This window comes from Peromyscus maniculatus, chromosome 12 (genome assembly GCF_049852395.1).
Source record: "Peromyscus maniculatus bairdii isolate BWxNUB_F1_BW_parent chromosome 12, HU_Pman_BW_mat_3.1, whole genome shotgun sequence".
NCBI lineage: Eukaryota > Metazoa > Chordata > Mammalia > Rodentia > Cricetidae > Peromyscus > Peromyscus maniculatus.
In genome coordinates, this window is record NC_134863.1 from 76,529,780 (window position 1) to 76,644,679 (window position 114,900).

Here is a 114,900-nt window from a genome sequence, read left to right on the forward strand (position 1 = left end):
AAGGTGAAAAACCCTGCTGAAACACGCAGACTATAAAAATTTTCAAGTCATAGGGAGGTAAACTCTACTCTTGTTCAAAGCCTTCCTATCCCTGAGAGTCGCCTTAGTTCTACAGCTAGTTCAGAATCCATAAAGCTTTCTAGTCCATAGTCACTCATACCTCCAGTGAGACACTGTTACAAACACCTCTCTGTACACAATATGTTCTAGAAACATGTAAGCAATGTACTTGCCCTCAAGAAGGCAAGCTAGCAACCAGAGACAGAAGAACATAACAACTAAGATAACAGATTTCAGAGCCAGAGGACTCTGGGATAAATCCAGGATCCCATCACTGGACGATTTTAAAAATTTTAACCCTCAGTTTCTCCATATGTAAACTGAGACTACCAGTAGTCTACCTTGTAGAACCGTAGGAATCAAATGAGACAAACAACTGCACTCAGGACAGTAGGGCACAGATGACCAGCATATGACCAGCCTTGCCTATATGTGTATTAGTAACGTTTCACATGACAGAACCCTGACAGAATCAGCTTACGGAGGAAGGGTTTGTTTAGGCTCATGATCTGAGCATGGTCTGTCGCGGCTGGAGAGGTACAGAGGATCAAGAGCTTGAGCAGGAGCTTCCGGAGGCTTGTGCTGTTGCATCCACAGTCAGGAAGCAGAGAAAGATGAATTCTAGTGCTTAAAGGGCTTCCTCCTTTTCTCCCCCCTCTTATTCAGCCCAGGACCCCACCCCATAGTATGCTATAGCCCACATTCAGGGTGTGTCTTCTCTCTTCATTTAATCCTTAATGAACGCCCCCCCCCCCCCAACATACCCAGAGGTGTGTTCCCTGGGAGAGTCTAGTTCCAGTCAGGTTGACTGTAAAGGTTGTCACAGTAAGTGCGACACTGAGACAGAGGGTTCCTAAATTCCTGCTCTCTGTCAGACACCACTCTGGTCCTAGACCCCAGTCATGAACTGGGCAAGAAACAACACCCTCAGGTTTGCACAAATATCACATGTCCAATCAATTTTCTATCCGATTTTTTTCTAAACATGAAGTTTTAGGCTTCATGGAGCCTCCCCTTCTCTTCTCCACCAGAAACTAAACATCATTTGCATGTCTATGGCACCTTGTGCAAAACAGAACCTAGGAATTTGTGAGGAAACTATGAAAAGTAGGAGAAGAAAGGCATGCTTGGAAAATCTTGTACTCCTGGGCAAAGAAAACAACAATTATGTGAAAAAGCCTATTGTATGCTGCTAAGACGGTCTTTTGGAACCTAGTCATTTAACATTTCTTAAAAGTCAGCTCTTGAGTGGTTTAAAATAGAACAGATTCCACAGAGTTTCCACCCGAGTGCACCACACTTTTCGTGTGTGATGCAGGAATGTAAGGCAAGCAGCTCATGCCTGGAGTGTGATGCTCAGCCAGGTGAGTCCAGACCACCTTGAGTTATGGGCCTTTGGGTCCAGATTGTCTGACTGCCAGTTGGAAGCTTTGGCTCTACTCCTCGGCCTTAGATGCCCAGAGGGTAACCACTGGCCAGAGTGCCTGCAGGAGGCCAGGGAGCCCTAGGCCTCCTAGCTGAGTCTCGCTCCTCTAAGACTTGAGTTACAGCTGGAACACCAGTTCCACCAGCACACCCAGCAATTCAGGATGTGTCCACTTTCCAATAAACGACTTTTTTAAAAAGTTCCCCATTAGCTTTCAATCTAACTGTAAAGATGTATTTAATTCACAGGAAACAAGTGGAAACTATAACTTCACAGAGTTGGGTAACTTCCTTAGTGACAAGATTTGAGAAGTGTGGAGAAATTTAGAGGGAGCTTGCAGGAGGCTTGGTTTCAACTTTGATTAAGTAGCTTATTGAACTTCAACAAAGGAACTAATTTCTTTGGGCCCCAATTTACGTATCTATAAAGTGGGTATATAAATTGTGTGTGTTTAAATAAAGGTGCCCTCTATTAGTTTTACTTTTTATTTAAAAAAAAATCATCCATGGCCGGGCGGTGGTGGCGCACGCCTTTAATCCCAGCACTCGGGAGGCAGAGCCAGGCGGATCTCTGTGAGTTCGAGGCCAGCCTGGGCTACCAAGTGAGCTCCAGGAAAGGCACAAAGCTACGCAGAGAAACCCTGTCTCGAAAAAACCAAAAAAAAAAAAAAAAAAAAAAAAAATCATCCATCATATGCCTACCTCTTTCATAGACTGTTTCACGGAACAGCCTAGTGAGATGCTGTGTTAGTCCATCTGGTGCCATGACAAGTGCTTGAAGCTGAGTAATTTATGAAGAAAAGACTTTTCTCATGGGTTTGAGCTGAAGAGTCTAAGGTCAAGGTGTTTGTATGTGGTGCCTAGTAATGGTCTTCTTCCCTGTCCTCATGTCAGAAGTCAGAAGGTTCAGAGGAAAAATGGCTTCCCTCAACCCCATCTACAATAGTACCATTCATTCATGAGGGCAGAACCCTGGTGTCCTAAACACCTCCCAGAGTGCCCCCCTCCCAAAACTTTTGCAGTGGGGTTAAGTTCCCAACACCTGAGCTGGACACAGGACATGTTCAGATCACTGCAGGTATTAACACAGGATAGTGAGGAAATAAAGGTGAAGGGAGCCCATTTGTTTCCCCCAATGGCTAAGCTACAGAGCAAGGTGTGATCTAGGAGGGTCTCCTGACGCTGTCACATCTTCTTCCTACCAAACCCCACTGCCTTTAATTTGCTAGAATGAGAGCACCTCTGTGTCTGAGAAAGATAAGTCTTACAGTAAAAGTACATTGCCTACTTGAACCCTGGACTAAAATACTTTGTCATTTATGTATACAATAACTCCTCTATTTTTACAGTTCTCAGAGCAGTGGTTCAAAAGCATTGAGTTTTACATGGAGAAGGTATCTGAATTTCATTTTACAGACCAGATTTGTTCATAAGAATAGTCTTCTCTACCCATTCCCCATTAATGGTGGAGAAATGCAACCAGAACATAGGGTTATGTAGATCTGACCTAACACATTAAATTCCCTAAGACTGTTAGACAAATCAGTCATTACAGCAGTCACATCTAAGACACACACAGAAGGAAGGAAGCCCCCTTCATAACTACTTCTGATTGATTTATGGGTAAAGACCTATCCCATGGCTAGCTCACCCATAGACTTGTTATTGGGACATAGTAAAATCAACAAATCTCTACTCATTAAGACAGAATGGCTATTTTTAAAATCTGCAAATGCAAAAAATAAGACAGCTGGTAGCCAGTGAAAAACAGAGAAGACACTGGCTGCACCAAGCTTTCAATGTAGGATACATTCTAAAACTCTAAAAGATCCAAGACGAGTCTCAGATTCAAAATCACTTCCATGTCCTGTTTCACTTTTTATATATTGTTCAACTAAGAATCCTGGATTTCTTCCAAAGCGATATGACTATGTTGATGTGTTATCTGATATAATTATTGCAATAAATGCCTCTTCTATACAACCAAATGAGCAGAACGAAGTCCTGAACAAGTGTTAGTCTCTATACTGTGATTCCTGTCTGTCAAATGATGCTTAAAAGAGTGGGGACTGGATATTTGACCTGCTGATTCCAAGGCCCGATCAACAGGTGCTGCATGCCACTGCCCATTGTTCTTTCGGCTGGGCCAATGGGTATAAGTGTAGCCATTAGGATTCAGTGAGGCTTACCGAGAAAAGAATCTAGTACCCTGGCTCCATGTGATAAATACCATGACTGGAAGCAACTTTGGATGGAAGGAAAGGGTTATTTCAGCTTTCAACTCTCAGGTCATACTCCATCATTGAGGGAAGTCAAGGGAGGAACTCAAGGAGGGAACTGAAGTAGAAGCCATGGAAGAATGCTGCTTATGGGTTTGCTGTTCCTGGCTTGCTCAATTTGTTTTCTTACACACCCCAAGACCACCTGTCCACGGACTGTACCACTCGCAATAGGTTGGGCCATCCTCATCAGTCATTAATCAAGAAAATACCCCCACTAGCTTACCTACAGACTGACCTTATGGATTCATTTTTCTCAGTTAAGGTTCCCTCCTCTCAGATGATTCTAGCTAGTGTCAAAAACTACCCAGCACATATCACAACTTACCTCACAGAAAAGGTCATGATCCACATATTCTAGCACTGAGTCTTAAGTATTTGACTTTAATAAATTCATAATTCTTATAACAGTATTAAGTTCATTTTTTTTTTCGAGACAGGGTTTCTTTGTGTAGCTTTGCACCTTTCCTGCAACTCACTTGGTAGCCCAGGCTGGCCTCGAACTCACAGAGATCCGCCTGGCTCTGCCTCCCGAGTGCTGGGATTAAAGGTGTGCTGCGCCGCCACCGCCGCCGCCGCCGCCGCCGCCACCACCACCACCCAGCTTAAGTTCAATTTTTTAATGTAATACAATGACAGAAATACATGGTGTCAGTTATGAGTACAGGCAATGAATGTTCTCAGGGTGCAGCCAGCCAGCCTCTCTTTGGAGAGACTTCTCTGCCTACCCAGTGAAGGCTGCCTAGGAAAAGTTGAGCCAAGGGTTTCTAACCTCTGCCTTACTCAAGGTGCTTGATTGGGATTATTTTGTTTCCATGGATGGTAATGAGTTCTGTGTGCCTTGGAAAAGAAGAAATCACTTGCTATTTCCTAGACTGGCTCTCAGTAATCTCACACCGGTTAGGTTGTCAGTGGCTTTCAGAAATCCTTGTTCACATATTTAAATGTAATGTTAGCATTTCCTTCATTGGCTCATTAACTGCCCTTGGTACAGGTTAACCAATGCCCCCAAAGAGGTCTCCAGTTGCTATATAAGAGTGATGAGCAATTCACACCCTGCACCTCAGCCAACAAAAACGTTGTGCCTTTTTACAAGCAGCTGAAGTCCCAGAAGGCCACGCAGTTCATGGCATGATATATGTAGAAGAACAATTAAAAAAAAAAAAAAAAAAAAAAAAAAAAAAAAAACTTTTATAGCCCTGAGGAAGCTAACAAGTCCCAGAAGTGCCTGAGGCAGGTAAGCTGGTGTGTCCTCACATAGCCTCATGCCTTAGCAGCTTCAGGAGACCAGATGTACAGTGCCTGGCCTGCAGACTTCAAAACAGTCCTAGATTTGAGACAAGCACATTCAGGTTTTCTGAGAAATCAGGGCAGTTGTTTTGAAGCACAAAGGCTAAGTGAGTTTAATGGACAGCAAGTTTCTTTAGCCTTGAAAAGCCAAAAAAAAAAAAAAGTACATTCTGCTGCCCATTTGTTAAGAAATAGATGGGCTGGAAAGATGGCTCAAAGGTTAAGAACACTGGCTGCTCTTCTAAAGGTCCTGAGTTCAATTCCCAGCAACCACATGGTGGCTTACAACCATCCATAATGAGGTCTGGTGCCCTCTGGCCTACAGGCATACATGCAGGCAGAACACTGTATACATAATAAATTAATTAATTTTTAAAAGGCATGTTGACAGAAGTCTAATCAGGATGTTAGTGTCTGACAGCTGACTTCCATCCAGTGACATCACCCTTTGAAAAGGCACCTGTGCTTCCCTGTATGTGTACCACAATGATACATGTGCACAGGGTGTTGTCAGGAAGTGGGAATCTTTTCAGAGATTGCCCTTTCATTACAGACCAGCCCAGGAGGTCAACACTGACACCAAATAGATGTTGCGTGTGCAGCACCCACAATATGGAAAAGATTGCAATGGAGGAGGAAGAGGGGGAGAATTGTTGCCACTAAAAGGATCATTTGTAGCATATGCTCACTGAAGGTATGAAGTTTGTACAATTCCCCCCCTCTTCCCTCTCCCCCCTCCCCCCTCTCCCCCCCTCCCCCCCCCCCGCTCCTCCCCCTCTTTCTTATTGCTATGACAAAATCCCACAGAAACAACTTCAGGGAGGAAGGGTTCATCTGGCCTCACTGTTTCAGACAGTTGCAGGTCCACTGTGGCTGAGAAGGCAAGGTAGAGTGTTCAGTTCACTGAGCTACAGTGGCAATGAGCTACAGCAACCGTTGAGATCATTGTGGTCCAGGAAGCAGAGAGGGAGGACCAAACCAGGGCCTGCCTTTAACCTTCATAGGCCTGCTCCCCAATGCCCTACTTCTGCCATCCAGGCTCACCTCCTACAGGATTCATAGCAACCCCCTCAAAACAGAACCAGCAGCCAGAGTACCAGCACCCAAAATTCAAGTCTGTAGGACAGTTCAGACTCAAACCATTCAAACAGATATGGATATATATTTTGTTTGAGCATATATGTGTGTGTGTGATATAAATTTATTCTTTTCCCACACCAAATGTTAAGATAATCCCCATCCAAAATGTAATTCCTTCAAATCCTCTTTATAGTCCTAAAAATTTCTTGATCATATAAACAGATACTACTTTATGTCTAACAATGGACACTGGCCTGAAATAATAACTGGATTGCAAAAGACATGTATTTCCTCAGCACGGAAAGACGTGATACCCAGAAGCCTTTGTGAGAAGACAAAGGCATCTAAACTGATTCAAAACTACCCTGGCAGCCTGTGAATAAAAGGGCAGGTGCCCAAGCCAGCCTACCGGTCGTACTCCGGAACCATACAGAGAAGGACTGTCTGGGCAGCTCTGATTTAATCACCTCTCTGACAGCACACGCTGTTCCCATCCAGATACACTTGTGTTAATGAATCCAGAAGTCCCTGGCTTTCACTAATGACCCTCAGTTGGGATATTTTATCCAGCAATCTTCCTCTGTTTTTTAATTCTATGCCTTGCCTGTGAGAATTCCTATGCCAGAGGAAAAAATATGGTTTTGATTTTGCAAAGAAACATTACCTAAATTAATGTTTTCTTAGTAACAATGTCTTCATTTTACAGACCACCTTTCCATCCTGGGGGGAAAAGAGAGCAACAAAACACGTGCAGAGATCACCTTCCTCTACCACAGAAAGCCTTGCCTTCCTCTCATCCAAAACTGCCACCTCTCCACTGCCAAAAGCATTTCTCACAATCCCTTAGGCTTTCCCTCTGGGTCTTTAATTCTCAAATTCTGGCTTAACAGCCACAGTTTAACTTGAGATTTGTAGAGATCAGACTCTAAGAGGATATGAAGGTTTTAAAATGGAGACACTCATTTTAAAATCCTTACAATGTTCTTAAATACATCCATTAATTTCACTGATAAGGCCACTAGTCAATCATTAGTTGATGATAACTGATATGGAATTAATATATATATATGTATATATATATATATATTATATCATACACAGAATCATGTATTCAAAGTAAGCCTGTCCAGTAGGAACACAGCATGCATATTTATATTTTCTCATAACTACATTAAAAAGTAAAAAGAAATGGAAAATAATATCTTATTTAACTCAAGCTAGTATTATTTCAACATGTTCTCAATATTTTAGTATTACTAATGAAATATTTTGTATTCTTCACAAAAATCTCATCCTTGTAGCATATCCCATGACCTTCCATCAGCTTGTCTTGCACTCAGAAGAGCCAGGCAGAGAAAACCAAGTACACCTTGGGGGTGCTGTGTCAAAGTAGAAACTATTTTAAATAAAATCAACAATAGTGGCTGGAGAGATGACTCCTTTTTCAGAGGACCCAAGTTCAGTTTCCAGCATCCATATGATTGATGCAGCTTACAACCACCTTTACCTCCAGTGCCAGGTGATCTGATGCCCTCTCCTGGCCTCCTTAGGTACCTGCACACATGTGGCATTCACACAGAGAGACACATACACATAAATTAAAAAAAAAAAAATCTTATGCTGGGTGTGGTGATGCATGCCTTTAATACCAGCTCTCTGGAGGCAGAGACAGGCAGATCTCTGTGAATTCAAGGCCAGTCTGGTCAATAAAGCGAGTTCCAGAACAGCCAGAGCTGTTACATAGAGAAACCCTGTCTCGGCAAAAGAACAACAACAACAAAAAATTTTTAAAAACAACAAACAACTCAACAAATACTTGCTATTATGAGAAAAGCAGTGCTCAGCTTAGATTATTCATACCTTAAACTGTAAATCCACTTTATATAATATATATATGTATAGACAGACAGATAGATAGATAGATAGATAGATAGATAGATAGATAGATAGATAGATAGATAGATAGATAGATATAGATATAGATATATTTTACTGAAACATGATAGTTATGCTTATAGACTATTCTATGGTGATTCAATACATGTATACAAGGAGTGTCGTTCAATGTAATAACTATTTCGATCTCTTCAACTGTTAGTCATTTTCATGTGCTGGGAGTTTTGTGCCATGTTAGTCATTCTTAAATATGTGTGTTCTGCCGATAGTTCTGCTGCGCTGAAGAAGCAGCCGGAGTGGAGAGACTGCTCAGTGGTTAGAGTACTTGCTGTACAGTCATGAGGGCTGGAGTTTGGATCCCAGCACCCACACAACAATGTAGGCATCTAACACATGCACACCTGTAACCCCTGGCTCCACGGAGGTCAGAGACAGGAGGACCACCGGGGCTGACAGGCTTCTAGCCCCGCTGAGAAAACATGAGCCCTAGCTTCAGGGGAAGATCCTGCCTCAAGGTGGGGATGAGTGTGCAAACATTCTTACAATGAAAAAGATTTAGAGAGAACAGTAACCAGAAGTCCTCGCTCTGGGTTTTGACGCCCTTACCCACCCATATCCTTGCCCTTCTTGGGTCTTCATGAGCACTACTCCATTTTCTTCAGCAGCTCCTGACTGCGCGTGTGACGGGCTGCTTCGTGTTGCTGCTAGCCTTGAATTTCCTGCTCTGATGTGCTGCAGCCGGGAACTGCGTGCCAATGTAAACGCTTCCTCCTCTGAGACGCTTTCTCAGAGTATTGCCACCGCAACTGGAAGGAGATTAGAGTGCGAGTGAGTGAGAACACGTGGTGTTTTTCTGTACCTGGCGTATTTCATTTATATAATTACCTCCAGACCCGTCCACCCTGCTAAAAATGACAATTCCATTATCTATATGACCTAGTAGTATTCTGTTGTATGGATATCTTTTTCTTTATTTACTCATTCACTGGATCTTGGGTGAGTCCATATTATATCCGGTACAAATATTGCTGCAATGAATGTGAGTCTGCAAGTGTCTTGACAGGATAATAATTTCATCTACTGTGCACATAAACCCAGTGTAAAATTGCTAGACCATGTGGTAGTTCTTTTTTGTTTTTAAAGCTAACTCCATATTAAAACAACAGCTATTTCTAATATTTCTCTTCATTATCACATCAAGATGAACAACTATTAGTTTGGCTTCCAAAGTAAGTGGCTCCATTGGATTATTGCTTTTTAATTAACTGTCTGATATGCTGAGGGTCTGTGTATTCAGAAAGAGATGACTGAAGCAATAATTCTAATTCTAAAGCATGCTTTGCTGACTTACCTGGACTGTCATCTGAAACCCCACTGCCCCTGTCATGAGGTTCGAGTTCCTGTTTCTGATATTTGGGAGGGTATATTTGAAAGTGCGTGCTTCCCAGATGCAGAGATCCACAGCCAAGCACTGGGCCAAGCTCTTGGCTTTGCCCTCTGATTTCCAGGCAAGCTTCATTTGTTAGATCATAAACAAAAATATCACCACATTTCCCCCTTTTTTGCCTAAAATTTAAAAAAATGTTATAACTAATATAAGAAAAACTATATATAATAAGTACAATAACTATATACAAATACATACATCATATGCATAAATATGGCAATAAATACATCAACAATGTCTAGTCCATTTGCATTTGACAAATTCAGAGAAAATACCCCATTATCTATCCTATCTTGGTGAGTCAAAATTCTTATAGCTTTCTATCCTAACTTGCATTACCACCCAAAACTATCTTTTGATGTCTCTCAACTTTATACACTTTACACTTCTTTAGTCTGGTAAACAAGGAGAACTATAACTATATAACTATCTAAGTCTTCAACTCCTTCAGAGACCTGAGAAGGAAATAATATTAACTGAGTAAGCAGGAGTGCAAGCAAGCAACCTCCAAAAAAAAAATGTGAGAAATGACAGAAACAGCTAGCTGCCTGGACAGTCACCAAAGGTTCCTCTGCAATGTTGGGGCATCCCTCTTTGGCGGTCACTCTCTTTTGTGTCCTACTTGCCCAATTTGGGCAGCATATTGTCAGCAGTCAAGGCAAAGGTAATTTCCTGCCCAGTGGCTAACTTTTGCCACAAAGAAGGTAAACTCCATATGGAGTTTTCAATGCCCCTCATCTTCTCTGAAGTAGATTGGTGCTGCCAGGAGCAGACATCTCATTGTCCAACAAACAAACAAACAAAACAAAAACAAACAAATAAAAACACCTTATGTTATTAAAACATCTTAAATGCCATATTCTGTAGATCTCTGAAGTGCTTGAAGAGAACTTGTCTATCTAAAATATATCTCTGTTTGACCTTGAAAACATACCTAATATGACTACAAGTTCAATTGTAATAGGTGACTAACTACTAACCTGCATTTCTTTATTATCCTAAATAGTTTGTAATAATAACTTTCAAGGACTAGCAATTTGCATTACATTGTTAAATGAGATGTATAGGTACAATTCCTTGAACAAGATTAGAAATGTATGTACAGTATGTTCCAACAAAAATAATCTCAAATTTGTATCAATATACAAAATTTGTATACAATATACAAAAGTCCAATCCAATGTAAAATATTTACTAGTAGTTGCTTTTTAAACGTAGATTCAATATTTTATCTTTTTATCTTATCATATCTATATCCCCTTTTTTTCTTTTCAGAATAGATTCAATAATCTACCCTTTTATCCTATCATTTCTTTTTTTTTTTTTTTTTTTTTTTTTGGTTTTTCGAGACAGGGTTTCTCTGTGTAGCTTTGCGCCTTTCCTGGAACTCACTTGGTAGCCCAGGCTGGCCTCGAACTCACAGAGATCCACCTGGCTCTGCCTCCCGAGTGCTGGGATTAAAGGCGTGCGCCACCACCGCCCGGCTTTATCCTATCATTTCTATATCCCCCTTTTTTCTTTTCAAAACAAGAACCCTGAATCTAAACCTTTTTGTTCAGCTTTTTTCCTGATCATTACCAATAACAACTTGTAACCAACCACCGTAAACAATGACAAATATCCATAACCCACTGAACAACCAAAAACCACCCACCCCACCTCTTGGGAATATGGGCCTTGTGTTCTTAAATTTACTTCCTGATGTCTAGGGGCAAAGGCCTCTTTAAGGGATCCTGAAAAGAAAAATTTGGGTTAATTGTCAAGTCCTGGGAGAGGCAGCTGTATCATTTGTTGTCCAGTCTCTGTATAATGGGAAAATGCAGGGCTTATCTCAAGTCCTGGCTAGAGTAGTCTGTGAGGCTGGATCTCAGCTAGCCATCTCAAAATTGTCCTGTGCAGTTTGTAGTCCAAAGCCGATCTTTGGGTGGCATTTGTCAGCTTAGTCATAGTCCATGTGGAAGCATCGTTGTGGGGCCCCTTCATCCTTTTGGAGACTTTAAAGGTCGCTGTGAGGCATGGTCATGGTTCATTGCGGAAAACTTAAACATTTTAAATGTCATATGCAGCAGATCTCAAAGAGGTTAAAGGATCAATATTTGTTATGTACATCCAGAGTACAAAAACTTAATTCCTAGTTATCTGATAGAGACTCAAACCTGAAATTATGTATAGGAAGCTGGGTGAAGCCTTGTTCTAGAAATAGTTAGTACTCCATATGACCACTAATATCATGACAAAAAGTTTAAAATATGTATATATATAAATCTTATAAATTTTGAGGTAATAGTTATACCTTATGTAAAAGTTTCAAAGAGTCAAAATAAAACCAAAGAATTATGAGATTAGTGGCAATAAAATAGTCCCTAATTTTTTGTTTTTCTTCTGTCTCATATCAGGTGGCTCTTCTGATCTGAGACAGAGATTTTGGTTTTTACTTTAACAAGCATGCTTGAGTGTATAGAAGGAGAGTGCTGTGGGATGGTCTTTGAAGTCTGTATGCTATGAATATGTGTGGCTACCGTTGGTTAATAAAGAAGCTGCTTTGGTCTATGGCAAGACAGGTTATAGCCAGGTGGAAAATCCAAACAAAGATACAGGGAGAAGGAAGGCAGAGTCATGGTAAATGCTGGGATCCACTGGAGGAGCAAGATGTAATAGAACATGAGTAAAGCCATGAGACATGTGGTGATACATAGATTAATAGACATGGGCTAATTTAAGATGTTAGAGCTAGCTAGCAATAAGCCTAAGCCATAGACCAAACAGTTTGTAATTAATATTAAGCCTCTGAATAATTATTTTATAAGCTGCTGTGGGGCCAAGCAGGACAGAGAAAAGCTTCTGGCTACAGCTTATTCCTCTGGTTCTCTGAATGTGGTCTCCATGTGCAACATCCAAAGGGCATTTGATACCCAACACATAGTGATAACCCACAGCTCCAAAGACAGGAGGATTCAAAATGTAGCTGTGAAGCTGAACAATTATAACCTTAAGACAATGTCTAGAGAGATTATGTGTGGCCTGTTCAATTGTTTTCAGATAGGACCTTCCTACAGTAAGCTGGCATAGAACTAATTTTGTAGCCCAGGCTCAACACAAAACTTTCGGTGACCTTTCTCCTCAGCCTCCTGAATTCTGGGATTATGGACATGAGCCACTGTGCCTGGCTGTCAGATTGTGTTTTCTTGAATGATATCTGTAAGGATAAACGAAATGACTAAGTAATAAGATAACTTTCTTACCTAGTTTTACTTTTGAAGACATTTCTCGTTTTCTTAAAAACAAAATAGTTTTACAAGCAGGTAAAGATTCATTTAATGATTTATGAACTAAAATATCCCTGTGCTAAAAAGAAGATGATAGGTACCCATGGAAATCATTTTCATGAAAAGTCAATTTCAGAAAAATCATGAATTCCACACATCATTTTTCTAAAGAGAAGGTGAGGTCATTAACCGTGGTGATTAAAGGTCAGTCACAGGGCCTGCTGATGCTTTGTTCCGACAAAAACAATGTAATTATGAAAATTACTGTGAATTTTAGTGATTTAACATTACAGCACAAGCACCATTAAAGCGTATTAACCTTCCAATAATTTCAAGAAATTGAAATGAAATCTGCTTGGCAATGACTGGACATTTTGACACCAATGAAAATATTTTATGTAGTTACCTAAGTGATAAAAAGAAATGTTTTATTTTTAAAAAATCTCCAAAAGGAGCTCTAACTAGGAAAAACAATCATAATTAGCAAGATTTCATGCAGGGTGCAGGAGCCAAAGACAACATTTTAGGCCAGCCAAAAGTGACATCATCTGGTCCTAAGTTCCTAAGGTCTGACCACCTGCAGAGATCTTTAGAATCCGTTTAAAGAATTAATTTTCCATGTATGAACCACTGAGAGTCTCTCGCTTTTATGTGACTTTCTATGGTGCCAACGGGAGCTGAATGCATGCTTCAGCTTTGTAGACAGCTGCTCCTTCAGAGCAGAAGCCAATGTGTCCCTGCAGGTACCATCTGCCGGTCCATTATTTCTGAATATATTAAGAAGCCCAGATTTGAGTTCTAAAATGGAATATGTACAAAGCAATATATTCAAGATGGAGCTCTAAAATGATGCAGTGGATGTGAATCCATCTTGACAATCCCAGGGGATGATACAAAAAAAAAAAATGGTACATCCTTCTTGATGTATGAGGGGATAGAAGTTCAGTGCATATTACAGCAGTATTTTAATGATGTTGCTGGCTCCTTGCTCTGGGAATTGTGAATAGAGGTACTACATCATCTGTGCACATGTGAGTGTAGGCATTTTTTTAATGCCTTTAAGTAAATAGTAAGGAACATTATTACTAGGTCACAGTAAAATTCAGTTTTGTAAGAAATTGCAGAGCCGCCGGGCGGTGGTGGCGCACGCCTTTAATCCCAGCACTTGGGAGGCAGAGCCAGGCGGATCTCTGTAAGTTCGAGGTCAGACTGGGCTACCAAATGAGTTCCAGGAAAAGGCACAAAGCTACACAGAGAAACCCTGTCTCGAAAAAACCAAAAAAAAAAAAAAAAAAAAAAAAGAAAAAGAAAAAAGAAAAAAAAAGAAAAAAGAAAAAAAGAAATTGCAGAGCCATGTTCCAAATGGAACACGTATCCTCACCGTCGCCATTGTTCTCATTTTGTTCATCATTAAATGTGTAATGGTATCTATGATGGTTAATCTTATTTGCCAACTTGACTAGATCTGGAAGAAACTAAGAGATAACTGCTAAGCCCACCTGTGTGGGATTATCTTGGTCAGGTTATCCGAAGTGGGAAGAGTCACCCAAAATGTGGGTGGAACTTTCTGGTAGCAGCCCAGATAGTAGGAGGAGTGATAAAAAGCTTTATGTTTGCTCCATTGCCCCTGTGTGTCACTAGCAAGTCCTACCCTGTTGCCTCTGCTGCTCCTACATTCCCTCATTGATATCAGAACCCAGCTCTCCAGATTAGACTGCTGAGGAATCCAGTCTCTCGAGCCAAGCAGCTACTGGGTTCTCAGTCTTTCAGGTATGAAGAAAGATATTAGACTAACCTGACTGTACTGTGTCAGCCAATCTAATAAGGATTTTAATATACATTCATTCTATTAGTTCTTTGCTCTAAAAAACCCTGACTGATAATGTCTTGTGGTTGGCTTAATTTGCAATTTTAATGACATATGAAAATGTCTTTCATATGCTTGCCATCTGTACATTTTTCTTAATATGCTATCTCTTTAGGTCATTTGTACATTTTCCTTTTGGAGGGTATTGTAGCAGTTTTTAATATTTTTTCAATATTTGAGATTTGAAGGAAGAAGTTTCTGTCCCACCAGTAACTCTCAAATACCCAGCAACCGCTTCCCAAATAATTGATTTGGAAGCTTAATATTACTTATAAATACTCAGGCTCATTAGCTCAGGCTTATTACTGACTGGCTCTTACACTTAAATTAACCCACAATTCTTATCTATGTTTAGCCACATGGCTTGGTACAACTTTCTCATCTTGCTTCCTCTGCATCCTGACTCCACCCTTCTCCTTCCCAGCATTCTCAGTTTGGCTTTCCTGCCTAACTTCCTGCTCAGCGACCAGCTAGCCTATCAGCTTTTTATTAACCAATGAGAGTAATCCATATTCATGTGTAGAAAAGGATTATTCCACAACAGAGATTATAATATTCCTCCCTCCAAACCCTCTCATGTACCCCTCCCCACTGTCTTTCATTCGTGGCCTCTTTTTTTCATTGTTATTGCATATACATATGTATATACATATATATCCCTAACTATAACTGTTTAGTCAGTATAATGCTGCCTGTATGTATTTTTTCAGGGCTGACCATTTAGCACTGAGCAACCTGATGTCCCTGGAAAGGCCATCTCTCCTACTCCTAGCTTCCCTTAGTTAACTTTAGGTCTTTGTTTAGCGTGGAGGCTTCATGGGCTTTCTAGGTCTATTTTCACATGTCCATTGGTGTCATCCTTGTTCAGCTCACATTTGGGCAGTCGTGTTGGTAAGACTTTATGGGTGTAGCTTCTGATGTTACTAGGAGACACAATCACACACAAACACCCTGATCCTCAAGCTGTTATGATCTTTCTAGCCCCTCTTCTGAAATGGTCCCTGAACATTAGGTGCAAGAGTGTTTTGTAGCTGTATCTTTTGGGACTGGGTTCCACAACTCTGCATTCTGATTGGTTGTGTTTTTCTGTAGTGGTCTCCATCTGTTGCAAACAGAAATTTCCTTGATGAGGGGTAAAGGCTACACTTATCTGTGGGTATAAGGGCAAATGTTTATAGATTGTTGTTAGAGATTATATGGATTAGTAAACTAGAAGTTGTAGATTCTTCTCCAATATCCACGGCATCATTAGCACTGAGTGGTTTGATAGGTAGTAGCAGGCATTATTTCCCTCTTATTGAACAGGTCTTAAGTCTAACTAGAGAGCTGCTAGTTACCATCAAGGTATGGGTGCCACTACTTCATCCTTAGGGTTAACAAATATGCACATTTTTCAATCATGTTGGTCTTTAGTGTTGACTTTGAGTTCTTTTGTACATTTTGGCTAGCAGTCCTCTATCAGACATGTCTTTGAAAGTCTTTTCTTCCAGTCTGTATCACAGTGTTTTGAGCATTATGATCAACCTTAAGGAGGTGTTGAGATATGACTTTACAGAGACAAAAAACACTCTGAAAGAATCTTATGATTGTAAATGTTTGGAACCAAACTTCAAGGAGCACAGAAAAATATCCTGATTTTAATTCTTATATTATTTCAGTTCTAAACTTAAGCAGATTTAACTAGAGTGCCTACAGACCCTTTCTATTAAGAGATGGAATTTTGTTAGGGTTGGTGCAACTCCTTGATATCATGAATAGAGCTGAATGCAACTTGTGATTTCTACTAAAATATAAGCCAAGCTAAGGTGGAAGAAGAACTATTTTTACCAGAAAGGGGGGAAGAGGTATTATGTCATGCTAAAATAGTCTTGCACCAAAGCCCTCCTCAGATTAGAAATAAACCTTATTATACCTTGCTATTGGACTCTGATGCCTCTGAGAAAACTTAAATCTGACTATGAAGAGTACAACCCTTAACCGTAGTTAATGGATGACTGGTACATGATCTTAAGACCGTAGCACTCAAAACCATGACCAGTGATGGAACCAAATACCCTTACAATAATCAATTTTAAACTTCTTGGAAATATGGCATGACTGCAACAAACCAGAAAATGCAGAAGTCAACAGCACCGGGGGCAGTTTTCCTGCACTCATGGAGTCCCATTTCTAGTTGGTGTAAGCTAACAGGAATTCATTACGAGATAGCCAGGGGGTAAGACAGCCAGCTTTGAGAGGTCCAAAGACCAGCTTTGGGCCGAGCTTCCAAGAGTACCTCCTAGAGCCACATTGCACAACTGAGCTTCTGGCCCTGTCATGGTCCAAAAACTGGGGCATCAAGAACCCACCGCTACCGCTGATGGCTCCAGACCCAGGCCATCCAAGCCACCACTTTTACAGCCACAAAAGGCAGGAGCTGTGCCCGGTCCACACACTGGAGGAGCTGAACATTGCACACAGTCCTTGCAGGAAAACCAACTCTACTTGCCAGTAAAAATAGCAGAGTCAACAGAAGTCAGCCTGTATCTCAGTGTTCCACTCATGTGGCTGTAAAGGACTGGTGAGACCTAAGTCACCTCTAATTTTATATTTCCCCAGAGCCTTGGGGAAATATAAAATAATGGTTTTAACATCTCCAGCCTCAGTAATTTCATAAGGCAGGATAAAGAGAAGATTAAAAAAAAAATACCAAGTGAAGTGAGAATATCACACCCACATGAGGAAGAGAGAAGTGAGGATGGGCTGTCAGAGGAGAACTTGGACATGATTTCAGAACTCCAAATGTGGACCCCGTGGACATAGGAGTTGGAGAGGGTCCCAAAGAAACCAGAGCAGTCACCTGTGGTTGTATTGTGTTCCCTGAAATATTGTGCACTCTAATAAACTTATCTGGGGTCAGACAACAGGACAGCCACAATATTAAACATAGAGGATAGGCAGTGGTAGCACACGCCTTTAATCCTAGCATTCCAGAGGCAGAAATCCCTCTGGATCTCTGTGAGTTCAAGGCCACATTGGGAACAGCCAGGCATGGTGACTCACGCCTTTAATCTCAAGAGGTGACAGCAGATAGCAGAAAGGTATATAAGGCATGAAGACCAGGAACTAGAAGCATTTGGCTGGTTAAGCATTCAGGCTTTCGAGCAGCACAGTTCAGCTGAGATCCATTTGGATGAGGACTCAGAGGCTTTCAGTTGGAGGTAACAGGATTAGCTGAGGAATTGGCTAGGTGAGGTAGCTGTGGCTTGTTCTGGTTCTCTGATCTTCCAGCATTCACCGCAATAACTGGCCTCAGGTTTAATTTTATTAATAAAAACTTCTAAGACTCATGCTACAGTCACCAGAGTGACTGATCCCATCAGCACCAAATTTGTCAGAAGCTTGACTCCCAAATCCCCAGACTAGAAAACTGAGAACAAGCACCATGCTCAGATAGGTACTATATACTCTGAAAAGCTTGCAGGGCAGGACAAGACTCCATCTTCTAAAATCATAAGAGCTGTGCAGGGATGTAGCTCAGTGCTACAGTACTTACCTAGCATTCACAAGGCCCTGAGTTTAATCCCCAGCACTGAAAAAAAAAACAAAAAAAAACAGGTCATGGTGGGATATACCTGCAATCCTGGTGTCCAGCAGGTGAAGTCAGGAAAATGAGAAGTTCAAGGTCATCCTCAGCTACATAGCAAGCTTGAGGCCATCCTGGGCTACATGAGACCTTGTCTCAAAAAGAAATAAAAATAATAAAAAAATTAGGGGCTAGAAATATAGTTTGTAGGGAGGTTCAATGCCCAACACTAAGAACATTAAAAAAAACAAGAAAGCCAGTCATGGTAATGCACGCCTTTCATCCCAGCATTTGGGAAGGAGGGAGAGGCAGGGGGATTTCTATGAGTTAGAGGCCAGCTTGGTCTACATAGTAAGTTCCAGGCCAGCCAAGGCTATAGAGTGATACCCTGTCTCAATACTGCCCCCCCACCAAAAAGGGCAAGTAAGCACAAAAGTACAGACATGTCACAAAGGAATTCCCATGATGGACACATGAACTTATGCTTAACCTCAATCAGTGATCAGATCAATTCAATCTAAAACAAATTTCTAACAATATCAAATCAAATAATAAATCTGCCACCAAGAGAGGACAGGAGTATAAATAAATATGATTAGTTTGTAGAGAAATAGGGCAATGCCCAGAAAAACTAAAAAATGTATGTAAACTAATTGATCTCACACCAGGAATTGTGCATACCATAGCAGAAGAAACTTAAGGAAGTTATTCGTGAGAATCCTAACAGACAAACCTGGGAGAAAGTCAATGTTTGTCAACAAGCATTTATCCATTCCAGATAGAAGTACCGCATATAGTAAAGTGCTGTATAGTGGCTAAAATCACTGAGTCGGCGTTACACGTAGATTAATACGTCAGCCTTGAGGCTGCAGATATGCTCAGCGTAAGAGTACTTCTTGCTTTTCCAGAAAAGCCACATTCGGCTCCCAGCACCCACATGAGGCAGATCACAACCTCCTGAAATTCCAGTTCAGGGGATTTTCTGGCCTCCTTGTGCATCCATACACTCATGGAATACATCCACACAAACACATACGTATGTACATAAACAAATGAACAAACAAAACAATTAAAACCCCCAAGTTTTATAAATTTTGAGTGAAAAAGGAATTGAAAAACAATATATGCAGGGCTGGAGATACAAGATCCAACACCGTTACACAGACATACATGCAGGCAAAACACCAATGCACATTTAAAATTATACATATATATATGCAACCTCTTACAGGTTATACAACTTTTAAAATACACTTTATCTAAACTTTTTACTTATAAATATATGAATGCAAAAGTACAAAAGAATGGGTTAAATGATTACACACTATATATCCCTAAGAATTTTCCAAGAAATTCAGGTCAGGGATGGGAAAGATGGCTCAGCAGTTAAAAGCACTTGCTGTTCCTGCAAAGTAACCAAGTTCAGCTCCCACTACTCAATGGGGCTGACAGCTGCCTGTAATTTCAGTTCCAGAGGATCCAACACCTTTTTCTACCCTCCTTGGGCACTGCATACACAAATGCACAGACATACATACAGGCAAAACACCCATTCACATAAAATACATGTGTGTGCGCGCGCGCGCGCGCGTGTGTGTGTGTGTGTGTGTGTGTGTGTGTGTGTGTGTTTAATTCAGGGTGTTGGAGAGATGTCTCGGTGGTTAAGCACACTGATTGCTCTTGCAAAGGATCCAGTTTTGATTTCCAGCACACACATGGTGGTTCACAATCATCCACAACTTCAGTTCCATGGGATTCCAGTGACTTACTCCAGCACTCACATGGTTCACATATATACACACAGGCAAAACAATAATGCACATAAAAATATAATAAATAAGTTAAACAAAACCTGAAACCTTAAAAAAAATTCAGTCCAGAAAGATGGCTCAGCAATTAAGAGCACCTGTTGCTCTTCCAGAGGACCCAGGTTTGATTCTAAGCACCCATACAACAGCTCACCATTGTCTGTAACTCTAGTTCCTAAGAACTGGATGCCTTCTGGCCTCTTCAGGAACTGCACACATACAGACACACATGCAGGTAAATCCCTCCTATACATAAAAATAAATAAACCTTTAAGAAAAGTCCAGGTCACAAAATATAGTAAGTTGAGTACAGAAAAGAACAGCCATCTCTTTTTATTTCTTGTATTTAAAAGGTATTTAAAGGATGTATGTGAAAATACTAATAGTCAATCCCAATGGCACATGGCACTTTTAAAAATATTTCTGTATTTTTTAGGTCTGTTTGTGCATGTGTGTGCCACCATCCCCGCAGAGGTCAGAGGACAACTTGTAGGACTAGGTTCTCTGCTTCCCCTATGTGGGTTCCAGGGACCCAACGCAGATGCTCGGCTTGGCAGTGCCCATCTTTTACCTGCTGGGCCATCTTGCCATCCTCGTTTCTGTATTTTTATTTTTAAAGTTTAAACTTTAAAAAACTAGAGTATGATGTTTAATTAACAAATTGTAGAAATTGGCTTCAAAAAAGTGCAAAAACACTTCAAGAATGTAACCTATAGAAAATGTCCCAAATGCCAGCAATACATCCATTAGGAAAGGCACTAAGGGAAGCCAGTTTGGGGTGGAGTCCCAGCAAACGTTTCAGAGAACGTCCAATCTGTGCCTACTGGGACTGCATAATCTCGAAGAATGCAGAGCTGGGTTACTGGCATTTCAGCCCTGACCGTTTCAAAGGAAAATTACACCACCTTGCTGGGGGAAAAAAAAAAAAAAAAAAAAAAAAAAAAAAAAAAAAAAAAAAAAAAAAAAAACCTTATGAGTAATGTCTTAGTTATGGTGTCTCTTGCTGTGAAGAGCCACCATAACCAAAAAGCAAGTTGGGGAGGAATGGGTTTATTTGGTTTATACTTCCATATTGTTGTTCATTACTGAAGGAAGCCAGGACAGGAACTCAAACAGGGCAGGATCCAGGAGGCAGGCACCAATGCGGAGGCCGTGGAGGGGAGCTGCTTACTGGCTTGCTTCCCATGGCTTGCTGAGCCTGTTTTCTTATAGAACCCAGGACCATCATCCCAGGGGTGGTACCACCCACCACGGGCTGGCCCTCCCCCATTGATCGCTAATTGAGAAAATGCTTACAGCTGAGATTCATGGAGGCCTTTCCTCAAGTGAGGCTACTTCCTTTCTGATGACTCTAGCTATTGTCAAGTTGACACAAAACCAGCCAGTGCACGGGACAAGTGACTCAAAATTAGAATGGCAATTTTTGTACATTGAAATATTAATAAACACAATTTTTAAATATTTAATTTTTATTCATGTGTACTCATGTGTATCTATGTGTTTATGCACATGTATGCGGGTGCTGGCAGAGGACAGATGTTGGATCTCCTGAGCCACCTGATGTGGGTACTGGGAACCAAACTCTGGTCCTCTGGAATAGCACCTAACACTCTGAATTGCAGAACCGCCTCTCCGGGCCCCATTTTTTTGAAGATTTATTATTATTTCATGCATGAGTGTTTGCCTGCATGAATGTGTATACACAACAGTTCCGTGCCATTGAGGTGGGAAGCACACCCATCCCCTGGAGCTGGAGTTACAGGCGGCTGTGAACCACCAGACAAGGATGCAGGAAACCAAACTTGGGCCGTCCACAAGTGCAGTACAAGGTCTCAACCACTCATCACTTCTCCAGCTCTCCAGACTAAGACAGGCTTTCAAAATATCTTAATGAACGAAAATGACCAAAACCAACTTTATACATATATGAAATAATCAAATAAGAAATCAATTTTCAAAAATCATAATCTAAGCTGGGCATGGTGGCACAAGCTTTTAGTCCCAGCACTCAGGAGACAGAGGCAGGCGGATCACTGTGAGTTCCAGGTCAGCCTGGTCTACATAATGAGTTCCAAGACAGCCGGGGCTCCATAATGAGGACTGAATAACCAAATAAAGCATATAAAAGTAGCTATAATCTTACAGATTAAAATTTACAGTTCATCTGTTTAAAAACAAACAATATAACTTAGTGATCACTCTTTTTGCAAGTCCTTACAAGTTAAAAAATGGAAGAAAATTTCCAAATGCCATTAGAATAAAGCAGCAGTCACCTTAGTAAAATAATAATAATAATAATAATAATAATAATAATAATAAAATAACAGGATGCTCAGTTATTAGAATAGTTTAAAAAGTAAACACAAAATGTTCAGGAGACGAAAACTGATATTAGTGGTCGCAGAACATATAACTATTTAAAAGTTCCTAGACAGTCCAGCAGGGTGTCGGACTTCACATAAAACCCAAAGATTTCGCCCCAAACTCCACCCCAGTGTCAGGCCAAAGCGCATGCGCGGCCCGACGCGCGTGCGCACTCCGAAGGCAAGGCCCGTAAGACGCGGGAGAGCAAGATGGCGGCGCCGAGCCTCCCCACGCCGCTGTACGGGCACGTGGGGCGCGGAGCCTTCAGCGACGTGTACGAGCCCTCGGAGGACACGTTCCTGCTCCTGGACGCGCTCGAGGCGGCGGCGGCCGAGCTAGCCGGGTGCGAGGAGGGTGCGCGCCACAGCGGGAGCGAGCGGGGTGTCCTTAGGGGCGGCAGCCGGAAGTCTTGCCTCCTCCGGGAGTGGTGGGTCGGCCCACTTCCTGGTGATTGACAGCAGGGCGGGGTGAAAGCGCCGCTTCCCCGGGTGCTGGGATTTGTGCTCTTCTGCCCTGGTGTTCCTCGGGGGTCAATGGTCCGTCTCCCTGCCCTGCCGTTCCGCTGTTCATCTGAAGAACGCAAGGGCCCCTGAGAGCAGCCGTAGTGTAACGACCAGAAACACGATGTTCCGGAAATGTTGCTGCTTTCCAATATTACGGTTTTTTTAGTTGACTGCCTAAAACTCGCGTAGGGTTATTTGACCTACTTAATGCATAAATCGCATCCTCTGGCAACGGAAGGAGACAAATGATGTAGTGGCATGTTAAACCCATTCACCCTTCTCAAGGAACAATCATTAGCCACCCATTCTGTTACTACTGAGCACTTGGAATATTACTGCAACTGAGAAGCCGAATTTACAATTGAACTGTTAGAAACGTAGTTGGAACCATGATGAAAGACTTAAATTGATAGTACATGCATCCGCTTGTAGGAACTTCACTAGCCTGATTTGTTGAAGAATTGGCCATAACTTTAATGACAAAAGTAATAAATGCCTACACGTTAACTTTTCAGTAAAAAGAATTTGAGTTGAGAGCGGATACGGCTGTTCAGCTGGTAAATGCGCTTGCTGCCAAGCCCCTGGACCCCTGTTCAATCCTCAGGACCCACAAGGCATAAGGAGAGAAATGACTCCTACAGGTTGTTCTTGTGCATTCAGTTGCAGTGCTGAACGCCATACATGCTCCCCGCCCCCTACCCCACCCCCCACACACAAAAAATAAATGTAATAAAACATTTTGCTGCAAGAAGTCGGGTCATTAACTTTAATGGTCAAGATTTGAACTGGGTTTCTCCAGAAAGAAATAGCCAACATGTTTACCCCTCTTAAGCTTTGTCATATTTTTTTCCGTCTATAAAACGCTCTTTTTAAAAGTCTTTCATCATAGACGGTGGAGCATTTCAGTTTACCGGAATATCTTACGGAACACTGGACCATAACTTATGTATGCTCAGAATAGCCCAGAAAGATGTACAACTACAGATTGCATTGCAGACTTATGCTGTAAACGAAGCTGACCTTGTTACAAAGGTTTGGAATGCTAATTATTTATGGAACTGTAATGGTTCTTTCTAAGAAGAAGCCACCTGGTAAGATTCACAAACTTTAGAATGACCGACCCACTAATGGCTTCTCAGCTATGTGGCTAGTTCTAAAGCTAAGAACTGTGTAACTGCTTCTTGAGTATTGTTTGAAAAGTTAAGTGCCAGGAATTCCCATAAATGTCATCAGTCATGGAAATTAAGTAGTGCTTTTGATGCATGTACAGTGATCGGGGAAACACATTTTTTGGAAAATAATGTAAAGATTTTTTTTAAGTTTAGAAAGCTAAGATTATTGGCATTTTAAGACCAAACACTGAGGCACTTCACAATTTAGTAGAGTGTCTGTTCTACATCTGTCTAGATGGGTGGAGGACTTTTGCTCCTAGGACATGCTGCTGGGTGTATTTAAGTACTTCAAGGTGACTGACAATCTATTACACACCTAAACTATTAGGTTTAGCTATACAACAATAAGCACCAAATGGTTGCCAGAAATTGTTAATTTCCCTTATATCCCCATGTATTTGCAAGTGAATGGTGATGCTGGAGAAATATATAGCATGAGAGCTATCGCCCATGAAGAATCTCTTCATAAGAATGAACTAAATATTTTGGTTTTTGTTATTAGAGTGGAAATATGCCTCGAAGTAGGAGCAGGGTCTGGTGTGGTGTCTGCATTCCTGGCTTCCATGATAGGTCCTCAGGCCTTGTACATGTGAGTATGTGATGTCCATCCACATCTCCTGGTTTACCATGACTGTGGCAGCTTGGTGAATATTTTAAGGAGACACTGTGTCTCTTATAGTGTTTCAGTAAGGACTCGAGTCACTATGCTCACCCCCAGTCATGATTTCATGTTCATGCCTTCATGCCATGTGATTTTTAGAAGCAACATAATTTTAAGTTATCTCTACTTCGAATTGTTTTCAGGTAAATAGTTTGACTGTTAGAAAATAGCTGGAAAGTTAAACTTCTTTGCTGAGAACTTGAGAATACAAAAGCCAAGAAATGGCCATCAGAAAATTTTGCCATACACAGAACAAATGTTTTTCTTTCCGTTTGTAACTTCCTATGTATTTTGTGTAGCAGTTCCCTATTCTATTTCTCTTGGCTTCCGTTTTGCTGGGTGCTGAAGCCATACTTTAATAAATTCCTTCAGGTGAGTGTGAGCAGATTTTTTAGCAGTGTTTGTTATCAGTATAACAAGACTTTGTTCTCTTTTGCTTTGCCATTATGAAAACATCCTGATTTTTTTTTTGATACCACGTAGAATTAACAGAACATTCCTAAAATATCTAACCGATTTGCTTCTGTACATTACCCTGTTTATAGGTGCACTGATATCAACCCCCAGGCAGCCGCCTGCACCCTGGAGACAGCACGCTGTAACAGAGTTCACGTTCAGCCAATAATTACAGATTTGGTGAGCTGTAATTCTTGTTCAGTAGTAATCAGTTTCCTCTCAATTAATTGAAAATCAGTGTTTTAGTGCAAATAAACTTTAGTAATTAACTTTTTTTGTTTTTATGAGACAAAGTCTCATATAGCCCAGGGTAGCCTCAAATTTACTATATAGCCCAAGATGACCTTGTACTCTTTTTTGCTTTTTTTTTTTTTTTTAATTTTTTTTAAAAGATTTATTTATGTATACAGTGTTCTATCTGCATGCATGCACACACGCCAGAAGAGGGCACCAGATCTCATTATAGATGGTTGTGAGCCACCATGTGGTTGCTGGGAATTGAACTCAGGACCTCTGGAAGAACAGGCAGTGCTCTTAACCTCTGAGCCATCTCTCCAGCCCAGCTTGTTTTTATTTTTAATTAAAATTTTTATTTTATTTTTGAGATTATAATTACATCGTTTCCCCTTCCCTTTCCTTCCTCCAAACCATCCCATATATCCCTCTTTGCTCTTTTTCAAATTCATGACCTTTTTTTTTCATTAATTGTTGTTACTTGCATACACACACACACACACACACACACACAGGTGCATACATATATACGTGTGTGTGTGTGTGTGCGCGCGCGCGCGCGCGCGCATATATTCCTAAATCCTGATCAGTCTGTGTGATGTTAACTTGTGTTTATGACTTTAAACCTAACCATTCGGTATTGGGTAAGTGCTGGAGTTGTAGATATGCATCTAGCAAGTAATTAACTTCTGACCGTAAACATGACTAAATGTGACACTCTATCCATTTCATGCTGGCTTAAATTTTAAAAGCTTTAGACACAGCTAACACAGGAATTCAGATGATAGAGCACATTTTTTTTTCTTAGCTCTGTGTTTCTCTCTGTTGTCTCTTAGGCAATCTCACACCCTCATGGTAACCAGATGTTTGCATTTCTGTGTCTTATTTATTAACAGCTCCCCATGAAAAGAAGTATCTCAATAGTATACTTGGAATGAGAGTTGTTTGGGTCAGCTCAGGTCCTGTGTCTAAGGACTGGCATTTGAAGAGTGGCTTTGACCTGGGTCATAGTCCCCCAACTCCACTCCACATAGATCCTGCCCAGGCTTGAGTTGAGAATGAGAGGAGATAGAATATCCCTGTCTTAGTTATTTTTACTTCAGTATTGTTGTGAAGAAGTGGGGTTGGGGGCAGAGAAGAGAGGAGGGAAGAGGAGAGAAACAGAGAGACAGACAGAGAGAGAGAGAGAGGCTGGGACTGGCTTGGCCTTTAGAAACCTCTAAGATTCAAAGACCACCTCTAGTGACACACACACCTCCTGCAAAGAGGCCCTGTGAGCCTGTGATGCCAGCCTTACACAAACCACCACAGTCCCATCAAAAGCAAAGGGGACGTAGGCAGAAATAAGGGAACGTGGTCCTGCGGACAAGCAAAAATCAAGACAGCTTCCATACCTGTCCTCACCTTTGTCTCAGTCTGTCTTTGAACTTTGTGTGTAGTTGTAGACAACCTTTAATTCTAGTTTCTCCTGATTCTGCCTCCCCAGTAGACCACGATACCCCCTTTCTCAAAATCAAAAAGGTAGAATTATTGTTCGTTTTTAGTTTTAGAATATGGTCTTTAAAAATACATAATATGTATTTCTTCCCACCGTTACCACATCCCAAACACGCTGGGCCTCTTACGAACCCCTCCGCGGCAGTCATTCCGAGCTGTACGGTACCAAGGCCTGCTCACTTGTCTGCCCTGTGAAGTGGCTCACAGTCCTCCTCTGCCTTCGCTGGCATCAGACTGTCCTGTTTCACTCTCTTCTGTTGGCAGAACATCCGTTCTCCTTTTCCACGTGCTCTATGCAAGAAAACCAGACAGTTTTGACTCGTATTTAACCTAAGGGTCCTCCGTAAGTGTCACCATAGGATATAACGCCTGTGTGTTTTGCTGTGTGCATTTAACCCTTGCCAGGGCCTCTTTCACTTATTTTTCAACTCTTGGAGATATTAAGGCTCGCAACCGACTAGGCCTGGCTAGAGATGCCTGTACCAGACCTTCAGTTTTATTTAAATATATTTTGATTTCAAGAATTTCTGTGCCTGGATCAAATGCTGTTTCAGCCAATAATTTTGGCTCCACAGTTAGTGACCTGTTTGTCCGGTAGCTGCCCAGCAGGAGCCTCCTGCCCCGTCACCAAATGTCATTTTAACTAAAACTGTTGTTCTATTTATCAATAAGACTCAGGAGTCAGAGGCTGGGTGAAAACCTGCTAGCTTTGAGAGGTTGGTGAACAACTAGCTGACCTTCCTTCTTCACAGGTGTCTCCGAAAGGGAGCATCATTCTACTCTGCCAAACCAAAAAAAACAAACAAACAAACAAACAAACAAACAAACAAAAAAAAACCCAACTACTTCCTGTGCACCTCTCTGTTTTCCAGATGTCCTCTGACTCTGTGATTACTTTCTGTCAACTAGTTGCTAGCTCTGCCTCCTGACCCAAGGTTGATTTTTATTTAATTAACACAAATGCAAACTCGGGGTTCACAGTGTGATCATATATCCCACAACAGTTTCTGTTTTAAGATTTTGTCCCTTTCCTTTATGTAATATCCAGCCTGCAGTTGTTAATGGATAGCTGGATAGTTCTTCAGGAACCACTGTGAGTTACAAAGCAAAATCTTCTCTAGTTTCTTTATCCAGCATTTCTGGAAAATTATATTTTAGAGTTATTTTAAGAAACTTAATTTCATTATGGAATTGAAAACAAAGCATTGTGCACACAGAGTTATTCCCTCGTTCTTGCACTGATGGAGGAGCAGATGAATCATCTTTCAGTTTGCAAGCAAAGTTGTATCCAAATTATTTCAAGGAATAGATTGTTTCCCCCATTAAAGAAGCTGAAAAAGAATTAGTTCTGCAAGCATATCCTCAAAAATAGGTCATAGGAGTTCTCTTTGAATTACCAAGTTACCAGGCTTATTGGTATAATTAAAATGGGATTATAGAATCTGGATCCGGAAATTCTCAGATATTACTTCATAATGTATGTTCAGACTTCATAACCCAGTCCAGTATATGTCCAGTGCTTAGATGGTATGACTGGAAATGGGGTAACTTTGAATCACACACACACACACACACACACACACACACACACACACACACACACACACAGATGATAGTGTAAGCTAGAGATAGCTGTCAGGCTCGTCACAGATCCACAGGGAGTGTTTCATAGAATCAGAGCTTGCCTCATCCTCATGTCCTCATGTCTTGTAAAAGTGAACCCAGAGTGTGAACGTATCTGCTGTTGAAGAATATGCTGTTGAGATGCATATTCAATATCTGTTCACTCTCACTACCTTACTCGTTTTTAGTTCATATAAACTGCATCTGCATGAAAAAAAATTATCTGTTTATAAGTACTCCCTCCCCTCTGGAAAACGTCAGAGAATATTTTTAAAACTGATTTATTTAAGTCAGAATCCAGCTTAATCTGTATTGTTGCCGCCTTCAGGTCCAAGGCTTGCTGCCCCGATTGAAGGGAAAAGTTGACCTGCTGGTGTTTAACCCCCCCTATGTAGTGACTCCGCCTGAAGAGGTAAGGCCCACAGCAGCATGCAGTCACAGGTTCTGCTGTTGTGTGTGTGTGAGACAAGATGGACTTGGTGTGACTTCAGTCACTGCTGCCACTGACCCTCCTCTGACTGCAGAGAGGTGGTCAGTACCAGGTACTGTGAGTGACCCAGAAGGAAATGAATACAGACGGAAGTACAAGGCATGACCCATCTAGTCAGAATTCTCACCCAGATCGGCCACGCTGTTTAAACTGACCCTTTACCATAAGTAAATTTATATAGCACATTTTTAAAATACTTCTGATCATCTATAAATTCACCAATAGTGTCCTTCTCAAAGTCTCGGGCTTCATCCCTTCACATTATCAGAAATTAAAAGTGTGGGACCAGTCCTGATCTTTCCTGGGGAAAGGAAAGACATACAGGCATCATGTATTTAAGAATCTCCATGGCGAGGAGTTGAGCCGTATCCGCGTTCTCCCAGAAGGTGAAGGCACATAGTTCAACAATAGACGAGCACCAGCTTCTCTTTCATTGCGCCTGTTGTATTCTTCGGTGATTATTCTCTGGCACAGCTGGTAAACATGCTCGCTTCCACTCCAGCTGCTCTGGCTGTGCTCACATGAACTGAGGAGCAGGAAGTAAGTCAGTCACAGAGGGAAGAGCACTATGCTGTCTCATAGTCTGTCTCCTGCCCTGGAATGAAGTACCATTGCGTGATTGATAAATGTATTTCTCACAGTCTGGAGGCTGAGGAGACCTGTCCCAGGGTGTGTGGAGGCCGAGGAGACCTGTCCCAGGGTGTGTGGAGGCTGAGGAGACCTGTCCCAGGGTGTGTGGAGCCTGAGGAGACCTGTCCCAGGGTGTGTGGAGGCCGAGGAGACCAGTCCCAGGGTGTGTGGAGGCCGAGGAGACCAGTCCCAGGGTGTGTGGAGCCTGAGGAGACCAGTCCCAGGGTGTGTGGAGGCCAAGGAGACCAGTCCCAGGGTGTGTGGAGCCTGAGGAGACCTGTCCCAGGGTGTGTGGAGGCCGAGGAGACCAGTCCCAGGGTGTGTGGAGGCCGAGGAGACCAGTCCCAGGGTGTGTGGAGGCCGAGGAGACCAGTCCCAGGGTGTGTGGAGGCCGAGGAGACCTGTCCCAGGGTGTGTGGAGGCCGAGGAGACCAGTCCCAGGGTGTGTGGAGGCCGAGGAGACCAGTCCCAGGGTGTGTGGAGGCCGAGGAGACCAGTCCCAGGGTGTGTGGAGGCCGAGGAGACCTGTCCCAGGGTGTGTGGAGGCCGAGGAGACCAGTCCCAGGGTGTGTGGAGGCCGAGGAGACCTGTCCCAGGGTGTGTGGAGGCCGAGGAGACCAGTCCCAGGGTGTGTGGAGGCCGAGGAGACCAGTCCCAGGGTGTGTGGAGGCCGAGGAGACCAGTCCCAGGGTGTGTGGAGCCTGAGGAGACCTGTCCCAGGGTGTGTGGAGGCCGAGGAGACCTGTCCCAGGGTGTGTGGAGGCCGAGGAGACCAGTCCCAGGGTGTGTGGAGGCCGAGGAGACCAGTCCCAGGGTGTGTGGAGCCTGAGGAGACCTGTCCCAGGGTGTGTGGAGGCCGAGGAGACCTGTCCCAGGGTGTCTGGAGGCTGAGGAGACCTGTCCCAGGGTGTGTGGAGGCTGAGGAGACCTGTCCCAGGGTGTGTGGAGGCTGAGGAGACCTGTCCCAGGGTGTGTGGAGGCTGAGGAGACCTGTCCCAGGGTGTGTGGAGGCCGAGGAGACCAGTCCCAGGGTGTGTGGAGGCTGAGGAGACCTGTCCCAGGGTGTGTGGAGGCCGAGGAGACCAGTCTCAGGGTGTGTGGCACTGGCAAAGGCCTTCTTGCTGCCTTATGACAGAGACATCACATACTGAGAATGAGGGGACATTCCTAAACACGTGGCTCCCTTCTCCTTTTTAATATGGCTCCTAATCCCTCGTGACCCTCATAATCTCCTACCCCTACTCGGCCCAGCTCCAAATGCCATCGGCATATCAATAGAGGATTCAGTTTCTGACATGAGCTTAAAGCTCAAGAAAGATCTATGGAAATGAACTTTGTGGTAAAAATAGTTCAATCAGAGGCAGCTCAGTGGGTAAAGATGCTTGCCGCTGCAACTCACGAATCTCCAGGACCCAAATGGTAAAGAAACTTCCAAAAGATGGTCCTCTGCCCACATGTACACACAATAAATCAGTAAATGAATTTTTTTAATGTTTCAGCCCTTAAGATCTAATTTTAAAAACCACTCAGTAGGTGCATATGGCGGTGCATGCCTGAGAAGGCAACGGCAGGTCCATCTACACAGTGAGACCCCGTCTCCAAACAAACACAGATCATTCAATAATAGGATGAAAACGAAAAGGGACAAAAGTTTATTACACTCTATTTATGACGACGTGAGCCTGTGTGCGCAGCAAAGGTGGTTAATTCATGGTCATGGTCTCAGTGGACACTGAGAAGCCCCAGTCAGTGAAGAAACGGTTCAGAGTACATGGTGGCCCACCTGGGGTTCCGGTGTACTTCCAGGTACAGCAGTAAGCTGAGTATGTCTCCTGGCCCTTCCATCTGCCGAGATGCCACGGAGGACCATGTCCCGGCAGTGCCCTGGGCTCTTCTGCCACCCCAGCACATCTGGTGCCTTCATTCCCAGAGCTGAACGATTAGATAGGGTCAAGACAGCACAGGCCCGGCGAGGTGCCTCAGCGGGTAAAGGGTGCTTGCCACCAAGACAATGACCAGAACTCCCATGGTGGGAGAAAACCGACTCCCAGACGTTCTCTTATTTCCATGAGCGCACACAAACACACGCTGATTTTTTCTTTTTTTTTAACCCAGCAAAATAAAAAAGCAGTGGTCTGGAAACTAAATGAAACAGTGATTTCAGCCCATAAAGTATAAAAACAAAGTACATGAAATCACAAAGGTTAAAAATAAATGATTTAGAGGTGATATCTGGAAGACATACAAGTAAGAGTTGGTGCTTGAAAAATCTGTGGCTGTACTCACTATCACATTCAGAAACGTGAAATAAAGTGTCGTGGGCTACACCCGTGGTCTCTAAGGAACCAAGAGTGGACCTGCTGGATGGCCGAGGAGCGAGCAAACAGAAGGTAACACGCGCCCGCTGCCTGCTGAAGTGGAATCCTCTCCTTTTTGGCCTCAGGGTTGGGCTGGTGCCAGAAATTCCTCAAGAGTCATCTCGGCTCTCAGCAGATAAATGGGGCTTACTAACCTGGAATCTTAAAACAGGAAGCCCTACTACATTCTGGAGCCGTGACTAAAGGAAGGGGCCAGGTGGGGACTGGCCCCAACCGGCAGACCTATTGAACAGCCAGACAAGTTCCTCCAAAACAGTGGAGTAAACAGACGAGAGTCCTGAACAGGAGGAGGTTGCCCAGAAGGAAAGCAGAGGCAGCAGCAAAGGGAGGTCTCCAAAAGGAAAAATCAGATGCTAAAGTGGAACTAATGGATCTGGGAAGAATCGGAATTAGAGTCAAAGGAAATTGATAGACACAGCAGATGTCAAAGACCACCTAAGTAAGATATATTCAGTAAGGTGCTGTGCCACCATAGAAGAAGGAATTAGAACTACGCCAGAGGAAATGAGAGATCCTCGAGATGCTGTGCCGGGGCTGTGGAGATGGGTTAGTGGACGAGATGCTTGTGAAAGAGCGAGGCTCCAATTCGGTGTGCTCTGAACGCACGTATGCACTACATGGGAGTGCGCATCCCTAACCCCAGCAGACCGGGGGCACGATGGGAAGCAGAGAGAGGAGTCCCTAGCAGCCCACAAGGCGCTGGCCTGGTCTGTGCAGTGGTGAGCAGGAGAGAACCCTGTCTCTGACAAGGTGGAAGGCAAGGCTTGTCTGACCTTCACGTGCCCACTCACGCACACGCACACGCACACACGCTACACATGACATCATCACATGCACTGAAATAAAGACGCAGGAAAGAATGTGGAACAATCCTGCATTCTGAAACATAGTTAAACACAAAATTGTTGAAGATGGGAGTGGGGGGAGGGGCAGACAAACAAACTTGGAAAACCTGCCCTTAGCAACAGTTCATGTACTTTCTTGCTTTGTAAAATTTATGTGTGTGATTACAAAGGAAGGAGTTATTTTAAATTGGGAAACATATGCCATATTAGGTGACTAAGAACAGAAAACATGATTGTATATAAAAACTAAAATCAAATATAGGTAAAGGCCGTAGCAAGAAATAAGAAAACAGTTGTCAACATTGGACTTAATTTTCATTGATTTCTTCGAAATGTTCCTATGGTCCTGACTGAACCCAGGGCCCCATGGACAAAATCCCGTCCCTTGGGGTTTTGAGGCAGGGTCTCACCATGTAGCTCGGGTTGGCATTGAAATTCAGTCTTCTCACTCCAGTGGTAAGCATGGCACACCTAGTGTGCTGTTGTGTTTGATGGGTGATTACATGCTCTCTTGTAGCATAAGGACTTCAGGAGTTTGTGACATTCAGAAGGCAAGGTGCATTCGTTGGAAATATGTACTTGTTTGGTGATGTTTCAAAGGATCGTAATCTCAGTGAAACTTGAATAAGTCTCTCTGATTGGTGACAGGTAGGAAGTCACGGAATAGAAGCAGCTTGGGCTGGTGGCAGAAACGGCCGAGAAGTCATGGACAGATTCTTCCCAATGGCTTCAGAACTCCTCTCCCCAAGAGGGCTGTTCTACTTAGTTACCATAAAAGAAAACAATCCAGGTAATTCAAAACAAAACAAAACAAAAAAAACAGCTTCTTGTTAACTGTTTACTTTGCTGACAACAAAAGTGTTGAAAACTGTAACTTAAAAGTAGCCTGGGCTGTTGAGCACTTTAATCCCTGACAACAGCTAATACAGCCAGAAGTTCATGTTGGAAGAGGAGACTTAAGAGGCAAAATGTTCATGTTTTAAAAACTGTTGTCTTAGGACAGGCAGTTTTCCCTTACTCATAAACTAATATTCAGATATAAACTCTGGCTGCTAACACTTCACCGTCAGTGTGGGTTCTTTCTCACGGGGCGGGTCTTACATCCCAGCAGTAATAATAAAAAGAGATGATGGTGACCCCCGTACCGTGTGCACCAGTAGGGTACCTTGCAGACAGGCCACTGGTGTGGTCCACAGGCTTCACAGCTAGATGAGGCTGATGATTACTTCATCCCCCGTAGTGTGTAGACTTTCCAGCATCATGAACACGAGCCGGTAGAGATGAAGTTTCCAGGTAAGTACCAGTTAGGTTTCCTGAGTGTGGGGTCTTCACCAGTATGGTCCAAACCTTCAAGACTGTGTAGGGTAAACAGTTGCTTTGGCAATGGCCTGTAATGTTTGTGCGGGGAGTTGGTCTGTGGATCCTTTTGGCTAACTGATAAAGACATAACCCATTCATTGTGTGTGAAGGAATTACTTGATACTGTTTTCTTAGTTCAGTTTTGTTTTGTTTTTTTTTATTATTATTTATTTATTATGTATATAGAAGAGGGTTCGAGATCTCATTACAGATGTTTGCGATCCACCATGTGGGTGCTAGGAATTGAACTCAGGACCTCTGGATGAGCAGTCAGTGCTCTTAACCTCTGAGCCATCTCTCCAGCTTATTTTTGTTTAAGATGAAGATTTGTTTTTTGTTTGTTTGGTTTTTTTTTTGTGTGTGTGAGTGTGTGTGTGTACATAAGTATATATATGCACCATATGTGTGCACAAGCCTAAGAAGGCCAGAAGAAAGCATTAGATCCCCTGGAACTATAGTTATAGATGGTTGTGGGCTCTCATGTGAGTGCTGGGACTTGAACCCACGTCCTCTGCCAGAGCCATAAGTGCTCTTAACTACTGAGCCATCTTTTGAGCTCTAGGATTTATTTCCAAAAGAAGTAAACTTATTTACACTCTCTGGGCACTGTCAAGGATTCACTTTGTCCATATTCTCATTGACGTTTCCCAGAAAGGATATATGGCAGAGATTGGCACCAACTGGCTAAAAGTGTGATTGCTTGCTCTAATAACAAGGTTAACTAATGATCCTGTGTCATCTCAAATGGGCTACCACTTCAAACTGGGCCTAAGTCTGGTCAGACTCCTCAGAACATCTTAACAATATATGTCCACTTCTCTCCAGTTCAAGCTTGAGTTAACAAACGTTTATTTGGTGTACATTGTTTAATCAGAGGAATTTAATGTGTTTTATCATCTTACTAAATTGATCAATGATCATGCATATCACCAAATGATTTAGATGAATTTTACCTTTTGGTTTTTGTTGTTTTTTCATTTTAGAAGAAATTGTTAAAACACTGAAGACAAAAGGTCTGCAAGGGACCACAGCACTTTGCAGGCAAGCAGGCCGAGAAATCCTGTCCATCCTCAGGTTCAGCAAGTCCTAGTGTCCTGAGAAAGCCACCAAAGTACGCAAGACCTGCCTGAAGCTGAATGCACTCAGTAGGTTTGAGACTGACGCCATTCCCTGGCCAAGAAATTTTATCAGAAATTTGTTATAAAGAAAAAGGTGGAGTCAGGGCGGTGGTGGTGCACACACCTTTAATCCCAGCACTGGGGGGGAGGCGGGGAGACAGGCTGATGGACCTGAGTTCAAGCCCAGCCTAGTCTACAGAGCGAGTTCCAGGACAGCCAGGACTGCTACACAGAGAAACCCTGTCTCAAGGGAAAAAAAGAAGAAAAGGTGAGGGCTGGATAAATGGCTAAAAGGTTAAGAGCACTGGCTGCTAACACAGAGGTTTAGGGTCCAGTTTTGAGCACCCACATGGTAGCTCACAGCCACCCATAACCCCAGTTCCAAGGGATCCTACCCTTTTCTGACCTCTGGATACCAGGCACACATGTGGTATACATACATAAAGCAAGACACCCATACACAGAAAACAACATAAACCTAAAAAAGAAAAAGATGTTAAGCTGGGGCATTTTGTTTTCAGGGACTCAAGTATATGGGTATTTCTGTACATGTGCAAGTAAATGTGTATATTTATAATTTACATTTTATGTTATATTTATATATGAAATTATGTTTGATATAGCATTAGCTATATATAATAGCAAAGTAATATATGATCACCCTAAATGTCCATCAGAAAGGACACTGGTTAAAATAAATGCCAGTTATCCATTCCACTGAACATACAGCCATGAAACGAGTCGCTGTGTAGACCCTGAACCAGAGGCTCCATGGCAGCTCGTCACAACTAATGCAAAGAAGCTGCAGATGAATTTTACCCCATACATGCAATTTTAAAAATCCAGCTGAGGCAGTGTGTTGATGTGTGTACATGACAAAGGCGTGGGAGGTAAACTGCAGGAATAAAAGAACTTCACTCTTTTGTGGTGGCATGCGCTTTACACAATGGTAATATTAAACAATTACAGTGGATTATCATAAACAACATGATAAAAACTCAAATGGAGGCATTGTTTCATTCTTTGAAGAAAAAACATCACTCAATGACTGCATTCATCAGGAAGGTACTTTGTTCTCTATAGTTATTCATAAAGGCCCACCAGAGGCCAGTGATGGCATCCAAAAAGTCCAGCCATATACCTCCTATGGAGGGAGCGGTAACCTTAGATAATAATTTGCAGGGCCACATTCCCTCTCTATTTTTTTAGGGATGGCTACTGGTACATTGCCTACCTATGCTCAGTGAACAACCCTGTACCCATATGGATATAGGAGCACTGCCTGGACTCAGTGAGTTAAAAAAATATACACAGGTAAGCTTTTGTTTTGTTTTCTGAGACAGGGTTTTCTCTGTTACAGCTCTGGCTGTCCTGGAAGTCAATTTGTAGACTACCCTCAAACTCAGAGATCTGCCTGCCTTTGCCTCCCAAGTGCTGAGATAAAAGGCATGCACCACCACCACCTGGCCAGATATAATCTTTTAAAAGTGTATGTATGTGTAAATATATGCTGCATGTGAGCCAGAAGACAGTGCCAGATGACCTAGAACCAGAATTACACGTGGTTTTAAACCACCCAGCACAGGCTTTGGAACCAACCTCGGGTCCCCTCAAAGAGAGCAGTAAGTGCTATTAGTCAGTAGGCCACCTCTCCAGCCCTGTATGTGTAACTTAAAAGTAGGGCATGAAGTTGAGGAGGTATGAGGAGGGTGAGGGGAGGTTATGATCAATACACATTATATACATGTATGAAATTTTCAAATGAAAATAATAATTCCCAGTTCATGATAGCATAACTAGGGTCAGGATAACTTGGTGATCAATATTCTCTATTCATATCTGCCAAGATACACACAGTATCAGGCCAGGGGCTGTCACTCAAAGCAAAAGCAGCTGTGTTACTAGCAGGGTTTTACTCCAGAATCCAGAAGGCCTGCAACTGCGGAGCCCCTGGATGGAATCCCTGCCTGCCATTACATCCTCAGACACCATGGGTTTGCTGGACCACATGGCCAGAGTGCCAGAGCAGCTCACACACAGCCTGGACTTCAGAGAGTGGGAAGGAGCAGGCTGTAGGTGAGACCTCAGGTACTCAGGAACACTTGTTCCCAACCTGTGGTCTTGCTGCCAGTGTGCCACATTTGGGGAGTGGACAGGTAGGTGAAAACCTGTTGGCTTTAGCAAGCTGCACTAATGGAAACTCCAGAGGGAAAGTCCACCACACCGAACTGTCAGGAACGTACAGGATGGCTGATTGTAGCCTGCCTGCAGCCTACGTCAGCTCGTTTCATCGCTGGCAGGCACAAGAGCAGCACACATTATTACAGCACAGCAGTTAGTATGAACATGGGTGTGTCTTCATCAGTTACACCACATGTACGCTGTGTTCCAGGAGAACTGAGGAGGCCCTGGCACGCCTGCCTTTAGTGTACATGAGGTTTACCAGACTGCAATGGAGAGAAACAGTACCCATGCCTCCAGCTGATGCTGAGAAGAGATGAAATGGAATAGTGTGGTAACACATGAAAATGCCATAGTTAAGCCCGTTACTTCATAGGCCAATTCAGTGAAACTAAGTTGTTTCTTACCCCCAAGTGCCCTATAGAATCAGGGTATCAAAACCACAAATTACAGGATGCCTTGGTGTTACTGAGAGGAGTCCTTATTCTTAAAGTTCACAGTAAGTCAAAGCTACCAGAGACAGGTGAACACCCTGAATAAGACCTTTTAATAAGGAATATCTGCAAAATGGAAAGACAAATCTATACAGACACTGGAGGATTCCATCACAGATACATAACATTTCTACTACCTCTAATTTGGAGCAGAAAAAAAGAGTCAGGTTATAAGACCTGTAAAGTAAAATTTGGTGAGGACAGGAGAGCTTTAGAATGTTGTGATGCCTACTGTCAACCTGGCTGTATCTGGAGTTAACTAAAACCCAAGTGATGAGCACATCTGTGAGGGATTTTAGTTAAATCATTTGGGGTAGGAAGACCCACCTTTAATCTGGGCCACACCTCCTGCTGGCAGCCTGTATAAAGGACATGGAAGAAGGAAGTTTTTGCTCTGCCTGCTTGTTCTTGCTGGCAAGTCCATTCCTTCACTAGCATTTAGAGCCTACTTTTGGCTTCTGGGATGTACTGAAGACCAGCTGAGACATCCAGCCTCATGGACTGAACAACTACTGGACCTTCCGCTGGTAGACAGCCATTGTTGGACCACAATCTGTATGCCATTCTAATATATACATTCATTCTATAAGTTCCGTTCCTCTAGAGAACCCTGACTAATAAAACCGTTAAGACATAAAAAATAAAATATGGCTGAATCAAAATGGAAAAGAATGATCAATTTAATTAAATGGAAAAACTGTGAAATTAAAGTCACATACTGTGGTATGTTTTCTTTGTGCACCCCAATAAAGCTTACCTGAGGATCAGAGGAAAAAGTCAGTATATTAAACATAGAAGTCAGGCAACGGTAGCACATGCCTTTAACCTTATCACTCGGGAGGCAGAGATCCATGCAGATCTCTTTGAATTTAAGGCCACGCTGGGAACAAAGCCAGGCATGGTAGCACATGCCTTTAACCCCAGCACTAACCAAAGAGGTCTGGAGGTTTGTATAGACAGATAGGAAGTGCTGTGTGGAGAGAGGAAGTGAGAAAGGCATATAGGCATGGGTGTACAGGAAGTAGGTCTCTTTGGAGACAGGTGTTGGTGAGGTGAGGTTGGCTGTGGCTTGTCCTATTCCTCTGATCTCTCAGTTTTAACTCCAATATCCGGCTCCAGGTTCTTTATAGCAATTCGTCTTACAACATACTGTGGTTTTGTTTTGTTTTTTTTAATTTTAGAACATTGCTGTCTTCAATTTCATACATATAATGTATGGTAATTACACAACACACCATGTTGAGGACAAGCTACATGCTTAACTAGATAGTAAAGCATTATGTGACTATAATTTAAAAATACAAGTAACCTAGTAGAAAAATAAGCATAAATTGTGGACATGTTTGTAAAATAGTGACCATCAAGAATGAATGAAACTGGGTCTCTCCATAGTTAGGAAAACATGAATCATCACAAAGATAACAGGAGATATAGACCAGGTGTACAATGCTTTCCTAGCTCACAGCTCTCCAACCAGAAACTGGAAAGTGTCATTAAGACTAAACATGAGTGGCAAGTACGAGCCGGAACCCTCTTACTGTACTGGGAGATGTGCCAATGTGCAGCCAAGTTAGAGAGCAATCTGACATCATGTAAACCAACAGTTTACACATCCTGTTACCTGGAATTCCACTGTAACTCATGCCTCCAGAGCACCTACCACATTTGCTGGGGAAAGGTGCAGAGCAACATAATTGCTCAAAATAGCAAAAACTGCCCAAATAGCTGTTAGGAAGCCTGGCAGGGAGGATGCTAAACAGCAGGTAAGTGAAGAAGCAGGCGGCCAAGGATGCCAAGGAGGAAAGCACCTTCAACTTCAAAACAAAAGCCTGCCACACACTCTCCATGGACACAAACAAGAGAGCAGCAAGTATAAACCCTTGGGAAGGAAAGGAAGCGCACACACCTCCCAACAGTAAACTGGCTCTGGAGAAGGAGGATGGGTCAGAGAATACCAAAGAGGAACATTTTATTTCTAAAAAATCAGAATCAAATAGGCAAAATAGTATGGGAAGAGTACAAGGATTTATTATTATTTTCTGTATATTTGAAATATTTTGTAATTTGAAAGAATTTAATGGCATAATCAAATAATTATTCACACCACAATTTATCATGTTAACATTTAAACTATAGAAATGCATATAAATATATTAAATCATGAGAGAAATAAGTAAAAATAAATTTTAAAAATTGCTATTTAGTTTGGGTTTCAAGTAAATTTGTAATGGGGCTTTGATTCTCTGGCAATTTTAAGATCTTTCATGCTAAAATTTTCAAGTCTGGTATCCTGTATGTGAGTGTCATTAAAACGAAATAAATTAAATCTGAATGTGGAATTCTGGATTCCAGTCTTCCTTCTAGAAAGCTTTCTTTAGCACAGCAAAGAAGCGAGCTGACAGTTGTCTATGCACACCAGTCTTCCAGAATGCATTCAGAGTCCCGAGTACGACGCTCCTCCCTCCTAACCTGCCGCCCTCTCCGGCTGCAGGAAGCCTGAGCTCTGCTGCTCTCTCTTCTACCTGGACTTTGGGTCAGGAGTCAAGAAGAACCAATACTGGAAGGGTTATAAACAAAATTTTATTGTAAAACCACTTTGAAAGAAAGTTTTTCACGGGGGTATTACACAATCCTTGAGATTACTGTGTCAGAGGCAGACATAGAAAGGTAAGAGAATGTCTTAAGGGGTTAAGAAGAGGTAGTAGAATTTTGATATCTACACTTCACTCTGTCCCTGAACCTCAAGACTGTAAGATAATAAATACTACACACAAACAAATCAGAAGACAGGCAAACCAATGCTGCATCTGTAACCCACATAGTTCTCACTCTGGACTGTAATCCTGACCAAATTCATACTATTTCAATAACAGTCATGTTGAGCAGTTCATGGTAAGCAGTAATTTTATTTGACATGAATTGCACCCTTCTAATTAAACATTTTCAGAGATGAACTGACCTAGGTGTCCTAACTACTAGATAGGAAATGGAAGACTGTGATAAAATTGGCCTAAGATCCAAACTTCTATACCTCATACTTTGGATACAGTTTTTAAAGGCAATGGTACTGTAGCCAAGGCAGGTTTTTTTTTACTTGTTTAAACACTTCAGTCTATTCAGACTTCACCAGGCTTGGTGGCACGCACCTTTCATCCATCCCAGCATTTGGGAGGCAGAGGCAGGCAGATCTCTTGAGTTCCAGGCTAGTCTGATCTACATAATGAATTCCAGACCTGCCCAGAACTACACAGTGAAATCCTGTCTCAAAACAAAAACAAAATACTAAAGACTTAATTTTACTTAGTACTAAAGCCTTCATTTCTGAAGGTTTTAAGTAATTAGTTCCCCCAATTCCTGATCTGTAACCATGGCCAGTACAGATAGCAAACTGCTTACAACATTTAAAGTCTCCTACAGTATTTTTAAATACTGGTTTTCCCACACATTATCATGCTTTAGTAAGCAAATTTATCTGTTCCTTTCTTGATAGACAACTACCATTTTACTCTACAGATAATCAAATAACTGCTTACCTCAAATTTCTACTCTTTGGAGACTCACTAAACTGAGTAACAAATTCACTCACAAATTTACAATTCAAAACTCATTAACATATGGAAATAATTCTTTCACAAGCAAAAGATTAACGTCATGAATATAATTTATAAATTTCATAATTCTCAACAGAGCCTCTTTGAGTTCAGTTCATTCTTCCATGTGAGATTTCAGAGTGCACTTCAAACACCTCTGGATATGGATGTAAATAGCTTAGTGTCACTTTATCATGAGAACAATCTATGAAAATCAGAGATATTTTTAATTTTTCCATCATCACTAACAAACAAATCTTAAGTTTTATCTATAGATGTAAATCAGCTCTCAATTCATCTTGCTTTTACACCTGGACTGTTCTACAACACAAACCAACAAACTTGATGATTTATAAGTTATAATATAGCTAATGCTTTCACAAATTTCAGTTCTATAATTTAGGGTATTTTTGAGAAGAGATATATTTATTTTTAAATATACAAAGAGATTAAACCATTAATATAAATATTTTCTCTCAAATATGTAATATTCTCTTGTAAAAGAAAAGAATTTCCAAAGATTTACAAAGCGATCTAAAGAGAAGTGAGCCTGATGTCAGGGTCACATCAACAGAGATGCCATTTCTGTCGTGCTCACTGGCTTCCTCACGTCAGCACTTCAAGATGGAGCCAAATCCATTACCTCTGGCTTGACCTACTGCAGGGACAACGTACAATAAAAAACAAAACCCTCAGAAAAAGGTCTCACGACAGAGTGGACAAGTGGATTTGTTGCTAGAAGTAAACCATTTGTACTGAAAAAGAAAAGGATTTAATGTTAGAATAAAGTTTTAAAGTTTATTAGATTATCATATATACCACAGATTACAATTCAAAACTCATTAACACATGGAAATAATTCTTTCACAAGCAGAAGATTAACGTCATGAATATAATTTATAAATTACCACATATATATGGTAATCTAAATGATAAAATGAAAACGGGAACATATTAAAAATGTTGCCTTCCCATCTCCAAAATTAACATAACTAAATGTTCTTTCTAGAGGCTGTACTATGATCCCTTGGCCCTGTATACTTAGGCTCATGCAGAAAACTAAGGTAGAAGACCTACCAAGAAATGATTCAGTGTCCTTTTCAATATGATGTTTACAAAGAGCAAAAGGCTCTGAGGACGGATGGCCCGAGTTAAGTCTTAGAGCCTCCTGTCCTGGTCTAGATCTCCAAGACCATCAATTCACTGAGTGCCAAGAAGTCTTTGAGTACCCACTCATTAAAGTGCTTTCATGTTCCACCTCAGTAAGTCACTGCTCTTTAATACAGATTTTGAAACTTCCCTTCTTAATGTCTTCTATAAACACATAGTGTCTTTCTTTAAACTGTGGGTGTCTGCAGGACAGGAATGTGCAGTGCCGAGGGCATGAGGTCAGAGAACAACTCTTGTCAGGTTGGTTCCCTCCTTGACATGGATGCCAGTCTTGGCAGCAAGTGCCTTTCCTTTACCTGCTGAGCCATCTTACCAGCCCTACACACCATCTTCCAAATAAATATCGCATCTCTACAGAGCACAAAGCATGGAAGAAATGTCTCTTTGCCTTACCAAGCAGGCTGAGTGGAACTTTTTCTTGCATGTTCTACAGGCTTTTTTGGGAAGAGAATAGTTGAAACCATGAATAACTGAGAAGCAGATCATACAATCTTCAACACCCTCAAAACGTTTGTCTACATTATTCTTCCATAATGCTAAGCCTTCCATAATACTTCCATTCTGTAAGTCAAGAGGAAAGAAAGTCACTACACACTGAAGGCCTCCAAATGTTACTTTTATTCAATCCCACAAATTTCAAGGCTGAAATTTAATTCTGAAAGGAGAATCTGGTTGGTTATATTATCTCCTAACTTTCCTAAATGTTTGAAATCATCTTGAATTTTTAGGAAAAAATGTAATTTTTCCCAGTTTTTACCGGAAATACTGGGGTTAAAGGTTTAAGTGAGATTCAGGCAGGGGCACAGAAGGGCACGTTTGGAAGTGAGGGAGGTAAGGGAGTATGGGAAACCCTTACAGAAACCGTACCTTGTAACATCACTGAAGTATGTATTTATGTAAATCTACATATTTATTTATTTAGGCTTTTTATTAATCTCTGAGAATTTCATACAATGTATTTTGAACATATCTACCATATCTACCAGCTCCTCCCCATCTCCACTCAGATCTGCCTCCACCTACCTCTACCCCACCCAGACACTGTATTCTCTTTATCTACCTCTACCCCCACCCAGACACTGTATTCTTAAAAAAAAAAAATTTTTTTTTTTAAATCTTAACGTAATGCCACCTTTGCATGAATGCTTCCTTAGCAAGGTACCAGAGGCCCCCAAACAACAAAGGCTCTTACCATTACCCCGGCTGCCCACCAGAACTAGATAATAAGACCTAACACACTCTGGTGGTCGAACATAGAGAAATCAAACTAGCACTTCCCCGTGCCAGAAGGTGCTGTGTAGACCACTAAGGGAGAAAGGACATCAACTGTCTTACCCTGACTGAACTCCGCTACAGTGCAGACTTTCCAGACAAGACGTGCTGTCTGCTGGTGCACCAGGGACGAGACTGTTGGGATAACAACGGCTTTCCCCTGGCGCTGGGGCCTGCTGCCCAGGAGGGAATCCCTCATCAAAAGCCCACAGCCCTATTACTTTTGTTCTGCTAAATGACAAGCATGTTTTTAAACTTTCTTCTAAACACTGAAGTTTCAAACCCACAGATAAGTGATGCTCTCTCTCAAATGGGCAGCAATATAGAGACTCCTGACTGGTCAAATGCTGAGAGGAGAGATGACATTTGACCACTGAACCCCAAATGAGGCATCGGAATCAAGCACTCAGAGCGTGGGAACCATCTTGGAAGAGGGAGCGGAAAGAGTGTAAGCCCCAGAGGCTGTGAGGGTGCTGTCTTCGGGACAGGCATGGCTTGCGCACTCAGGAACTCTGTACTGCAGCTGTGGCCACCTGCACGAGGCCAGGCCAACAAGACCAGTCCACAGGAAGTACGGCAGGCAGCGTTAACTGGACTCTGCGGGGATGGGACCACTATGACAGGAAAGAGGGAAGATGAAGGGAGATGAACTGAGGGTGGCAGGGGCAGGGAGTCGGGGAGGAAAACGGAGAGTACGTATGCCCAACGTACAGTGTATATATGTAGGAAACTGGAAAAGATAAAAGATATTCTTTAAAAAAAAAAAAAACAACAGAAAAAGACTTTAAAGCCTTCTGAACCAATCCTCTAAGTGATATGCTCTCAGCTTCTCTAGTGAAATTAAGTCACTCAGAACAGCTTTTCTAATTTTCAACTGACAGTCAGACATCTTCTGACCTCAACTGACTTACAATAATGGAATGTAAATTTGCTTTAAAATAATTTCCTCTATTGTAAAGTACTTAAAATACACACTTTACAACATACACACAAAACTGGAGATTTGATTGTTTAAGCTCAAGTTGAAATGCAGGGGAAGGCTACTGAGAAAGCAGCACTCATCAACCTAGTCCCTCTCAGGAGTCCCCCAAGTTCTCCACCTTCTGCAGTCAGTGTCTGGAATAAAGCCCGTCCCTGCCGAACAACAGAACATTCACCAGAGCTTTGAGACTTCAAGCAGGGATGGAGGGGCCTCAGGTCATTTAGGAATGTGTTTGTCTCGTAAGCAGAGGTCATACTGTGTGCTCCGCTGCTCTTTGCAACAGATCACCACTCGGGTCTGGAAGGCGAGCGTGAGTGTCCTCAGAGACAAACCTGGTGGGTGAGGTAAGTGCTTAGCTGCAGCATCCAGTTGCGCCACTGCTGCACAGCCACCCCGATTCTTTTCCCGCTCTCCACCGTTATGGAACCCAGCGGGTAATTGGAAGGCAACTGGATTATAAGTTCAATGACTATGTCTTCGATGGTGTAAGTGGCCATCACTTCTCGGGTGGTAGCTCGCGCTTTAACCTACAATACAAGAAAGGTATTTTTTCTTTACCAAATAGCTTCCTGTTATTCAAAAATCCAAACATTTATTAGATCAACTAATAGCTGAAGACTACCTAGGAGGGTAAAGGAGATCAACACATCATTTATCTGATACCAGGCATTTGAAAAGTAGGTTTTAGAGCCTGGCATGTGGCAGAGTGTGATGGTTCATGCTGTTAATCCCATCACTCTGAAGGCAGAGGGAGATGGATGTCTGTGATCTAGACATATGTAGTGTGTTTCTGGTGAACCGAGGCTACAAGTGAGACCCTCTCTCAAAAATAAAACACTTTAGCATGCTTTACAGTCCCTTTATGATATGTATAGTTTGTCTTACAACTGACTACTCATAGAAAGTACCTAACTTTTGTAGGTTTTAACACAACAAAGCACTGTTGAACAGTCAAAAGGCACCCAGAGTATTACGTATCAGCTGGATGCCTACTATATCTTTCTTGGCACAGAGGAATCAGAAAATAAGGTAGACAGTTTTCTATAAATTCTGAATCAAATGGTTACAATTTGTGATGACATAAGCAATCAGAGGTATTTGTTCTCTGGAAAAAGTTAAGACAATACTAACCGTCATGCCACTGAACAGCTGTGTACTTGTTTGCACAGAAGATATTTCTTGAAAAGAAAGAACATTGCTGACATACTTGCTTGTAAATCTATCTACAATATTGAAAACGCGCTTCTCACTGCTATTCCACCACAGCCGAACCATGGCAGGCAAGTCTTTTAAAGTCATATGATAGACTGAACATGCTAAGTGTGGAATATGGTATGGAAGAGTTGCTGTTTCTGAGGAAAAAGCAAAGTTCAAGTCAGTGATATGTGCTTCTCACCTAGAAGAGCAGACTAACAATAGAGTCCTTAGAAAGCCACCATCCTTACTCAACAACAGTGTAGTAGCTCATAAAACAGAGAACGACCCCAACTCACAGTATCAGCATCCTTCTACACACTCAAATGGAACCACAACAACAACACATAGGAGTGAAAATCCCACTGACACAGAAAAGTCTAGAAATAATATCCTATGTTTCACACAAAAGACCATAAATGAAATGGGACAAGTATTTTTCAAAAAAAAAGGAACATTTAAGGTTGTTGTTGTTTGTTTGTTTTTATTACAAAAGTTGCAGCTGGGCAGTGGTGGTGTATATCTTTACTCCCAGCACTCAGGAGGCAGAGACAGGCAGATCTCTGAGTTCAAGGCCAGCCTGGTCTACAAAGCAAGTTACAGAACAGCCAGGGCTACACAGAGAAACCCTGTCTTCAAAAACAAAAGCAAAACAAACAAACAAACAAAAAGATCCCAGGATCTGAACAGATGGCTTAATGGTTAAGAACATTTGTTGCGCTTGCAGAGGAACTAGATTCCCAGCATGCACGTGGCAGTGCACAACTGTCTGTAATTCTAATTCTAGGGAACAGACACCCTCTTCTGGCCTCTGTGGGCAGAAATGTAGTGCAGCTACAAAACACTCATATATATAAAATAAAAATAAGCCTAAAAAAGTTCAAAAAAAAAAAAAAAGGAGCACCCCAAACTTCACACCACATGATGCATGCTCAGAAAAGTTTATAATACAACAACACAGCCAGGTGCACTCCATATCTGTCTCCTCAACTAAAACGTGAGTTTCCAGGTGAACACAAACTTCAAACTTTGTTTTGTTTTGTTTTTTTTTTTTTGAGACAGGGTTTCTCTTTGTAGCTTTGCACCTTTCCTGGAATTCACTCTGTAGCCCAGGCTGGCCTCGAACTCACAGAGATCTGCCTGGCTCTGCCTCCCGAGTGCTGGGATTAAAGGTGTGTGCCACCACTGCCCAGCTTCAAACTTATTTTTAATCCCAGAAGAGGTAGACAGATCTCTATGAGTTCGATGCCATCCTGGCCTACAGAATTCCAGGCTAGCAAGGGTCACAGTGAGACCCTATCTCAAAAAACAAAATAACAAACAAAAACAAAACAAAAAACTCATATTGAATACTAAGATTCAAAAACAAATAAATTCTTTATTAACTTAGTCATAAGATCCAGCAATTTGTCCTATCAGATAAATTTTAGAAAATACTGCATTTCAGCACCCCCATAGGTAAGACTTCCATTTGGGGTTCATCCTCCATACCTCTAGGAAGTTTAGTACAATGTGGTCTCAGTCAAGTAGCTAAGAAGCATGCATCCATGTAGACCACTGACCTCTAATACTCAGCTGAAGCTCCTCGGTGAAGAATGTTTTGGGGTCCTTATTGGATACCTCAATAGCTGTCTCTCCATAAGTAGGGTTTTCTGGCATAAGTCTGAACAGATGATAGAGTAATTTATTCAAGCTCTTAGTTTTCCGAAGATACATTGAATACAGAGCACGAAGCTGGAGGAAAGCAAAGAATGTATTAGTAAACTCAACTGAGCTAAGACAAAAGAGAAATCAAACTATAATAGACTATGCAATGATACCATACAACCTATTTCAACACTTGGAATTAGAAGGAAGAGCTAGTGATACAGTTCAGTGGCAGAGCACTAACATGCACTGAGACTCATTTCCAACACTGACAAGGCAGAGAGAGTGTCAGAGGGAGTGACTGATAGCTCCGTTACAGAAAGACTCCTATACATGATATGTACATCTTTATTTCCCAAATGCCTACAAGACATGGCACTCTATGGTGTTATTTTATTTGTACTGAAATGTGATTTTAATTTTATGTTAATAAATAAAGTTGCCCTGGGGTCAGAGCTATTAGAGCCATAACAAGAGCGTGGTGGTTAGAAGAGCTAGGTAGATTTCTGTGTGTTCAGGGATACAGCCAGTATTGGAGACATACGCCTTTAAGACCTGGAGGGCGGTACTTACAGGCAGTGACAAGGCAGTCATGTGGTTGGGTTTACAACCAATGAGAAGGCAGAACAGAAAGACTATTTAAAGACAGACAAACAGGAAGAAGCTCTCTCTCGGGGAAGCTAGGAGCACTGCAGGAGGTAAGATTTTATCTCTGATCTCTGACCTCTCGGCTTCCTCTTTTACATTGGCTCTGTGTTTCTTATTTTAATAAGACGACTGGTTACATCTACAGCACTCACTGCACTTTTACTCATCAACTAGCAGTGGCCCTCCTTATAATAGATATGTTTCTAATATTTTTCTCAAGTCATCTCCCCATCAATAATACAGCCAAATTGGTTTGCAGGCTCTATTTGAGCCAAGAATATGTACTTGCTATTCCCCACAGATGACCAACTACACCCTCCCACACATTCCTTCCACACCACAGTCTTTAATCTTGCAAATTCCAGAGTAAAACTAATCTCATTCTCAAGGTTAACTTTATACCAAATAATATAGCATTCTTTTAGAACAGAACACACGAATGAGTAATCCAAAATGTCTTCACAATTGTTTCACCACCAAACAGGAAATTCTATTTAAAAAAAAAAATATGGATTTCTAGTCCCTCTTAAAATTAGGAAAATCTGGCACCCTGGAGTACCCCTAGAACTCTGTGTGATACTCATGTTTCGTAACTATTTGTCTCTCAATAACCCAGCCTGTGCTTTCCACATCATTACTGCTTTGGCTTCTGTAACAGTTCCATCATGGTGCCTTTCTTTGTGCCACACACTTCACAGCATCAGGCCCACTGAGGAAACAAACTACTCTTGAGGGTAGGTCCCATGACAGCAGTAGATGACCAACAGAAACGAATTCAATGGCATCTTTGGAGCTTTTGTTTTTCTGTTTTTGTTTTTTGTCTCATAATGTTAAGTCAGGGCACTATGTTGTTGTCTGTTTTCTACCTTACAGGTCCTTTGTGTATATATTACGGGTTCTAGATTTCAGTTTTTATGTGTGAACGTGTGTGTGTGTGTGTGTGTGTGTGTGTGTGTGTGTGTGTGTGTCTTGTGCTTTTTCTTTCTTGGTTGTTTTGTCCAATTCTTATTTTGATCTGTCTCATTTTATTTATTATTCCTTAGATGCCAGTTTGTTTTCTAAGGAAAAACAGAAAGGGTGTGGATTGGATGGGAGGGGATGTGGGAAGAATTGGAAGTAGTAGGGGAGGGGAAACCATAATCAGAATATATTGTATGAAAAAAAAATTATTTTCAAAAAAAGAAAAAAAAATGCTGCTGTTGCTGGGCCCATGGTGCATGCCTTTAATCCCAGCATTTTCAAGACAGGCAGGCAGATCTTTTTTTTTTTTTTTTAAGATTTATTTATTTATTTATTTATTTATTTATTATATACACAAAAGAGAGTGCCAGATCTCATTACAGATGGTTGCTGGGAATTGAACTCAGGACCTCTGAAGTAACAGTTGGTGCTCTTAACCTCTGAGCCATCTCTCCACCACCACCCCCTTTTTTTTGGTTTTTTGAGACAGGGTTTCTCTGTGTAGCTTTGTGCCTTTCCTGGATCTCGCTCCGTAGACCAGGCTGGCCTGGAACTCACAGAGATCCGCCTGGCTCTGCCTCTGGAGTGCTGGGATTAAAGGCGTGCACCACCACCGCCAGGCTAGGCAGGCAGATCTTGTAAGTTCTAGGCCACAGCAGCATAGAAGACCTTGTCTTAACAAGAAAAGCTTCTGTACAATCTCAAATTCCTGCTTCTATCTTAAGAATCAAAACCATGGCTCATGTCCTCCTTCCTGATATAAGGAACACAGTGACTTTAAGATGACAAATTTCCCCAGATAGTGGTTGGCGCAACCTTCAATCCCAGCACTCGGCAGACAGAGGCAGGCGGATCTCTGTGAGTTAGAGGCCAGCCTGAGCTAGAGAGTGAGGACAGCCTCCAGGGATACACAAAGAAACCCTGTCTGGGGGATGGCAGGGAGAGACAAATTTCATATACACCAAACTCCAAATTTGCTGTCATTTTTTTGGACATCAATTAATACTTTAGGAACAAATCTAAAAGTTCCACAAGAGACTCTTAAAATACAGCATCAGCAAAAGTACTAAACCTAAAAACAGGCCTGATGAGAAATAAAATAGTCTGTTTAGCAATTAGATCAATGTTGGCCCTGGTGTGATCGCCCCTAAAATATACAAACATAAGAATGTACAAACTTGGCCGGGCTGCAGTGGTGTACACTTTTAATCCCAGCACCCTGGAGGTGGAGACAGGCAAATCTCTGAGTCTGAGGCCAGCCTGGTCTCCAAAACGAGCACCAGAACAGCCAGAGCTACACAGAGAAACCCTGTCTCAGAAGACAAAACAAAACACCAAAAAAAAAGTGTACACACTAATATATTTGTACCAAGACATGGGTATAAGCAACAACAAAGTATAATTTAAGAATTCATAAAAGAATGTCAGAAACAGTTACATCCACTTTAGACAATAAGTCTCTACTATTCTGACTGTGGCAGAAGATACTCCCCAAGGTGATTACAGAGTCTGACACTGGATGAGTGACACCTGTAATCCCAGTACTCCGGAGGATGAGACAGAATAAAGGCCATGTCTCAAAACTGACAAGAAGGGGGGGGGGTGGTGTTGTTTGCTTATCTTTAAATAAAGTGTGAGTATTTCTGAAGAAATAAAAGATAAAATCGTGGGCTGGAGAGATGGCTCAGTGGTTAAGAGCACTGGCTGCTCTTCCAGGGGACCTGGGTTCAATTCCCAACACCCACATGGCAGTTCACAACTGTCTGTAACTCCAGTTCCAGGGGATCTGACACCTTTACACAGACTTATATGCAGGCAAAACACGGGTGCACAGAAAATAAAAATAAATAAATAATTTTTAAAAAATCGTATAGGATAGCACACACCTATAATGCTAGAATTGGGGAGGCTGAGGTAGCAGATTTGAGTTCAAGTCAAGTCTGTATTACACAACAAGATTCCATCTGAAAAATGAAAGGAAAGAGGATGACACAGGCAGAGGGCAGGAGAGGGGTGTGAAAGACTGTGCTCTTTCTTCTGAAATGTGAAGTAACAGAGACATCTAGTGGCCATGGCAGTAATTGGCTATTGTTAAGCTATTTCACGGGGTTAAAGTTTGGACACGGATTTGGACAGGGAGGCAATGCAGCTCAGGACACTGGGTAGTCTTCTGAAGCCCATCCTCAGAGCACTGGTTCTCAGTGATGTAGCAACTGAGTCTCTCTAGCAAGGGTGGCTTCCAAGCCGGGTGGTGGTGGCACACTGTTGCTGGAGAATTTCTCTCCAGCTCCCACCAGTCCCGGAGCCCACTTATAAAATAAACACACAAACTTTTACATTATTTAAACTGCTTGGCCATTAGCTCAGGCCTATTAATGTCTAGCTCTCACTCTTATATTCAGCCCATTTCTATTAATCTATACCTTGCCAGGTGGCTCGTGGCTCGTGGCTTACTTTACATCTTCCTTGTCCTGGCGGCAGCTCCAGGCAGTCTCTCTTTCCTTCCTCCTTCCTCAATTCTCCTCTCCTTGTCCCGCCTATACTTCCTGCCTGGTCACTGGCCAATCAGTGCTTTATTTATATAGAGCAATATCCACAGCAGCACACCTTTAATCCCAGCACTCAGGAGGCAGAGGCAGACAGAGCTCTGTGAGTTCGAGGCCAGTCTGGTCTCCAAAGTAGTGAGTTCCAGGACAGCCAGGGCTACACAGAGAAACCCTGTCTCGAAAAACAAAACAAAACAGATGGGGGCTTCCAAAAACAGCAAGACCTAATTCCAATTCTCTAAAATCACTGCTAGCACGAAGTTAAATCATGGTAAGATCTTTCCCTAAAGTACAGAAATTAGTTGATTACATTCTGTTAGGGGAAAAAGCGGCCCAGACCCATTTCCAAGATTCACTCTGGGGGAAAAGGCACGCATTGGGAAGAGTAAGAAAGGAGCAACAGGGGGCTCAGCAGTTCCGAGCACCAGCTGCTTGGCTGCTCTTCCAGAGGACCCGGGTTCAATTCCCAGCACCCACATGGCCGCTCACAACTGCCTGTAACTCCAGCTCCAGGGAATACATACCTTTACACCCTTACAGACATACATACAGGCAAAACACGTACACACATAAAATAAAAATAAATATTAAAAAAAAAATAGCGACAATCTTGACAGCTGGTGTATGAACCTTAACTAGAGTGGTAAGATTAAAATGTAGGGCATCCCCACTTTGAGTCAAAAAGACAGGAAGGAAGGTCCTTTGAGAAACAAATTTGTCCAAAGTTGTCACTTGGTTTATTCCATAGCGCCCCCACTACCCCAAGATGACCTGTGTCATTTACCTGAGATGAAGCAGCTTTGAAGAAAGTAAGTATTAATTTCCAAGTGAGGAGGTATCCCAGAACATAGCAGAAATCCTCGCTCAGTGGCTTAATGGAAACTATCTGCCCCACAGGAACACAGCCCAGGACGCTCTCTAGCAGTTCCTCTTGAGTGCTAAGAAGAGACATCAGTGCTGCCGGTGGTGACCTGGGAGACAACGATCACACAATACCATTTACTTGTCTCTCAACAAATTAAAACTACTTAAAAACTTCAAGCATTAAAAAAAGAAAATTTCCCCTATTTTCCAAAAAGATGTCAACACCTGAACACAGTTGTAGAAAACTCCTACCCAACTTTCTGTTGTATAAGAAAACAAGTCACATAGCCAGAGAAGCACATGGTTCAGGTAGAAATGGACCAGGGAATCTAGGCTTCGTGTCTTACCAAGGGAAGGAGGAGGCACCGAGCTTCGCCTTACTGCCCACTGCGGATCTTACTGTCTGCTCACTTTGCAATCAGACCATGTCTAAAAGACCATCACAATTTATCCAACCCTTTTCATTTTAATCAGAGCATCTCTCTTCTGAGAAGCTTCACATTCACATTAATTCACAGTGTAGTTCATTTTCTTTACTGGATCACCTAACTCAGTACTCGGGAGTCTTAAAAAGTGAACTCCTCCCTGGCTTTCAGACTCTCCTCTATCCCAGCACTCCAACCTGGTTCTTTCATCTTTGTGCTGGTTTCCCCTGCTGGCTTCCTTCCTGCGGCTCACTCCTGAACGAGGCTTCCTCCGAGCTTCTGCCGAATCACAGACCAAGTCTTGCTCTCCTTGTCACTGCTGTCTTGCAAACATCAGGTCTGAAATCACTTTCCATACTGCTACCCAGTACTGTTATCTAACTTCCGGAACGGTCCACCTCAGCTTGCTTCTTTCTGCAATTTATGCTTTACCTCATGTCAGATCAGCTGGTGCCATGCCATGTCCTAGCAAATGATGTCCTAAATCCTTAATGATTTCATCTGCACAGGCTGGGTGTGGCGTATACATGTATGTGTTTGCCCAGGTCATATGCATGCGGATGCCAGAAGAGGACATCAGGTTTCTTCCTTTATCACTTTTCAGCTTATCCCTTCAGACAAGGTCTTCTCCCTGAACCCAACACTCAACACTCACTGTTTAGGCTACTCTGGCTGGCAGCAAGCCCTGGGCACCTGCCTGTCTCTGACCCCCTGCCCCAATCCTGGGGTAACAGGCACATCTGGCCATGCCTGCCTCTTACATAGGTACTGGGGATTCCAACTGGGGTGCTCATGCTTCACAGAAAGGGCTCTTTCTAACTGACCCAGTTCCCTAGCCGGATAACGCCGTTTCTAAGGCCATCTCTGGTCCTGCTCCTCAACTACCATTCTAGTCTCTTCCACTATATCCCCCTGCTCTGTACACAGTGTTCAACTCTCTCTGAACAAATGAGATCTAACTGTGAGTTTGCTATAATCCGGGAAGCATTCTGAGTGATGCCGGAAGTGAACAGGGAACAGAAGTTCTTTCTCTCACAGGGCTTGCTAAATAACTGAATACAATAGTGACGCACACTCAACATTTCCCATGGACATCTTCAACAGTCACACCTCGGTGTCTGCCCAGGGTTTCTTCTGTGTCCCACTGCAACACTAGCAAGCTGCCTGTCCTGTTTCTTAGTACCTGTCACACGTTACACAGTCTACTACAGAGCAGCCGCACCCACTAATTGTAAGTCCCTTTGGAGTCAGACTTTCCTTTGGGCCACCAGCTCACAAATAACGACACGGAGACTTATTATTAATTATGAAAACTTGGCCTATAGCTTAGGCTTTTTCCCAACTTTTCTTATAAATTAAATAAACCTGTTTCTATTAATCTACATTCTGCCACATGGCTCAGTTACCTGAGTACTCTCTCCTCGGTACTGTAAGTCTGACTTCTTCAGTGTCTCGCTGGTGTCTCCCTACCTTTCATCTTCCCAGAGTTCCTCTGTCCCCCAAAGTCCCGCCTCTTCTCTCCTGCCTAGCTATTGAACATTCAGTAACAGCACATCTTCACACAGTGTAAAGAAATATTAGCAAAAACAAGGTGCTTACTATACACTGTACTTATCCTTCTGCACTCACATTCCGTGTACAAAGCAGGGCTCAGTGGATACCTGAACTACCTCACTATTTCCACAGCTACGCCCAAACAAAGTTGTTATGAACAGCAGCACACTGAAATAGGATTCAGGAGCAATTAACAAGAAAATATGGGGCCTGGGGATGTGGCTCAATAGTTAAGAGCACTGTATGCTATTGCAGAAGACTGAGGTTTGATTCCTAGTATCCAATGGCAACTCACAATCATCTATTAACTTCAGTTCCAAGGGATATGCTGCACTCTTCTGGCCTCCAAGGGCAGCAGGCACACATGTGGTGCACTGATATACAAAACACCCATACATGTAAAATTATTTTAAAAATAAAAAGGGAAAATAGTTAACATGAACTTTGGGTTTCATTTGCCTTGTGGAACTTCCAAGGGGTATGCATACAGTACAAAATTAGTACAAATTCTACAGTCAGAGGTTTGGGGTTTTTTTGTTTGTTTTTTGTTTTTGTTTTGGTTTTTCGAGACAGGGTTTCTCTATGTAGCTTTGGAGCCTGTCCTGGAACTCACTCTATAGACCAAGCTGGCCTCAAACTCACAGAGATCCGCCTGGCTCTGCCTCCCGAGTGCTGGGATTAAAGGTGTGTGCCACCACCACCAGACTGAAGTCAGAGTTTTTCTGCATTTCTTTCTAAGAATCTAGCAAGCCAGATTATAAAAGGAAAGTGGGATTGGGGTGATTTAGTGGGTAAAGCACTTACTGTACAAGCTTAGGGGCCTGAATTTGGATCCCCAAAGCTCATGAAAAGCTTGAGGTGGCAGCACATTTCTTTAGTCCCAGCCCTCATAGGGCAAGACAGGAGGTAGAGACAGGAGAGTCCCCAGCGGCTAGTGGCCAACTGGGCAAACTGTGGCAGCAAACAAGACCATCAGAGACAAGAGGAAAGGGAGGACCATCACCCAACCTTGCCCTGTAACCCACACACACAAAACCTAGCACACAGCACACACATACTCAAAAAAAAGTGAAAGGAAATCAACCAAGCCCAAAAGCCTTACAAGGCAGGTTCTTCCTCTTCATCTCCATACGACTTCAGATTATCCTGATCATACTTCGGGAATTCAGGCATCAGTCTGAGAAGCAGAAGACCACTTTTAAACACTTTATAACAAGCTGTCTAGTGTTAACTTGTGCTTTAGGCCAACAAGACATACTTGGTAGAGTTTATCTTTTAATAATTCTTTTCCAAACTAACTACTTATAGCCAAGATTATCTAAATATGAATTATACAGGGACAAAAATGATCAAGGCAAAAACCTGTCCTCCCTATTACTCTCCCGTCTCCTTTCATTTCTCGTTTAATTGTTTTTAAGATTGAAGACAAACAAGGGGCTGGACCAGTGGCTCAGTGACTAAAGACAAACAAATTCAACAGGCATCATGCTTTAGAGACTAAAGCACTCTTTCAGTTGAAGCTGTCTTACTTGTAGAGCATGTGATACGCAGCGATCTGCACAGGTCTGGCTCTGAAGAGAAGCAGTGGGGTCAAAGTATTTAGCAGAGTCTGGAGGTGCTCTGGCAAGTTTGTTTTCTGGCCAGGGACCAATCTCACAGGGAGCTTGTGACTCAGCAGCTGCTCCTTTGACATGTATGTTAACGTTTCACACATGGGCTTCAGCATTGCGTTCTGAAAGGATGTTTCAGACAGGTCTTTGTTTTCTCCTGATATCAAAATGAAGAAACACATACATCTCAAAGAAAGTAACATAAGTGCGCTGATCAAATCAAACATCATTTAAGAAAACTAAATGAAAACTAGATATAACCTTTAATAAAGTCCTGACTGGAAACAAACTGATAATGTGTTCTCGTTACCCTCAACTGTTATAATGGCCTCAACTGCATGCTTTTTAAAAAGCAATGGTTCTCTAGAGGGGGTTTAGTCTTGTACTCTGTTCACTTATATATCGTAACTTGCAATGGTGTCCAGATACCAAGTCATCTTTCCCTGTGTCTGCTCCATGAAGCATCAGCATGGAAACTGCCTCTAAGAAATGAAGCTTATTTAAACTCAACAGTCACTTTGATAAGTATCATTAGCCCCTTTGTACTTACCTATAGCAGTCACCAAAAGAGGTAATAGCAAACTGTGGATGCCTTTAGAAAAAAATTCTTTCCACTCACTGATTAGATTCACAGGAAGATTGCCAACAGTATCTGGAGTTACTGAATCAAAAAAGGCACTGAGATCACAGGCCAAATCAAAGCTGACACAGGCAAACAGTTGCACAAGCGGAACAGAATACAATGCCTGATTCTCACTGGTTGTCTAAGGAAACAACAAAAATGAAATGGATAAGCAGGCTGCTACCAGAATACCACAAACAAGACAGGATAGAGAACATCATCATTCTGAATTAGAGGAAGAGAAGAAAGGAGGGAGAAGAGGAGGAAGAAGAGAAGGCAGTTGTTGAAGTACATAGTTCAAAAGAAATTTATGTATGCTAATATCAGAACAGCTTTCAAAATTAAATACCAGGAAATTAATAATTATCAGTGAATAATTTATTAAGAAATAAACTTTTAAATTTGTAAGTATGTAAGAAAACAATCTTTGCATTTGCCAAGTACACATTAAGTACACATGCTCTGGAGCTCTACAAGTCGAACATAAGCTATCATAAAATAAAGGAATGCAGGATGACATGGGAGCTAAAACCCTAACTCACATAGCTGGTAACCAGGCAAAGCAGACTCAGACCACATCAGCCCTGACTGACTTGCTGTCTCAGACTTCACAAGTTACTATTTTTCTAGTTGTTTTGGGTCATGAAAGGAACACTAATTCCTTGCTCAATTTTTTATCTTTCATAAATTTTATGAAATTTTATAAAATGTATAAAATGTAAACAATTTATAATATTTATTAATTATAATTATAAATAATTTATAAAATATAAAACATTACTTAAAATTTATAAAATATTAAAACAATTTTATAAAATTTATAAATGTTTATTTTTCATAAATTACTTTGCTCATACTTCATAGCATCCTTTAAAAATAATCACATCCAGTTGTGTGGTGCTGGCATATGCCTTTAATCTCAGCATTTAGGAGTCGGAGTCAGGCCAGTCTCTGAGTTCCAGGCCACGCTGGTCTACAGAGTGAGTTCTAGGACAGCTAGGGATACACAGAGAAACCTTGTCTCAAAACAAACAAACAAACAAACAGAAAACTTGCCATGATGAAACTGAACCTGAAAAGGCTGTGTTGCAAATACTAAATGAAAACAAGCTAACTGAAAATTTTAAATGCAAATTAGAGAACGACCACCTGGGATTCAGGAAACACTATCCTTTTTCTGGCCTGCCTAGCAGTGCCTAGTTCAGGAACAGCTACAAAGTATTTTCAATGTTTTCTTCACAAAGAACTAATAACAGTCATGACTTAAAGATCTACAGGTGTGCACAAAGACCCACCAGAGGTGATGACACACAGGTTGATTTACCTCCAGCCACGACAACATGGAACACATGACGAAGTCCCATTCACTCTCCGCCAGAGGGTAGGAGCAGTACTTGAGAAACAAGGAAAGGAACCGCATGATTTCTATGTTTACACCAAGTACCTCTGGACTTGCTTCTGACAGATTACTGTGATAAAGGTAAAGACATTCAATTAGAAAATAGTCCATTTTAAACCAGGTATGCATAAATGATGCCTTAAATCACCACTAAAATTCTGTTCACTCAAAAAAACTGTAAATACCAAATACAGAATCTGGGTCCACATTGTATATAGGGGAAAATAAAGTATTACCTACCAACTGAAAAGAAAAATGTCTTCATGCTGTTTCTTCCAGCTGATTATAATTTTTAATATACCATGCAATAGCTGTTTGTCATCAACACTTCTGGTTTGCAGGCAAGAATTGAAAATGGCAAGATGTCCAAAAGCTCCTAAAGTAAAATTCAGAGTGAAAAGGAAAATATATTTTAAACGACTTCTATAAAGAAAAGTCTACTTTGGAAAGCTGAAAATGTATCACACAAGCTGCTAACTCTTCTAAAAAAGAGCTTGAGCCTGGCATGAGACACACTCTTGCAATCCAGTACTTCCACCTGTGAAGTCCTGGTGGAGGCAGGTCGATGCTGACACCCAGGCAAGCCTGGGCTATACAACACACTTTGTCTATAAATAAACAAATTAACAGAATAAACACATGTATTTGAAAGGTGTTATGCTAAAGAGTCCACAAATGAGCTAAGCCATGCTATGGGCAGAAGTGTGTCTCCATGCCCACCCAGCATGGAATCCAGAACAGGGAATCGAAAGAGGACAGGAAAGGCATGGTTCTGAACTTTACACTGGCCTTTTCTATTTTTGTATATAGGAGCCTTCTATACTTAACTTTCAAAAACAAAATAGGCAAAGTTATCAAGTGCAAAGTTAAATAAAGTAGGCAATAGAACATACAGAATTCTAGCCGGGCGGTGGTGGCGCACGCCTTTAATCCCAGCACTCGGGAGGCAGAGCCAGGCGGATCTCTGTGAGTTCGAGGCCAGCCTGGGCTACCAAGTGAGTTCCAGGAAAGGCGCAAAGCTACACAAGAGAAACCCTGTCTCGAAAAACCAAAAAAAAAAAAAGAAAGAACATACAGAATTCTATAATTAATACATTTACTCAAAAAGCATATATGCCTTCCGGTAAGCTTTTACATTACAAGATGTCCAAACCTCATGAAGTAAAATTCAAAATGAAAATTTTACATTTTAAATTATAACAAAAACCACAGGTCTATTTTGAAAGTTCTGTCTTGAGCAGTACCCAGCTTAGTACTTCTAAAAAGGGTTATGTGAGTGAGTTATACCAATCAGCTCATTAACTTCACTCCTAAGGAACCCTACCATTTCAAAATCCACCTTCTGATTTATCCAACATCTTTTGTTCCCAATTTTACCTTCAATGAATGTCAGCTAAACTGAACTATCTGCACTCTGGTTCTGTGTCCAGGAATGCTCTTTCCAAGAATCATACATGTTCAAACAAGAACCTTCAACACCATTTTATGAAACTGCCTTGGCACTGGGGAGCAGTGGCAAGGCCCTCCTTCCCGCTATTTCCATTGCAGTATACAGGCTCCATTACAATCAGTTACAGCAGGACGTAACATGAGCCGTCTGTTTTCTCTACAACAGAAACTGCATGAGGAGATGCTTATTAAATCAATAAGTACATGAACTAACAGTGCAGAGTTAAAAAATGGTCAAATAATACAAAAGCTATTCCTGTACCTTTATATGTTCAATTGCTGGTTGACTAGGAAGAAACGAGACGTAGCTTTAAAAAGCTATACAGGTGGAAGGTTCAGGATATAACTGCTCAGCAGTAGAGTGCTTCTCTATCATGCAGAAAGCCCTAGATACCTCAGTACATGAAAAACACCCACAGACGGAAAATAAATGGTTATAGGGCACTTCTGGATATCAATTTTCTCGCAAAGCTCTAACACTTCTGTTCAGAAAGGAGGCCACAGTCACTCTTCCTGGTATGTATCCTAACAACTACCAACTTGACAAGTAACAAAACGATAAGGTGGAAACAATGAGCTCAAATATATTTTGCCACGTGCATCTTTGGTTTTACATATTAATTAAGAAACTTCTTCAGACTCAAGGAAAGATTAAAATGATGAAAATATTACCCAGCAACTAACCATTAATACTGCAAAGGTCTTCTTTAGTCCAGCCCAAAAAAGCAGGTATACATTGAGCACTAAATTCTTTCTTTTCTTCTTTAGACAAAAATGGACAGAGACTCTGAATGGTATGCAAATTACCTTCTGTTAGAGGGAAGAAACTGTTTAGAGAGAAAATATTAATTATAGTCATTCAATAATTACAGTTATTTCACAAAATTCTGTTATCCAGACTATTCAAAAGGGAAATAAGTCTACTTGTGGGAATCCACAGAGGTTATCCAGTAAGAACTTACTCAGGGTCAGAGAATCTGAGCTTGCTTACCCAACAGGGCTGCATTATGGGTGATTCGGCCACGGCCGTGTTTACCAGGTGTTTGGAAGCGTCTACACTGGGCTGTACAGTGTGCTATGATCTTGCAAAGGGGAGGTCTTTTCCCTCTCCCCTGGGCATATTACAGAAAGCCCTTTACAATAAAGGACGAGGCTGTTGGACATTGATCCAGAACCCCACCCCAAGCTAGCTATCCTATGTTTCTGTCTGTCTTCTCACCCCGCTCTCTTTCTAGCTATCATTTCTTATTGCCTCTCTCCTCCATCTAAGAACCCTTCAAAAGGTGGAGCTGGACTCCTCCTACATCTACTACATAAATTCTCCAGATAAAAGAAGCCATTAGATTGGTAATTCCAAATGGCTATTTTTATTTTGTTGCTTTTTATCTTTTCTGCTTATTTCTCATTTTTGAAATGAGCATATATAACTTTTCCAGGGTCTGATGATTTTTATCTTTTATTATTTTATGCCAGTGGGCTGGACTGTATACAGCCAAGTAGTGTGTTTGCCCAGCATTCACAAAGCCCTGGGATCAATGTCTAGCATCAAGAAAAAGGAAAAAAAAAAAAAAAAAAAAACAAATAAAAACCCAAAACTTACTATGCAAAACAGTACCAATGGGTGAAACAGGGCATACATATTATTAAGGCTTGTTCATTGTTATTTTTATTCTTTGCATTACTTCCTATAAGTCAATCAAGTTACCTCAAATAAAATTTCTTCATTTTTTATAAGATTTAAAAAACTGAAATTTAAGGTGGGTGGTGGTATTTAATCCCAGGACTCAGGGAGGCAGAGGCAAGAGGATTTCTGTGAGTTTGAGTCAAGCCTGGTCTATAGAGCAAGTTTCAGGATAGGCAGATCTACACAGGGAAACTTATCTCAAAAAAACAAACAAAACAAACCTGAAATTTAGTTAACAATTCTATAGTGCCAGAACACAGAGAATTCTACTTAATTAATCCAAAAGTTGAGTTCAACAGGAAAGCCACCACAATCTGCTTGTCTTACATATTTACTGCATTCTGGCACGTGCTTTCATACAATGGTCTTTATGTAAGAAAAGAGGAGGGGCTACTGTTGCACAAACCCTAAATGGTCTTATAATAAAAACCTGGAGCCAGATATCAGGGTGAAAGCCACCTCTCACCTTGCCAACTCCTCAGCGTAAAAGAGAAGATCCTGTCTCCATGAATCCTCAGACTGAATGCCTCTGAGTCCTCAGTCGAAAGGGCCTAATTCCTGTCTCCTCCCGTCTTATATTCCTTTCTCTGCCCATCCCTTCCTGTCTCAACCTTCCTAGTGCTGGGATTAAAGGTGTCTGACTCCCAAGTACTGGGCTTAAAGGTATGTGTTCCCAAGAACTGGAATTAAAAGAGTATGCCACCACTGCCTGGCTGTTTCTCTTTTAAACTGGATTAATCTCATGTAGTACAGGGTGGCTTTGAATTCACAGAGATCCAGATGGATCTCTGCCTCCCAAGTGGTAGGATTAAAGGTATGTGATATCACTGCCTGACCTCTGTGGCTGTGTGGCTGGCTCTGTCCTCTGATCTTCAGGCAAGTTTTATTACAGTACAACAAAATATCACCACAGGCTACAGAGATGGCTCAGTGGTTAAGAGCACTTGCTGCTCATACAGAAGACCCCAATTCAGTTTTCAGCACCCACATGGCTGGCTACAATCACCTGTAAGTCTAGTTCCAAGGGATCCAATGCCCTCTTCTGCACTCCATGGGCACCAGGCACACACATGGTGCACATATATCCATGTAAGCAAACACATAAAATAAAAACTAAATGAGTCTGGGGGGTGGGGAAAGTAGAGGCTGTGAGACCAGGAGGCCAAGGAAGGGAAGCCAAGAAAAGGAGCCATAAACAAAAAGAAAAAGGAGGGAGGGAGGGAGGGAGGGAGGGAGGGAGGGAGAGAGGGAGAGAGGGAGAGGGGGAGGGAGGGAGGGAGGGAGGGAGGGAGGGAGGACTGGGTGATGTTGGCGCACACCTTTAATCCCATCACTTGGGAGGTAGAGGCAAGCGGATCTCTGTGAGTTTGAGGCCAGCCTGGGCTACAGAGTGAGTTCCAGGACAGGCTCCAAAGCTACACAGAGAAACCCTGTCTTGAAAAACCAGAAAAGAAAAAATGTCGGGCAGTGGTGGCACACGCCTTTAATCCCAGCACTCAGGAGGCAGAGGTAGGCATATCTCTGTGAGTTCGAGGCCAGCCTGGTCTACAAAGTGAGTTCCAGGAAAGGTGCAAAGCTACACAGAGAAACCCTGTCTCGAAAAACCCAAAAACCAAACCCCCCCCTCAAAAAAAAAAAAGAAAGAAAGAAAAAAGAGGAGCAATTTTTTCCCTCCCAATTCCACAAAACAAATATGGTGGTATGTTGAAAACAAAAAGTACTGTTATCAGAAGATTTCATTTCATTTTATTTTATTCCACGTGTACTGATGTTTTGCCCAAATGTCTCTGTGCACCATTTGCATGCCTGGTGCCTTCAGAGACCAGAAGAGAGTGCAGATCCTCTGGAACTGAGTTACAGATGGTTGTTGGCTGCTAGGTGGGAGCTAGGAATTGAACCCAGGTCCTCTGCAAGAACAACAATTGCTCTTAACTAATGAGTCATCTCTCTAGCTCCCTATCAAAGAATTTCTGAGGAAATCAGGTTTATAAAATGTTCTTTTTCTGAAATAAACAAAAGTTTATGAAGTGTCAAATTAGAAGTTTCATTCAAAACAAAAAAATCTGTTAATCCCAGCACTCAAGTAGCAGAGGCAGGCAGACCTCTGAGCTGAAGACCAGCCTGGTCTACAGAGTGAGTTCCAGGTGAACTAGGGCTGCACAGTGAGACCCTGTCTCAGAAAACAACCATGACTCCAATCAAAACCCATTCAAGTCTGTCAGTCTTCTGTTCTCATTTCCTTTCATTCAATTTCCTCTCTTCCCAAACCTTGTTTTCCTGATTCACTACACTGTTCACTACATCACAGATGGTCAAAGTAACCAAGTATTATAGTAAATAGCAAAGTAGAAGCATATTAATAAGAATACCTTTCTTTTCTTTTATAATATGGTTTTACTTCATCGGATGAAATACTTCGGGAAAGGATCAACTTAGCAATAATAAGAGACCAAAGTGTGCCATTTTTTCTAGATCTAAAAAAGAAGCAAAAACACAGATGATAAATAGATACATATAGGTATGCATCAATCATTCTGAAAAGTGTGAGGATTTTAAAACACTGATTGATTATCAGGATTCCTTTTTCAGAATTAAATAAATTTGGATCACTAAGTTATGCATAACTTTGTACACAACTGCCACTAACTACCCAAGGACTGAGAGTTGAGGTAGTTCTTCACACAACAGGAACTGAGTGCTCTCTCCCAGGAAATATCAAAGTACCTCAAGATCCTTGAGGAGAGATGACCTTAAACATCCTACTTGCAGATCAGAAGCCACAGCTGAGAAAGAGTTGTCTCCCAGACAGTAACTGAGAGTCTCAGTGAAGGGCAAAGAAGCACCAATAAAACCCTGAGGGAAGGGGTTGGCCTTTTTTGGCTACCTGGATCTTGCCATGTAGACCAGACTGTCTCCAACTCATAGAGATCCCTCCCGAGTGCTGGGATTAAATGTCTGCATCACCACATCCAGCAAGATGAAAGTGTTAGTATGGACCAGTGTTAGAGAGGAAGTCTGGTATCCTCACACTGTAAAGCATATTCAAAATACTGGTAAACTAAAATAAGAAAAATTTCATTTCAAACAGTTAAACATCTAACTATGCTACAAGAACTGTTTTCATAATCCATTTTCCTCATCTAGGGAAGAGAAACTCATGGCTACAACATTAAGAAACATCTAAATTGCAGGTACAGTTAAAGTATAGGTTGAAGCTTGGTGGTGGTGGTGCACGCCTTTAATCCTAGCACTCGGGAGACAGAGCCAGGCAGATCTCTGTGAGTTTGAGGCCAGCCTGGGCTACAGAGTGAGTTCCAGGAAAGGCGCCAAAGCTACACAGAGAAACTTGTCTCAGGGAAAAAAGTGTATGTTGAATTTGAAAGCCATGGGAGGACCAGTCACATATAACAAATTAAAACAATGTCTACAGGCTTCTAATTCTTTCATCTTCTGCTACCTCAGTGTATTTATGAATTAAATAAGAGGCAAAATCCAAATACCTCCCCTAGAAGATTAAATATTTAAAATCTGTAAGTGCTTACTATTAAAAGGGTTTCAGATCAATGCTCTGATTGAAACAAAAGCACTTTTGTTTTGAAACTGGCTTACATTTTATTGAAGGGAAAGCCATATACAAATAATGACTTTACAACAAATTGAAAGGGAGTCTCACCTGTCAAATAACAGCTGCAAGAGGCTGGAAGTATTACCAAGTACAGATAAGCTGCCATACGTTATATTCATGTTTTGAAGCATTACAGAAAATCCAGTCACAATAGGTGGCGGATTGTCAAGTTCTTCACACCACTGCAGTGAATACAGCAGCTCTGCAACTAACAGAATGGGCACAGCCGTTATCAAAGGCACACGGTCTACAGGACCCCATGCTGACTGCACTGTCATACACTATCTAAGCTTGTGGAAAGCTGAGTCTGGGGCTCTCCCTTGTCCTCCAAAACTCCTTGTCCTGGAGCAAGCTGGCTTCCTAACTCTGTAAAACAAGGAGAAAGTCAGCTGGCAGCGAGGGTATTGAAAACATGGTGGTGAGAACAGGGAGGAAGCAATCTGTTTCCACCAACATAACTATTGTTTATCCCACAGTCTAAACACCTGCAAAGGAAAAAAGACACTAGAAGCTTATCCATGGAGAGGACTAAGAGGACCCCCCACCTAGGTCTCTCCTTCAGTTGATATCCACTAGATGACTTTAAGTACCCGCTCCGATGATGATATTTGCTGCTGTTCATTCTTTTACATGCAAGCCTTACTAGGGGCAACACTGCTCTGACCACGGTCAACAGGAACTCCAGTTAACACTCAACTGTGTTTCCCAGTTGATTTCTGCTGGAGATCTGTAAGGTTAATTTGAAGATGCTACCTTTTGTTTGCTCTCTCTACTGAGAGACTCCAGTCATGTCTGCTAGACGCTGTGACTGCTCAATTTGATGACACTTTGCTAACTATCTGCTACTTCTTTTTTTTTTTTAATAATTTATTTATTTTTAATTTTATTTGAATTGGTGCTTTTGCCTGCATGTATGTCTATGTGAAGGTGTCAGATCTTGGAGTTATAGACAGTTGTGAGCTGCCATGTGGGTGCTGGGAATTGAACCTGTGTCCTCTGGAAGGGCAGTCAGTGCTCTTAACCACTGAGCCATCTCTCCAGCCCCACTATCTGCTACTTCTATCAGGTATTTGCTCTTTCTTCTATCACCTTTCTTGCTAGGCACTATATAATAAATTTGCTCACTAAAATCTAAAGCACAGCCACCACAGACTCTCTGGTCATACAGAACACACTTTCACTCCTCCACCCATTTCTCACTATAAACGCAGCTGTCAGCTAGTTCTCAAATGGCTTTGAGATATGAAAGTGACAAAAGCCGTCAGTCATAAAACAGCAGCACCTCTGTCGAGTGCAGTGGCACGTACCTACAGTCCCAGGCACCCAAGAGGCTGAGGTGGGAGAAGTTAGAGACCAGTAGGGCAACTCAGTGAGGCCCCATGTCAAAACAAACACCACCCCTCTTCCAAACAGAGCCTCATTTACCAGACACTGAAAAGCGCTAGCTAGGACTGCAGTAAGTTACTGGCAAGTTACACGAAGGTCAAAGAAGCTGGGCCAAGGGTGGTAGCTCACACTTTCAGTGCTGGAAGAGGCAGGTGGACCTCAGGGAGTTCAAGGTCAGCTCGGTGTACACAAAGGTAAAGGCCGGAGAGACGGCTCCACAGCGGAGAGCGCTTGCCAAGCTTGTCTCTCAGCACCGTGGCAGATGGCCCCCAGCCATCCATAGCTCCAACTCCAAAGGATCCGACTCCTTTGGCCTCTGAGGGTATCCGCACTCAAGTGAACATACTCACATACAGATACACATGCCTACACATCATTAAAAATAAATCTTAAAAAAAAAAAATGGGGAAAAAAAAAAAGAAAACCTAAGGGGCTCTGAGACCTTAGAAGAGAACTTCATGCCAATTAGGCAAAAACAGTGAAAACTACCAAAGTAACATAGGGATGGGGGTGGGGAACACATGCCTTTAATCCTAGTACTTCAGAGCAAACAAAGGAAGATCTCTGTGAGACCAGCCAGGGCCCCACAGTGTGACCCTGTCTCCAACAGCAAACAAAGCATCCCGTCCTGGTTAAAGACTGCTCTGCAGTAAAATCCCTCGGCACTGTTGGGAGAGTAAAAGGACCAAGAGTCCAGCAGAAAACTTCACCACCACAGGTTTCCAGCACAGAGATAGCCAGAGCCCTTACAAATCATGTGGGTCATGGAATCAGGAGTCTTGAACTCTGATCCTACCTTAACAAGTACTCATTAAGTTAGCAAAAACAACTACAGTATTTAACTGAGAGCCGACAGGAAAACTAAACATCCCTTATCTGGACATAATGGCTTCAGACTTGTAATCCCAGCAACTTGGGAGACAGAAGCAAGTCCATCTTTGTGAGTTTGAGTCCATCCTGGTTTACAGAACAAGTTCCAGGTCAGCTAGAGCCATATGCTGAGACCCTATCTCAAAAATATGAATCACTAGAGAAAGATGACAATGATTAAGTTTCTTCATATTTGGTAGGCCTCATGAGGCAGGCTGAGATTTTTGCCTCCAAAGAAAAAAAAAAGGTGGGGATAAGGGGCTAGACGGTGTGGCTCCCTGGTTAAAAGCAGCTGCCACACTTCCCAAAGACTGAGTTCAGTTCCCAGCACCATGCCGGCCCACCCAATACTGCCTGTAACACGAGCTTCAGTGGTGATCTGAAGTGGGCTTCCGGCTTCCAGGAGTACCGGCATGTGCACACACATAAACTAAAAGAATGCAACAAGATAAATCATCAACTTCTAGTCTTACATGTGGTGGTATTGTGTTCCCCAAAATATTGGGTACCTTAATAAACTTATCTGGGGTCAGAGAACAGAAAAGCCGCTAGTTAGGCAGTGATAGCACACGCCTTTAATCCTAGCATTCCAGAGGCAGAAATCCATCTGGGAATCTCTGTGAGTTCAAGGCCACATTGGAAATAGCCAGGCATGGTGACTCACGCCTTTAATCCTGGGAAGCAAGCCTTTAATCCTAGGGTGTGATGGTAGAAAGCAGAAAGGTATATAAGGCGTGAGGACCAGAAACTAGAAGCATTTGGCTGGTTAAGCATTTGGCTGGTTAAGCTTCAGGCTTTCCAGCAGCAGTTCAGCTGAGAGCCATTGGGATGAGGACACAGAAGCTTCCAGTCTGAGGAAACAGGACCAGCTGAGAAGTTGACCAGGTGAGGTTAGCTGTGGCTTGTTCTCTGATCTTCAAGTTCACCCCAATACCTGGCTCCGGGTTTGATTTTATTAATAAGAACTTTTAAGATTCCTGCTACACTTACACTTGGACAGACTCTGAGCAATGTAAATTAAACATGGCTCTCAACAGCCAAACGAAGTGTCGTTACCTTTCCTCCGAAGAGCATGACCCCCTCCCATGGATGCCAACTGTCCATCTGGAATACTATTAGGACATACCTGCAATACTGCGAAGGGGGACTATTAGGACATACCTGCAATACTGCGAAGGGGGACATTTGCTGGGGTGCTAAATCTTCTTGAGATTCAACATTTGAGCCTCTATCTGCTAGTAAAATAATTAGAGCCCTGTGTATAAAAGTATGTATGTTCAAACACCAAGAGAGCTTTCAGAATCCTGACAAAGCACTAAGCATCACACCTGTGTTCTTCAGGACACGTGACATAGGATCTCCTTACTCTGACGTTATGCCAGCTTGAATAAAATAACAGATTTTATACCAAACTATGCTGGACAGCTAACAATATTATAGCAAGCCTAAACAAAATGATAAGTTCTGTTTATTTATATGGTTTGTCTATCAGTATCTTCATAAATACTCACTTATTTTCTCAAGGACATTGTTTTCTAGGACGATTTTCTTTTTCTGAGCAGTCAAGATCATTTTGCTCAATAATGATGACGTACACAGATGACTGGGAAGAGTCTGTGTATCTTGTTCCTTAAAGTCAGTCTTGAAGCATTCGTAATTTAAACTCAATCTTCCCTCTAAAAGAGGTCTGTATAACCACTGTAAACAGAACACACTAAGTTATATGCAAATTCTATATGTATTCTAAATTACTTATTATTTAGAGATTTCCAATGTTTATTCATGTATTCATCCAGTTCCTTTTGTTCAAATGAGACTATTAGATAGTGCAGTTTATGTAAATCCTCAGTAGCCTAGAACTTTGGTTTCTATCAGAGCAGTCATCAACATGCACATTTTTTTAAGATCCCCTAAGACAGAGCCAGACCTCATTCCTCCTTACATGAGGCTATACCATTGTCAAATGGTATATCTGCATTAATAACACCTGTTTGTAATGTTCAGAGACATGAGAGCAATGCAAGAAATGCTTTTAAGCCAGGTGGTGTTGGCACATGCCTTTAAATCCCAGCACTTGGGAGGCAGAGGCAGGTGGATTTCTGTGAGTCTGAGGTCAGCTTGGTCTACAAAGTGACTTCCAGAACACAGAAAAACAAAAAAACAAAAAACAAACAAAAAAGATAGAAAAAAAATGCTTTTGTGGTAGTTTGAATGTATTGGCCCCTATTAATCTCATATGGAGTGGCACTATTAGGAGGTGTGGCTTTGTTGGAGTGGGTGTGGCCTTGTTGGAGGAAGTGTGTGACTGTGAGGGTGGACTATGAGGTTTCCTATGCTCAGGATACCATCCAGTGTCTCAGTCAACTTCCTGTTGCCTGCAAGATGTAGGACTCTCAGCTACTACTCCAGCACCATGTCTGCCTGCATGGCGCCATGCTGCCTGCCATGAGGATAATGGACCGAACCTCTGAACTATAAGTGAGCCCCCTCAATTAAATGTTTTCCTTATAAGAGTAGCCGTAGTCATGGTGTCTTTTCACAGCAACAGAAATCCAAAGACAGATTTTAACTATTTTTGATTCTCCAGGAAAAAACACTGAAGCATGCATGAAATAAAAACTTCAGAATGAGAAAGGCACTCTGCGATGTTAAGCATACCTGAATAGGAAGAGACCGCCTCATCTTCTCCCACTCGCTGTCAGTGGGCATTACACTTCCAATATAGACTCCAAGAAGAGAAGTATTCTCACTCTCTACAAGAGTATTCAGCAAATCACCAACAGCACACAAGAGGACCTGGAGACTAAGAAGAGTGCAAAGAACTGTAGTTATGGGACAACTAGGTTCAACAATCCAGTGCACATCAAACGTCCAATTATAGGAACAGCACACCTGAGCAGACAGAGACAGACAAAGAGAAGACGGTCCTTCCTACCCCTCACCACACCTAAGACACATAGAATCAAAACTTCGGGTATAATCAAACATTTGTAATGTGAAACTGAGTGATGCTTCTTCTATCTCAGGATGTACTGGATGATCATTTTTAGATGTGAAATATTTGAAATACAACTACCTTACCAAATCAAAGCGTGATTATTTGAACCAACCCCAAAGATACTATATGCACTGCCTGAAGTTCATGATATGGGCAGCTATATAAAATACTCTCGTAATCCAGAATCTTAAAAATGAACCACCAAGAATAATTAGTATGTATGGTGGCCATGAAAAATCACAGTTATCAATCCAAAAATCTTTAATACAGAATAATACCACAACAATGCCACTAACCACAGAAGGCAGTTTAGCAGATGAATAATTGTTCAACTGAAAGTTTAAATGAATAATATTAAGACAAAATGTTTTTTGAAAAATCTGGACTATCTAGTTTTGGAAATTCTTTTTTTTTTTTTTCTTTTTTCTTTTTTTTTTTTTTGGTTTTTCGAGACAGGTTTTCTCTGTGTAGCTTTGGAGTTTATCATGGAACTCACTCTGTAGCCCAGGCTGGCCTCGAACTCACAGAGATTCGCCTCCCAAGTGCAAGGGATTAAAGGCGTGTGCCACCACTCCTGGCATTTGGAAAATCTTAAACGGATTGGAACTCACACTAATCACGAACTTCTTTTTCTTTTTAAGACCAGGTTCTCATCATATAGTTAGGCATGCACTATCACAGCCAGAATGAGATCTTATACGAGGGACAGTGAAGTGAGCACAAAAAGGTTACCTCGTGTTATCCAGAGTTGAAGACTGAACCTGGTCTTTCAGCCACAGAACTGACAAGCGTAGGAAAGTACTCTGTTTGGGTGTGCTTGCAGTTTGACGGACCAACAGATTTATGCCAGAGAGCAAAGTACTTTTCAGTTTACAGATCAGAAAATCTAAAAAAGAATTAGCAATAATTTGTAATCTCACTGAATGAATTCTTATCAGTTCAAAACATCTGAAACAAATTTGCTGCAGACCTGAGATCTTAAAATGTTATTTTAAAACAAAATACAAAAACTCTCATTACCAAAAGTAACTGTCATATTCACACAATAAGCTATCTTGTACCATAATAATATGAAGTGATAAGATAGCTAGCTATTTTCCCTATCCTGACCTTCTTTACCAAAATGAGTTGTCCTTTGAGGGGTACAATAACAGCTTATCTTTTCCAACAGAAAAATAAGTATTAAAAAAAAATTACAGGGGCCAGAAAGTGGTGGCCCACGCCTTTAATCCCAGCACTTGGGAGGCAGAGGCAGCAGGTATATCTCTCTGAGTTCAAAGCCAGTTTGGTCTACACACTGAGCTCTAGGGACAGCCACAGCTATACACTGAAACTCTGTCTCAAAAAGAGGAGGAGGAGGAGGAAGAGGAGAGAAGGAGAAGGAAGAGAAGGAAAGGAAGAAAGAAAAAAAGAAAGGAAGGAAGGAAGGAAGGGAGGGAGGGAGGGAGGGAGGGAGGGAGGGAGGGAGGGAGGGAGGGAGGGAGGAAGGAAGGAAGGAAGGAAGGAAGGAAGGAAGGAAGGAAGGAAGGAAGGAAGAAAGAAAGAAAGAAAGAAAGAAAGAAAGAAAGAAAGAAAGAAAGAAAGAAAGAAAGAAAGAAAGAAAGAAAGAAAGAAAGAAAGAAAGAAAAAGGAGCCATTCGGTGGTGGCACACGCCTTTAATCCCAGCACTCGGGAGGCAGAGGCAGGCTTGTCTACAGAGTGATATTCAGGACAGGCACCAAAACTACACAGAGAAACCCTGTCTTAGGAAAGGGAAAAAAAAAAAAAACACACAAAAAAAAGAAAGGAAGAAAGGGAGGAGGGAGGGAGGAGGGAGGGAGGGAGGGAAAGGAGAGAACCAATTCCTACAAGTTGCTCTCTGACTTCCACACATACACAGTGGCACATACTCGTGAACCACAAATGCCTGTATCCACACACAAAATAAATGAATGTAATTTTAAAGGAAATGAAGTACCCTATTAGTGCTACTGAGTAAAGAGGCTAAGATTCTAAATCATCCAGTATGGCCCCTTCCACATTGTCTCCTTGATATCAATCATGCACTTTAGAAACATAACCTCTATGTTTATTTTTAGCTTGGTTTTTAGAACCAAAAACATGACAGTGCTATTTTTCTCAAAATTTTTAAAACTAATAAACACATTACAGTTCAATTAATAATTACACTCACTATAAAGGTCAGAGCTGGAGATTCCCAACAAAACATTTGAGCAGTAGGCTATTACCTGGCAAGTGTGTTCGTTCTTTGCTCTGAGCACATAACTGAAAGAGAGTTAACAACAAATCTTCAGCTGATGGCATTAGTAGGCCTCTTGCTGAGCTGAAGTAGCTATGGGCCACATCACAGACAAAAGACATTGAAGAGTCACTATTCTCAGCTTCTGACAAGCCCTTTGTTTTGGATAAAGTTTCATGAAGTTTAACAATAATTCTTCCAACATATACTTCTCCAATCAAGTAATCTACAGGAAAAAAATCAAAACAGACAAATATAAAGAGTATTAACAATGCATTTTGAAATATCTTACCTTGGACTAGCAATCACTTAGCTCTTTCTGATGTTTTGTTGTTTTTTTTTAAAGCCATACATGTATATATTAAACAACAAAAAACATTTAAACAGTCAATCTGCCCTCTAATACCTAAAAGCCCTCAAGTTTTTAAAAAGCAACTTTAAAGTAAAACCCAACAATGGCCTACAAAATTCAAGAGTGGGCAACTATGTTATATTAAAGGACTTTAAATCAAAATTAATAATACTATGTATCATTCAAGTCACACCATGTAACAAACACAGTATTTATAACAAATGTATTTGAAAAAACATCTCTTAAGCAACAGTATTCAAGTTAAAAGCACGGAACCCCCAAGTGGCAGAAAGAATTATCAACCCTGCTATAAAACAGAAGTGTGTCCCTACCATTTTTAACATGTTGTGACAATGCCAGTCTTAGCAGAGTCCACTGTTCTGAGGAGTGAGGTTCTGAAGATGTTGTGGACTCCGAATCCTGACCACAGAGACAGTCTGCCAAGGTAACCAATTTCTCTCCAAGAATACTGCCTTTTAGCCAAGGAGTTACTAAAGCATGTTTATCTGAACTAGAACATGCCTAGAAACCATAAAATTAAAGATTAGTAGCAAGATCAAAAGGTGTGTCCAGATTATTACTATGTGGCTCCTACTGGCTCCCTCCATCTTGTGGTCCCAGCTCTCCCCTCTCCTCTTCCTCCTTCCCAGGTTCTAGGAAGACTACTGTCTTCCCTGCCTCCCAGTAATAGGTGATAATCATTCCTGTGCTGTTATGCTATCCTCCAACCACATATATTCCCACATATCAAACCCATTGATTCTTTGAAAATTAGTACAAACCCACCTATTTTTCAAAATCTCCCCATCCATTCTAGCCTAAGATGATCACTATTTCTGACTTTCTAAAGCACTTACTAGAAGGTATTATTACATAAATGTTTCATCTCTGTGTGTCTTGTTTTTCCAATGAGACTGTGAGTTCCTTACCAGGAGACACTGTTTTAAACTTCTTTGATACCTGCTAACAACCCTGAAGATATGTTCAATGAACAATGAATGAATTCTGGAGATAGATTTATAAATGGCCTAACAGTACACTTTTGTTCATTATTTTTTCTAAAACTACAGAACAATTGATATATAATAGTCAATTACTTCAATTAACAATAGGGTAAATTATTTCCCCAGTCTCTGAAAAAGAGTGCCTAGGTCCAAGCATCTAATGGTAACTTTTTTATTTTCATTTGAGTGGGGAAGTGAGAGAAAAACTTGTAAATCCACCCCCAAAACCACGCTGATCCATGTTCTCAGAGCTTCTTTTGCTTTAAAGGCTGAGAAGAAAGGAATTTGCAACTTGGTTCATTTCAAAGCAATCTGGAAAAAAGAAAACCCAAGTGCACGTTGGGTAGTGACTAAAAACTGCTTATCTCTTATGTTAAAAAAGTACAGATAATCAGAGCTTACAATTCAATCTAAGCCTTATCTTTAAAATAGCCTTATGATCTTTGACAAATCTTTCAACCAACCAGGGACTATTTCTTAATTTGTAAACCAATAGGTTTTATCTAGGAAACTAAGCTTCTCTCCTGGTAGAGAAATTTCTGAATAAAATGCCTGTCAAGTCTGTTACCAAGCCCTGAGGGTTAGGGTTCTCAATGCATTATCATAGCTAGTGAAAGACTGTGCAACTGTAAGAAGCAAGATAGCTAGGGTCACAGACACCCAGACAACTGGACCCTTGCAAACACTGCACAGGAAGATGGTCTTCCACACCTGCCGACCTGGCAGATACAGCTGGAGTCAAATGGGTGGACAGACACTTACTCTTTTCTTAGTTTTTAAAAATTACATTTGTGGTGTGTGCATGCGTGCTGTGCGTGCATGCGTGTGTGCGTGCATGCATGTATGTGAGTGGGCGCACAACCTATGGCACAAGTGTGGAGCTATAGGACAAACTGCAGAACTGGCTCTTTCCTTCTGCCATGTGGGTCCCTCAGGTCAAACTCGGGTCATACGGCTCAGCAAACACATTTACCCACTGAGCCTGTATCAGTTTACTCTTCTCAAATTACTGACTCTCCCTGTTTTGATTCAAGGCTTATCAAGCAGCTCATTTGGCTCTTCACGTAGCTTGCTTACAGGATACTAAATAAACCAATGTAAATGGTGTGCTTAGTAAGTTATACTTCTCAGTATCAGTAAATCATAGTAAATAGTAATTCTGTTATTATAATTCTCAGTGAACAGTAAAAATTTCTGCACTTATATTTTGTAAAAGGTAAACCAATTGGTGAAATTGGGAATTATCGTTAAATGAACATGACTGAAAAAGTTTCTGTCTATTTAATTTTTTATATTTTGTAGTGCTAAGAATCAAAACTAGGGCCTCAAACATACTTGGCAAGTGCTCTACCTCTGAGCTACACTAACAACTACAATGTAGTTTCACAAAGTAAAGTTAGAGGAATTCAACAACATGTGACTACACTTATTATCACTGAACTGCCATAGAAACTGAAGGGACGGAAGCACAGCTCGGGGACAGAGTGCTCGCTTAGCATGGGGGAGGCTGTGGGTTCAACTCCCAACATAGCAGAAAGGGAAAAAGAAAAGAAATTACTAGGACTGCTAATTTTGTTTTGTATTTTTTACTATTTTAAAAGAGAAAAACATAAATTCACATAAAATAGAAAAATCAGCAAAATATGCTGTAAGAGGAAGTCTCTTCAGTAGTTGATTATACACACTTAGTTATGTCATTTAAGTCATCATTAGGAAAGAAGACTAGAGCCATTTAAAAAATTGCTAAATTGCATCCTTTGATTCGATGTCCTTACTTTTATCGTTAGTTTTCTTGTTTCATCAAATGGCAAACGGCACAATGCTGGAACATTTTCACATCCTGAACAGTTCTCCACATAGGAAAAGAATTTCCAGACACGTTCTAGTCAGAGCTAGCACCATTCATTCACGTCTACAGAACACAAAGGGCAGAAGCCTTGCACCTCAATTAGAATCCAGCACAATGTTGGATCACCTGCTAGGAAACAAACTGGTTCCTCAGAGCCAGCTTGTCATAATTTCCAATAATAAGGATGTGCTCTATCAGACACCTGACTACAGTCAGTGTGAGATTAAGACTGTGGTTTTGTTGATACCAACACGCAAAAACAGAAAAGAGGAAAAAAAAAAAAGGAGGGGGGGCTTAAAATACCTTTTCAATGATCTGAAGAAGAGAACTGCACTTCAGGTCCTCCTGAAAGGAGAAACAGAGAGTTGCAGGACAAATGGGAAAGTTTAATTTATAATAATAATATTATTGTTATAATTATTATATATTTATATAAACATTAATATATAAATATATTTATAAATAATTCTATAATTCTATAACAATATAATAATAATATAAAATAATAAACATAATTCGTACATCCAAAAGAAAAGGACAACACTAGGCAGAAACTGAAAGAATTCTCTTTTGTTACCAACCATTTATCAACAAGAACTGAGCAGTACTTCTCAAAACAGTGAAGAGCATATTGCTTGTCCTCAAACTGACATTCAGAGGCAGGTAAGCAATCCCAGATTAGCACCCAAGCAGACTTCTTCTCGTCATGCACATAAAACTGTGTAGCAGAGGTGTGCGACAGTCATACCTTGGTTAGATCGTCCAGGACATCCTTCCTCTCGGCGTCACTGTCACAGCATCGCAGGGCACTGTACAGGATGTCCACCAGGAAGTCCCCGTCCTTCTTCTGACTCTCATTTAGCCAGCCTACCAGCTTATGGTACAAGAACTGCACTGCAGGACTTTTTTCTGCAAGTCTGACTATTTCCAGAGGTTTGTCTTTGATAACATTCTTCTGTTCGTCCCCGAGGAGAACTTTAAACACTTGGCCGGAGGAGAAGGAGTCCAGCAGCGTGGAGAGGAACTGCAGGTGCTGCTCTGATTTCTGCTCATTGACAAAGTTAATGCTCACCTCTGCAAGTTTACAGACTAAGTCCTCCAGAGGTTTTTTCCTCAAAGGAGACACAAGGTCCGCAGAATCACGAATGAGAGAAGATTCAGTCACTCCCTCGGAGCCTTCGCTGTTCTCCCCTTCGGAAGATGCACACTTCTCATTCTCCTTTTTAACTTCAGGTACTTCATCGGCAAACCTGACCTTACCATTTTTCTTTCTCTTTGACTTCAGTGAACTCTTCGGCTTCTGAAGGACCCCTACGAGGTTAGACACACCCAAAACACACCTCACATCCGCTTCCGGCTCACTGATTTTCTCAACACAGACCTCTGAAAGTCTTTCCCAGAAGTTGAGCAGAACATTCTCCAAGTTGTAAACGGTTTTGGCACCTTTTTCTACATCTGCTTTGGCTTCCCAGGAATTTAATGTTTCTGCTAAATGGCTAGAGAGAGGCACATGTCGCAGTCCTGGGTCTTTGAGAACAGTGTCAATAAATGGGATCAACTGAAAGAGAAGGTGAAAGTGTAAAACTTGAGTTTCCAAGAGAGTTTAAACAAGGCTAAGACACAGCACAGCCTCCTATCTGAGGGCCCGGGAGACAGCTCGTCTCGGAAATACTTGCCATACAAGCATGAGGACTTTACTTCAATTGCCAAAATCCATATTAAAGAACACAAAATTTAAATTTAAAAAATTTAAAAAACCAGGCAGGTCCCCGGTGTTAACTGGCCAGACAGCCTACCCAAGTCTGTGCATTTCAAAGCCTGCTTCAAAAGGCAAGAAGAGTGGATTCCTGAGAAATGACACACGAAGTTGTCTTTTGGCATTCACACACACTTAAACATATATGCACTAAAAACACACACACACACACACACACACACACACACACACACACACACACACACACTCCTCCTATTTGTGAAATGACTGTTTTTTCCCTCAGATCTCTGAAAAAAGTTAACTCAAATATTTTCCAATCAGTCAAAAAGTTTAACAATTTTACTCTATTCCACCTCAATTAATTTTATAATGTAATCAACCATAATTCATAATCCAGTTTTCTTTGGATCTTCTAAGCTCAGCTTTTAGATTTTTTCCACTTAATTAAAAGATACAAGAAACACAGAAGACTAGAAGAAACCTGCCAGGTAAGGTGGTATATGCCTATAATTCTAGCCTCTGGAAAGTGGAAGCAAAGAATCAGAAGTCCAGAGTCATCCTGGGCTACATAGGAAGCTGATGCCAAGATTGGACTACATAAGACACTGTCAAATAAATTAATTAATTAAATAAACAAGCAAACAAACAAACACCAACAATTCAGAATAGCCGGGCAGTGGTGGTGCACACCACACCTTTAATCCCAGCACTTGGGAAGCAGAGGCATGTGGATCTCTGTGAATTCCAGGGCAGGCTCCAAAGCTACAGAGAAACTTGTCTGGGCAGGGAGGGATGGGACAAATTCAGAATAGCTTTCCAGAATAGCAAATTCCTTATAAAGCTAAGAAATGGAGGCAGGTGGATCTTTAAGTTTGAGGCCACCCTGGTCTACAGCACTACAGCATAAGTTCCAGGACAACCAGGGCTACACATAAAAACTTTGTCTCAAAAAAAAAAAAACAAAAAGAAAGCAAGCTAAAGGTAAGAGATGATAACAATGGGGCTGGGGAGATGGCTCAATAGTTAAGAGCACGTACTGCTTCTGTAGATGACTGGATCCCAGCAACCCTAACAGAGGGCTCACAACCAACCCTAACTCTAGCTCCAGTGGATCTGAATCCTTCATCTAGACTTGGCAGCTGCCTATTCTCACACATGCAGAGATATACATAAAATAAATCTTTAAGAAAGAGAGACAGTACCTAAGATATTAACAAACATCCAGGCTTCTAGCAGAACCTGCTCTTTATCCTGGATCTCAATATCAAATACAACTGCACCTAAGCATTTTAGAAATAACAAGATTATTACTGAATAACTGAAACCTACACTAAACATCACCAAGAGCACCATCCAAAATCTGTTTTGCACTGTCTCCCTCTAAAGCAGTCAGGAATTTAAATCTAGAGACTGGATATGGATAGTCTACGGATATTACACTAGCAACTGACAATACAGAATTTTCACTTATCCAGACAGAAATACACTATTCAATTTGTAAATTATAAAACTGAAATCCTTACAGTGAAGGCTAACTACGAAAAATGTCCACAGGACACAGTGAGCTTGAGTCTTTCTTGCGAACGTACCTGCTCATTGACAAGCATCTGTTCCATCTCCTCCTCACCTAAGTTCTGCTGCATTATAAACCGTAAGCATTCAAAAAACGCAGAGATGACGGCTGAGCACTCGGAAGAGCTGGCTTTGGTTCTCTCTGTTGACAGCCTAAGAAATAGTAACTGAGAATTATTCTTACAAGAAAAAGAAAATAAAAACTCGCAATCACTAAAGATATTTAAAGGGTATCACACCGAAGAAAGACTTTAAAATCAAATTATTAAAACTAAGAACTAGTCAGGCAGTGGTGTCCCACACCTTTACTATCAATATTCAGGAGGCAGAGGCAGGTAGATCTCTGTGAATTCAATGACAGCCTGGCCTACAAAGAAGTTCCAGGACAGCCAGGGCTACACAGAGAAACCATCTCCTGGAAAAAAAAAAAAAAGGAAAGAAGAACTAAGAGCAACCAAAATAAACAGCTAATGAGAATGTAAATGTCAAGAATTAAGAAAAGAAAAAAAAAACTTATTTTCAAAACTAAGAGAGACAGAATTCCTGCCTATGTGTCAATCCATCTGTAAATATGAAAGGAGGCATAACCAGAGATTACTACATTTAAAATGTGATAATAGTAAAAATATGCATTTTATTAAATTCAAATAAGGTGAACTTTTTCCATTTTTCTTTTTTACAATTTCCTTTTATTTTATGTCCCTTCCTGTTTTACCTGCATGTATGTCTGTGTGAGAGTGTCAGAAGCCCTAGATAGGTGTGAGTTGCCGTGCAGGTGCTGGGAATTGAACCCGGGTCCTCTGGAAGAGCAGCCAGGGCTCTTAACTACTGAGCCATCTCTCCAGGCCAAGGTGTAATTTCTCTTTTTCTTTTTTCTTTTTCTTTTTCTTTTTCTTTTTCTTTTTCTTTTTCTTTTTCTTTTTTGTTTTGTTTTGTTTTGTTTTGTTTTTTTTCAAGACAGGGTTTCTGTAGAGCCTTGGCTGTCCTGGAACTCATTTGTAGACCAGGCTGGCCTCGAACTCACAGAGATCCTCTGACTCTGCCTCCTCAGTGCTGGGATTAAAGGCGTGCGCCACCACCACAGGGATCAAGATGAACTTTTTAAACAGAAATGTATTTTTTTGGTTCTTGGGCACTGAACCTGAGACCTAGTACATGCTATCAGGTAGGTGAGCCACATCCTAGGTCCTAAACAGCTCCAATATTTCATTATAGGAACATTTAAAAAACTTCATCAGCTCATTTTCTGAATTTGGGCATCTGTATTTGCCCAAAATTACCATGACTCATTTAGAATATGGTCTGTTTCCATCTAGGCACTTAACTGTATTTACCTTTTACAGAAGCTCTGATGGTCTCCAGGGAAAGAAGTGAGTTGGTTACAATTCATGTCCTATAATCCCAGCCATCTAAGAGGGTAAAGCTGAGGCGTGAGGCTTATTTGAGCCCAGGTCCAGCCTGGACAACATGGCAAATACTCTATCCTGCTCTGTCATTCCTGTTTCTCTGAAAGCTTTTAAGTGTTTAATAAACAGAAGAAGGAAAAAAATGGTAAAGTTCAAATAAGAAGGAAAGCTATGAGAATAAAAACAAGAAAAATTCCTTTTACGTCTAAAAATAGAATTTAGGCTGTCAAGATGGCTCAGGGTAACAGCACTTGTCACTGAGCCTGACTACTGAGGTCAATCCCTAGGACCTACATGATGGAAGACAGAAGAGATTCCTGCAAGTTGTATTCTGAACCTCATACATTCACCATGACACATGTGCATGAACACTCACACACAATAAAGAAACAAATCTCATTTTTTAACTTAAAAAATGTTAGTTGCTTACCCAGTAATTAGAGAGTTGAGAAAATTTTTGAAGAAATCCAGCTTTGGCTCTGTAATGGACTGAGGGAGTTTGCTGATAAACGGTAAAAGATAAGGATATATGACAGTAGCTAGGCCCCGGCCACCTTCACGAACCACAGCCGTCAGCTTGGGAAACACACTTTTTTTTGCATTTACATGAAGCCAACAGTCCTAACCAAATAAAATAAAATAAAATAAAATAAAAATTACAATAGTAATTAGAAATTATATTTCCCAACTAAGAGAAAACAAATTTTAAAACTGAAAATTAAGCTGGAATAGTAGAGCACACCTGTATGCCCAGCACTTGTAAGGACATGCAGGTAGGTGTGTGTGTGTGTGTGTGTGTGTGTGTGCGTGTGCGCGTGCGCGTGTGTGTGTGCGCGCTTGCGCACACACACACATATATGGCAAGACCTTGCTTCCAAAGAAAAATAAATAAAAGCTAAAAATAAGGCCAGGTGTGGTGGGACACATCTTTAACTCCAGCAGAAGCAAGGGGGTCTCTGTGAGTACAAGGCCAGCCTGGTCTAAATATGAGTTCCAAGCCAGCCAGAGTGAGTGATGTAGGGAAACCCTGACTCAAAAACAATTTAAATTTAAAATTAAATATTTTAACTAGTAAGGCATTAATATCTCTTACCACAATTAAAACTCCAAAAAATTAAATGTGCTACATTTAATAATCATGTATTTGCTATGCTAACAGGAAGATGATTTAAGACACTCTTATAAAAGCTGTTTTCTTAAAAAAAATAAGCATATTGCTGGTTCAGAAACCGTTCCTGTGAGAGTTCCAGCGGCACAATCACTGAGCAAGTGGAACTCATACAGAAACACTTCTGCACTGTTGAGATTGAACTGTAAAGTGACTAAGCCACAGGGTAAAATTAAAGGTCATAAACACTGTGACCGAAGACTCACGTCCTCCTGCTCATGGTGCCGCAGCCACAACACTGCTCTGCTTCCCTGAGATTTAAAATTGGTGATGTGGGAAATTAAATAAATGTTTCAAAGCTTAAAACAAAAAAGCCAGATATGGGTGCATGCCTTTAATCCCAGCACTCAGGAGGCAGAGAATCTCTGTGAGTTAGAGGCTAGCCTGGTTTACAGAGCAGTTCCAGGACAGCCAGGACTGTGTACAAAGACTCTGTCTTTTTTTTTTTTTTTTTTTCCAAGACAGGGTTTCTCTGTGTAGCTTTGTCCCTTTCCTGGAACTCGCTTTGTAGACCAGGCTGGCCTCAAACTCACAGAGATCCACCTGCCTCTGCCTCCCGAGTGCTGGGATTAAAGGTGTGTGTCACCACCGCCCTGCAGCTGTTTTTTTTTTTTTTTAAAAAAAGGGGGGGGGGGAGGGGGGGGGAAGACAAGGAAGGGAAAAAGGAGCAGGGAAGTAAATGTAACATACAACATTTATGCCATCTTATGACCAGTTTAACATGTTTATTGGATTTGTTTAGCATTTTTCAGTCCCCAACGTGGTAAATGTGCCTCCCTTACATACCTCAATAGTTGTCAGTGTGTAGAGCACAGCTTCCCAGAGAGCTTGGCAGACTACAGGGTCACTGTCATCAATACTAAGCAGGACAGATGGGCTCACTTTGGAGGCTTCCTCTTTCATCACCTGGGGAATGTGTTGGCACAAGGCAGAAACTAACTCGAAATACGCTGAACGGATCTAAAAGAAAAAACAAAGTGGAATTAAATTGAAGCCTACTGATGTGTGATACAATTAACTATGGTAGCAGCAATATTTTCCTGTTCATACAACTAAAAGTTTATATAACATAAACTGTAAAAATAATTTTTAAAATCTCAAAGAGTAACAATCTGAAGAGAGATTGGGAATTACCAAGGCAAAATAAAGGCAGAAAGAATATAATTTTTGACACAAATCCTTAAATAGCAGAGCTCTTCATTTGGGGTCTCTTATATAGTGAAGCAAATGTAAAATAGGGCACATTAGCCACAATGAACAGAAAGAAAAGCAAGCATAGCAATACATGATGTCAAATTAATCAGGCACAAATTTCATAACAGGGCTTATCTAAAGAAACTAAATTTTTAAAAAATTGCAGAGAAAAAAAAAAGGGTTCTATCCTTTTCCAGGATAGCAGACCATAGATCTGAAAGAGAAGCATATTTCCTAAACCAAAATTTATTAATCTAATAAATTTAAATTTAAAGCTCGAGAGCAGTGTTACATCTAATGTTCCCACAAACTCAGTTCATGTGCTGAAACTTAACTGCTGGGTACAAGTGTCTTGAGCACATTACCTTCATAAACGTAATTAATAATTAACAAAAGAAAGCTCAGCATAGTGGCGCATGCCTTTAATCCCAGCACTCAGGAAGCAGAGGCAGGTGGATCTCCATGAATTCAAGGCCAGCCTGGTCTACAAAGCTAGTTCCAGAACAGCAAGAGTTCCATGGTGAGGCTGTCTCAAAACAAAAAACAAACTGAAACCCCAAACAAAGCAGTGAGACAATAACTGCACGGCGGGGCTGAGGAGCAAGTTTGCCCTTCGGCTCCCATGTCTTCCAGCATATAAGGATACTCTGAGAAGATCCATCTTTGAAGCAAAATCTCTTAAACTGCTAGAATATTCATCAGTCCTATAAAAACAATTTTGAGTTATTTTATTTTACATGTGTGAGTGTTTTGCCTGCATTTACGTGTATCACATTCATGCCTGATGCCTGCAAAAGACCACAAGCTAAGAGGGGAGGCCCTAAGAGCGTGTTAGATGCCCCAGAAATGGAGTTGCCCATGGCTATATGCTCCTATGTGGGTGCTGGAAATTGAACCCAGATCCTCGGCGAGAGCTCTAACCCACTGAGCCATCCTTAGGCCCTGTGTCGAGTTTTAACCAGCCTCTATAACCATGAGATATAGATTTCTACTTTTCACAAATTACCCAGTTTAAGTTATTTTGTTTGGGCAGTATGGATGGGCTGAAATAAACAAATTAAACACAATCAGTGAAGTGGAAGATCAAATTTAAAAAAATCCACAAGCAGCACACAAAGAGAAAACTGAAAAAACACATGAGACATACAAGATAACATGCAAACAATTTAATCTATAATTAATTACAACACCAAAGAAAAAGAAAGAATGAAATAAAGGAAATATCTGAGAATTTTAGAGTCAATTAAATACCCCAATCCATTGATTCAAGAATCCCACTAAGTCATAAACAGGACACATGAATGCACAGAAGAAAATCCACACCAGGACATTTCAGACTGCAATTAAGGAAATGTAAAGAGAGATGAGTGCAAGGTACAAGCCTTTAATCCCAACCCTCAAGAGACAGAGGCAAGAAGATCTCTACTAATTCAAGGCCAGCTTTTTTAGTGAGTTCCAGGCCTGACAAGACTATATAAATAGACTCTGTCTGTCTCAAAAAAAAAAAAAAAAAAAAAAAAAGGAAGAGGGTTGGAGAGTTGGCTCAGCGGTTAAGAGTGCTGGTTGCTCTTACAGAGGTCCTGAGTTCAATTCTCAGCAATCACATGGTGGCTCATAACTATCTCAGTGGAATCTAACGCCTTCTTCTGTCATAAAGTCGATAGATAGAGTGCTCATATACATAAAAAAATAAATAAATATTGCCGGGCGGTGGTGGAACATGCCTTTAATCCCAGCACTTGGGAGGCAGAGCCAGGCAGATCTACAGAGCGAGATCCAGGACCAGCACCAAAACTACACAGAGAAACCCTGTCTCGAAGAAGAAAAAAAAAGAACAAAAAAAAAGTAAAAGAAAACATAAAGAGTAAAATTTAAAAAAAAAAAAGAGTAAAATTTTAAAATAGCCAGAGAAAAAGACAAACTACCTCCCAAGGAAGGGCCACAAGAATGATAATTGACTTCAGCCACAATAAAATCACAGACAGTGGAATAATATGTTCAAAACAAAGTTATTGCTATCATACAAGACTGTACCAGACAAGTCTATAATGAAGATGTAGAATATAAAATGATGCATTTCCAGATTTAAAAAGACATGAATGGAGATCCTGCACAACCTTCTCAACTTAGCCTGGTGAGACCACCTGATCCTCCCTCCATGCACAATCCCTACCCCAGGGGATGGGTCCCACATCCAGGGCTCCCCTATCAATCTCTAGGCTTCCTTGAGGCCTCTTCCTACCCCCACTCCCAAACCTACAGGCCACTCCACATCACACTCAACCCCTCCACCCAGCTAGATCATGCACAGCCTTCTCCAGGTTCTAGCTAGATGAGTCCACCTAATCCTCCTCTCCTCCATCCCACCCCAACCCCCAGAGATCTACCGCAAACTCCAAGCTTGGACCAGGATACACTTCACACCATCCCGTCCCTGCATCCATCTGACTTCATTCCATCTAAGCCATCTCTAACCTCTAGGCCTGCTCAACAAGCAGGAAATAATGCTTAGTACTGGGAACCCAGTCAATTACCCCAGAACAGCAAAGTCATGGATCCTGAAGAACCTACAACTGCCACTTTACTAAATCAGCAAAGTCCCTAATTAGATTCTAAATATTTGTCCTCATACCCACAGACAAGTGTGCTTCTCACCCCCTCATTAAAGTAACATCTCTGAAAAAGAAGACCATTACAGAAAATTACAACCAATCAAAATAGAGTTGTAGAGCCTTGTCCTAAATGATGCATCTACAACACCAGAGGGGCAGGAAGACGGCAAGAGCCAGAAAGAGAACTTTGCTGTGAGATCTGTCACCTAGATGTCAGAGAGGCTCCATTGGTGGTGTCACCCACAGGTTCTAAACATAACCTGAACAAGGACAATACCAACACACAAGAAAGGGCCTCAGCCCTAGACAAAAACACTACAGGCAACAGTCTTCCCCAAAAACAAACACACCAACAGATTATTCAATACCACTTGTCAGGCCTGAAATCATATACATACAGGTAACTTACAAACTGAGCAGGTTGTATATATGTATTTAGAAATATATTAATCATTAAACATGTGTGTGTGTATATGTGCATATCAAAGAAAAAGAGACTATGAATTTGAAAGAGAGAATGGGAAAATGATGCAATTATATTATAATCTCAAAAAATAAAAAACTGTAATAAAAATATAAATCTTTGGCCCTACAAAATATTTATGTATATTCTTCAAAAATATTCTCAAATCGAAGTCAGCAAAGAAGTAACTATACATAACATTTTAAAGACGGCAAACTTTAAAGTTCTCTCTTGAAAACACTGTTTTATACATACAGTATGGTATGCTACTACAGATGATGAGACTGGCCTCCACAAGCAAGATGCATACGTTAAAACTCTATAAGGTGGACAAAGGGGTAAAAGATATTAAATAAGAGTCGCGCATACAGCAATAATTTTAAGGTGCCATGAATAAAGTAGTATGATTTAATGTTAATTCAAGGCCCAACCTAAATTTACAAAGTGAAAATATAGATCTAGTAAAGCGTGTATCAGTTCAACCCCCAACAACAACGGAAGAGGTGAAAATAGAGTAATAGTTTAGTAAAAGAGGCAATTAAGTCCTGAATGACCAACTACAAAGATGTGCTTGCATAATTTTAAACATAAACAATAAACGAGCATAAATGCAGCAAAATGAGGAAGTTACAGAAAAAAGAAGTCTTAAAAACTATTACGATACCTGAGGTACATTGTGTTTTCCATACTTCCAAAACTTATTCTGTGATAACAGTGATTTAAATTTTTCTTCCAGAGAATCGAGTTCATTGTTAGGTAAGAAGCAAAGCAGTTTCTTTAGGGCCAACAAGGAGCACGTTACAACTCGATGAAATTTAGCTTCTCTCTCTTCCTCGGGAACAGTTCTGGATTGAAAAATAAATAAGTTTTGGTTTTGGGGTTCTTTGTTGGGTTTATTTTATGCACATGCACATGTGAACGTCTGAGGACAACCTTCCACAGCACAGGTAGGTCCCAGGGCTTGAACTCGGGTTCTTAGGGTGGATTGCAAGTGCACTTACCTGAGGAGCCGTCTGGCTGCCCACAGGGAGAATTGCAATCACACACTTTGCAACTAATGCAAGTGAAAGCAAATGTTTCGTCCCCACACATGGAGGAGGACGGGAACACAAGCACAACGCTCTCTCAGCAGCATGTGCTGAGCAACTCTAGGAGTGCTGGTGAGGCACCTGACTACTTTGATGCAGTCTTAAAATTTAATTACAACACAACATAAAGGTAAATAAAACACTTTACTACTTCTTTAACAGAACTACTTAATAACTTCTTCAGGTATGCCAAACCTTAAAATAGTTCCTGCTGTTGTGACTGCCAAAAGGTAAATGTGAGAAAAAATAAAATAAAATTCTAATAGAACTACATATGTAGCTCAGAAAATTCAAATTTGACAACCAGCTAAAGTTCAAGTAAAAGCACACAGCAGGCACCATGTAGCATTCTCTGAAACAATTTTACTTGTATTTGGAATTCCTTGTAGAACATAGCACACTGAAATTACACATGGATACCAACAAAGTAAATGCCTCCTATGAGTTACTTAGAAACAACGTACTTACTGAGGGTCACTGAGTGTATCAGGGGTTTCTTTTAGAAGGTGATCCTGTAGTACCTGAAAGAGAAAACCACCAAAATCTTGAGATTTTATGGAACTGTCAATGATGATCAGATATAAGGAAAATCTATTTTTTAAAAATTACTGTACCTGCTGGGCAATGGCAGCACACTCCTTTAATCCTAGTACTTACTTGGGAGGCAGAGGCAGGCAGATATCTGAGTTTGAGGCCAGCCTGGTCTATAGAGTGAGTTTCAGGACAGCCAGTTACACAGAAAAACCCGTCTCAAAAAAAAAAAAAAATATATATATATATATTATATATATATATATATATATTATATATACTTATATATATTTATATATATAAATTTATATATATTTATATATATAAAATAAATAAAGCCGGGCAGTGGTGACACATGCCTTTAATCCCAGCACTCAGGAAGCAGAGCCAGGTGGATCTCTGTGAGTTCGAAGCCAACCTGATCCACAGAACAAGATCCAGGATGGGCACCAAAACTACACAGAGAAACCCTGTCTCAAAAAAAAAAAACATCATCATCATCATCATCATCATCATAACAACAACAACAACAACAAAATAAAAATTCCCATACCCTCAACCCACCTACTAGCCAAATCAGACAGCAAAACTAACAGGTGTGAATTTTGCCCATTTTTCTCTTCCTATCGATTCTCTACACTGGCTGCTACTGTAGTAAGGACAAGGTACTTTTTGACAGCTCCGATTCCCAACAGGAGAAATTTTCCACTAAACATCTGTGCTACTTGTTACTCCTTCTTCTTCTTACTAAGAGAGACTAGGATTTGCTCTCCTTTCCCTTCTCTGGCCCACAGAGAACACAAGCTGTGCACACGTGCAGGGCAGGGAACGAACAGCTGTGGAGTCAGTTCTCTCTGCCTGTATGTATGAGGGCTGTAAGGAACACGCAGGCGTTCAGGCTGGCAGGGGAGCACTTTTACCTGCTGGTCCATTCTGCTGGTCCCCTACGCCTTTGGAGGTAACAGAAAGCAAGGGCAGGTAAAAGCATTGCCACTACATGCCCGAGAGCCCTTAGACACTTGAGAAACACAAAAGGACTCTAAAACTCACACTTGTAATTTCTTCCTTACAAAAGGCTATGGCTTCAGGTTGCTTGCTTGGAGGGAATGCGGCTTCAAAGGCATCTTTTGCTGCAGTTGCAGCTGGTGGGTATGTGTCACACTGAGCCATCAGCCAATATCCCATTACACTTTTTAAATACGGAGCCAAGTGCTTCTTTACTTTAAGGATAAGTTTTTCAAAAGCTTGCTGTGTAGCCTCTCGAACCCGGCGATCATGATCCTATTAAAAATAAAAATGTGTTTAAAAACAAGTATGAATATCTGTAAATATTCTTCAATGATTCACAGTAGGAATTCAACTATCAAACTAATATTAACTTGTGACAGGCTAGGGAAGTAACTCAGTAGTGAAGCGTGTGTTTTACAATAACAATGCCCTGGATTCAATTACAAGCCATAAAGAAAGAAAAAGAAAGCAAAGAAAAAGAAAAAACTTGCTTTGAAACACTGAGGATTTAGGGCTTCTTTACTGGCAATCATATGAAATAATTTTTCCTTTCTTCCCCTTTCCAATGAGATTGTATCAAAGATACACTCAAAGACTGAGTAACTATAAGGAACTCATTCTCAACGTTCTGTAGCAAATACCTAAGAAAAACTTTCCAGAAATGAATCACTTAAGCAAAAACAGGCTCATAAACTCTAATGCTTACAAGGGAAATTTTGCAGAAGATTCTCGGCCAGTATGGAAGAACCCCTTTGACAGCTTCTGTGTCTCTTTCTGTGCACATGGTTCCAAACTCTTGCATTGCCTGAAAAGAATTAACATCATCAAGGATTAACAAATGTAACACTGCCTTTTCATTTTCTTTCTTTTGCTCTGGAAGCTTAATCTATTTTATTTAAAAGGAGATTACATTATTTCTGTCTGTGCCACAAGGAAACATGAAAAATTCTTTCACTATCCACTATAGCAGAAACTTAACCACTGACTTTCAGACTTTACCATAAACAAATGGGAAGGATAGAGCTGAGCCAGGAGTGACATCAGCTACCCAGAGACTGAGGAAGACCACCTAAATCCAGAAATCTCAGATGAGCTCAGCAATATCACAATACTGCATCTCAAAACAATAAAGATAGTGTGAAGAAACGGCTCAGCAGTTAAGAAGAGCACTGGTTTTCTTCAAGGAACCCAGGGTCAGTTCCAGAACCACATGGTGACTCACAGCCATAACCACAGTTCCAGAAGCTCCAACAACTTCTCTTGGCCTCTTGGGCACACACATGGACATGGTGCCCATATATTCAGGCAAAACACTCAAATACGTAATTAAATAACAATAGCCAGGCATGGTGGCTCAAATCTGTAATTCCAGCACTCAGGAGGTGGAGGCAGGAATATTGCCACAAATTTAAGGACAGCCTTGACCTATACAGCAAGTTCCAGGCCAGCAAGGGCTACACAGCACAACCCTAAAATTTTAAAAACTTTTATTCCTCTACCATGAATAACTACACAGCTAGGATTCCAGAATGTGGTTCAAAATGTTTCAGAGAAGCAAGCTAATTTATAACCCAAAATACAAGGGTCAACTAAACTTACATGACAAAAAAATTACAACTGTAAAAGAACTAATGATAAGTTATTGCACATTATTGCAATAATGATAAATTATACAACAACTATACCTAACACTTATTCTAACAAAACTACATTTTTTTTTTCTTGGTTTTTCAAGACAGGGTTTTGAACCAACCCTGGCTGTCCTGGAACTTGCTTTGTAGACTAGGCTGGCCTTAAATTCACAGAGATCAACCTGCCTCTGTCTCCCAAGTGGTGGGATTAAAGGTGTGTGCTACCACCACTACCACCACTACCACCACCACCACCACCACCACCACCACCTGTCTAAAACTACATTCTTAATCGGGTATGTGTGTGTGTGTGTGTGTGTGTGTGTGTGTGTGTGTGTGTAAAAAAACTTGCCTTTAATTTTGTTGTGACATCTTTCTTGGAAAGTTTCCTCAGCACCATTCGGAAATCAGAATCTACGAGGCTGTCTATATCTTCAGCTCCTTGAATAGCAGGAACATAGCCAAGGTCACTGTGAGATGTTCCAAAACCAATAAATCCAGGCACTGTTCCCTGTTCTTTGGCAAGGAGTTCTGCAGCTCGGCCACTGTTTGAAGGCTGATAAGAAGGAAAAGCAGGAAAGAAAGTCAGAGCACATTTCCACATATACATTAATTTAAAATACATTTTTTGTTGTTTTTTGTTTGTTTGTTTTTGTTTTGTTTTGTTTTTCTCCGAGACAGGGTTTCTCTGTGTAGCTTTGTGCCTTTCCTGGATCTCACTCTGTAGCCCAGGCTGGCCTCAAACTCACAGAGATCCTCCGCCTGTCTCTGCCTCCCAAGTGCTGGGATTAAAGGCGTGTGCCACCACCGCCTGACAATACATTTTTTTTAAAAAGATAATAGCCTGTTTTGAACCACAGTCCGTGGTTTGACTGATATATATATATATATATATAATTCCACTAGTTCTAAAAGTTAGGGGATCTGCTGCTACAGAGAAAACAAATATGTGCACTATACAAAGAAATTTATTCCCTTCTTTAACTCCTTCACAGGTATATTTACAACTGTGGACCGCTTCTTGCCGTAGCCTGCAATGTTCCCTGGAGACGAGTTATTCTGTCCTAAGAGCCTATCAAAAAAGCTCTCACAAACAATTTTAATTTCCTAAACATTAGACAACTCTTGATTTTGGAGACAGTCTCATGTAGACACACTGGTCTTGAACTCCTGACTCTCTGCTTCAGTCTCCCAAGTGCTAGGATTATAGACATATGCCATCACACAGGGTCAAAACAAGGTTTTGAAAACTATAGTTATAACCCATTAGTGGCTGATGGTATCAATATAATTGGCACTGAGAACATTTTAAAGAAAAGGAATGAAAGTCCAAAGCCTACAATATATATTTATTTTAATTTCCAAATACCATATAGACAGTATTTGCATACACATATATCTTATAACGATATAAGCTAATAAGTCCAATCTTTTTAATCCAACAAATGTTATCAGACTGAGAGAGATCTAATGCCATATGATGCTAGACTGAATCCCTTGAGAGCAGATAAGCTCATTTCCACATATCAGAAGCCAAAATTTACTATAATCCACACAAAAATCAGTGTAATGATCAAAACAAAAGACTCACTCTTAGCCTACAGAGATGGCTCAGCCGTCAAGAGCAGTCTGGGTTCTTGCAAAACACCTGAGCTCAGGTCCCAGCACCTGCACAGGGCTGCTCATAACTGATCTGAAGCCCTGCCCTCTCCTGGACTTTGAGGGCACCTGCACTCACATGCATACACATATAATTAAATCTTTTCTAAAAAGCATTCCTTTGTTTTGAATCACAGTCAATGTTTTGACTGGTATATAATACACTAACCCCTATTCTAAAAGTTAGGAGATTTGTAGTTAATGAGAAAATAAATATTTAAACTATTCAAAGAAATCTGTCGTCTACGGCCATACCACCCTAAACGCGCCCGATCTCGTCTGATCTCGGAAGCTAAGCAGGGTCGGGCCTGGTTAGTACTTGGATGGGAGACAGCCTGGGAATACCGGGTGCTGTAGGCTTTAAAAAAAAAAAATCTGTCACTATCAACTGAGAAGAGGCAGGCAGATCTCTATGAGTTCAAGGCCAACCTGGTATATACAGAGAGTTCCAGGACAGCCAGGGCTACGAAGAGAAATCCCATCTCAAAAAAACAAAAGCAAACAAGCCATAAAACACGAATTCCCACTACTAAACCAATGAAGGTTGCATTGAAAGCTGTATCAAGCTGGCAATGATAACTAGAAGCAACAGAAAAGGTATCAAAATCCCAGCTTCCCACTTAAAACTATTTCCTTAAATGTACCAACAGTGTCTTTTACTCAATGTTTTCTGTGGATATAAAATACAGGTACTGTTCTGATCTCTGCAGGTTAGATACTTATACCCATAGTTAAATAAGAATTACAAAGCTATGAGTGAAGCAAAATGACTCAGAAGGTAAAGGCACCTTATGCCAGGCCTGAGGACCCAAGTTATATCCTAGGACCCATATGGTGAAAGGAAACTGATTGTCCTCTGACCCACACACAAGTGCATGTAGGCAGGCATGCTCGTGCATACACAAATCAATATAATAAGCACTTTTTTAAAAGTAAGAACCTTGGACTAGAGTGATAACCTAGTCTTTAAAGGAATTGCCCCCACCTCCCAAGCATGAGGTCCTGAATCTAATTAATCCCTAGAACCCATACAAAGAAGCCTGGTGCAGTTACACATACTTGAAACACTAGTGCTAAGGAGGTCAAAACAAGAGGATCCCTGGGGTCTCCAAGTCAGCATGCTTAGTGCGCTTCAGGCCAAGGGGAATCCCCAGCTCAAATAACAAGGTGTATAAATCCAAGGTTAACCTCTGGCCTCCACATGCAAACAGGTGCACATGCACCCACACTCTTACACCTACATAAACAGGCAAAAGAGGGATGCAAGAATAGAGCACACATGTGCAGAAGCACATGCACACACACAAATTAAGAACCTTATTCTATCTTTGGCAGTTTTCATATACTGTATCTGTCGATTCTTTATGCCTGGCTTCTCTAAGGCTATTTGAGTCAGTGACTGAGTCCATGGTTTAGAGACCAAAGTGAAGGCTTATAATACCTTCCACCAGCCGGGCAGTGGTGGCACACACCTTTAATCCCAGCACTCGGGAGGCAGAGGCAGGAGGATCTCTGCAAGTTCGAGGCCAGCCTGGGCTACCAAGTGAGTTCCAGGAAAGGCGCAAAGCTACACAGAGAAACCCTGTCTCGAAAAACCAAAAAAAAAAAAAAAAAAAAAAAAAAACCTTCCACCATCTGTCTTCAACTTTTCAGGCTCATCTCCTACTATTATCCTACTTTGCCCCTCCATCCTTCCCTTCTCCCGTCATTCAATACCCTGAATTCCACGCAAGGTTCCCTAAGTATGCTCTTCAATCGTCAATCTTTTCTCTCTGTCTAAAGGCTCCTTCCTTCCTTCTTTTTCAATGCCTGACAAACTTCTATTTCTCCTTCAAGACACCAGTGTGTGCAGTGCTTTTCTCCCTCAGATCAGTCAACACTCTCTTCTGTTCTCTGACTCTTTCCATTCATGCCTGTCTCATAATTGTTTAATACATCACATGTTCTTGCAAATCTGTGTCTTCAGGAATACTTCAAGAACAGCAATCAGAAGTGGTGTGGTAACACGTATCTGTAATCCCATAATCATAACATTTGAAAGGGGAGGCAGGAGAGTCAGGATGTTAGTGCCAGACTCAGTTATATGATGAGTTTGAGTCCATCCTGGTATATGAGAGACCCAGTCAAAAAAAAAAAAGAACAGCAGTTAGCCATCTTACTGTAATCTCACCACTAAAGAGGCTGCAACAAGATGATCACAAGTTTGAGGCCAGCCTGAGATGCAATAAGAAGTTTCTTTCAGACCAGTCTGTACTACACAGTAAAAAAAAAAGAAAAAAAAAAAAAAACTCAAAAAAACCAGAGCCAGGTGGTGGTGGCCCAGCCTTTAATCTCAGCACTTAGGAGGCAGAGGCTCTCTGATCACCGAATTCAAGGCCAGCCTGTTCTACAGGAGTTCCTGGACAGCCCCAGGATACCCACAGAAACCCTGTCTTGAAAAACAAAAAACAAAACAAAACAAAAAACAGACGTGTATCTATGATCTACAGATACATGTGGCACCCAGCACTTTCCATGCAAGCCTGACAATCCAGAGTTCGATCCTGGGACCACATAAAGGGGGACGGAGAAAGGACCTTTGAAAGTCATCCTCTAACCTACACACAGACTAATAGATAACATTTTAAAAACTAAACTTCACCGGGCAGTAGTGGCCCATGCCTTTAATCCCAGCACTGGGAGGCAGAGGCAGAAGGATCTCTGTGAGTTCGAGGCCAGCCTGGTCTACAGAGTGAGTTCCAGAACAGGCTCCAAAGCTACACAGAGAAACCCTGTCTTGGAAAACCAAAAAAAAAAAAAAACTAAACTTCAAGCCCCAACTCTAAAGCTTCCAGGCTATGTAAACTTAAACAAATAAACTTCAGTTAGATCGTCTCTAAAATGAGGTAAGAGTAATTAATTCACTATTTGAGTCATTTTCAATAGCAAAAGTAAGTTTTTAAACCACCATAGTAATAAATAACTGATCGGAGCAAGAATCATCTCAGCATGCTAAGCGCTTTAGAGATAAGTTCATAGATTAGTACATTCAAGCTCAAGCTACAACACCACATATTGTCTACGAGCCAAGGGAAAAAGATGACTTTACAGTGGTCAACATAACACAAATGTCACTGATGAAGAAAAGCAAAAACAAGTATTGTGCACTTCTGGTGTGATCGATTGAGAATAGCATCATAGGAAGTATTCTGGCGAAAAATGGTTTAACCTGAACTGATATAAGGAAACAGGTAGATGAGTTTAAATAAAGCAATGGACAACTCTTCCTGGTTATTATGACATAGAATACATGCGCAAGGGGGCAAGAAATGGGAAACTGCCTAAATCTAAAGACTTAAATGGTGGGTTGGGGATTTAGCTCAGTGGTTTGTCCTCAGCTCTGGAAAAAAAAAAAAAAAAAAAGACTTAAATGTCAGTCAAAGGGAACAAGTGATACTTGACTCAGTCACCAACGTTTTTACAGAGGATAGTAGAAATGTGAACTGTAAGCCTGCACATTATATTTGAGTATCCCACCACAGTTAGTTTTGCATGGTATATGAAGAATGGCACTGTTTTTAGAGTATCTGAGGTGGATAAATGGGGTATTAAATACTGCAATTAACCCTCCTAAGGGTCAGCAAAATTTATAAATTAAGCTGGGCAGTGGTGGCACACGCCTTTAATTCCAGCACTCGAGAGGCAGAGCCAGGTGGATCTCTGTGAGTTCGAGGCCAGAGATCCAGGGCAGGCACCAAAGCTACACAGAGAAACCCTGTCTCGAAAAACAAAAAACAACAACAACAACAACAAAAATGAAATGTGAACAAATATTAACAGCTGGTGAGTCCAAGAATATAGAGGTTTCCGGGCTTGGCACGGGCCTTTAATCCCAGTACTCTCCAGACAGAGGCAAATGGGTCTCAGGGTTCCCGGTAGTCTACATAGCTGAACTCCAGGCCATACAGTGGAGTGATTTCAAAGAAGAAAAAAATAGGCAGATTGTAACTCTAATAATATTCTAAAACAGTGAATAAAAATTTTAAATACATGCTGTGACAAACAAGAATACAAGAAAAGCACTTAACACAGGAATTAACCTATTGTGATTGTTTTGACACTGAAATCACTAAAGGTAACTGACTCAAAAACGCTGGGACAGGTCTATAACACCAAACTGTGCTAAAAACCAGCACGTGTGTGCGTGTGTCTGTGCCTGTAAGGGCAGTAGAAAACACCTGCCTTCAAAAATGTTTATAAAGCAAGGTAGTCAATCACGTGACACGCAGTGTTGCTAAGCACGGAGACCAGCTACCTTAAGTTGGGGCTGATGCTGGAGGAAGAGTGACCTGCGGTGTCTACAGCCGCCACCTAACAGATGGGCATCGGGAACCTGCCCAGCCAGGCCAGGCCAAGACGTGGCGAGGTCAGGGTGGCCAGGGTGAGACAGGAAGGAGCGAGCTGAGCTTGAGGCCGGCCAAGAGAGCCAATGGGGCGGGCGACACGGACTGAAACCACGCAGCGCACCATCCACCGACTCCGGCCTTGGCCGGGAGGGACGGGGAACGCCACTCACTGTCCACCCCCGAGCAAAGGAAGCCCGCTCCCTCCCACAGCGCCTGCACGGCCACCTCGGCCGCCCGGGCAGGTTACCACCCGGGTGCTCGCCGACGCCGTTTCCCAGCGACACCTCCCCGGGCGCGCTCCGCCCCGCACAGCTCCGCCGTGAGACGCCGTTTGGGTCCCAACTCCCCGACCTGCCCACCCCGCGGGGACGCCACACGCCTCCCTCACGGCCCTGCAGACGCCCGAGCGGCGCGCCGCGGGGCTGCCGCGCCGGGCCTCACCCTCAGGTTCCCCTTGGTCCGCTGCTTGTTCTTCCCGCCCATGGTCGCTGTGGCGGCCGCGCTCTCAGGCTGCGGAGCCGAGGTTGACACCGCCGGGCCACAACTTCCGGTCCCTCGCGCCGGAAGGGGGCTCATTGTAGCAACTTGCCCCCGCCCACCCGGCCCTCTGGCTTCCCCCTTCCGTTCCCGCCCCTCTGCCGGGGCTCTTGACCATCCGCTGTCTGATACGTCACAGAGAAAGCCACGCCCCTCCCTGAGTGGCGTCACTGAGGACCAATAAGACACCGGGATTGGGGCCCGCAGCGCCAAATCCTGTCCTAGGTACTTGAGGTGAAGCGATTCCCTTGCTAGTGTGTGGGAATTTGAGTTCAGCTACGTCCTTGCACAAGATAGCAACAGAGTGGTATGGTAGCAACTGTGCTAACAAGTGCGAGAAGTAGAGAAAGTGATGCCATCATCGGCATGAAAAACAGATTCTCAGGCTCGCGACTAGAGAATCAGATTCTGCATTTAACAAGATTCCCATTCGTACTAAAATTTGGATAGTGTTATACGCTATAGTCTTTGTAGATCTCCTCTTTTCCATACTAAAGTGAGGCAGGAGTGAGCTCCTGGACAAGAGCCCATAGTAAGGTGGAGGGATCAAACTGACAATATCTGACAGATCTTTATAGTATCAAACTTCGGATGAAGCTCAGTGGAGAGTACTTGCCTAGCATGCGCCAGAGTCTGGTTAAATCACTAGCATCACACACCCCAAATCCTCTAAGAATTCTGTGTATATCAAAAGACTCTCAGTGAGCTATTTTGTGTCCTGATATAATGCAATAGAAAGTGCTGGAGACCTATTAAGTATTCTTGCAAAAAAGTCAAAACAATCTAGCTGAGCTTCAGATCTAATAATTTACAGAATACAGAGGAGTATATAAAACGACATTGGCTGTTCTATTCCATTTACTATGCAAAGCCATTCTTGGCGTTTGCAACTCTCAGCCCTTTTGAGTATTCTTGCAGTGTTCACCTTTTCCTCCACCACTTTTTTTTTTCTTCTTTTTTTTTCTGGTTTATTTCTATCTATTACAAATGTATAAAAAATCCTCCATCAACGCTGCTGATAGAATCAGAACCTTGAGAAATATACCTTTGGTTTGCCTCAGAAAAGGAACACATATTGCACTGTAAAGTTTATAAAATTGGCGCAAAACATTGTGGTAATGTTACAATACCAGTTTTAAGAGTTCAGTGACTAATGGGGAGCCGATGGGATACATGCACAACTGTGAAAGCGATCTCACTTAGCCAGCTGTACACGTAGACTGTAAATCTACATTCAGATCAATTCTGAACTAAAATTATCATCTCAGTTTATCTGTTGAGGTCAACCAGGAAACCCTAGAATATACCTTGATTTTTGCAAAAAACAAAACAGGGGGAGGGGTTTCTTCAGCATTTCAGTCCACGAGTAACAGTATCCTAACAGGCAAAGTGTTTTCTCACTGTCAACATAGAATGAACTGCTGCTGGAGGTCAACTTGGGCTTTAATTTGCATTAGCACTTACATGCATAGTAGTCCAAGTTGTTGATCTCATGACTTTAAAAAGTAACTCTAAAAAAGTAAAATGGTCCTTCTTGGAAGACTAAAGAAAGACATCCAGCCACAGTTGTAGAGAGTCTCATCAAAACAATATACCCTTTTATGGATTACGCCTCAATTAACAAAATTAATTAAAAAAAATAGCCCCAAATAAGAAGCAGCTCTGAAAAAGAAAATATAACTTAAGATATTTGAAAAAAAACAAGGTGAATACAGGTTCAAAAATAATTAAGATACATTTTCTTAAGACTACCTAGAATTAGGCTTTAAAGAATTCTACCATTTCAAGTTTACCACTAGCTACTAGATACCCATTTACAAACAAGATGTTCACTTTTTTTTGTTCCTTTATCGAAAGAAAAATCTACCTTCAGACTATGAGGGTGGTGATGGGGAGGGACTAGAAAACAAAATTCAAACAATCCCATGCAAATATCACATTTTTCAAATGGAAGAACTCCAAACTGCACTAGAAGTTCCAATCACTAAGACACTTTCTTTTTTGTTTTTTTTTTTTTTTTTTTTGGTTTTTGGAGACAGGGTTTCTCTGCGTAGCTTTGCGCCTTTCCTGGAGCTCACTTGGTAGCCCAGGCTGGCCTCGAACTCACAGAGATCCGCCTGGCTCTGCCTCCCGAGTGCTGGGATTAAAGGCGTGCGCCACCACCGCCCGGCTAAGACACTTTCCATTGAAATGATTTAAGTACAACTACATGGCACCAAGGTTTAGGCCTAACATAGGCCTGACAACCAAGTCCCTGTTCTCTGGAAGAAAAGCCTCAAAAGTTCCACTCAATTCCACATAACAATACTTCAAAGATCAATTAGGTTTTCCTTTCCTTAATATTTTTGTTTTCGACATCTAATCTTAAAGACTAGATTAAAACTTAGCTCATTTCCCAGAAGGCATTGCTTCCCTTTGCTCCATGAAAGAGTCCACCAAGACCTCTTCCTCAAAACCATCTAGCCCCCAGCCTCCAGCCTGTGCTTGTGATGCATCTTTCTCAACATCAGCTTGATCTGCACTGACAATGATTGTCGAAGCCTAGAATTCAACATTTACAAATTGTCATTCACACACACAAAACACACTATTATCACACAACTTGTGTCTTGAGAGAATCTTCTGCTTTTTAAATCTTTGGCCTCCCAGTCAATCCCAAGTTCAACCAACTTTAACTAAAACTTCACTCAGAATTTCACCAACCTTTTCACCCACACATTAATGCTTGTCGTATCTTTCATCAACTGTCAAAATCTGAAGCCTGCTCAGAGATCTCCAGGTATAGGTGAGTTGAGACTATTGATAATGATGGATATTAATGACCAGTGATTGTTAATTCCTGTTATTTTTTGTGGTTGTGTTGTGTTGTCCTTCTGTGGTGTATGTTGGTGTGGGATTATCTATTGCTTGATTTTTCATGGATGTGTTGAGCTTCTTTGGGTTGAATTTTCCCTTCTGAACAGCTCTGAACTATAGCTTACTTTTCCTGGTTTGGTCTGACAGAATGATTGAATGCTTTTGTAAAAAAATCAGAGCCTTAAAAACAAGGATTTGGTGAGATTGTAAAATGGTGTGCCACTTTGGCAAAACAGTTTGGTGGTTGGTCAAAATGCAAAACATTGTTACTCTGTTACTCAACAATTCTACCCTTAGGAATATATCCTCAAACTACTGGAAATGTGCACCTATGAAACATGTACATGAAGGTTTACAGCAGTGTGTTGTTAATAGTAAAAAAGTTAAAACAACTCAAATAGCTATCAAATACTGGAGAGAAATAAAATGTGGCTTATTCATACAATAGAATATTATTAAGACATAAAAATGAATGAGAAACTGACAGATTAAATGACTTTGGTGAACCTTCATAATTTCATTTGTAGATCTTTCCATTTCTAATTTATAAATACATTTGGGGTTATAAATTATAAATGTACTGCCTCCTGTCAACATTGTATACTTCTATTTGATGATTTCTGTGTCAAACATTATATGGAAATGTTTCCAAGTATTTTCTGTATTAACTGTGAATGAATAGAACAAAATAAATTGCCTGTGATGGAAAAAAAAAAAAAAGAAAGATTACCAATATTCTTATTAAAATTCTGGGCTAGTATACAAAAAAAAAAAAACAAACAAAAAAAAAAAAAACAAAAAAAAAAAAACGACATTGGCACAGCCAAAGAATTCAGAATGAGAAAATTTTTACAAGAGAGACGGTTTAACAAATACATTAGCAGGAGTGGGTGAGGAAAAACAACATACTTAATAAGACCTCAGACATCATGCAAATAAGATGTGTGGCTCTTGTTTGAATCCAATTATATGCCCATTAGAGAAATATGAACTTAGATTGATTTTTTTCTATTTTAAAGATTTACTTTATTGTAAATTGTGTGTGTGTGTGTGTGTGTGTGTGTGTGTGTGTGTGAGAGAGAGAGAGAGAGAGAGAGAGAGAGAGAGAGAGAGAGAGCGCTTGTGGGGTATGAGGAGTGGTGGTAACAGTATCTGAAGAGTGGTCTCACTGGGCGCCTCTCTCCTGAGCCCCCTCTTCTTCTCTCATACTCTAAAACCTAACATAGGAGGCTTTTCTAGTATTATGTAGGCAAAATAATAATAAGCACTAGTGATTATATGGTGCAAAGGAAAATGTTGAAGCATTCTGATGTTCCATTTCTCAACTTTTTTATGATGGAGCCCAATGATGAGGGCATTGCATATGCTGTACCATAATAGGATGTGTGTACTTCATCTGTTTGAGACAAGTTCTCACTCTGTAACCCAAAATGTCTTCAAATTTTCCATTCTCTTGCCTCAGCCTCCAAAGTGCTGGAATTATAGGCTACCATGCTCACATCTTTTCAATTTTGCTAATTTTCAAAGAAAAAAAAATTTTTTTTGGAACAGGATCTCACCACAGATGCAGAGAGCCACAGCCAAGCAACAGGCTGGCTGAGCTCCAAGGAGAGGGAAGAGGGATTCTATGAGCAAGGGGCATCAAGATCATGATGGGGAAATCTACAGATACAATCGAACCAAACTAGTGGGAATTCATAACTTTAGACCAACAGCTGTGGAGGCTCCATGGGACTGGACTAGGCCCTCTGCATAAGCGAGACAGTTGTGTAACTTGGTCTGCTTAAGGGGCCCCTGACAGTAGGATCAGGATCCATCCCTGGTACATGAGAGGGCTTTTTGGAGGCCACTACCTATGGTGGGACACCTTGCACAGCCTTGATGCAGGGGGAGGGGCTTGGACCTGCCTCAAACAATGTACCAGGCTTTGCTGACTCCCCATGGGGGGGGGGCTTACCTTTTTGGAGGAAGGAATGGGGAGTGGGTTCAGGGGGAAGGCTGGGGGAGGGATCGGGAGGAGGGAAGAGGGGGGGTCTGTGGTTGTTATGTAAAATGAATAAAAAATCGCTTAATAAAGAAAAAAAAGAAATGAACCATAAATACTGCTGAGGATAACTTTACTGCTTGTATATTATAGTTTCAAAGCCAAAGCTTTGAAAAAAAAATCTGACAGATTAACATTTGGCTGCTGCTAACAAACACAGAGACTTTAAAAAGTCATCACTTCAAAGGTCTGAAGATCACCAAGGATTAGTGTTGGGTCGGCACATGACAAGTAGGACTGGCTTCTCTGTAGTTGTCTTGGACCATCCTTCCCTTCTCCTGCCATTGCTGCAGGATTCATGGCACAAAGAGAAGCAAATTCCTCCCCTGAAATCCTGCAGCTGTAACCTACAGCCCGATATAGCTGCAAGAGAGGCCAAGAGCAGACAGCTTTCCCAGGTTCCTCAGTAAAGGCAGAAGGGTGTGGGAAATGCCTAGCAAGTTGAACCACCAAAATTACCTTCACAAATAATTTGTCTTTCAAGTTTCTATGAATAACTTTGGTTTTGGGGGGTTTTTTTTGAAACTTTTTTATTTTTATTTTAATTTTTTCAGAGCTGAGGACCGAACCCAGGGCCTTGCGCTTGCTAGACAAGCACTCTACCACTGAGCTAAATCCCCAACCCCTTGGTTTTGGTTTTTAAGACAGAGCCTTATGTAGCCCAAGGTGGCCTTGAACTCCTGATCCTCTTTCCTCTACTTCCCAAGTGCTGGGATTACAAGCATGTGCCATCATGGCCAGCTCATGTCAAAAGTTTCCAACAGGTTGGAGAGATGGCTCAGTGGTTAAAAGTATGCCTTGCTCTTGTTGAGGACTCAAGTTTGGTTCCCAGTACCCACACTGGGCAACTCACAACTTCCTTTAAGTCCACATCCGGGAGATCTGATGCCCTGATATTTGTATGTGCCTATGTTTGTGCACGCACCCTTGCGGAGGACAGAGGTCATCAGATACCCTGAAGTTCTGAATTATAGGTGATTATGAGCTGCCTGCCATGGGTGCTGGGCACTGAACTTAGGTCCTCAGTGACAGCAATATATGCTCTTAACCTCTGGCCTATTTCTCCAGCCTTCTCTATTGGTAATTTAAAGTTGCTAACTTGAAACTCAGTTCTTTTTTCAGTCATGGCATGTTTTAACAGATGCTTTTCAACTACGTTAATTGTCTTCTCATGCCCCCGATTCTGTAACTTTCTAGAATGGAACTAAAATGAAAATCCAGGCAAGAATGGGAAGAAACAATCAAAGAAAGAACATCCAACCACCCCTCTGCTCAGTCACTGTCCTTCCACCCCAAAGAACATCTGGAAAACATCCCCACGTCCCCTGGCATTTAAGAACTGATACAGTTGACCAAAGTCCATGTGGTTTCCTCTGGCTCCATGGACACTGAAGACCTTTTCTTCAAAAATGGAAAATATCCGTTGTTTTTCCATTTCATCCTTTGTACTATCAAAAGGAATGTCTTCTCGATGGCGAATTAAAATTCTCTTCCAGTTTAATTTTCTGAGTCTGAAAAATAGGTTTTCAAAGTACAAAATTTCAAAATATATTTTCTACAGCACTGAGACCAGAATTTATAAGACACACTTCTCGGATTTGGGAGTGGTGGTACATGTATTCAACCCCACCCAGCACTTGGGAGGCAGAATGCAGAGCTCTGTGAACTGAAGACCAGTCTGGTCTACATATTGTGTTCCACACTAGTCAAGGCCATTTAGTGAGACCCTGTCTGAAAAACAAACCAAACAAACTACAACAAAACGATAAAGAATGGCTAAGCAGTTTCTGTTCCTGCAAATGAAGAGGTACTCTCACAGGGGCAAAATGGTTCTGGTTCTGATCCCACCCGAACACTCACTTACTGTCATCATTACGGTCGTCTATTAGAATTTTATTGTGATTTTTGTTTTTTTGTTTTTTTTGGTTTTTTGAGACAGGGTTTCTCTGTGTAGCTTTGCGCCTTTCCTGGGACTCACTTGGTAGACCAGGCTGGCCTCGAACTCACAGAGATCCGCCTGGCTCTGCCTCCCGAGTGCTGGGATTAAAGGCGTGCGCCACCACCGCCCGGCCCTAGAATTTTATTGTGATTTTTAACATTTAATTATTTATTTTGTGAGAGGATCATGTGACTCTCAGGCTGGCCTCTATCTTGATAGAGGTAGTACTGAACTCTGGGTCCTCTCATATCTACCTTCAAAGGGCCAAGATATGTGACCATGCCTCTGCACCTGGTGTACATGGTGCTAAGGATAGAACCCAAGGCTTTGGGCATGCCAGGCAAGCGCTCTACCAACTGAGCTACAAACTTAGCCACTGACACACATATTTTAGAATTGTAGGAATTTCTGACTTTTAAATTGCTTAAGAAACTTCTCAGAAACTAAGTAGAGAAACAAAACTAGTGTCTATCCTAATCCTCGAAAAGAATCCTCACTACATAGGTTGGAAGTTTATCATATTCATTAGATAAGAAAAGAACAGATTCATGGACACTGACAGGTCCTAGACAGCATCAGAGGAGGGGTTTAATTTATTCAATGTGTATTTATGGAGTGTGTATTGTGGTAGGTAAGGAGAATAATGCCAACTATATGTGACTTCTGCCTTAGCATCCACTTAAGACTGAGTCCCCACGAAGATATCCCTCCCCCCAGAACATACTTATTTCTACAACTCTAGTATCGTTTTTCAAGTTATCATTATTGACATGGTATCTAATGTAGGTGAAAGCGCACCTTGACCAGAACTCTTCGCAAGCACTCTGTGGACCTTCTACACAGACCACACCAGGTTTCCCAGGCATGCTGAACCCAGACAGGGACAGTTCCTTTGCCCACTCTAGAATGCTTTTTCTTTTGCACTTGTTGTAGATGTGATGGCTATAGATCCAGAGCCTCGTGAGAGTGAGATCCAGGGGCTGGGCTGGGCTTTCCTTGGCAGGGGAAGACGAAGCATCTCTGTTGACATAGTTAGAGGCATGCTCTCTAACCCACTCTGTGGCATTCAGTATACAGACATCTCCAAGACAGGTCTTCTGCAGGTATGCTATCAGATCTGTGTTCAGCTGAGTCTGCTGGGATCTACTCAGTGATACTGATCTGAGGGAAGATACATGGGGGGCGGGGATAAGTCAATTTTCTTGGAAAACAAAACAGATGCAAGAATGACTTTGACTCTCTCATTAGTTTTGGCATGCGCCGTGGACATGGTCTGTAACATACCTGACAGTAATTTCAGGCAGGACTGTAGGGTACTTAAAGGGGAGAATGCAGGACAGAGAAAACATCACCTGAGAAGAGAAGGAGGGAAAAAATGCTATAAGCATTGTTTTTTTAAGTCTTAGCATGCTCTAATTCTTTTCCAAACAGAACAGGTTTACCATTGCTTCCTCAGACAAGTCCAGGTTCATGTTGATTGTAAAATATACTTGTGATGACCGCTCCTCCATTGTCCTCTTCTCAATACAGTGTTTCAGCTCTGCTAATGCCAGTTGGTCGTTCACTATGAGCTCATTCTCACCTGGGAACATACTGGCCAGGAGGTCTAACTCGGACAGCTGGGCCTCTGCCTGTTCCAGCTCAACCATTCTGAGACATTGGTAAGTTCCTAAGGAGTTATGGGTAAGAGAAAGGATTTATATATACATGTTGTAGATATCGCTCTGTATAAATAAAACACTGATTGGCCAGTAGCCAGACAGGAAGTATAGGTGGGACTAACAGAGAGGAGAGAAGAAATGGAGAGAAAAGCAGGGGGAGGAGACACCAGCTGCTGCTCAGGGAACATCATGTAGAGGCAACAGGTAAAGCCACAGAACACGTGGCAACATATAGATTAACAGAAATGGGCTGAGTATAAGAGTAAGAGCTAGACAATGGTAGGCCTGAGCTAATGGCCGAGCAGTTTAAATAATATAAGAGTCTGTGTGTTTATTTTATAAGTGGGCTCCGCGACTGGCGAGGCTTGGCAGGAGGTGGAGAGAAATTCTCTAGCTACATATACAAGCTTAGGAGAATTCAATAGAGCCAATGGACGTTTCCTAAAAGATACTTAATTCTTTCATAAGAGGAAAAAAAATAGCCAAAGTCTTTTCCTCTTCCATATATTAAATTCTAATATATGAAATTCTACTTCCATATATTGTATGTTATTCTACTTGTGACTGGGGTCCCAAAACAGCTTGATCACACAGCTGCCATGACAGGCTTAGGGGCCCAGACACAACTTCTGTGACAGGCTTACTGGCAGGCACCACCCGGATCCAGGAGAAGCCATGACCTGGGAGTCGGGGGACTGCATCTAAGGAGAAATACCTGACATTTCAAACATTCCCTATACCCCTAGACAAATGTCAGCCAATCAGGGTCCTGATCCCTGGAAATGCTCTCACCCCAACCTCTGCTATGATAAAAAAAATCCTACCCTGCCTGGGCTCAGGGCTCTCTGCTCTCACTGCTGCATCAGACCGACAAGAGAGACCAAGCTCAGACCTTGAAAATAAAGGCTCTTTGCTTTTACATGCTGGATTCAGTCTCCGTGGTGTCTTTTGGGGGGCCCTCTCCCTCCACGTTCTGGGCATAACACTACTTTCATATACTGTGGTGATACCTTGTTTATAATCTAGAAAATAAAGCTTGCCTGAAGATCAGAGGACAGAGCTAGCCACAGAGTTAGCCACAGAGGTCAGGCAATGGTGTCACACACCTTTAATCCCAGCACTAGGAAGGTTGAAACAGGAAGTGATATGGTTGGGCAGAGAAAGGAATATAAGGCAGAAGAAGACAGGATATCAAGCTCTTTCAGGCTGAGGAGTTGGTGAAGTAAGAGGTGGTGGCTGTGGCTTGCTCTGCTTCTCTGATCTTTCAGCTTTCACCCTGATATCTGGCTCTGGGTTTTTATTCTAAGACCATTTATAATCTATTATAAGGATTGGTGCAACAATATACTATATGCTAAAGACCAAAACTATGAGGCAGTGCTAGTAGTTAGGGGTGCTCCTGCTCTTCCAGAGTTCAGTCCCCAGTGCCCATGTTGCAAGACTCACAACGGCTTCTAACTCCAGTCCCTGGGAATCCTATACCCTCCATGAGTACCTGCAGACATATGGCATTCAGTGACACGGACACACACACACTTATGATTTTTTTAATTAAGTAAGAGACAAGCCATTGAAATTCATAAAAATCTATGCAGTAAATTATTCTATATAAAGACAGTAGATCTGACATTTCTAGTTACAACAGTGGCCAGTCTCGTTGAAGAAAACAAACTATGTAGTCAAAAAGCCAGAGGATACAGCCAGAGGAGTGGCTGTGACCAGTTACTCTGGAACTTATGATGAACAGAGTTATTTGTCTTTCTTTCAAGTAAATATTAATGTTTACTAGTCCTTTACAACTTTTCTTTATTTTATACATATAGGTATTTTGTCTGTATGTATGTCTGAGTACCATGGACATGACTGGTGCCTGTAAAGGTGAGAAGAGGGTATCGGATCCCCTGGAACTGGAGTTGGAGCCACCATGTGGGTGCTGGGAATTGAACCTGGATCCTCTGGAAGACTGACCAGTGTTCTTAACATCTGAGCCATCTCTCTATCCCCATTTATTGGTTTTTAAATAGAAGAGCCAGGTGTGTTAGCTCATGCCTGCAATCCCAGCATTGAGAAAGATAGAAAACTGCAAGTTCAAAGCCAACCTGGGCCACAGAGTGAGACCCTTTGTCAAAAAAAAATAAACAATAAAGGGTGAAAGAATGTTGGGGGGGCGGTGAATCCTTCCATAGCTCAGGCAACCCCTTTTAATGTTTGAAAAGCACAAGTTTAGAGAGCTGAAACTGTAGCACAAAGTTAAATTATGAAGATACCACCCTCTATCAGTGGCTTCCTCCCTTATCTACCTAAGTCCTGCATCCATGGCAGAGTTTTGATACTTCATATCAGAAAACTAAAGATGCTGGCCAGGCATAGTGTATGCCTCCAATCCCAGCACCCGGGAGGCAGGGACTCAGGAGGCAAGGGCAGGAGGATCTCTGTGAGTTCAAGGTCAGTCTGGTCTACAGAGTCTACCAGGTCAGCTAGGGTTATATAGTTAAAAAAAAAGAAGAGGAGGAGGAGGAAAGAAAGAAGGAATGAGGGAAGGAACAAGAAAAAAAGTAGTTTAACATATATGTAAACAAATGGTACAAAGTCATTAAAATATACATTGTTACTAATATTCATGAAACGGCTACCTTAAAACAGTAAAGAGAACAACAAAGCATTATTATTTTAATTATTAGTTGTTACTGTTTTACAGGGTTTTGGATTAAAACAATGAAGTATTATTATTATAATTATTAGTTGTTATTGTTTTACAGAGTTTTGGGATCAAATCCAGGGCCTGGTGCAATGCTATTTTTGGTACGTGATCACATATGCAGGAGAAAAGTCAGAAAAGGAATGTACCGAATAGCTAACTTGAGAGAAGACTTCCACTTCTAATTTATGTACCTTCAGACATGCAAACAATGTAGTCCCTGTGTCTAAAGTGGGAACAACGTGGCTGCTGTGAAGAATAAGAATGTGTGGCCAATGCTCAAAAGGACGGGTGGATTGCCAGGTGGAATGGCCCACGCCTTTAATCCCAGCACTAAGGAGGCAGAGGGAGGATGATCTCAGAGAGTCTGAGGCCAGCCTGCTCTACAGAGTGAGATTCTGTGCTAAAAGTAAAATAAAATAAACAAATTAAATAATTCCTATTAATAAAGTATTGAGTGCCTGCTATGATTGTCACTCGTCATTAATTCAACAAATGCTTCTCAAACACTCGTGTGTGCCAGGCATTGTACTTGACACTAAGAATAGAATGATGAATAAAATTAACAGTAACAACAGCAAATATCTGTGTTGTTCCAGAGCTTTAATCTAGTGGGAAGAGCTCTTGACATTAAAACAAAAAAGTTTTGTTGTACTCAGTGAATAGCTGTTGTGAAGAATAAAGACAGCAATAATAATAAGCAATAGCGGGCTGAGGGATGTGAGACTATGCAGGCTTATGAGGAAAAGCCACCTGTGTTAGTCTCGGTTGTCATCAACTTGACTGTATCTGCCTGGAATCAACGAGAATGCAAGCTGCTGGGCACTTCTGTAAGGGATTTTCTTGATCGGTTTATTTTGGTGGTAAAACCCACCCTAAATGTCGGAGGCACCTTTTGGTGACAGCCTCAATAAACAGATGGGAAAGGAAGAAACTGTTCTTGGTCTGCTTGCCCTCGCTGGCGACTCATCTATCCTGTTCCTGTTGCCTTCTTTTGCTGGTAATAGAGGCAGCTTCTTTGGCTCTCAGGTCTTCTCCAGCACCAGACTGGCACTGTGAGAAAGAGAAAGCCTTATAGACTGAGCAACTATGGGATTCTCATCCTCTCCAGTGTGAGAGTCATTGTTGGACTACCTAGACCATACACACTGTGTGAGCCAATCTAATAAAACCCCCTTTCTAGGCAAGGAACGTAACATATTCAGAAAACATCAGTCAGGGATGTTAGACTAGCTGGCTAAATTAAAAGTCACTTGATGACAGAGTCAAAGAGGACAGAACCTTGGATTTCATCCTGGCTGGCACAGAAGGGCACTGCAGGAATCTGACCCATGAAGGCCTCCCTACCCACTCCTACAGAGGAGAAGGGGGCAGGGGGACCTAGGAGAGATGAATGGGGGCTTGGATTAGGATAGTTGTGGTCAACAAGAGTGACAGTCAGGTTCTAGAAATACAAGAGTAGAACCAACAGGATTTGATGATGAATTATGTAAGGGCTATGTAAGAATGACCTCAAAGTTTAAGCTTCTGGAAGGATGGATTCATCATTCATTTTGGTGGATATAATTACGGGGATGTGACACTTGATTTTTTACACATTTAGTAATAGTGTCTATTAATACATCTATTCAGTAGCGATATCCAGTAGACAGTCAGGTATTCGATTATGGGGAGATAAACACTTCAAGTCATCAACCCTTAAAGCTTGTGTAACTGAAAGGCCCTGGTCAGTCTGGGGTTTTGGAAGTAAACAGAAATAACAAGTAAGTGTAGCATGGAGAAATCCATGCACGGACAGCTGCAGGACCGAAGTCGCTAATCAGTTGTTTGACAAATTATTTTCGCCAAGATTTCCTTCCCCGCCCCCGTTGAGAAAGAGAGACAGAGTCAGAGACAAGAGAGAGAAAACGAGATCGACCTTAAAAGAACTTTCTGGCTCAAAACTTAAGATTGCTGTCAAAAGGTAAGAGAAAATGTGAATTTCCTCAGTGGGGACACTACCTTTTCGAGAAAGGGTCTCCCTGGCTAGCCTAGAACTCGTTATGTAGACCAGGGTAGCCCAGAATTCAGAGCCCCGACTCCTTTGCCTCCCGACTGCTGGGAGCGCCGCCACGCCCCTCGTGGATTATTTCAGGCGCTGGACCAAGGCTCAGGTCCCCGCGCGTTAACAGCGGTGGCGCAGGCGGCGCAGGCTCAGTGCCCGGGCAGCAGGACTGTGGGCGGGGCCAGGATCCACGGAGGTCGGGTCTGACCAATGGGCGGAAGTGCCGCTTCCTCGGCCTCCCGTTCGAGCCCCTCCGCGGGGAGATGCTCTCAGTTCCGCATCCCACACCGCGAGCATCCAACGCCACACTCACCCAGAGCCGAGACGACCGACCGCACTGAGGACACCCCGGGGCTGGATGCACCCACAGCTCAGGTCTCAGCCGCAGAAGAGAGACTAAAGAGAACGGTGCGACCTTTGAACCCTTCCCGGGGGAAGCCGGCGGGCGCTCTGCGGGCAGGCGCCTGCGCGAGAAGACGCGAGTCCCGGAAGCAGGAAGTTATCGCTTCTAGCTTAGGATCGGCCTTGATGTCTGGAGCTGCAAAGGGATACTTTGACCCTCCCAGGTGCTTCCTGGTCCGGGTTTTTATCCTTAACACTTCTCCATCCGGGACCCATTGTCCTCCCGGACGCTGGGGCTGTGGGACTGCGGCAGGACCAGCAAGGGATGTCAGCCAGCAAGCTCCATTAACACATCTTTATCAGCCGGAGCCAGGACTTCGGCTAATGCCCAAGAGTCAAGTGCAGAAACATTCAATAGCTTATATAGTAGGCGGTACTGTCATCCTCCTTTCTATACGTCACCTTTCTCTGCTCTAACGAGGTAGTCCCTGAAGCTAATCAAATTTTCCAGAAGCCAAGGTTGCAGGTTTCTAGTTAGAACGTTGTATCTTTGGCAAACAGAATTTGGTGTGTACCACGGGGATATCCGTGGCAGTCACCTCTCCAGAGATGTCTGATTTTCCAGAAAAGGGAAATTCCAGGCTTACAGAAGCGTTTAGTAGTTGAAGTTTAACTGTGTTAGAAGCAAAACTCTGACATAGTCTTTTTTCTTATTCTTATTTAGCCACTCTTTTCCAAGTAAGTGTTAGAAAACAGTTCAGGGGCTCGAGGAAATAGAGACTACCACGTCAACTGATGATGTTCCTAGACAAGGCAAACTTTACTCTTGATGAAGAGAGCGCTCTTGGAAGAAGAAACACAGACAAGAAGTGCTTTTGGTTTTTATTCCAACTTTGGTGACTGTCCCATTGACTGGGGTCCTACTTCATAGTCTTAATTCAGCTAGTCTGAAAACAGTTGGCACATAGAAAATGGAAGAAGGGAAAGGGGTCACTGTTCTGAGGAGAAAGGGTCACACTTCTCAGGTAATCAAATTACTGGAATAGAGCAGTTGGCCTTTTGTGTAAACAGGTTTAACTGGGTGGGTGGAGGAGTGTAAGACATTGCATCAAAGTCTTACAAAGTGGGGGAGTTAAAAAGTTTTGAATTCCTTGTTCTAAACACAAGTTTTATAGTATTTGCTAGGAAACACATTTGATGTTTCTTCCAGTGGACTTGTTACTCATATGAAAATGTGAGGCTTGCTTTTGTCCTTTCTGCATGAGCTTTGCAGGCTGTGTTTAATGGAGCCAATGTAGGTCTACTGGAGCAATTTTTAATCTGTGCACACATGTCTAGGGGCGAGTCGGGCAGTGATGTTGATAATTACAAATTCTAGGTTTTTAGAACCTTCCCATTTGTGGCGATTCTTGTCTCTGAACCATCAAGCAAGTAAGGCATTAGAGAAATCTGCATGTGGATTGATGTTGACCACCCTGGCTTGTAACCAACCTAGGAAGTGGAGGGAAAAAAAAGAAGTGAGAAAGGAGGAACATGACTACTCCTAGGTATGGTGGAGAAGGTTCATTATAGAAAAAAGGGAGAGCATAGCCAGAGACAGAAATATCTAGGAGAGTCCAGAGTGAACATGACTCTGAGCAGGGCCATGAGAGGAGACGGGGAGGGAAGACGGGACAGGAGAGGCCAACCAAGAAGAGCAGCCTGGGTCAAGAGACTGGCATAGCCAAAATGGCTGAGTTATATAGGGGCCAGAGATGTGTGTGTGTGTGTGTGTGTGTGTGTGTGTGTGTGTGTGTGTGTGTGTAGAATTAAAGCCCAGCCCAGTTACTTGGGCTGGAGAGTTAAGGGTAGCCAACAGGGTATGCTAACCAGAAGGGCCCTGTAACTGGTAGAGACTGAGGGATGCTGGCAGAACCTGGTGGCCAGCATCCACTTTGAATATGTTAAGGGGCACCTCAGCCATTTGTCCTGGGTTTGAGATCTAACAGGAAGAACTGTGCATTTGTCCCTACTAATAAAAGGACAGTGAAGGGGGCTCCAGTGTGAACATAGTTTTTAAAAGATTTTCTTCCACTTCGCGGTGGTGGCGCACGCCTTTAATCCCAGCACTCGGGAGGCAGAGCCAGGTGGATCTCTGTGAGTTCCTGGCCAGCCTGGTCTACAGAGTGAGTTTCAGGACAGGCACCAAACTACACAGAGAAATCCTGTCTCAATAAACCAAAAAAAAAAAAAAAGAAAAAGAAAAGAAAAAAATCATTATTCAACTATATGCAACACACTTTATCTTTTTTTCATTTTAGAAATGACTTGTAAACGCTTGTCATTCATTGATGGTAGATGTCACTGCTACCTTTCAGAACAACAACAAAAAAGCCACAAGATAATGCTTGAAAGCAGCTCTCTAGCTCCATCTTGGATGTTTTGTGTTTTTGCCAATTCAGTTTGACAACGACATTTTCCTCCAGCTTTTTCCGGTGGAAGTTTTGGACTCGAGCAGTTGTGAAGAGAGGAATTCCAGTAGTATACTTCCCACCCCACCCCACACTTGGCAATGTCTGATTGCATTTTGGGTTGTCCCACGTTTAAAGATGCAACTGCTATCTAGTATGAAATGCTGTTCTGCTTCCTGCAAAGCGCAGCAGATTTCTCTATGGCAAATAAGTTGCTAGTTTGAAATGACATGATGAACCAGTCTGCCCCTATCTTAGGTCTAAGATATCTTACAGTAGAGACAAACGAGGCCCATTCCTGTTTATGATTAAACCTCTGTTTCTCAAGGATCGGGCTGTGCCCCACCTGTAACCTTAACTACAAAGGGTTCTGTACTGCCTGTTCCAGGGAAGGGCAACCATGTCTTTGTTTCAAACCATCTTGCAAACCTACCTTTGTTTGAAAAGGTTATTTTGACTGCCTATTGTAGTCAGACTTTTTCACTGGGACTGTCAGCTCCCCAATAATGACACAGAGACATATTAATTATGAAAGCTCGGCCGAAAGCTTAGGCATGTTTCTTACTATCTCTTATAACTTATTAACACATATCTTTTAATCTGAGTTCTTTTATGTGGCACAGTTACCTTTGCTCTGTACTGCCCATGCTGCTTCTTCTGTATCTCCTGGCGTCTCCACCCTTCTTCCCAGCGTCCTCTGTGCCTGGAAATCCTGCCTAGCTATTGGTGTTCAGCTTTTTATTAAACCAATTTGAGTGACCCATCTTTCACAGAAAGATTATTCTCCAATAACCTCTGACTACTTTGTTATTAATAGGTTTTCACCCTCCCCATAATAAGTTTCGCTGCTGATGAGTAAGCCAGATCAACCTGAATTGAAAAAGCATAACAACAATCGGTATATTGAGCAAAGCAACTCCTGGGTGAGTTCTCCAGTCCCAGAGATTGAGGCCAGAGAAGTCACGCACACACAGACTAAAGCAGGGAGACTTTATAGGTTGTAGGTGAGGGGTGATGATGTATCTGCCACAAGCTAGGTTCATCACCAATTACAGTCAAAGCTGAGTGTGTAGGTGGGGACTTGAAGAGCCAACAACTTCAGGAAGGAAGCTGCAATAGCCATCAGGAATGAGGAACTGGGCTTTCTGGTGCCTACCCTTTGCTCAGAGACTCTCTGAGCAGGTGGGGTTTGGAGAGAGAAAGAGAGAAATGGGGCTTTCCAGACCATGCAGGGGCAAGCTGGCGGGTCTAAACTAACGATTATGAGTGCCTATCGTTATGACCACCTTGTAAACAAGTCTTTGTTATAGGAAGTTGTTATGACTAACTTGTTATTCTTACATTCTGCTTCTGTAGCCCCACCAGTTTGCCTGCCAGATCTCCCATTTGGAAACTCCCTACCCCTGAACTATAAAAACTTTGTCTTCCTTACATCCAATGCTGACTCTCAAACCCCACCTTAGGTGGAGGCAGCCTGTATACATAAATAAAAATGCTTGCTTTAATTAAGTTAGCTATGATGATTTGGGTCAGTGGTCTTTCTCCTCAAATCTTTGGGACAGATAGTATAAAAAATTGATCTAGGTGTGAGCTCCAAAGGAAACTCCAATTCTCCAAACTCCAAGAGGCAGAAATGAGCTTAATTTTGACTATTTCTGGTGGTTAGATAAAAGCCAGCATTCCTCAGGAACTTGTGAAGCTGGTTCCCCTCTACAAAAAGGGAGTCATTTCCCTCACCTCTGGCAGAAGGGACATATGGCTGCCTGTGCTGCCTATTAGCATATCAAAGCTCATGTTGACCTTCAGGCTCCCTTAGTTACACATTTTAAAGTCCACAAAGTCCATGATTCTCCCTGAACTCAAATCAAAGATAGCCCTGGCCATGTTCAGTCTACTTTTCCTCTCTGCTTTGGACTCTTCCAGATGCCTCTGACTGTTCTCTCTCTTAAATCTACAGTTAAAAAAAA

At 41.7% G+C, this 114,900-nt stretch overlaps 3 protein-coding genes and 1 non-coding gene across 6 annotated transcripts; 2 read left to right on the forward strand and 2 right to left on the reverse strand.

The window, feature by feature from the left end:
* Positions 1–22,511: 22,511 nt before the first annotated feature.
* Positions 22,512–38,702, forward strand: Hemk2 (HemK methyltransferase 2, ETF1 glutamine and histone H4 lysine). Of its 2 annotated transcripts, XM_006987940.4 has the most exons (6): positions 22,512–22,690; positions 24,525–24,611; positions 25,229–25,319; positions 28,822–28,905; positions 33,485–33,626; positions 35,179–38,702. In XM_006987940.4, the coding sequence occupies exons 1-6, from the start codon at positions 22,557–22,559 to the stop codon at positions 35,283–35,285; spliced, it is 645 nt and encodes a 214-aa protein (XP_006988002.1). In that variant the 5' UTR covers positions 22,512–22,556; the 3' UTR covers positions 35,286–38,702. The 2 variants fall into 2 exon arrangements, with proteins under 2 accessions (XP_006988002.1, XP_076405257.1); XM_076549142.1 differs by lacking the exon at positions 33,485–33,626 and having other exon boundaries at positions 35,179–35,341.
* Positions 38,703–40,549: 1,847 nt separating this feature from the next.
* Positions 40,550–97,020, reverse strand: Ltn1 (listerin E3 ubiquitin protein ligase 1). The gene is made up of 30 exons (XM_006987939.4): positions 96,804–97,020; positions 90,671–90,874; positions 89,394–89,492; positions 88,730–88,960; positions 87,617–87,669; positions 86,725–86,905; positions 82,578–82,751; positions 81,054–81,244; positions 79,235–79,370; positions 76,677–77,486; positions 76,232–76,273; positions 73,408–73,597; positions 72,713–72,949; positions 71,216–71,369; positions 70,144–70,288; positions 68,997–69,183; positions 65,278–65,437; positions 63,974–64,078; positions 60,605–60,747; positions 58,712–58,847; positions 58,397–58,541; positions 57,001–57,214; positions 56,370–56,607; positions 55,943–56,017; positions 52,782–52,968; positions 47,759–47,930; positions 46,134–46,354; positions 45,335–45,529; positions 43,142–43,309; positions 40,550–42,333 (listed from the first exon to the last, which is right to left on the reverse strand). The coding sequence occupies exons 1-30, from the start codon at positions 96,936–96,938 to the stop codon at positions 42,271–42,273; spliced, it is 5,391 nt and encodes a 1,796-aa protein (XP_006988001.1). The 5' UTR covers positions 96,939–97,020; the 3' UTR covers positions 40,550–42,270.
* Positions 92,219–92,337, forward strand: LOC121821831 (5S ribosomal RNA). Its single transcript, XR_006062719.1, has one exon. It is a non-coding gene; the product is annotated as a 5S ribosomal RNA (ribosomal RNA).
* A 4,835-nt stretch (positions 97,021–101,855) lies between the features above and the next one.
* On the reverse strand, positions 101,856–110,621 carry Rwdd2b (RWD domain containing 2B). 2 transcript variants are annotated; one of them, XM_006987938.4, is made up of 5 exons: positions 110,455–110,621; positions 105,181–105,407; positions 105,023–105,090; positions 104,537–104,899; positions 101,856–103,310 (listed from the first exon to the last, which is right to left on the reverse strand). In XM_006987938.4, the coding sequence occupies exons 2-5, from the start codon at positions 105,385–105,387 to the stop codon at positions 103,076–103,078; spliced, it is 873 nt and encodes a 290-aa protein (XP_006988000.1). In that variant the 5' UTR covers positions 105,388–105,407; positions 110,455–110,621; the 3' UTR covers positions 101,856–103,075. The 2 variants fall into 2 exon arrangements, with proteins under 2 accessions (XP_006988000.1, XP_042115447.1); XM_042259513.2 differs by having other exon boundaries at positions 110,099–110,575.
* Positions 110,622–114,900: the final 4,279 nt, after the last annotated feature.

Bases quoted from the DNA above. Each gene is read 5' to 3' on its own strand.
- Ltn1 (XM_006987939.4), bottom strand. From the start codon at position 96,938: ATGAGCCCCCTTCCGGCGCGAGGGACCGGAAGTTGTGGCCCGGCGGTG. The intron at 87,670-88,729 runs GTGAGTTTTAGA...TTTCTCTTTCAG, and splicing joins GTAAGGAAGAAATTACAAGT to GTACTACAGGATCACCTTCT. The intron at 42,334-43,141 runs GTAAGGCAAAGA...TTTCTTTTTCAG, and splicing joins AGTTCCACTCAGCCTGCTTG to TACAAATGGTTTACTTCTAG.
- Rwdd2b (XM_006987938.4), bottom strand. From the start codon at position 105,387: ATGGTTGAGCTGGAACAGGCAGAGGCCCAGCTGTCCGAGTTAGACCTC. The intron at 105,091-105,180 runs GTAAACCTGTTC...TTCTCTTCTCAG, and splicing joins ACTTGTCTGAGGAAGCAATG to GTGATGTTTTCTCTGTCCTG. The intron at 103,311-104,536 runs GTGCGCTTTCAC...CCTATTTTTCAG, and splicing joins TGCGAAGAGTTCTGGTCAAG to ACTCAGAAAATTAAACTGGA.
- Hemk2 (XM_006987940.4), top strand. From the start codon at position 22,557: ATGGCGGCGCCGAGCCTCCCCACGCCGCTGTACGGGCACGTGGGGCGC. The intron at 22,691-24,524 runs GTGCGAGGAGGG...TTTTGTTATTAG, and splicing joins GCGGCGGCCGAGCTAGCCGG to AGTGGAAATATGCCTCGAAG. The intron at 33,627-35,178 runs GTAATTCAAAAC...TTTTCATTTTAG, and splicing joins CATAAAAGAAAACAATCCAG to AAGAAATTGTTAAAACACTG.